Here is a 144,179-nt window from a genome sequence, read left to right as displayed (position 1 = left end):
ATCTGCATTTTTGCTGTTTTGTCTTTTCAGGACTGAAAAAAGTCAATACACTGGTAGGCTCAGGGCTGAATTTAGAGTTAGTTCAAATAAAAAATTGGTAAAGTCTTTATTAAAATGACTTTGCTTAGAAAAAATAGATTACAAAGTTAGAATGACTACCTTGCTTTTAATTGTACAAAAAGCAGAAAGTACATCAGAAATTCCAAATCATTGACCTGGGTCAATTACAAGTACTTGTTAAGGTGTTATTATGGAAACAAGCTAGAGGATTAACATTATGTAAAGAAAACTTTCTTTGGCTCTTTTAAAGGATGGGTAACCAGGTCCTGGTTTTAATTTTAAGTGTAGTTTTAGCTGTGATGGGTCTTCTCTAAATGAAGAATGTGTGGTCCTCTCTAAACTTTTGAAATATTTCCAAAGATTTTGTATCTCTTCCCAGATAACAGAGTTCCTTAGGATCTTAAATTTTAAAGGGATCTTAGAATCTTTTGAGTCCATCTTCCCATTTGATACAGAAATCCCCAGATACTTGACAGATGGCATCAAACCTTGGTTTACTGCTTCTTGCTTTACTACAATGTCTCAATAAAAAATATTCTTTCTTCAGTTCTCCAGGCAAAACATTCCCAAATTCGCTAGCTAGCTGACAATATTTCTATCCCTTTACTCTTTCTTATGCTTTTCTGGACTCTGGTTGTCAAAGTCTCTCTTTAATATTGTTCTCAAAACTGAATGCAGTAGCCCGGAGGTAGTATCAGTAGCTTAGAACACTGGCCACTGAGTAGTCCCTACTTTGATTCAGATACTCTACTCATAAGAACTCAGCCAAAGATTGTGACAGCTTTCTTTTTTAACAGCCACAGCCTATAGTTAAGATTAAAGCCAACTAAAACCTCTGGCTTTTTAAAAGTAGCAATTAATATTACCATTTTGGGGAGCAATTCCTTTTTAAAAATGTAAATGGAAATTCTGATAGTTAAAATGTCATCTTGTTGATTTTAATTATGGTTCCAGATAATAAAATTTTTTGGATATTTCACTCTGCTGTCTTTCATGTTACCTAATCTTAGTTCTCAGCTGCTGCTGCTGCTAAGTTGCTTCCATATCCGACCCTGTGCGAGCCCATAGACGGCAGCCCACCAGGCTCCCCCGTCCCTGGGATTCTCCAGGAAAGAACACTGGAGTGGGGTGCCATTTCCTTCTCCAATTCATGAAAGTGAAAAGTGAAAGGAAAGTCACTCAGTTGTGTCCGACTCTTCGTGACTCGGAGTCATCTGCAAATTCAAAGCATGCTTCTATGGCCTTACTGCAGTTATTATTCTTTGCATCACTGCTCCTAATACAAGTGTGTGATTCGTAAAAGGTTCATAACTAGATTGATAAACTGGTAAATAAGGCAAAGCTTGGGTCAGAATTTTAGAGCTTGTCACTAGACATCTAATTTAACTTCTAACAATTTATGGGTCAACATTCATTTGATTTGGTTTTTCATATAACTGTGAGTTCTAGGAAGATTATATGTCTAATGCTGCTTGTTGTTGTTCAGTCATAAGTCGTGTCTGACTCTTTGTGACCCCATGGACCCTCCAGGCTCCTCTGTCCATGAAATTCTCCAAGAATACTGGAGTGGTTTGCCATTTCCTTCTCCAAATGTTGTTGGGGTAATATTTAAAAGAGGGTCCTCAACAGTCTAATACCAGTGTTTCAATATATAAGCTACCGTACTCTCAGTTACTTTCCCTTTAGTTCATTTCTTTCTATTATTGTAGTATTTTACTAATCTTCCCTAACTCCTCTAAGTTGTGCACTTCTTTGAGGGTAAGGATCTAATCTTAATCATTTTTTAATTTCCTTAACTTTTCAGCAGAATTCAACAAGTGCCGTTTCTTTTGACATTTATTGCATTCATGTGCCTAGGCACTATGGCAGACACTGGGGATGCAAACATGAATAAGGTATGGTCTCCCTTCTTGAGAATTTATGGTTTAGAATGGGAACTCTGAAATCTATAACTGAGGAGCGAATTGTGGGTCTACTTTGGGAAAATTGCTTAAACTTTTTCTGCCTCAATTTCTCATCTGTTCAACAGTGCACCTGCCTCAGAGTATTACTGTGGTCAGGGTAGATACCTAAACAAATACTTAAAGAGGTGAGAATTAAGAGGTTTGCACAGGGAGCTCAGAGGAGAGGTGATTAACTCAGTTTAAAGGTTCATAAGAGAGCCTTCCAAAAGATGAAAGTTGAGTAGAGTTATAAATCCTAAGAGTCAGACAGCTGAAAAATGATGGGACAAGCATTTGAAGACATAACTGTGTGAGCCATGGTCATGAAGGTAGGAAGAGACAAGATGTGCTCAGGTAACTCCCATCAGTTGTGAATATCAAGACTTAGTGATGAAAGTGTTGACAGATAAAACAGGAAGATACATGGGACCAGGTGGTGAGGGGCTCCTTCTTCCCCTTCTAGCCAGACTGCTACTCCTAAACCTTTACACAGAGAAATTATGAAGTTGCAACTGGGCAGGAAGCTGCAGGAGTGATGGATTCCAGCTGTGGCAGTGATGAGATGTGAAGGACCAGAGAGAGATGTTGAAGATTACTACCAGGTTTTTGACAGGAGTGAAGAGATACAATCAATTACTGGGAGTTTACTATGTGTCATCACTCTGTTGGGCACTAAGGTGAGTGAAATAAGGACCCGGCCTTCCAAGAGCATATAATCAATATCATTCAAACATTTAAGTCTTTATTTCTTATCTATCTATCTCTCTCTCTCTCTATATATATATATATATATATATGCACACACACTCTGAGAGCCTGTTAAATAATTTGTAGAAATCAATATAAATTATGTTTGTCTACTGGAGCAAAATGAGTTGTGCTAGGAGTCAGATGGGGGCTTCCCAGGTAGCCTTAGTGGTAAAGAACCTGCCTGTCAATGAAGGAGACATGAGACACGTGTTCGATCCCTGGGTCCGGAACATCCCCTGGAGGAGGAAATGGCAACCCACTCCAGTATTCTTGCCTGGAGAATCCCATGAACAGAGGAGGCTGGTGGGCTACAGTCTGTAGGATCGCAAAGAGTCGGACAAGACTGAAGTGACTTAGCACACACGCACACATGCAGGAGTCGGATATTTTGTGTCGCTGTTTGCAAGTTCTGGACACATAATTCTGGAGCTTGGTGAGGAGATTTAGGGTGAAAATTTAGAGGTTGATAGCACTGATCTTTGCAGTCAAGTGTGTGGATGGTATCATGCAATAAAGATATCAAGACTGAAGGAAAAGATGTTGCAGCTACTTATTGCCTTCTGCTAGTCTAGGAGCTTGTTTCAGCTCTGGGAGATAAACTCACAGATTCATGGGGGCCAGGTTTTGCGTTTTTGCCATTGTGACTCACCTCTTAAGGGAGTAAACATTACAGACATTATATAGTTGTTCTTTTCTCATCTTCAGTCTTGTAAAGAGTGTTATGTTATGAACACTGGCACTATGGTAGACTCATTTACTAGTGGACCTGTTCTTTTTGGTCTTGTAGGTATATTTTGGGAGCTGTGAATATGTAAATTTCAATTTTTTAATACAATCATCCAGTGTTGGTGACTATTAATTTTAACTTAGTCTTAGCAGTTACTTTTAGATTGTTTGTTGAATTTAAGTTTCTTATATTTGTAACTGTAAAAATCATTTTAAGATTTGCATTTATTTTTGGTTTTCCAGGATGAGGAATATATCCATTTGCTCAGTTCACTGACCTAAAGATAATAAAATACAAAAACAAACCAATTAAAACCTGCCCCTACCTACCCCTCAGAAAAGAGTGAAGGAGAAGACAGAATCCTACAGCATTTTTTTTTTTGCACTCACAGGAGTGAGCAAATGGAGAAATGCAAAAAGAAATGCAAGAAGGCAAAGTGGTTGTCTGAGGAGGCTTTAAAAATAGCTGAGGAAAGAAGAAGAGAAAGGCAAAGAAGAAAGGGAAACATACTCAACTGAATGTAGAGTTCCAGAGAATAGCAAGGAGAGATAAGAAGACCTTCTTAAATGAATCACACAAATAAATAGAGGAAAACAATAAAATGGGAAAGACTAGAGATCTCTTCAAGAAAATTTGTGATATCAAGGAACATTTCATACAAGGATGAGCAGGATAAAGGACAGAAATTGTAAGGACCTAACAGAAGGAGAAGAGAGTAAGAATAGATGGCAAAAATACACAGAACTATCCAAGAAAGATCTTAATGACATGGACAACCACACTATGGTGTGGTTGCTCACCTAGAACTGGACATGCTGGAGAGTGTGAAGTCAAGTGGGCCTTAGGAAGCGTTACAACAAACAAAGCTAGTGGAGGTGATGGCATTCTAGCTGAGCTGTTATAAATTCTAAAATATGATGATGTTAAAGTGCTGCACTCAATATGCCAGCAAATTTGGAAATCTCAGCAGTGGCCACAGGACTGGAAAAGGTCACTTTTCATCCCAATCACAAAAAGTGGCAATGCAAAAGAATGTTTCAACTACTATACATTTGCACTCCTTTCACATGCTAACATGATAATGCTCAAAATCTTCCAAGCTATGTTTCAGCAGTATGTGAATCGAGAAATTCTAGATGTATAGGCTGGGTTTCAAAGAGATAGAGGAACCAGAGATCAAATTGTGAACATTCACTGGATCATAGAGAAAGCAAGGAAGTTTCAGAAAAAGATATGCTAAATTGATTACTAAAGCCTTTGACTCTGTGGATCACAGAAAACTGTGGAAAATTCTTAAAAAGATGGGAGTACCAGACCATCTTACCTACCTCCTAAGAAACCTGTATGTGCATCAAGAGGCAACAGTTAGATGGAGAACAGTGTGGAGATTCCTTAAAAAACTGGAAATAGAACTGCCATACGACCCAGCAATCCCACTGCTGGGCATACACACCGAGGAAACCAGCCTTGAAAGAGACACTTGTGCCCCAATGTTCATTGCAGCACTGTTTACAATAGCTAGGACATGGAGTCAACCTAGATGTCTGATGACCGACGAATGGATAAGAAAGTTTTGGTACATATACACAATGGGATATTACTCAGCTGTTAAAAAGAACGCAATTGAGTCAGTTCTAATGAGGTGGATGAAACTGGAGCCTATTATACAGAGTGAAGTAAGTCAGAAAGAAAAACACCAATACAGTATTTTAACACATACACTCCAGTGTTATTGCCGGAGAATCCCAGGGATGGCAGAGCCTGGTGGGCTGCTGTCTATGGGGTCGCACAGAGTCGGAAATGACTGGAGCGACTTAGCAGCAGCAGCAACAGATATATATGGAATTTAGAAAGATGGTAACGACGACCTGCGTGCAAGATGGCAAAAGAAACACAGATATAAAGAACAGACTTTTGGACTCTGGGAGAAGACAAGGGTGGGAGATTTGAGAGACTAGCATTGAAACATGTATACTACCATCGTGAAATAGATGACCAGTCCAAGTTTGATGCATGAGACAGGGCACTCAAAGCCAGTGCACTGGGATGACCCAGAGGGATGGGATGGGGAGGAAGGTGGGAGGAGGGTTTGGGATGGGGGGACACATGTAGACCCATAGCTGATTCATATAAACATATGGCAAAAATCATCACAATATTGTAAGGTAATTAGCCTCCAATTAAAATAAATTAATAATTTTAAAAAAGAAGCAACAGAACTGGGCATGGAACAACTGATTGGTTTAAAATTGGAAAAGGAATATGACAAGGCTATATATTGTCACCCTGCTTATTTAACTTATATGCAGAGCACATCATGCAAAATGCCAGGCCTGATGAATCACAAGCTGGAATCAAGACTGCCAGGAGAAAGATCAACAACCTCAGGTATGCAGATAATACCACTCTAATGGCAGAAAATGAGGAAGAACTAAGGAGCCTCTTGATGGGGTGGGGGGAGAAGAGGAAAGTGAAAAACTGGCTTGAAACAAAACATCAAAAGTAAAACTAATATAATGGCATCTGGTCCCATCATTTCCTGGCAAATAGAAGGGGAAAAGTGGAAGCAGTGATAGATTTTATTTTCTTGGGCTCCAAAATCCAAAAAGTGACTGCAGCTATGAAATTAAAAGTCACTTGTTCCTTGGAAAGAAAGGTATGACAAACCTAGACAGTATATTAAAAAGCACAAACATCACTTTGCTGACAAAGGTCCTCATAGTCAAAGTTATGGTTTTTCCAGTTACATACAGATGTGAGAGCTGGACCATAAAGAAGGCTGAGCACTGAAGAATTGATACTTTTGAACTGTGGTGGAGAAGACTCTGGAGAGTCCCTTGGATGGCAAGGAGATCAAACCAGTCAATCCTAAGGGAAATCAATCCTGAATATTCATTGGAAGGACTGATGCTGAAGCTGTAATATTTTGGCCACCTGATATGAAGAGTCAACTCATTGGAAAAGATCCTGATGCTGGGAAAGACTGAGTGCAGAAGGAGAAGGGGGCAGTAGAGGATGAAGTGTTTGAATAGCATCGAAGACTCGGTGGACATGAATTTGAGCAAACTGTGGGAGTTGGTGAAGGACAGGGAAGCCTGGCATGCTGCAGTCCACGGGGTCACAAAGAATTGGGCATGACTGAAAGACTAAACAACAACAATGACAAAATACTTCTCCACCAAGAGAGGCCAGAGAAATAAAAGGAGCATGGATCAACAGGGAAAAATATTTTTTAAATCTAGGGAAAATTGAGCTTAAAGGAGGAGAATTTCAAGAAGGAGGGAGTACTTTCAATCCCTGAAAAGACGTCTTGCAAGATCAAGATGAAAAGAAATCTTTAGATTTAGCCATGAAGAGATAATGGATGATCTTTGCAGAGAATTTCAGAGTACTGAGGGTGGAAGCCAAACTAGTGTGAGTGGGAAGAGGTGAGGAAAAGTGAGTATAGACTGTTCTTTCAAGAAATTTGTCTGTGAAGGAACGAAGCTAGAAGAGGATGCAGAGTTAAGAAAAGTTTGGTGTTTTGTTCTGTTTTCACTGGTGGAAGTTGAAGCATTTTGGGGGAAGAGTAAGAGAGAGAAAGATTGAAATAATGTGATTAGACCTCTATAGAAGGCAATGAAATTTGAATGCAAGAATCAGGAGATGAGATGCCTCCTTTACTCTGATGTGGGGGAGGGGAGGAAGCAGGGGCAACTTTGGCTGCAGGTAAGTGGGTAGTTGGCAGTCCAGGAAGTTTCTTCTGTGAGATAGAAAGCAGATTATCTGCAGAGTGAATGTGGAGGCATAGAAAGGTATCAATGAGTTGTAAGTGTTTGAAAATCTGCTCTGAGAATGAGAGAGGAAATTGATTAGGACACATAGAAAATTTCCTGAGCAATAAGAATCTCCAGTTGAGGTGAAAAAAACCATGACTTGGAAGAAACATCAATCCACAGGGTCATGGGACTTTGTTTTCTTTAATTAATTCATTCATTTTTATTTTATTTTTGCTTGTGCTGGGTCTTTGTTGCTGCATGTGGGCTTTCTCTAGTGGTGGTGAGTGGGGGCTACTCTTGGCAGTGTTTCACTGGCTTCTTTTGTTGTGGAGCACAGGCTTGAGGCAAGTGGGTTCCAATAGTTGCGGCACACAAACTTAGTTGCTCTGAGGCATGTGGAATCTTCCTGGACAGGGAATCAAACCCATGTTGTCATGGGACTTTTTGCAAACACGTTTGGTAGTGTGGGTGTCAGATTGATACAGGGCTTGAATTTGCTGGATGGATCTTACAGAATGTCAAGGGAGTTGAGGATTTGGCAAGAAAATTGCTAAAAACAATTATGATGTAGTCAGGATATGTAGGAAAAAAGCAGGAGGACTGATGGGCAAATGGAGGGCTCAAGAGTCTGTAGCATAAATGAGATGAGAGCCAGTACAGGAAAGATCTTGAGGAGTTATGTCTATGCTGATATATTTAAGCTAGATGTTGTTTTAGATGAGCCTAGGATCCAGGGGATATCCTCAAGAATGGGTGATTAGAGTGAGGAGAAATGATCTACCTCTTTCTTCACTGTTTTCCCAGTTACTTCACACAGTGCCTGGAACACAGTAAGTTTTCAGTATATATGTGTTTAAAAAAGCAAATATGAATTCTTTATTTTCTATTCCCAGTATATTATACCAATTCTCTTCCTCACATACTTCATTAGCTAACTATAATTATGATAAATTCTCTGAAAGAAAACTACTGCTTGCTATGAGATTGTATAACATGGGGTCCTGATTTAGTCTGGGAGTGGGGGTCAAGAAGTTTTCCTAAGGAAGCGATATTTAAGGTAGGATCTGAAAAATCAGTATGAGTAAGTCAGGGAATAACAGATGGGGAGAATCCTACCACTGAAAGTGAAAAGATGTCTAAATATCTTGAGGTGGGAAAAAGCTAAAATATTCCAACTGAATAGTAAGAATGGAGATAGAGGAATGGGCCTGAAGGGGTAGGTTAGGATCATATTACGTGAGGTCCTATATATATAGATCTTGAAGTACATTTTGATCCATTAGACTTGAATTGGGAAAAGTTGACATGCTATTGTTGTTAACTTATAAATATTTAAAAGAATTATAATGTTATATGGATGTGTGATTATACACAGTGAAATTTGAAAGCTGAAAGATTATATTTGTTTAAGAAGTCTCCCTCCAGCAGCCACCACTTCCTTCTACACCAACTTATTCCTTTGAATTAAACAAAGCACATGAGATAGCTTTCCAAAAACCACTATCAAAATGCACTTAGGTTACCTGGAGAGAAAGTCTCTAGGGCTTCTTTCTATTTTTGTTTCCCGCTAGCTTTCATGATTGGGTTAATTAGGTTTTTGCATAGGGAAAAGATAAGCATATTGATGGAATACAAACAAGGCAAGGAGGAGCAGAGACCTTTGGCTGACTATGGGGAAGCGAGGCTCAGGTAGGTAAGCATTGTTAATGGAGATTTTGAATTTGGGGCTGTCCTGTTGAAGCTAAAGTTTCAGGGAATACTTGTTGTCACAATTTTATCTAATATAAATCTATGTAACCTCTAATTTTGCTAAAATGGAGAATTACCACAGGCTGGTGGCTGATCCAAGATCCATTTTGGAGGAACTATAGGAAATAACGGGAAAACTCCAGAGAAATTCCGGTTTAGAACAGCTGTGCACATTTGTGTGTATGTGTACAACTGAAGACTTGTGTGGAAATTAGCAATAGAGTCCCAGACCTCTGGTGTAAGTATTCTCGAGTATAACAACCAGGGCAGAACAGAGGCAAGAGTATAGAAAACTGGTAGAGACTGACTCAACATTTACTCACATCTCCCTCTGCTCCCCACTCTCTCTAGCACCTAGGAGTACTTCCTTTTAAGGCTGCTTCTCCTTTTTGGGTGCAGGGTGGGGTGAGTCTAAAAGTAGGGAGCTGGTCTTAAGAGTTACTTGGCAGCATGGTACCCAGCCTAAGCAACTAGTTATGTAGTCTGGTGCTTGGAACTCTCTGACCCTAAGGTTACCCCTACCTCTCTCCTTGATCTTGCTGGATGTTGACTCAGACTGGAATCTACCCTTTGGTCTTTTCTCATGCCAAATGTGAAGACAGAACAGCTGATACCATCAGAGAAATATATGCTCAAAGGCCAAAGCAATGAGATATTTCAAGAGCATAACTATGTCAAAAGAAAGTAACAACCTGGATTACATATGCCACCAGAAGAAAATACATTAAATCCAATGGTTAACAAACACAAGATAAGCATACTAAGTAATTTATAAGGAAATCATAAAAGTCAAGAGGAAATACTGGACATGAAAAATATGTATGTAATAGTAGAAGGAACAAAATAGACATAGCTAAAAAAAAAATTACCTAGAATGTCAGATTAAGAAACTCTTCTGGAAGGAAGGAGGGAAGAATAAAGAAAAACATAAAAACTAAGAGATAAAGAAGACTGAATTGGAATGTGACCAATCCTATTTTCAACTTACAGAAAACAGGATTGTCAGAAGAGAAAAATAAAAGTGGAAAAGAGGAAATATTTTAAGAAATATAAAAAATTTATCAATTAAAGAAAGATGAAAGACATTATGCAGTTCCAATAACGAAACGGAGGTTTAACAGGCAAAAATAAAATTCTAAAAGTTTCTAGAGAGATGGAGCAGATTGACTACAAAGGAACAAGAATCACCAGGATCTCAGGTTTTCCAAGAGCAACAGGAGATAGTGGTAATATTTTTAAAGTATTAAAAATATATCCAGCCAAATTGTTATTTAACTTTGAGGGTATAATAATATTTTCAGGCATATTAAGCATCACAAGTTTGTCACAAAAGACCCCATATTGAAAAGAATGTTGGAAAAAGTGCTCAAATAAGAAAAGAAGCAAATCCAGGAGATGGTACTAGAAGTGTATGAAGTAAAGATAATTAAATACCTGGATAAAGTTTGGTGTTGTATTTTAAAAATTACCAAGACCAAAGAAAAGAAAATGAGAAGGTATGTCTACCATCAGTTCAGTTCAGTCTCTCAGTCATGTCTGACTCTTTGCGACAACATGAATTGCAGCACGCCAGGCCTCCCTGTCCATCACCAACTCCTGGAGTTCACTCAAACTCACGTCCATTGAGTCGGTGATGCCATCCAGCCATCTCATCCTCGGTCGTCCCCTTTTCCTCCTGCCCCCAAACCCTCCCAGCATCAGAGTCTTTTCCAATGAGTCAACTCTTCGTATGAGGTGGCCAAAGTACTGGAGTTTCAGCTTTAGCATCATTCCTTCCAAAGAACACCGAGGGCTGATCTCCTTTAGAATGGACTGGTTGGATCTCCTTGCAGTCCAAGGGACTCTCAGGAGTTTTCTCCAACACCACAGTTTAAAAGCATCAATTCTTCGGTGCTCAGCTTTCTTCACAGTCCAACTCTCACATCCATACATGACCACAGGAAAAACCATAGCCTTGACTAGACGGACCTTTGTTGGCAAAGTAACGTCTCTGCTTTTCAATATGCTATCTAGGTTGGTCATAACTTTTCTTCCAAGGAGTAAGCGTCTTAATTTCATGGCTGCAATCACCATCTGCAGTGATTTTGGAGCCCCCCAAAATAAAGTCTGTCACTGTTTCCACTGTTTCCCCATCTATTTCCCATGAAGTAATGGGACCAGATGCCGAGATCTTAGTTTTCTGAATGTTGAGCTTGTGCTTCTTCCAGCCCAGCGTTTCTCATGATGTACTCTGCATAGAAGTTAAATAAACAAGGTGACAATATACAGCCTTGACGTACTCCTTTTCCTATTTGGAACCAGTCTGTTGTTCCATGTCCAGTTCTAACTGTTGCTTCCTGACCTGCATACAGGTTTCTCAAAAGGTTTCTTAAAACTATTGAGATTCATTAAAGAAATCGTAAGGAAATGAAGAGCAATACTGTGATATATATTTCTTATTTCTTAAATGGAAAAAACTTTAATATTATATTTCATTTCTCCTCATATTGGCTCATAGACTTAATGCAATTCCAACAAAAATTTCAGTAGAATTTTAATGAAACTACATAGTTTATTCTAAAACATACATATAGTGTGATGTGCTAAGTCACTTCAGTTGTGTCTGATTCTGTGCCACCCTGTGGATGCAGCCTGCCAGGCCCCTCTGCCCCTGGTATTCTTCAGGCAAGAATACTGGAGTGGGTTGCTAAGCCCTCCTCCAGGGGATCTTCCCAACCCAGAGACTGAACCAGCATCTCTTGTGTCTCCTGCACTGGCAGGTGGGCTCTTTACCACTAGTGCCACCTGTGATGCTTGTTCAGAAAAGTTAACTTTGGGGCAGGTCAAAACTCAGAAGCTGGCCCATGTGCTATCTATATGGTACTTCCGTATATGATTGACATAGCATGACAGAGTAATGGGGAGTGGAGAAACTGTTCAATAAATGTATTTGTAACAACTAGTTACTTATAATGGAAAAAATATTGATTCCTACCTCATGTCATTTGAAAAAAGTGAAATCCAGATAAAAAGACTTAAATGTCAAATGTTAACTTTTATAAATTTTATTGGAAAGTATAGGTAAATATATTTCTGACTTTGAGGTAGGGTAGCATTTATTAAAGACACATAAAAAGCCTCTAACCATAAAAGAAAAGATCAATAAATCTGGCTGCATTAAAATCAAGACCTGAACACCAAAAGATATCTTACAAAAAGAAAAGAGAGAAGATACCAGCTGGAAGAGGATGTCTGCAACCCAACTAACCAACAAAGGATTAATAGCAAGAGTATATAGAGGTGTCCTCAAATTAATGAGGAAACCCAGACAATCCAATAGAAAATGGGCAAGAAATACAAATAAGAATTTCACAAAGGAGAAAACACAGATTATCAATAAATCATTATGAGAAGGTCAACTTCATTATTTATTGGATAAGGCATATTAAAACCACAATGATACCAACTTATACCCATTCGATGGGCAGAAATTAAGAAATGGGACAATGCCACATATTGGAGAGAATGTGAATTAATTGGGCGTGTAAATGGATATTACCACTTTGCAAAGTTTGTCATTATCTAATGTTGAAGATTTCCATATCCTGTAACCCAGCAATTCTACCGTTAGGAGTATACCCAAGAAAAACTGTGTTCAATAGGAGAATTAAACAAGAAGGTTCCCAGGAGCACTTACTATATTCTTACTACTAGTATGATAAATACCTGCAACCCACATACTTCTCAGTAGAAAATAGAAAATTGTGGTAATTTCACACAATGGCATGTTATATAGCAAATAAATAACTGCAAGCAAGAATATGAATAACCTGAGCAATAAACTTTTTTAAAAAAGGAAATTCCCTAAGATTTTATAGAACTGACACTTTTATAATGTTGAAAATTAAAAAACTAAAAAATATAATTTATTAGGGAATACATATATGTGATAAAGCTATTAATTTCAAAAGCAAGTTATAATAATAACTGTAAGATTCAAGGAAGGGGAAGTGGAAGAGTAGACTGAGGAGAAGTCCAAAGGTGGGAGTAAATGGTTCTTGTGTTTGGGTGGTTGGTTCATATGTGTTTATCTTATTAATAACAGACTCATAAGTGGATACATAGTTTATATAAATAAAAACAAAAGAGGACCATTTTTAGACAGTGATGAGCTATGAATCAGATAATCCACTTCTGGTCAGCTGAGTGCATGAACCACACCAGCTCCCTCACTATGTTTTGCTTTTGTTGTTAGTTATCGATAATCTGCCTGACAATCCTATTTTGGGTTACTACTATGATCTCCTTTTTATGGATGCATCAAGCTAGCACATGGTAGATTCCAGAACTTGAAAACTCATCTGTTTGACTCTAGGGCCCAGCCTTTAACAACAGGGTTAGGCTCCTGGTCATGAAGATTGTTTTAATCACTAGGATACCGACCTCGAGTAATTGTTTTGCTGAGGATAACACTCTAGATATGTGAAGGTAAGAGTTCACCAAAGAGTTCATTTAAGCATTTTGCCAAAGTATGCCATGGCAAGTTGAGGAGTTTGCACATGTATGTCATAATGGAAAAACTATGTTAAAATGAAGTATCCTTGAGTAAGAAGAATCTTATTGCAAGAGAGCTCAAGTGAGAAATGTCATGCACTGTTGGAAGGGAGTGATTCATTCCTCTAGTCTGCACAATGTTCCTTTCTCATATGCCCACGCAGGAATGTAAAGATGCAGAGAGAATGTTCACAAAGCCTTTTAGTAGTTGTCAGTGCCCTCTACACCTAATTCATTCTGCTTTGTGACCTCACCCAGGCACCCTTCTTTCTGGTTTCTTGTGTTTTTGAAGAATATCAAATATGAAGCCCAGGCCCCCTCTACTGGTCAGTCACATTTTGACATATTGAATAAATGTCTTCCTAAATAGGGATCCATCCATCCCCGTGAGGGAAGATAATTTGATGCTTATTTCTAGTGCCCTGATTTTTTTGGAGGGCAGAGCTGACAGTGAGAAAGGGAGAGGAGTATATATATTTTTTGTGAAGAACATAGAATGTCACCAAGAAGCTGGCTTGTGGGCAGATGTCATAGAATGACTTGTAGAAACTTTGGGGGAAGAAGATTGGAGGTGTGGAGATCAGCTTTAGAGGCAGCAGCTGTAGTCTTTGCTTTTCCCTTTAAAAGTGTATTAGTTTTCTTTGACTCATCAAAGTTAAATTTATTAGGTAATCCCACAGACAGACATGTTTTTTGGGTATATCTCTACCCCATTGCCCTTGAGACTGGTGTTCTCCTCTCCTTCCTGTGTTTACATGCCAAATCTATTCATCAGAGTAAAATGAGGACTTCTGAGGGCAGAAATCACATTTAATTTTCTGTCAGGTTCAGCCCCTAACTCCCAAATAGTGCATACCACATGGTAAATAACAATTATGCTACTTAGCTACCCTTCTCAAATTGCCATGTAAGGACAGAAAACATCCCCATCCAGTAGCCCAGGGAAATCCAAATCAGAAGGATGAAAGAAGATGCTGACCACTCCCCAGAAGACTAAATACAGTAATTTTATTTTTGGGCCCATAATCACTATTTGACCGGAAACATTTCAGGATATGTTAGTTCCAAGATGTCGAAGTTCAATAATCAAATTCAGAAAACATCTATTAAAAAGACTTCCCTTTTCCTCCACCCCTGAACCTCCAAATCCTTAAACACTAAAGAGGGAAAAACAAGGTGGTTCTTTTATTCTTTTGGATTCACAAGACCCTGACAGAAATTCAGAAGCAACTCTGAGCATCAAGAAGCAAACAGAAGGCTGCAGGTTCTGTGGGCCAGGAGCCAGGAGTTCTGGGTTCTGGTCTCAGCTTCACCAAATGGTGGCGAGGTTAGCACTGGAGAATCACCTTGGTTTCTTAGTGCCTCCGTCTCTTTATTGGTAAGCTAGGAAATGGCAACCCACTCCGGTATTCTTGCCTGGAGAATCCGAGGGACAGAGGAGCCTAGTGGGCTGCCGTCTATGGGGTCGCACAGAGTCGGACACGATTGAAGTGACTTAGCAGCAGCAGCAGCAGGAATAATCATATCTGCTGTATATACCAACCTCACCTGGTAGGTAGGTAATGCGTGAGCAGGCATTTTGGACATTTGTTGGCAAAGTAATGTCTCTGCTTTTGAATATGCTGTCTAGATTGGTTGTAACTTTCCTTCCAAGGAGCAAGTGTCTTTTAATTTCATGGCTGCAGTCACCATCTGCAGTGATTTTGGAGCCCAGAAAAATAAAGTCGGTCACTGTTTCCACTGTTTCCCCATCTATTTGCCATGAAGTGATGGGACCATCTAGTCAAAGCTATGGTTTTTCCAGTGGTCATGTATGGATGTGAGAGTTGGACTATAAAGAAAGCTGAGCGCTGAAGAATTGATGCTTTTGAACTGTGGTGTTGGAGAAGACTCTTGAGAGTCCGTTGGACTGCGAGGAGATCCAACCAGTCCATCCTAAAGGAGATCAGTCCTGGTGTTCATTGGAAGGACTGATGTTGAACCTGAAACTCCAATAATTTGGCCACGTGGTGGCCAAAATGTTTTCTGAATGTTGAGCTTTAAGCCAACTTTTTCACTCTCCTCTTTCACTTTCATCAAGAGGCTCTTTAGTTCTTCTTCACTTTCTGCCCATAAGGGAGATGTGTCATCTGCATGTCTGAGGTTATTGATATTTCTCCTGGCAATCTTGATTCCAGCTTGTGCTTCTTCCAGTCCACCATTTCTCATGATGTACTCTGCATATAAGTTAAATAAGCAGGGTGACAATACACAGCCTTGATGTACTCCTTTTCCTATTTGGAACCAGTCTGTTGTTCCATGTCTAGTTCTAACTGTTGCTTCCTGATCTGCATACAGATTTCTCAAGAGGCAGGTCAGGTGGTCTGGTATTCCCATCTCTTGAAGAATTTTCCACAGTTTATTGTGATCCACACAGTCAAAGGCTTTGGCATAGTCAGTAAAGCAGAAATAGATGTTTTTCTGGAACTCTCTTGCTTTTTCCATGACCCAGTGGATGTTCTCAATTTGATCTCTGGTTCCTCTGGCTTTTCTAAAACCAGCTTGAACATCTGGAAGTTCACAGTTCATGTATTGCTGAAGCCTGGCTTGGAGAATTTTGAGCATTACTTTACCAGCGTGTGAGATGAGTGCAATTGTGCGGTAGTTTGAGCGTTCTTTGGCATTGCCTTTCTTTGGGATTGGAATGAAAACTGACCTTTTCCAGTCCTGTGGCCACTGCTGAGTTTTCCAAATTTGCTGTCATATTGAGTGCAGCACTTTCAGAGCATCATCCTTCAGGATTTGAAACAGCTCAGTAAGAATTCCATCACCTCCAGTAAATTCCACACAAAGTCACTGTACTTTGCTTGGCCCCCCTTTCCTCATTTATAAATGAGAGTTTTGGTGTCCACATGATCCCTAGGTTTCCTTCTAATTCTAATGTTTTGGGTTATTTTTGAGCACTTTCCTGCAGTGTTTTCACTTCCCCCTGAAGAGTAAATGGAAGGACTACTTACCCGTCTTCAGTAGAAAACACTCATCCGGTTGCTCTTCCAAAGCACCGTGTCCTCCCTCCTGCCCTTTTGCCAATAGCCAGGCAGCCTCACACTAGGTTGGCCAAAGTAGGGCCATCTCAGCAGAATAGAAGAGTTCAACTAGCTAACCCCCTTAGCAAGAGAATTAATGACCTGGTCTCATTTGCGCCACACACAAAAACAAGCCATCAAGCTGGTGACACAGTGTAATTCCTCACTCTTCTTCAAAGAAAGGTTTTAAGAGAATCTTGTCAATCCCTCCCCAGGCATACTAACCTTGTCCAACAATCAGTTATTATCCCTTTCAGTGCTTCTTAAACCTTTCCATTGAAAATGCACATAGCACCACACACCTCACACACACACATGCAAACATACACACACGTGTGCAAATGCACAGCCCTGGGAAAATGGCCCAAAACAATCTTTAGGAAATAAACATTCTCCAAAGTCCTGTGTCTATCTTACTTGTTTAAATCTCATATCTACTCTGTTTTTCATATATAAATAAAACTTTAAAGGGAAATTTTATATTCCTGAAGATATCGTCTATTTAAGAAAGACTTTAAGAAAAATCTTCCCCCTCCTCAATCATGGAACATCTCTCACATTACCATTTGGAAAAACTCCACTTGAGAAAATTATATAGTAGATTTTTGCTCTGAGGCAGAATTCATACTCTTGAAGGTGATTTGTTATTTTTTAATTTGCATTTTTTCTACTCCATCAGTCAATCTTTATGAAGCATCTATTATTTTTCTTGCTCTCATTTTAGTAAAGTCACTAAGCTGTTATAATGAAGATATTCACAAGATTTGTGCTTTTGTGACATTAATGACATAAAAGTAAAATGTAAGTGTGTTCAGACTGTATGTTACTATATTTTCACTATAAATGTAAACTAAAATAACTGTAAGAATAAAAATGTAGAATTATTTTTCATATATTATCAAACAAGTTACATCTCTTCTAAAATATTCAAAAGCATCTATTAAAATGAAAACATAAATTGAAAAGAATAAATGTCAACTTTTTTTGGTGGGGGGGCATTTGCAAGATCTTAGCTGCTGAACCAGGTGGAATCCATGCCCTTGGCAGTAAGGGCACAGAGTCCTGACTACTGGACTGCAAGGGAATATCCAGTGTCAACATTTTAAATCAAGTATTTTAAATTTAATATTTTAAAATGTAATTAAATTTCACTAAATGGTTTATAAAATGATTCTTCATTCAGAATTTATTGCCCTTGTTGAAGCTGAAACTCCAAGACTTTGGCCACCTGATGCGAAGAACTGACTCATTTGAAAAGACCCTGATGCTGGGAAAGATTAAGGGGAGGAGGAGAAGGGGATGACAGAGGATGAGATGCTTGGATGGCATCACTGACTCAATGGACATGGGTTTGGGTGGACTCCGGGACTTGGTAATGGACAGAGAGCCCTGGCATGCTACAGTTCATGGGGTCACAAAGAGTTGGACAGACTGAGCGACTGAACTGAACTGATTGCCCATCTAGTTGCCAATGTAAATTATTGGTATCATCCTTCATAAATGTTTTAATTAGACCTTCATATATACAATTTAAGAGGGATATAAATCACATAATGTTGCAAAATATTTCTCAGCCACCATGTGCAATAGTTGTGAAATCACCCTAAATTTGTGAACACAAAAGACACGTGTACACTTAGCAGTATTAGAGACCAATAATTGAACAGAAGAACTGTACAAAAAAGATCTTCAGGCCCCAGATAATCACGATGGTATGATCACTCACCTAGAGCTAGACATCCTGGAATGTGAAGTCAAGTGGGCCTTAGGAAACATCACTATGAACAAAGCTAGTGGAGGTGATGGAATCCCAGTAGAGCTATTTCAAATCCTGAAAGATGATGCTGTGAAAGTGCTGCACTCAATATGCCAGCAAATTTGGAAAACTCAGCAGTGGCCACAGGACTGGAAAAGGTCAGTTTTCATTCCAATCCCAAAGAAAAACAATGCCAAAGAATGCTCAGACTATCACACAATTGCACTCATCTCACACGCTAGTAAAGTAATGCTCAAAATTCTTCAAGCCAGGCTTCAGCAATACATGAACCGTGAACTTCCAGATGTTCAAGCTGGTTTTAGAAAAGGCAGAGGAACCAGAGATCAAATTGCCAACATCCAATGGATCACTGAAAAAGCAAGAGAGTTCCAGAAAAGCATCTATTTCTGCTTTACTGACTATGCCAAAGCCTTTGACTGTGTGGATCACAATAAACTGTGGAAAATTCTTCAAGAGATGGGAATACCAGACCACCTGACCTGCCTCTTGAGAAATCTGTATGCAGGTCAGGAAGCAACAGTTAGAACTAGACATGGAACAACAGGCTGGTTCCAAATAGGAAAAGGAGTACGTCAAGGCTGTATATTGTCACCCTGCTTATTTAACTTATATGCAGAGTACATCATGAGAAATGGTGGACTGGAAGAAGCACAAGCTGGAATCAAGATTGCCAGGAGAAATATCAATAACCTCAGATATGCAGATGACACCGCCCTTATGGCAGAAAGTGAAGAGGAACTAAAAAGCCTCTTGATGAAAGTGAAAGAGGACAGTGGAAAAGTTGGCTTAAAGCTCAACATTCAGAAAACGAAGATCATGGCATCCTGTCCCATCACTTCATGGGAAATAGGTGGGGAAATAGTGGAAACAGTGTCAGACTTTATTTTTTTGGGGGGGGCTCCAAAATCACTGCAGATGGTGATTGCAGCCATGAAATTAAAAGATGCTTACTCCTTGGAAGAAAAGTGATGACCAACCTAGATAGCATATTCAAAAGCAGAGACATTACTTTGCCAACTAAGGTCCATCTAGTCAAGGCTATGGATTTTCCTGCAGTCATGTATGGATGTGAGAGTTGGACTGTGAAGAAGGCTGAGTGCCGAAGAATTGATGCTTTTGAACTGTGGTGTTGGAGAAGACTCTTGAGAGTCCCTTGGACTGAAAAGAGATCCAACCAGTCCATTCTGAAGGAGATCAGCCCTGGGATTTCTTTCAAAGGAATGATGCTGAAGCTGAAACTCCAGTACTTTGGCCACCTCATGCGAAGAGTTGACTCATTGGAAAAGACTCTGATGCTGGGAGGGATTGGGGGCAGGAGGAAAAGGGGACGACCGAGGATGAGATGGCTGGATGGCATCACCGACTCAATGGACGTGAGTTTGAGTGAACTCCGGGAGTTGGTGATGGACAGGGGGGCCTGGGTGCTGCGATTCATGGGGTCTCAAAGAGTCAGACACAACTGAGTGACTGAAATGAACTGAACTGAAGGCAGAGCTGGGGGGAAACCACTTAACTCCTAACATGCTTGTTTTTTTTCTGACTCTTCTCCCTAGGGTTACCACTCTCATGTTGCAGAACTGAGAAAATAGAGCAGAGAGGAACAGAAAGAAGAATGGAGCTCACTTAGGATGTCATAGTGCCTCAGAGAAACTGAGAATTCAGAGCACAGACCTGCACAAAGGGAGCACTGCTAACTTTTAATCTGTACCTTTTAGCTGTCCTTCAGACATCTCTCACTTCTGGTTTCAATTCCAAGTTTGGAGATTCCCAGGGCTTCCCTTGTGGCTCAGCTGGTAAAAAATCCGCCTGCAATGTGGGAGACCTGGATTCGATCCTTGGGTTGGGAAGATCCCCTAGAGAAGAGAAAGGCTACCCACTCCACTATTCTGGCCTGGAGAATTCCATGGATTGTATAGTCCATGGGGTTGCAAAGAGTCGGACACAACCAAGTGACTTTCATTTCAAAAGGACCCTTATTGTTCAGTCCCTAGGTCATGTCCGATTCTTTGCGACCCCATGGACTGGAGCAATGCTTGGCTTCCCTGTCCTTCACTATCCCCCAGAGTTTGAACAAACTTATGTCCATTGGGTTGGTGATGCCATCCAAACACCTCATCCTCTGATGCCCCCTTCTTCTGCCCTCCATCTCTGCCAGCATCCGGATCTTTTCTAATGAGTTGGCTCCTCATATCAGGTGGCCAGAGTATTAGAGCTTCAGCTTCAGCATCAGTCCTTCCAATGAATAATCAGGGTTGATTTCTTTTAGGACTGACTGACCTGATCTCCTTGCAGTCCAAGGGACTCTCAAGAGTCTTCTCCAGCACCGCAATTCAAAAACATCAATTCTTTGGTGCTTAGCCTACTTTATGGTCCAACTCTCACATCCATACATGACTATTGGAAAAACCATAGCCTTGACTAGATGGACCTTTGTTGGCAAAATGATGTTTCTGATTTTTAATATACTGTCTAGGTCTGTCATATTTCCTTCCAAGGAGCAAGCATCTTTTAACTTCATAGCTGCAGTCACCATCTTCAGCGATTTTGAAGCCCAAGAAAATAAAACCTGTCACGGTTTCCAAGTTTCCCTCATCTACTTGATGGGGCCTGATGCCATGATTTTAGTTTTTTTGATGCTGAGTTTCAATCCAACTTTTTCACCCTCCTCTTTCACTCATCAAGAGGCTCTTTAGTTCCTCTTCTCTTTCTCCATTAGAGTAGTATTATCTGCATATCTGAGGTTGTTGATATTTCTCCCAGCAATCTTGATTCCAGCTTATGATTCATCCAGCCCAGCATTTTGCATGATATACTCTGCACAGAAGTTAAATAAGCAGGGTGACAATATATAGCCTTGTCATACCCCTTTCCCAATTTTGAACCAGTCAGTTGTTCCATGCCGGTTCTAACTGTTGCTTTTTGACACACATACAGGTTTCTCAGGAGGCAGGTAAGGTAGTCTGGTATTACCATCTCTTTAAGAATTTACCTCAGTTTGCTGTTATCCACACAGTCAAAGGCTTTAGTATAGTCAATGAAGCAGAAGTAGATACTTTTTGGAACTGCCTTGCTTTCTCCACGATCCAACGAATGTTGGCACTTTGATCCTTGGTTCTTCTACCTCTTTAAAGCCCAGCTTGTACATGGGAATTCTTGGTTCAAATACTGCTGAACCCTAGCTTGAAGGATTTTGAGCATAACCTTGCTAGCATGTGAAATGAATGCAATTGTATGGTCGTTTGAACATTCTTTGGCATTGCTTTTCTTTTGGATTAGAATGAAAAATGACCTTTTCCAGTTCTGTGGGCATAGCTGAGTTTTCCAAACTTGCTGACATATTACATGCCGCACTTTCACAGCATCATCTTTTAGGGTTTTAAATAGCTTAGCTGGAATTCCATCACCTCCACTAGCTTTGTTCGTAGTGATGCTTCCTAAGGCCGACTTGACTTCACACTCCAATATGTCTAGCTCTAGGTGAGAGACCACATCATCGTGGTTATTCAGGTCATTAAGACCTTTCTTGTACAGTTCCTCTGGGTATCATTGCCACCTCTTCTGTTAGGTCCTTACCATTTCTGTCCTTTATCCTGCCTATCCTTGCATGAAATGGTCCTTTGACAGCTCCAATTTTCTTGAAAGGATCTCTAGTCTTTCCCCTTCTGTTGTTTCCCTCTATTTCTTTGCATTGTTCATTTAAGAAAGGCTTCTTATCTCTCTTTGCTGTTCTCTGCATTCAGTTGGATGTATGTTTCCATTTCTTTCTTGCCCTTTTCTTCTCTTCTTTCCTCAGCTATTTTTTAAAGCCTCCTCAGACAACCACTATGCCTTTCTTGCCATTTCTTTTTCTTTGGGGTGGTTTTGGTCACTGCCTCTTATGTAATGTTATGAACCTCCATCCATAATTCTTCAGGCACTATGTCTACCAGATCTAATCCCTTGACTCTATTTGTCACTTCCACTCTATTGTTATAAGGGATTTGATTTAGATCATTCCTGAATGGCCTAGTGGTTTTCCCTACTTCCTTCAATTTAAGCCTGAATTTTGCAAGAAGGAGCTCATGATCTGAGCCACAGTCAGCTCCATGTCTTGTTTTTGCTGGCTGTACGTGTACATTATAATGTTATGTTAGAGGAAAATGAATGTTTCAGCAATCCTGTGTCTTCAGGATGGATAGAGCATACTCATGCTCATGTGCAAAGACCAGCATGATAACTGTCAACAAAACTTATTCACAGCTTTTCATCTATTTTAAAACACACTTCAAGGGATAAATTAAAGAGCCCTGGAGATCTGTCAATGCCCCAATTGTCCATGCTATTACTACTTTCAGGGTGATTGTTGATTAAATCCCTATAAAATATATAAATATCTCACTTGCCTTCTTGTAGATACTGTTAGTTATTATAGTACTTTAATCCAAGCCATTCAGTCTTGTCATGAAGAGATGTTTTCCTCTTTCCTTAACAGTTGTCTATACCCCTGTTTTTACACTATAGACCAGTGATGGAATCTTCTGGGAGAAACGTTGAAAGAATCACAACCTCAGGAAAGGCCTGCAGGTGTACTCTTCACTACTGATACTAAATGGAATAGATTCACAGGTATAGGCTTTCTACCCTGATGTCACCAAGTGTGTGATTAAATGATGACTGAGGATTTCTAGGACTTTTTTTTTTTAGGTCGAAAGAAGATGATTTTGTGACAGTAGTTGGCCAATTATACATTAAGATTATAAAATAAAAAATTAATTATCTAGTTGCTGTTCACTGCTCAGTTGTGTTTGACTCTTTGTGACCCCATGGGCTGCATGCAGCATGCCAGGCTTCCCTGTCTTTCACTATCTTCTGGAGTTTGCTCAAACTCATGTCCATTGAGTCGGTGATGCCATCCAACCATCTCATCCTCTGTCACCAACTTCTCCTCCTGCCTTCAATCTTTCCCAGCATCAGGGTCTTTTCCAATGAGTTGGCTCTTTGAATCAGGTAACCAAAGTACTGGAACTTCAGCTTTGGTCCTTCCAATAAATATTCAGGACTGATTTCCTTTAGAGTTTACTGGTTTGATCTCCTTTCTGTCCAAAGGACTCTCTAGAGTCTTTCCCATCTAGGATGGAAGAAAATTAAGATGAAAATCTTGCTTGTGGATAGTGTTCTATTTTCTATTGGGCAAATAAGAACGTCCCTTTCTTCTCAATTTATCACTAATTTTTGATTTAACAAGTTAACTTTGTTCAAAGTAGAACAAAACATTTTTAAGGGGTGTCTTATTGCCATTGGTCTCCCAGAGTTCAGAAAAAAATCTATAAAATATCTTAGAAAATGGGTAATATAATAATAAATCAAGAGGAAAATCTAAGAAAAATATTTTTAAAATTATAGCATTTTATTTTATTTATGTAAAAGATTGAAATATAATTGACATATAACATTCTATTAGTTTTGGAGTACAACATAATGATTTCATATTTGCATAAGTTGCAAAATAATAACTAAAAAAAGTGATTTTGTGGAAAATAGTAACACATACTGATTGGCTTTGTCTGTAAAACTACACAGAATAATGATTATTACACAAAATGCCATTTACTTTTACTTTACTTTTTCATGACCATGTCATTATTTACACAGGTTCAGAACAAATCTATCCTTTTCCTATGGGGATTTGATAAAAATTTGTAACAGAAATGTCACATTCAAAACCAAATCTCATTTAATTAGGTATGGTAGGCTCACTATTAAGCAACAAGGACTGCTCTGGAATATTTGGAAAAGATGCCTACAGAATCTTTCCAGAAAACTTTCCTTGTTTATGACCAGTGGAATCTCAACCTTACAGTTAATAAAGAGTGTTACCTCCTGGACTTCCTTGGTGGTCCAGTCGTTAAGAGTCTGTCTGCCAATGCAGGGGACATGAGTTTGATCCCTGATCTGGGAGGATTCCACAAGCCTCGGGGCAATTAAGCCTATGCTCCACAGCTACTGAAGTCCTTGTTCTAGAGCCTGTGCTCTGCAACAAGAGAAAAGAGAAAGGGAAAGTCGCTCAGCTGTGTCCGACTCTTTGTGATCCCGTGGACTGTATGGTCCATGGAATTCTCCAGGCCAGAATACTGGAGTGGGTAGCCTTTCCCTTCTCCAGGGGCTCTTCCCAACCCAGGGACTGCACCCAGGTCTCCCGCATTGCAGGCAGATTCTTTACCAGCTGAGCCACCAGGGAAGGCTACAACAAGAGAAGCCACCTCAATGAGAAGCCCACAAACTTCAACAAAGAGTAGCCCCAGCTCAGTGCATCTAGAGAAAGCCCGTGCGTGCCTGCGTGCTGAGTGTCTTCAGTCGTGTCCGACTCTGTGTGACCCTATGGACTGTAGCCCGCCAGCCTCCTCTGTCCATGGGCTTCTCTAGGCAAGAATACTGGAGTGGGTTGCTGTGCCCTCCTCCAGGGGATCTTCCTGACCCAGGGATCGAACCTGGATCTCTTATGTCTCCTGCATTGGCAGGCGGGTTCTTTAGCACTAGCACCACCTGGGAAGCCCAGAGACAGCCCAAGCACAACCAAAAATAAATAATTAAAAAGAAGGCTACGTCCTGACAGGCCACGAACACTAGCTTACTTGGAGATCTCAGAGAAGGACTCGCACCCCAGTTATACAGCTACTGCAGGTAAAGATTGCCAGAGGCAAACGGGGTGCCTTTTGTTTTTACACATAGAAAGGGCAAGAGGATAGCAGCGGTTCAAATACTGTAACACTGATAGGATCAAAATACGACTAGGGGCTTTATGACGCCTCTAAAGTGCAGTCGCTCAGTCCTAGCTGACTCCTTGTGACCCCGTGGACTGTAGCCTACCAAGCTCCTCCGTCCATGGAATTCTCCAGGCAAGAGTACTGGAGTGGGTTTCCATTTCCTTCTCTAGGAGTTCTTCCCGACCCAGGGATCGAAGCCGGGTCTCCTGCATTGTAGGCAGACGCTTTTACCATTTGAGCCACCGGGGAAGTATGACGCCTTTACATAGACGTTAATTCACCACGAGGCTTTAGTTCTTTTGAACCATACAATAAGGAAACCTTTTCATATTAATCAACATCTCTTGTGTGCGGGGTGCGCTTAGCTATGTCCAACTCTTTGCAACCCTATGAACTGTAGCCTACCAGTCTCCTCTGTCCATGGGATTCTCCAGGCAAGAATACTGGAGTGGGTTGCTATTTCCTCTTCTGCGGGATCTTCCTGACCCATATCTCCTATGTCTCCTCTCACCAGCAGGTGGATTCTTTACCACTGAGCCACTTAGGAAGCCTCATGCCTCTTACGAGTCCTATATAAATTAAACTGGCCAAATAGGAAAAATCCACCAAGTTAATGACGTGAATCAGAAAATCACTGAACAAACCTGTATGCTCCAGTTTATGCTTCAGAGGCAGGAACTCGCCAAGCAAGCAGGAATTACTCGTCCTGCTGGTCTCTTGACTTAGCACATCATGTACCATATGTGCTCACCCCCAAATAAATCAAAAAAGAAATCCCGAATATTTGGCATTCTTAAACTAAAAAAAAAGGCAGAATATCCTAACAGTAGCCTCTGAAAGAAGATCTAAGTAAGCCCTTCTTGTAAGCTGCTAAGAACCTAATGCAAACAACTTTATTCCTGATTTTTACAATATTGATATCCACAGATCAGCGACAACACTTGCAATATGATACAAACTGATAGTAATCTTGGCAACTTCTCATTTTTAATCTAGATACCTGCTATGTTGTTTGTTTGGAGAACACGTTTGTTATGAAGTATCGTCTCCCTTACTAAATAGTGAAAGCGAAAAGTCTTTCTTTAAGGGTTCTATGTCTTGAGTTCTCCTTTCACAATTGGTAACTGTTGAAGCTGGGCAAATGAATTCTCCCTGATTTGGTATATGCTCTTGAAGTGTTAGTCACTAAATCGTGTCTGATTCTGTGCGACCCCTTGGACTGTAGCCCGCCAGGCTCTTCTGTCCATGGGATTTCCCAGGCAAGAATACTGGAGTAGGTTGCCATTCCCTTTTCCAGAGGATCTTCCCAACCCAGGGATCAAACCTGGGTCTCCTGCATTGCAGGCAAATTCTTTATCACCTGAGCCACCAGGGAAGCCCTGTATATGCTCTTAGATTTTCAAAATAAAAGTTAAAATTGTGCAGAAGGGCTATACACCATATTAAAGAGATATTGTCGGTGCTTTCATGCAGAGACACAGGGCTTAGTCGAATGTTAGCTAGTTCCCAAACTTGAAGGCTACTGGGAAGCTGTGTCCAGTTGTAAAGCACATGCTGCTGGTAGAAATGACAGATCACCACAACGATGGCACCGGAGCTGGCATCCTGGATCCAAGGAAAGCTATCTTTGTGGTTGTGAAACTGGTGTTTTCTAGCCTCACTAGTGAGGTTAGGTTCTTTAATGTCAAACAAAAATGAAAGGAGCCAGAGTTTCCATATTATTTTCTTGTGTTCAGTGTGCTTGTCAAAAATATATCCCGAAGCTATGGCAACTGAAAAATATTTGTTTTAATCAGTGTTTGGGAAACAAATGCTGGTAGTTGGCTTTAGGACTGGCTTCTTCAGCATTGATATTGGCAGATTCAATTCACAATAAAGTCCTACAGCACTTGTGTTGTTTTTTAAAATCCCATATGGACTTATTCTGTAAAACCTCTTGGCACACTTGCTCATTTTTGTTTCCTGGAGGTTTCTTTGGATTTGTTTGACTTGGTATCATGATTATTTATTATATTTTCCCTTGAAATACAAAAAGAAAGAACGAACTTGTTACATTTTGTGATCTGTATGTTTAACAAGTTTTTATTGATCTCCTACTGTGTACAAGGCTTTATTCTTGGCACTCTGGAAAGATATAAAAATCAATCAGATAAATATTGTGATCCCAAGGTACTTTCAGGCCAGTCAGGAAGACAAGTTATGAGCCAGGCATTCAACTAGGTGCTGGGAATGCCGAGGTGAACATATAAAGTTCCTGACTCTGTGCCGCTCCACATAATTAAGACAGAGAGCATAGAAATCAGAAAAGGCCTGGTGGAAAACGTATCCTTGATGATAGAGTCTTAAAAGACTTACAGTGAACTGGACAAAATTGCGTGGGGTGGAAGGTGTGTTTTAGGGAGAGGAAACAGCTAATATGTATAGAGGTCATGGGATGGAGAAGACTCAGTGTCATATCTTTGCAGATCTAGAATCCGGACCCTCCCTGGGTTTCACTTGTCTCAAGATAACTCTTCTGCTTGGTTGGCTCATTTCAGTAACCAAACAAGATCCTCACAGTTCCTTTTAGCAAAAATTCCAATCCAACCCATTACCTTACAGGAAATATTCACTATGCTCTCTTTATCATACACACACACACAAAGGCAGCTCCAAGTTCCCCTAACAGTGGACAGCCTCCCAGCCCATCCAACGGAGCCAAGTCCCTTCTCTGAGCCTGAGGAAGGGATGATTTGGGGTGAACTCTGTGTCAAGTGTGGCAACCTGCTGTGCTGCCTATCCCAGCTCACTTTATTCAAGACTTTTAAAATTTAAATGAAATTAAATTATTTTGGGGTGTGTTGGGTCTTTGCTGCTGTTCAGGCTTTTCTCTAGTTGTGGCAAGTGGGGGCTACTCTCTGCTTCTAGTGCACAGGCTTCTCATTGCGATGGCTCCTTCTGCTGCAAAACACAGACTCTGGGGCCTGCAGGCTTCAGTGATTACGGCTCCCGGGCCCTACAGGACAGGCTCAATAGCTGTGGCACACAGACTGAGTGCTCTGGGGCAAGTGGGATCTTGCCAGATCAGGGATCAAGCCTGTGTCTCCTGCATTGACAGGCAGATTCTTTACCACTGAGCCACCAGGGAAACCCTATTCAAGACTCTTTGATTCATTGTCTCTGGGGTAAGGATTGGGGTGAAATACTGAGGAAATATGTGGACAGGGAGCTCAGGGGCAATTCTTCAGCTTTCATACCACCTAACTGATCTCAATCTTTAATACAATTGGTTTTTAGAGATTCTAGATCTTGACAAAAACAAGCAAAACAAAACTACCACCAAGCTTCTTGGCCCCTTTCCCTTTCCCAGCTTTTAGAGAATAAAAGGAAATGACCAAAATTTATGGCCTGAGATGAAGAGGGATGCTACAATTATTAGATTCAACTCTCTAACCAGCAAAGGGAGGACCTCTCTGGTATGAAGAACTAACACCTTTATACCGCATGCCTGAGCGTCTCAAAACCATAGAGCTCCAAATCCTGACCCTCCCAAGGGGTCATGTGCCCTCTGCGTGAGCTTCCTCAGAGAATGAAGACCTTACATATCTCATTGTTAGCAGCTATCCTCCTGTGTTTCACTGAAATTCCCCTCCCTGCTGTCTCTTGCTCCATAGAATGTCTTGATTTGGGTGGTGTGTGTGTGTGTGTATAGGATATATTCAATAAATCCATGACAGCTGGAAAATGCACTTTGTAGCAGAAACAGCCTTGTTGCCTCCTACAATTGTATTAGAAGTGTTCAGCGCTCCTAACAGCTGATATGCATTAGACCTTTTTCACATGCTGCTGTAAGAAAGTGCCACCGGCCGGGAGGCTTAAACAGCAGGAAAGTATTGTCTCCCAGTTCTGGAGCCTGGAAGTCTGAGATCAAGGTGTTGGCGGGCTTGGTTTCTTCTGAGGGCTGTGAGGCAGAATGTGCTCCCTGCCTCTGCCCTAGCTCCTGGTGGTTGCTGGCCATCTCTGGTGGTCCTTGGCTTATAGAAGCATCACCCCAAGTCTGCCTTCCTCTTCACATGATGGCCTCCCTCTGTGAATGTCTGGGTCCAAGTGCCCTCTTTGTATGAGGACACTGAGCATACTAGATTAGAGTCCACCTGAGTAACTTTGTTCGTGTGAACTAATTATGTCTTCAGTGACCCCATCTTCAAATAGGGTCACAGTGTGAGGCCCTGGGGACTAGGACTTCAACGTACAAATTTTGGTGGACACAATTCAACCCATTAACATATGTCCATGCTTTGCATATATTCGTGATTTTATTCTCACAACACTTTTAGGTAGGTAATGTTACCTTCACCCTTTCCCTTACTGTTTCAGAAAGTTACTTGTTAGAAACCAATACATGTTAGCTGCTGCTGATGCTGCTAAGTCGCTTCAGTCATGTCTGACTCTGTGCGACCCCAGAGATGGCAGCCCACCAGGCTCCCCTGTCTCTGGGATTCTCCAGGCAAGAACACTGGAGTGGGTTGCCATTTCCTTCTCCAATGCATGAAAGTGAAAAGTCAAAGTGAAGTCACTCAGTCGTGTCAGACTCTTCGCGACCCCATGGACTGCAGCCCACCAGGCTCCTTGGTCCATGGGGTTTTCCAGGCAAGAGTACTGGAGTGGGGTGCCATTGCCGTCTCCGATACATGTTAGCAGCAAGTAGAATTTCTATGATATCCTAACACTGCCATCTGGTGGTGGAAACAATTAAAGCACTTCTAACTTCCTAGCAAAAGTTGTTCAGTTGCTAAGTCGAATCTGACTCTGCGACTTGCCTTATAGGAAATGTTCACTGACTTTTTTCTGTAATTGCAACAGTCCAGCCAAATAAGCATGAGTTTTGCTTGATGTTGCTTTGCATCAAACACAATCCATATGAGAAAAATTGAGAACGGAATAGCACAAATTTTGAGTCCTTGATGGGCTCTAAATTTTGCTAATTAAAATACATAGCTCATTATAGAAAACTCTTGAGTGACTAGCCTGTGATAATACATATTCAACATCTTTGTATTTTTGGAAAAACCTATTTTGAAAAACTGGTTTCTCCTGATGCCCTTCCTCTGGTGAGTCAGTCTAGACACTATTTCATTCTGCTGTTCGAACTCAGAATTCAAAAATAACTTTAGTTAACAATTATTGAACTTCCCTGGTGACCTAGTGGTTAAGACTTTGCACTCCCAATGCAGAGAGCACAGGTTCGATCCCTGGTTGGGGAACTAAGATTTCTGCATGTCTCATGGTGCGGCAAAAAGAAAAATTTAGTAATTTCTAACCATTTACTGCTATTTAAAGGAAAAAAAGAGGCTGTAAAGAAGAATTGACTTTGTTGCTTTTCCATCTCTTGGTGTGTTATTTCCTAGGCCTTCATTTGGTACCTCTCTCTGCAGTTTGCTCTCCATATATTAGGTTATTCATTTATTATTTTATATCAGTGTGGTCTTCTGTTATCCAATGGGTTATAATCTATCACTATAATTATTTATTTATTTATGTAATGCTTAAATTATCTCACATTTGGCCAATGCTGGCTGTGGGAAACTGGCTACTGTGACCTCTGACATAGACCCCTCACTCCTGGCTGCTGCTTTGCTTTCCTGAAAAAAATCTTTTTTCCCAAGCTAATCAAGTATTTTTCCTACTCTGGCCATGGAATCAGGCATTTTTTTCAAGGACCCCTTTTGTAAATCAGCTATAGTTCAATTTTAAAAAGGAACCCTGGTGTATTTTAGTGGAGAATGTTATATAGAAGCCAGGTAGAGAATATATGTATGTGTATATATACGGTATATTGGAAATCATGACGTCACACTGGTATTTCAATCTAATACAAAAGCCCACTCCAATTTTTCTCTTTTTTTGCATCTGCAACTGTCTCCTCTTGTGGAGAGAAACCGGGCCCTTCTTATCACTTGTCTGCTTATTGACTTCATCACCGCCCTGTGCAACCCACTGCTCACTGTCCCTGCTGCTCCACGGCACGTGTGGATGGCCTCCTCACCACTCGGGCCACACCTGAGCCGGGTTTCTGCTTTGGATTGACCTCTTCCTTATCCTGCTTTGGCCTGACACTCCAATCTAAGCCACCAAGTCTCCCCATGTCCCCAGACATGGATGCTATCTTCTTCTGATTTACCTAATGGCTTTAGGACCAAAGTGCTCAAGAACAGGAGAGAAAGGAAGAGGAGGGAGACCAGAGAGTGCTGCACACAAGTAAAAAAAAAACAAATTATAGCAAATTCTCTTTCACTCACTTGTGTTCTGATGTAGCTTCGTCCCCTGCTGCTGCTGCTGCTAAGTCACTTCAGTTGTGTCCGACTCTGTGTGACCCCAGAGACGGCAGCCCACCAGGCTCCCCTATCCCTGGGATTCTCCAGGCAAGAACACTGGAGTGGGTTGCCATTTCCTTCTCCAATGCATGAAAGTGAAAAGTGAATGTCAATTAGCTCAGTTGTGTCCGACTCCTGGCAACCCCATGGACTGCAGCCCACCAGGCTCCTCCGTCCATGGGATTTTCCAGGCAAGCGTACTGGAGTGGGGTGCCATTGCCTTCTCTGAACTTTGTCCCCTACTAGAATGTAAACTCCATGAGAGGAATGTGTATCTGTCTTACTTACCATTTTATGCCTAGCACTTAGCATATATCCCGACACAAAATAAGTATGTGAAAGCATTCAGAATAAAGGAATGAATGAATACCATGAAAAAATAAAGAACTTTATAGCTACCATGCTGGGAAATGTAAATAATTACCAACCAACTTGTCTAAGCCTTAGTCTGACATCTGGCTGTGTGTCATGTCTGGCACAGTGTGTGGCAGCACATAATAGGTATTCTAGAAATTATTTTAAAAATAAAAACAAAATTTTTTGGTTGCACTGTGTCTTCATTGCTGTGCTGGGGCTTTCTCTATCTGCACCAAGCGAGGGTTACTCTTCATTGCGGTGCACGGGCTTCTCATTGTGGTGGCTTCTCTTGGAATTATCTGATATGTTCATTTTGTCCATTGTGTGTCACAGTGAAGAAATAGCTGGGAACTACAGATTTTAAATGATGAAACAGATCAATTAAATTTTCAAACAATACCAGGATGAGTAAGCTCAACGTTCAATTTTTTTCAAAAGACTTTTTAAGTGACTTCTCAGATGGCAGAGTGGTAAAGAATCCTCCTGCCAATGCAGAAGATGCCAGACTTGGGTATGATCCCTGGGTTGGGAAGATCCCCTGCAGAAGGAAATGGCAACCTGCTCCCAGTATTCTTGTTTGGAAAATTCCGTGGGCAGAGGACCCTGGTAGGCTATAAGTCTATGGGGTCACAAAGAGTCAACCATGACTGAGCATGCAATTACACAAGATTTAAAAAATATATTTATTTGACTGTACTGAGTATTTTAAATCCTAAAATGTGATGCTGTTAAAATGCTGCACTCAATATGCCAACAAATTTGGAAAACTCAGCAGTGGCCACAGGACTGGAAAAGGTCAGTTTATATTTCAATCAGAAAGAAAAGCAATGCCAAAGAATGTTCAAACTACCGCACAATTGTACTCATCTCACATGCTAACAAAGTAATGCTCAAAGTTCTCCAAGCTAGGTTTCAACAGTACGTGAACTGAGAACATCCAGATGTTCAAACTGGATTAGAAAAGAAAGAGGAACCAGAGATCAAATTGCCAACATCCACTGGATCACAGGAAAAGCAAGAGAATTCCAGAAAAACATCTACTTCTGCTAATTGACTATGCTAAAGCCTTTGACTGTGTGGATCACAACAAACTGTGGAAAATTCTTCAAGAGATGGGAATACCGGACCACCTTACCTGCCTCCTGAGAAACCTGTATGCAGGCCAAGAAGCAACAGTTAGAACTGGACATGGAACAATGGACTGGTTCCAAATTGGGAAAAGAGTATGTCAAGGCTGCATATAGTCACCCTGCTTATTTAACTTCTATACAGAGTACATCATGCAAAATGTTGGGTTGGATGAAGCACAAGCTGAAATCAAGGTTTCTGGGAGAAATATCAATAACCTCAGCTATGTAGATGACACCACTCTTATGGTGGAAAATGAAGAGGAACTAAAGAGCCTCTTGATGAAAGTAAAGAGGAAAGTGAAAAAGATGACCTAAAACTCAACATTCAAAAAATGAAGATCATGGCATCCGGTCCCATCACTTCATGGTAAATAGATGGGGAAACGATGGAAACAGTGACAGACTTTATTTTCTTGGGCTCCAAAATCACTACAAATAGTGACTGCAGCCATGAAATGAAAAGACACTTGCTCCTTGGAAGAAAAGCTATGACAAATCAGGATGGCATATTAAAAAGCAGAGACATAACTTTACCGACAAAGGTCCTTCTAGTCAAAGCTGTGGTTTTTCCAGTAGTCATGTATGAATGTGAGAGTTGGACTATAAAGAAAGCTGAGCACCAAAGAATTGATGCTTTTCAATTGTGCTGTTGGAGAAAACTCTTGAGAGTCCCTTGGACAGCAAGGAGATCAAACCAGTCAATCGTAAAGGAAATCAGTCCTGAATATTCCTTGGAGAAGCTGAAACTCCAGCACTTTGGCCACCTGATGTGAAGAACTGCCTCATTGGAAAAGACCCTGATGCTGGGAAAGATTGAAGGCGGGAGGAGAAGGGGACGACAGATGATGGTTGGATGGGATCACCACCTCAATAGACATGAAACTGAGCAAGCTCCAGGAGTTGGTGATAGACAGGGAAGCCTGGCGTGCTGCAGTCCATCTGGTCTCAAAGAGTTGGACACGACTGAACGACTGAACTGAACTGAAGCAGGAATTAGCTGTGGGACACATGGGACTTTTAGCTCTGGCATGTGGGATCATTTTTTTTAGTTGCAGCATGCAAACTCTTAGTTGCAGCCTGTGGGATCTAGATCCCTGACCAAGGCTCAAACCCAGGCCCCTGCATTGGGAGCATGGAGTCTTCACCACTGGATCACCAGGTAAGTTTCTCAATGTTTAATTTGAACATAACACTTAATATTGAGCAAGCCCTTGTTAAATTTGCGTGTGTGCTCACTCATTCAGTAGTGTTTGGCTCTTTGCAACCCCTGCTAGGCTCCCCTGTCTATGGAATTTTCCAGGCAAGAATACAGAGGTGGGTTGCCATTTCCTTCTCCAGGGTATCTTCCTGACCCAGGGATCAAACCTGTGTCTCTTGCGTCTCCTGCACTGGCAGGATTCTTTACCACTGTGCCTCCTGGGAAGCCTGCTTTATCAAGGAGGCAAAAACACAAAAACAGGTACAAACTTTATTATTAGGGACATAGCATAATCTGTAGTGGAGCACATGCTGTGTGCTTAGTCCCTAAGTCATATCTGACTCTTTGTGACCCCATGGACTGTGGCACGCCAGGTTTCCCTGTCCTTCACTATTTCCAGGAGTTTGCTCTAACTCATGTCCATTGAGTTGGTGATGCTATCTAATCATCTCATTCTCTGCCACCCTATTCTCCTTTTGCCTTCAACCTTTCCCAGCATCAGGGTCTTTTCCAATGAGTCGGCTCTTTGCATCCGATGGCTAAAGTAGTGGAGCTTCAGCTTCAGTAACAGTCTTTCCAATGAATATTCAGGGTTGATTTCTTTTAGGATTGACTGGTTTGAGCTCCTTGCAGTCCAAGGGACTCTCAAGAGTCTTCTCCAACACCACAATTCAAAAGCATCCATCTTTAGCACTCAGCTGTCCTTCTGTTCTAGCTCTCACATCCGTACATGACTCCTGGGAAAACCATGGCTTTGACAGTGTGGACCCTTGTTGGCAAAGTGATGTCTCTGCTTTTCCTTTCAAGGAGCAAGTGTCTTTGAATTTCATGGCTGTAGTTACTGTCTGCAGTGATTTTGGAGCCCAAGAAAATAAAATCTGTCACTGCTTCTGCTTTTTCCCCTTCTATTTGCCATGAAGTGATAGGATCAGAAGCCATGATCTTTGTTTTTTGAATGCTGAGTTTCAATCTCACTTTTTCATTCTCTTCTTTCACCCTCATCAAGAGGCTCTTTAGTTCCTCTTCCTTTCCTGCCATTAAAGCAGTATCATCTGCATATCTGAGGTTGTTGATATTTCTTCTGGCAATTTTGATACCAACTTGTGTTTCATCCAGCCTGGAATTTTGCATGATGTACTCTGCATATACGTTAAATAAGCAGGGTGACAATATGCAGCCTTATCATACTTGTTTCCCAGTTTTGGACCAGTCTAACTGTTGCTTCTTGACCTGCATACAGGTTTCTCAGGGGGCAGGTACATTGGTCTGGTACTCCCACACTGGCTGTGTATAAACACAGAATAAGAGATCTGGGGGTCCCAGTAGAGATAAGACACTAACGAGAAAGGGAAGATGCAGAGGGTTATCTCTGATTATAACCTTAAGACTGAATCCTCATTTTAAGTTTTAGTGACATACGTGTGTATGTGCACACGTGCTCAGTTGTGTCAGACTCTGCAACCCCATGGACTGTAGCCCGCCAGGCTCCTCTGTTGATGGGATTCTCCAGGCAAGAATGCTGCAGTAGGTGGCCATTTCCTTCTCCAGGGGATCTTCCTGACCCAGGGATCAAACCAGTGTCTCTGGCATCTCCTGCATTGGCAGGCAGATTCTTTACCACTAGTGCCACCAAATAAGTTGTTAATTCACCAGCTTCCGTTTACTTGTCCCTATGCTTCCGTCTTCCCAGGTAGTGGGAGTGCTTTCCAAACTAAAATAACTCAATGATCTTCCCCCAACACCAAGGTGGAGTGTAAAAACCATGTCCTCCAAACTTTCAAGCTGAAATATTTTGATGGATTGTACTTTACTCTGAAAGATGAACTGTTCATCCATCCAAGAAGTATTGATGGTTTACTCTGCTCACAGCACTGCCTCGGGTGCAGGAAGTACACATCTTGCTGGGTGGATTGGACTCCACTTCATGGAGCTTGCAGTCTAGTAGGGACCAGAAGACAGGGGAAAGGGGGGGATAAAGAGACACATCACAGAGCCAGGAAGTTTGATGCAAAATAGGAAATTCAATGCTTTGGGCAATGGATTGGTCTTTCAGACCATATGGTTACTCTTTTTTTTTTTTTTTTTTAACCTTTTACTTTATATTGTATAGCTGGTTAAAAATGTTAAGATATGGTTACTCTTTTTGCTTGAAATAGTGTTAACTGCACTGAACACAATTCCCTGAAGCAGGCATGAATGATGTTTTGTTATCCACCCTGCTCTCTGCCTTGGTAAGTCAGGCAATTGGCCATGATTAAAATCTACTACATTCGATACCACTCTGACCCAGACGAGTTTACTCTGTCTAGTTTGGGGCTCCATGTGTTAAGCAAAGTTACAAACCATTCAGAAACAAGATATAGGAGATATGGTAAAAATAGTAAAATCATTAAGCTGATGGTAGGATGTTGCTGGTGTTTTAAATAATGGCCTTCAGAATTTCATATGGTAAGTGGTATTAGGCCACATTTCTCTGCATTTGAGTCTTAAAGTGTTTGAGATAGTCTGCTCCCCTAAACAAAAAAAAAAAAGGTAAAATCATTAGCATTATTTCTAATATTAATGTTGCGGCTGCAGTGAGACAAACACACAAACAGGACAGTGTGCAATATCAGGACTGGGAACACAGTTAAGCCGAGGAGCCTAGATTCAAACTTCATTTTTAGTTTCTAAATTGTTTCCAAGTTACATATTTCCAAGTTTGGATGTCAGGAGAAAGAAAAAAGGTCCCCCGAGGCCACCCGCAGAGGAAGGATTGCAGACACAAACTGACATTCTGCTTCCTGCTTTTGGTTTGATTTGATTCTTTGGGAAAAACAAAACAACAAAAGACAGATATAAGAATTGCTATGTGTAGGCCAGCCCGATGCTAGCATACGCCGGCTTTGAAAAGCTTCTGGGATTTCTGGCTCCTTGTAATGATGTTTGCCGCTGTTCTGAAAAGGAACAGAACCCAGACGTGGTTTCCCAAGCTCCACAACACGCCCGCCAAGGAAAGCACGCTCTCTTGAAAGTCAGTTATAACAATCAGGTATTTATTTTCTACCACGTGCCAGCCCTTGGGCAAGGTGCTTCTTAGAGGTTCCAGCTAGGTGAGGGGCTGGGTTAAGTGACACAGCCCAAACCAGGTCTCCAGCGGGGGCTCAAACCGTCTCATGCCCACCCCCAGGACCTGATCTGAGCCCTTTCAGACACCACCTGCGTGTTTCCCGTAGAGGGAAATTGCTTCTCTCTCCCTTCCCATTCTTGCCAGTTCAAGGTTCCTTCGAGCCTCCTAATAACCATAGATTTCATTTTCTACCCATCCGGACTCCTTGCTCCTCCCCGCTCGGCCCGGGGAGAACTCGTAAACGTCGTTGGTGACGAAGCCACTCTCCATGCTCGCCAGCGTCACGAACCCGCTCTCAGACGGGTTCACGGCCACGTTTTCATAGTCACAAGACACGGCGTCGGGCGTGGCCTCTCCCGAGCGCGCTCGGAACGAGATGTTCTTCAGGTCCGGGCGGGTCTCGGCCAGATCAGCTTCGCTCTGCTTTCGTATGACGTTGTAAACCTCCAGGTCCGGGCTGTTCCCGGGTTGAGGAGCCGGCCAGGTGGGGCGCTGCTCCTTAGTGCTGGGGTCCGGCTGCCCCCGTTTCCTAAGAAGAAGGAGAACCAGGGCTGAGCAGACAGGGGCCTGAGAATGTCCCCAGGCCCCTGTCCAGGCGGGAGAGGGTCATCCCTGCGCGGTCACTACGCTGCACTTCTCATCTGTGTCAGCCTACAGGGCAGGGACTCGGGTGGGGCAGGAATGGACCAGAAAAGTGTTCTGTCATTCACCATGGCCTGAGCACAGAAGCAGATCTGGTGATCCGAGGGACCTTGAGCCCCCAGAGGGTCTATGGAGAGAACTGCATGCGGGAAAAAAATGCCACATTAAAACAAATCCATCTCTAAGGGAAACTGTCCTTCAATTCTGAATGTGGGCAGTCAAGCTGAGTAGAATTAGTTAATATCTTTGACTTGCTCACCAATGGAAATCATAGATATTTTCATATCACAGTTATTGTTTAAGATGCCTTAAAATATTTTATGCTCATCTCTGCTTCAATATTATGATAATTATACCTAAAGAAGCATTAATAAAGAAGCTCATGTATTACTGTTTCACATACATTTTTGGAAATATTTTGCTAGTATTTTTGTGTCTGTGGCACAAAACGATTAAAACTGTGAGTAGACTCCAGCTTCAAAGTTACAATTCCAAGTTTGGGGTGAGCTGCTCAATGGGTAGATAAGGAAGGGAAATCAAGAACCAAGCACAGAGTAAGCAGTTAGAAAACATATTAGCAATTTTTTAAACTGATTTCTGTTTTTTTGGCCATACCAACATTTTTAAAATTTAGATATATTTATTTTTAATTGGAAGATAATTGCATTACAATATTGTGTTGGTTTCTGCCATATATCAACATGAATCAGTCACAGGTATACCTATGTCCCCTCCTTCTTGAATCTCCCTATCACCTCCTATGAATGAATTCTGTTAATATTTTGGATTAAAAGGAATTAACTCATAAAAATGATTATAGGAAGAGATATTTTTGAGTGCTTATAATATACTCACTCTGCTTGTATTAACTGCTTTAATTCTAATAATTCTATAAGGAAATTATTATTTTTTTTAATCTTTTGGCCACCCTGCATGGCATGTGGGATCTTAGTTTCCTGACCAGGGATTGAACCCCTACCCTCTGTACCGACAGCACAGAGTCTTAACTGCTGGAACACCAGGGAAGTCCCTAAAGAATTATTATTAAATGAAGTAGGTTCTACATTGAAATTTTATTAGTTTATCTTAAATTGGTCATCAAAGGGAGTCAAGTCTTAAAATGTACCTTTGCTTTCCTGTTGTGAAGTGGCAATGCCACCTTCTTCTATATAGACCGTGATGATGGGGAATAAAAAGGTAGCTGAGAAGAGCTCTGGGTGCCTCCAAAATGGTGGCTCCATGATCCATTAACAGAGGTGCTCTAAGCTACTTAAGGTAGCTATTTTGTAGCCATCTATACTTGTGTATTCAAGTAAAAGTCAATTAAAAATTTGGCTATTTTATTTTGAATGAAGTACTTTAGTTTCAGAGGTTTGCCAGGAGGCTTTGGAACAGTCATTTTCATATGGCTCACTATTTACTCCTTTACTCACCCAAAAAACATCTCTGGAGTGAGAATGTACATGCATGAGAAAACTCTCCTGAGTGATGTGTGGATACACAGGTGAATAACGCAGACTCACCCCTCAAGTCATTTAAAATCTTCCACACTAAAAAATTAAAGAATGTAAGATCACTTTGTTAATTATAACTGAGTACAAATGCTTAGTACTTCTGAGTACCCCGAACCCATCAGAAGATTTATTCTCAAATCTGCAGAAGAGATTCTCTTGGAGCTGCCTTGCCTTTGAAGTCCAAGTTCAGAAAACACAAAAGTTTACAGGATCAACGTTTTACTTGCCTCCTTCTACAGATCCAAACCCAACATACACCTGTGGTGACCACAAGGAGGAGGAGGAGAATGCTGGGGATTAGGATGTAGGCAAGATTCAAGGCAGCTTCTGAAAAGAAAAGCGCAGATAAAATGTAGTTATGGGTATGGTGTTTTTCTGAGTTCTATAAATTGTTCTAGTGAATTACTGAATGTGACTCCCCGGAATTGCAGTCAGTTGATTAGAAGTGCAGGTGGCCTGGGGACCCCCGATCTTGTGGCTGATATCTGCAGCAAGGGCAGTCTGGGTGGGCACTGAGCCCTTAACCTGTAGGGTCTGTGTTAATTTGGGGTGGCTAGTGTCATGGCTGAACTGCAGTACTTCAAAATCCTACTTCATTATATGGACACAGTAGATACTCTTAGGTAGGTGAGAAAAATACTGTTACTTCTATTATGTAAATAGCTAAACTGAAAAATTAAGTGTTTGTTTTCTTAAAGTTATCCAGTGACAAAAACTCAGATCTTTCTCTTTTTTTGTTTTAATTGAAATATAGTTGACATACAATATCATGTTAGTTTCAGATGTATCCTATATTGATTTGACATTTACACACATTATTAAGTCTAACTACCAGCCCAGATCTTCCTCTTGAAACTCAAGGTGAGAGTTGAGGTTGAAAGTCCATTAGCACTCCAGTTTATCACCCCATTTTCTTTTATCTTTTATGTCCATTTTGTCTATTTGTCTTGTAAAGAAATATTAATCATGGCCTGGGTCTTTCTCCTCTTATTTCTCAACATTCATTCTCAATTCCCACCCCCTCCCTCCACCCCAACCCAAACAACTTCTGGGAGGTTCTCAAGTCTCTGACTGTCTTCCTGAAGACTTTCTACCTCTTGTCTCATCTAATCGCCCCAACTGTCTTAGGAAAACTCCTTTGTATATTTCACTGACAAAATCTAACATTTAATACAGTTTTTACAAAGCCCGAGTGCCCTGTCTGCATTTTTAAGCAGCCGTGGGAAGAACAAAAGCAGGGTATGTAACCATGGGGAATTTGTAATCAGGAGAGTCCCACTATCTATTTTTCCCTGGGAGAGTTTTGTAATATACCTTTGCTTTCTTTCAGTATTTCTGTGGCATCTTCTTTCTCTGTGTCTTCTGGAAGGATGGGTGTTGCTGGCTCTGTCTCTTCATCTGGAGAGAGACACATGTACTTAGACCTGGAGAAAAGCATTAACATCCAGGTATTCTCTGAGGTCCTATCAGCTTCAGGGGGGATGTCAGAAAGCACTAGCAAAGTGACCAGTGCAGTTTATAATCACAGAAAGTGAAGAACTGAATTTGCTGCCCGAGAGGTCTACTTTTTGTAGACTGGTATGACTCTTTCTGGTATGACTCTTGCTGCCAAGAATCAAGTAGGAACACAACCAGCAGGCAGCTGACATCAAGGCCTGTGAAGTACTGCAGAACGCAGGCAAAGGGCCAATGACTCACTTTTAGGACCACGATGATCAGTTTGACTCACTTGTCTCGTTAGATTGAATTATTCCTTTCATATTGTCAATAAGGATAAGTAACATCCCAAATTGATTTGTAATTGTTCCTTCTCACATAGTTGAAAGGCAACCTTAGAGAGTGAGATTAATGGATCACGTGTGGTGTCTCGGTGTGACATATACCCATCCAAAGAGTCGGTGTCTTTCCATCGAATAATCTGGTCTAAAGAGCATGTGACTCTAAACCTATGGAGAGGTTCTAAACCTGTGTAAAACAGCCCCAATGAACTCAAATCTCCAATGACAGTCTTACCTCCAGTCCTTGTAGAAGGAACTGTTGGCTTCTCTGCAGCAGAAAGGGATAAGAATGAGAGTAATAGGTAAATTGCCATATCATCTGAGTGAAACTGGCCAGGGCACAGCTTCCATTTAGTTGCTCATTCAGTCTTCCAACAAACTTCATTTCATGCTACCAGACTCCAAAACCTGGTTAGTAAGTCCAAAGAATCCCTTCTGCACAAAGACTAGCCTTTCCCCAGCTTTGCTTGGACACTTTTTAAAAAAAGCATGAAAACTTTTAAATATAAGAACTTCCAAATATACACAAAAGTGGAAAGATTGGTATAATGAACTCTTATGCAGTATTAACGCTTATCAACATATGGATAATCTGGTTTCAACAATAATCCCTATTCCTCCCTGGCTACACCCAGGCCTGAATATTCTCTTCTATTCTATTAGGCTGTACTGGGTCTTAGTTGTGGCATGTGGGATCTATTTTCCCTGACCAGAGATGAAACCCAGGCCCTCTGCATTGGGAGCATGAAGTCTTAGCCACTGGACAACCAGGGAGGTCCCCTGAAGTGTTTTAAAGCAATCCAAGACATTTTATCAGTTCCTACTGGGGATGTTTTAGAGCAATGAACACCAACCTCCAAGCAGTGGAGGTGGCTGGGGACTAAGTAGACTATGGCCCACCCCAAAGCAGGGCTGTGATCTAGAACCTGAGCTATTTAAAATAATTCTAAGAGCCTCAGGATAATCAGGCTCCACAGACAACCTACAGTAATGTTTTTACTTCTGGCTGAAATTGTATCAGTCTTTTGTACTGGCAGGGACTCTTACGCTGATCAGATACTCTGGGATCATAGAGTCAGAGTCTTTAAGGTCAAAATTTTATAATTCATAGTCCTAAGGCTGGGATGGGCTTCCCTGGTGGCTAAGATGGTAAAGAATCTGCCTGCAGTGCAGGTGACCTGGGTTCGATCCCTCATCCCCTGGAGAAGGAAACGGCAACCTATTCCAGTATTCTTGCCTGGAGAATCTTAGGGACAGAGGAGCCTGGCGGGCTACAGTCTTTGGGGTCGCAAAGAGTCGGACTGAGTGAATGACTCTTCGAATGACTGAGCGAATAACACGCACACACAAGGCCAGGATGTCAAAGTTATTCTGAAGTTTTATTCAGAAGGGAAACTTTTAATCATATATATGTGTGTGTGTGTGTAGAGGTGACGCAAATCCATTTATTTATTAAAAATGTCTGCTGATGATAGAAACACCATCATGTTCTAAATGTTTTTATAAAAACAAACAATTTATCCTTGTAACAGTCTTGTGAGTAAGTGCTATTCTGAATATGTTCACAAGGAGACTCAGGTACAGGGAAATTAAGCAACTTACTCTAATCTCACGGCTAATAAGTAGCTGAACTGGGATTTGAATTTAAAAAATTCAAATGAAAATTTAAGATCACAAGGAGACAAAATCCATGCTAGATATTAGAGATACACTAGCAAATAAAAAGCCGTCCCAGCTCTCTAAGGAACTTACACTCTACAGGATGGCAATAAATTATAGAATTATAGGAGAATATTCATACATATTAATTTTGTGATATTATATTACAATACATCATATATTCAATGACATTACAGAAAATGATGCAGTCATTTTGTTGTCCCTCCACAGTTCAATCCACTGGGCAAAACTGCAGAGGACATGGCAAATTAATGCAGCATTTCCATCACAGCCGCAATGGTCTGTGACATTGCCTCAGATGATTTGTCTCTGATTTCCACTGACTGTGTCTATGCTTCTAGCCCACCCTGGAAGGAATCAAGTGTTCAGATCTGGCTGGCATGCTACCTACTCTATGTGGTCATGTTGTCAAATTTAGTTTTAGATGCTGTCTTTCAACTGGTCGCTTGCCCTCTGGTATAAAATGATATTGTGCCATAATGTTGGAGCCACAATGGGTGACCTTCCCCTAGTCCATCAAGTGCAGGGTCAAACATGTATTTCCAGACCTCATGCCAACCATACGGTGAAGTGGACAGACTTGTCAACAGGCAGTATATGTACTGTGTGTGTGAGGTGTTATGAGCCTCACAGGAGGAACTCTTAACCTGGTTTTGAGGTTAAGCCCTGGAATGCTTCCCAGAGGAAGTGATTTTTTTTTTTAACTTATTTAGAAATAATTTAAAATTTATGAAAAATTGCAAGACTACTGTGAAGAATTCCCATGTATCCTTCACCCAAATGTTATCATTGTATCACATTTCATTTATGTAACTATTCTGTCTCTCTTTATATATATCTCCATATATTTATATCTATGTATCTATATCTAAATCTCTATATATACACAGACACATATCTATATTCACATACAGACACATGCATAACTTTTTTTCAGAGAATAAGCTGTAGCCATAGTTACCCTTTACTCCCGAAATACCTCAGTGTGTATTTAACACAGGACTGGGAGGGGCATACTCTATCATAACCATAGTACAATTATTGAAACCAAAATATCAACATTGATATATATAGTATCATCCAATCTACAGATCTTATTCAAGTTATGCCAATTGTCCTAAAAATGCCCTTTATGGGAAATTACCGTTGTCATCATCAAAGATACAATCCAGGACCATCTATTGTTGTTATGAGAGAAGGTGATCCTTAACCTGAACCTAAAGGCTGAGAATGAGTTGATTGGGAAAGAGGGAAGGATGGTCCAAGCACTGGAAACAGCAGTTAAGAGATCATGGGGAACTTCACAAAACGCAGAAGGGAACTGGATTGGGGAGGGAAAAAAAAGTGGTGAGAACTGGGGCTGCAGAGAGGCAAGGGTCTGATCAAGCCAATGCTTTCGTGGTGTGCTGAGGGACGTGAACTGATCCTGAGAAGGAGGGGGTGGTCTACAGGAAGGCAACGTGTTAGTCTTTCCCATGTGCCCACATCCCTCTGCTCAATCTATTCTTGGTCCTTCTCTGTGTCCTGGGAGGCTGACCTCTGGGGATGTGTCCCGGGGCTCCCTTGTCCTTTGGTTCTTGATTGGACTTAACTAATAGGAGGCAGAAGCAGGAGATTAAAGGGTAGAAGAGACAGGTCCTAGTATTATTCCCCAGACCTCTCTCCCACATCATGGTGGTATGACAGTACCGTGTTGTCTGGTTACAGCGCCTGTTGGGTGGCTCCTCTTGCGTGACTCCAAGATTTCTCTGGGTTCTGCTAAAACCATACCCTCCCTTTGCTCCTTGAAGCCTAGGGGTAGTAAGTTTCCTGTTGCAGCTGGTCCCTGGGCACGTCACCATCTCATGCACTGCGTCCACACTTTGGTAAATATCATTTTATTATACTCCTCTCATTAAACCCTTTGAGTGTGCCATCTTTTCCCTGCTCAGGACTCAGGCAACAGCACAATTAATAAACAAAAAAATTTTTTTTTAAAAAACTAACTGGTTCTAACCTCCAAATAAAAGGCTATGAAAACAAGTGCCCAAATCTCACATTTCAAAAAATATTTAAGGTACAAAATTTTAAATCATGGTGATAATAGGATATAATGAACAAAAGTGACGGGCAGCCAGTTTGTCATAAGTGCATTCCTTTAATTGCTCTAAAAAAGTGCCCTGCAAGTCAGCCTTGATCCTTGCAACCTCCCTGTCTGAGACAGCTCTATGGTGGGGAAGACCAGGTCTCTGGAGAGAAGAATTCGTCTGAAGGGGTGAAGAGGGAGGAAAAACAACTTTAGCAGCAAAGGCACAGTCAATCTCCAACAATTTTTAAATGACAGGATTGTTTAGTCCCCAACTAGATGTAACTAACAAGTCATTCTACTCCTGTCAGGAAAGGATGCGGAATTGTGATCAAGCAGTTGGCTTCAGGGTGGCGAAAAACTTCAGTAACAGATCAAAAATCACTTCATGTTTAGATTGAAGTCCATCAAATAGAGGAATTTGGGAAAGCCCAGCACAGTGAGATTACAGGCTTGTAGCCAATTCAAAACCCTTAATAGATCTAGAAGAAAACGCTAGTTAAATTTGCAAGGCATTTATATAGAGGGTGGCCTAAGGAGTTTAAGCCTGCTCATCAAAGTGACTGCTATCTGCCCAGCATCAGTAAAATTGGCATGTTTTATCATTTACCTCCTGTGGTCATTATCCTGTTTCCTTAAAGCCCCAGAAAATGGCTGGCAGGAGATATGCAAGAAAAATGGCCAGCTTCCTTTCATATTTCTTCCCTATTCCAAGCTCCTACAGTGTACAACCTCACATATGGAGGGAAGAACTGTAACTGTCCACCTGGAAGGCTTTTTATTTCTTGAAGTTCTCGTAATTCTTGCCTTATCATCCATAAATTAGACCCTTTCATTTCTTCATCTCTTAGCATCTAATACCCTCTCTTTTGCTAGAATTACTCCTCAGCGAGGAGGTATCAGGTCATCTCCCTTTACAAGAATTCCCAAAGTTTAACACTGCTGGCATTTGCAACAAGCTTTCTCAGAGACTACGTAACAAATTCTTGGAACCAGCAGCTGATTATGAAAGGAGAGAGGAGGCTGAGAATGCAGCCACATAACTTGGGAGAGGACTCATTACCATCAGAATATTTGCAGATGAAATTGTTCTTCATGGTACATCGGTCGTCATTCCACTGGAACATGTAAGGGCCCCCGATGCCGGCGGGGGCCGACGGCTGATGGTACATGACCACACAGACCTCGCTGCCACAGGAAGGCTCATCCACATACCAGTTCCTGTAGGAAAAGGGTCAACAGTGGAGGCAACTGGAGAAGGATCTCGCAAGACTTCAAAGCCTTTGCTTTCCTATCAAGTTCCACCGAGCCAGGAACTTAAGAGAGAGGGAGGAATTGAAGTGCTGCCAATAAGGAGAATATGGACATCACAATCAATCATCTGACGTTTTCCACAGCCTCTTTGCAGGGAGGAATATATTACCATATGATGTCTGCAAAGTTATTATGAGAAAAGGCAGCCAGCAGGGCCAGTCTGGACAATCTTATTATTATTTTTTTTTTTTTTGCTTTTGGCTAACTGGGTTTTGTTTCTCTTTTTTAGGAAATCAAATGCACTGGGAGAGGCATGGCTTATTGCATCCAGAGCTCACCCTGCTTCCATCTCCCCGTGCTTTTCAGTAGCCACAGCTGCCTTCTGAACTCTGAGGAGTGGATAGAATATTCAAGCATCTGAGGCTTCAAAGCAGGAGCCAGAGTTTGGGAAAAAGCAGGAGGCCCAGCTAGTCTTTTTCAGTGTTTAAGTTGTTTCTACTTCATCGGGCTGATGAGACCTTTTATTAGCCTCCGCTGCCTGATTTCTTGTCTTTGTTTCCCAGTTTCCTGGATAGGGTGCACTGCAGCCCCAGTGGTACTTGGAATTAAATGGTGCTGCTGCCCAGTTAGATCTGTGGGTGCCAGGTTAAAGCCTTGGATTCCGTAGGTAGTTTAGATGCTGTGAGCACCCAGGCTGTGTGCTGCCTCAGGGCTGGGCTTTGTACTCTGCCGGGTTACTCACCCAAGCAGGTTGCTTCCAGGCCCCAGCTCTGCCCTGATGCGCAGACTGCTTGGATGAGCCCTGCTGCTCTGCCTAGCTCTTGTCACAGCCCCTCGTTATGGACACCTAAGAGACAGCTCTCCGTGTACTACCCCAGGAGAGCTCTGCTTGAGTCTGGAAAATCCTCTGCTGAACTCATTGGGTTGAATTTGCCTGGATGATAGCTGAGCTTGCAATGCTGCTTGGACACTGTCTGGACAGCTGGGGTTCCTGACCGGGGCTGGGCTCTGCACCTCACCAATCACCTCCACGCAATTTTCCAACCTTGTTGATGGGCCTCCCACTTGTCTGTTCTCCTCCCCACTGGCCTTATGGCTTCATGTTAATTTATTTCACAGATAATGGAATGGATGCCTGGCATCCAATATGATGCCTGGAATCTAGTTTCTGGACTTGAGCCAGCCTTTAGGCTTGGAACTCACTGCTAGAAAGAGGAAGGACCCTGCGACACCCCAGTAGATGCACGTGGTGCATGCATGTGAACTAAGTTGCCTCAGTCATATCCGACTCGTGACCCTATGGACGGCAGCCCACCAGGCTCCTCTGTCCATGGGATTCTCCAGGCAAGAACGCTGGAGTGGGTTGCAGTGGGTTGCCGTGACCTCCTCCAGGGGATCTTCCTAACCCAGGGATTGAACCTGAGTCTCTTACATTTCCTACACTGGCAGATGGGTTCTTTACCACTAGCACCACCTGGGAAGCTCCAGGTGCACATGGTCTTGTCCTCTCTTCTCCCCAGGGGACCTAGGACCATATATTCAAGGAACACACACCGGGGGAAGAGGGATACCCTGATATTACGAAGGCTGTTGGACAGAGTGTGCGAGTTAACACTGCTGCCCAAAGACTTGAAGTGCCATTAAAGTTACCCTTTTGAGTGGGAGCATATTGAGGCCAAGTATTAAATCAAGTTCTGTTTCAGGAGTGAGGTAGGAGATAGATGGGCCCCAAGGCTGAAGAGCTGGTGTTTGTCAAGCAAGGTTGTGCTTGCTTGAGGCTGTGTTCTCACCCAGACACTCCAAGCACAAAGCTAGTGGCAGAAACTGCGCTCTGCTGGAATAAAGAGATAAGATGACCACTCTTGAGGTCAAGGAAAAGTTCCCTGTCTGCCCATGGAAGGCTCACTGGGTGGGGGAGTCAAAAAGGAAGGGGGCCCATAATAAGTAGGTGCGTGGGGGACCACATGCACCTACAGGCATCTGTGGTAAGATCCATCTTAATAAAAAGTTGTGCGTGTATTTTGGGGAGGGTCCTAGGACCTGTCAGGTGTGAAAAAAGAAACAAGATAACTGGCCAAAGGTAAATGAAGACCCAGAAGGATTATCCTATATGAGTGATTTAAATCACCTCTTTACTTCACCCCTCCTCTTTAGAGAGGACTCCCATATCTTTTTTCTCCAGGTATGTAGTTCTTCTGCCTAGCTGCTGACTTAAATAAACAAATTGCTTCTCTGTGTGTTTACTTACGCTTCTGTGGTGGCGCAGTGGTAAAGAATCTGCCTGCAAGGCAGGTGATGCAGGAGACGTGGGTTGGATCCCTGGGTTGGGAAGACCCCCTGGAGGAGGGCATGGCAACCCACTCCAGTCTTCTTGCCTGGAGACTTCCAAAGACAGAGGAGCCTGGCGATCTACAGTCCATGGGGTCACGAAGAGTAGGACATGACTGAGTGACTGAGCATGCACCCCTGTGCTCTCCCACGTGCTATGCTGTGTTTCTAATAATACACTTTGTACCTGTGTTTATCTCTGTGAGAAATGTATTTTTCAGTGGGTCAGGGGGACTTTGCTTTTAGCCTCTAATCCCTGGTGGACTAGTGGCTAGGATTCCTGGTTTTCATCCAGGCTATGCAGGTCCTATTCCTGGGTAGAGAACTAAGATCTCTCTCTTCAGGACTGCTCAGCGCTGTCTCTCTGAGATAAGGACCAGCTCACAGTGGGACCCATCCAGTGGTCATTCTCCAGTTTCAAAATATATGAATTGAAAACTTATGGGGTAAGAGTTATAATAGTGGAGAAGGTCAAGTGGAAGCCTTGAAAACTGCATTCTTCTCTGTCCTCTTCAAGATAGTAAACAGAAAACAATACCTTATCCAGGCTAATGTGACAGAAAGTAGTGCCACCTCCAAAGACCTAGAAAATGCCAGGATGGTATTCCCCGTTACATCTCTATATAATTCACTAGTCTGGCCCCTGCAAAAATCAGGCAGATTCTGAAGGATGACACTGGAGAAGCACAGACTCAACCAAGCAGAAGCCTCCACTGCAGCTGCTATGCCATATGTGGCTTCTTTGCTAGAGCTGGTTAACATGTCCTTGGGTACCTGGTATGAAGATCTGGTGAGTACATTCTTTTTCATCTGTATCAGAAAGAGAATCAGAAACAGTCTGCCTTCATTTGGGATGGACGTCAGTATATATTTATGGTCTTGCCCCAGGACTATACTGCTTTTCCCACCTTCTGTCATAATATGACATGAAGAGAGACTTCCTGGATATCTTGCAGAAAATCACCTTGGTTCACCATATTGTTGAAAGTGAAGGTGAAAAGTCTCTCAGTCAAGTCCTACTCTTTGTGACCCCATGACTATACAGTTCATGGAATTCTCCAGGCCAGAATACTGGAATGGGTAGCCTTTTCTTTCTCCAGGGAATCTTCCCAACCCAGGGACTGAACTCAGGTCTCCCATATTGCATGCAGATTCTTCATCAGCAGAGACACAAGGGAAGCCCAAGAATACTGGAGTGGGTAGTCTATCCCTCCTCCAGGGGATCATCCTGACTCAGGAATTGAACCGGGGTCTCCTGCATTGCAGACAGATTCTTTACTAACTGAGCTATCAGGGAAGCCCCAAGGTTGGAGATAAATGCTATGAAGATTCAGGGGCCGGCTACTTCATGAAAATGTGTAGGTGTTTTGTAGTCTAGGGAATGCCACAACATCTCTTTCAAGTTAAGGTTAAGTTATTTCATCTCACAATAATTTGAAGCATCCTGCAATCATTTGAAGAAGGAAGCCTAGCATGTAGTAGGTCCCTTTGGGCTCTAGAGGTGGCATATTTCATATCTGGTCTATATACCTGTTGACATCAATGGCAGCTGTCCCAGACTTCACATCTGGGCCATATGATCCATCAGACCCTGTTGTTAGAGGGATCGGTGGTGAGAAAAACACCATGTAGCATCCACACAAGCTCCAATGAGAGAATCACAATGCAAACCATTAAGATTCTGTAGCAAGGCCATATCACCTGAAGCTGAGGAAAAAACCACCTTTTGCAAGGAACTCTGGCTTGCTACTAGGCAAGGAGTACCAAGAGACCATACAATCCAACTTACTCAGTGAGAGTGAGATACTGTCAGACGCACATAGTCAAGAGATTAGGCAGGAAGCAACTCATTATAAGATGGAAGAGGTATATTTAGGACCAAAGGGCATGTACAAACAGAGCAGACCGCCATGACATCTTCCTCTATTGTACCAGAGCCTATCCCTCAGCTTATACCTACAGCTGCAGAAGGGAATCCCTTATGGCCAGCTGATAAAGGTAGCCTTAGGTCGCCAAGCATGGGGGGACAACTCCCAATGGGCAGCACCTGTACTACAGCCCCACTCAGAGATGGTTTTGCAAGGTCTAGTGCTGAAGAGGCAACCTCCCAATGGCCAGAGCTTTGTTGATGTGCCTACTTAACCACTTGGTATGGAAAGAGAAGTTATTGGACATTAGACTAAGGCAAAGAGCTTGGTCAGCTGATCAAGAGTCTAAAAGGAGACAGAGTGGGAGGCTGAGGACAAGGAGCTCTCGGATGGAGTGATGTGAACAGACATATGGGAGTAGGTATAAAGTATGAAAATCTACCATATGTTAAAGCCCAGCAAAAAGCCTCTAGCACAGAAGAGGCACTGACTAACCAGGGAGACGTAACAGCTCAACCCGTGAGCAGCTGCCCCTGTGCTGATGTAACAGGCGTATACTAGAGTGGCCGTGGTGGCAGGAGGGAGGCCACATGTGGGCTCAGCAGTAGCTGTTCCCACTAACCAAGGCTGATCCAGCTACTGCCAAACCCAACCTGCCAGGAACAGAGACTGGCCTAGCACTCGGTGGCAACTAGATGCCACTGGACTCTTTTCACCCTGAAAGGGGCAATGATTCATGTTGATAGGAAGAGTTAATCTGGGCATTGGTTTGCCTCTCCTACCCCAGGGCCTTCGCATCACTATCCAAATACTTACACAGTCTTTGATCTACCAGCTCAGGATTCTAAATAAGATCTAATCAGACCAAAAAACTGAGTTTCTAGCAAAGGAGATGTAGGAGTAGGCAGGGGATTTACTAGTCAGACCACACACTTCGCTGTCCTAAAGCTGCCAGTCTGACAGAAGGATAAATGAGCTTGTTGAAAACACACCTGAAGCACTAACTGAGTGGCAATACTTGTGAGGAGGGGGCAACATCCTCCCAGATGCAGTGAAGACTTTGAATCATCGACCTTTGTGTCATCCTGCATCATGCAAGAGTATTCTGGGGTCTGGAAGCCAAGGGGTGTAGAAGAAAAACTGGAAGCTAACAGAGGCTGATTCATGAAGTTAAGGAAAGAAACTGTCTCCGTAACATAAAAGTGCATGGTGAAGCTGTAGATGCTGCTTAGAAGCTGAAGCAAGTTATCCAGATCTAGCTAAAGATAACCCACAAAGGTGGCCTCGCTAAACAACAGATTTTCAGTGTAGAATAAACAGCCTTTTAATGGAAGATACCATCTAGGACTTTCATAGTTGAGAGAGGAGAAGTCAGTGTTTGGCTTCAAAGCTTCAAAGAGCAGGATGACTGGAGGGGATATATGCGTGCATATCTGCTCAGGCTCCTCTGTCCGTGGAATTTTCTAACCAAGAATACAGGGGTGGGTTCCCATTTTCTACAACCCATGGATCAAACCTGACTTTTGCATCTCCTGCCTTAGCAGGCAGATTCTTTACTACTGATGGCACCTGCTGCTGCTGCTGCTGCTGCTAAGTCGCTCCAGTCGTGTCCGACTCTGTGCGACCCCAGAGATGGCAGCCCACCAGGCTCCCCTGTCCCTGGGATTCTGTAGGCAAGAACACTGGAGTGGGGTGCCATCTCCTTCTCCAATGCATGAGAGTGAAGAGTGAATGTGAAGTCGTTCAGTTGCGTCTGACTCTTAGCGACCCCATGGACTGCAGCCCACCAGGCTCTTCCGTCCATGGGATTTTCCAGGCAAGAGTACCAGAGTGGGGTGCCATCGCTTTCTCCGACTGATGGTGCCTAGGAAGGCCGATATATGTACACTTACAGCTGATTCACTTTGTTTTGTAGTAGAAACTAACACAACATTGTAAAGCAATTTTAGTCCAATTAAAAAGATTTTTTTAAAAAGTTGGCACGGGGAATTTGCTGTATGGCTCAGGAAACTCAAACAGGGACTCTGTATCAACCTAGAGTGATGGGATGGGAAGAGAGATGGGAGGGAGCTTAAAAAGGGAGGGGATATATGTACACCTATGGCTGATTCATGGTGAAGTTTGACAGAAAACAGCAAAATTCTGTAAAGCAATTATCCTTTAATAAAAAAAAAATAAATAGTAATTAAAAAAAAAGCTGACACAGCCGATGACTTTAAGTTGAAGCTAGTTTTCACCAATCATTTTGAAAATTCTAGGACCCTTAAGAAATAAGCTAAATCTACTTGGCCTTTGCTGTATAAATGGGACAACAAAGCCTGGATGACAGCACAACTGTTCACAGCATGATTTACTGAATATTTTAAGCCCCCTGTTGAGACCTACTATCAGAAAAATGATTCCTTTCCAAGTATTACTGTTCCTTGATGATGCACCTAGTCACCCAAGCGCTCTGATGGAGATGTACAATGAGATGATTGTCATTTTCCTGCCTGGTAACACAACATCCATTCTGCAGTCCATGGATAAAGAAGTAATTTTGATGTGCAAGGTTTATTCTTTAAGAAATACATTTCTCAAGGCTATAGCTTGCAAAAGGAAGACAGCTCTTGCTTACCATCCCTGGCAGTACCCACTTGGGGAATTTGAGCTTCTTGTCTCTGCAATGTTAAGGCCTGTGGTTTTAGAGGGCCTGGTACCCAGAGGAGGAATCCTTCCACCAGAAGATACACCACGAATGTTGTTGAACCAATGGCTGCCACTTGGACACCAAGGGATCCTTGTGTTCAGGAACCAGCAGGCAAGAGGAGGAATCATTGTCTTTGCAGGAGGTACTGACCCTAATCATAAGGTGAAGGTATCTCTGCTGTTATAGGCAGGGGGATATGTTTGGCACTCAGGTGTCTACTTGGGTACCTGTTGGTACTCATGTGCTCCATTTTGATGGTAAATTGAAAAATGTAATCACCCCAGACTCAGAAATTCAAGTTGACTAGGGCTTCACACTCCTCAGGGATAAGGGTCTGGGTTTTGCCACAAGGTAAGCAAGCCACTGAGGCTCCCCGAGAAGAGGGGAGGAGAACCTCAACAGGATGGAGGAGGTGAGAGGGGCTCAGTAAGTATAAGTCATGGCTCTGGGGACCAGCTGCACTGGTGGAGAGGGTAGTTCCTCCTGCTAATCTCCTTTTTAAAAATTTCTCCCAGGAGTATTTCCCTGGCAGCCCAGTGGCGAAGAATCATGCCTTCCAATGCAGGGGACACAGGTTCGATCCCTGGTGGGGGAACTAAGGTCCCACATGCCACAGGCAGCTAAGCTTGCCCCTGGCAACTAGAGAGTCTGTGTGCCACAACTAGAGAAACCTGAGCAACGCAGTGAAGACCCAGACCAGACAAAAAAAAAGTTTCTCTTGGGAAGAGAGGCCCATGAGAATCTTGGAGGAGATACTCCTGGAACTTAAATGAAGGTGTGGATCAGAATAGCCAAATGGGTGGGCTTCGATAAATCCGACACGCTGTCTTAAATGGAGTACGTAAAAAGAGATATATTCTTATCTTCATTCTCTTGATTGAAACTGAGTTTAAACTTTTTCCCCATACGATTGTTTACCAGTTAGAGTGTCTATTTTGTGAACTGTTTGCTCAGGTCTTTTGCTCATGGGTTTTATTGACATTTAAACATTTAGTATTTTACTGATTTATATATACTATTTATTATAAAAAGATAGTAACTGTTAAATTTGTTAAAGCACATTTCCCGTCTTAAGTCTGCCTTTCAATTTTGATATTTGTTGACATTTTTCCATGTCATTGCTTTCCTCAGGGAGGATTATGGCAGTGCCATGGTGCCAGGGTGAGTATGTGAAGTGAGTCCAGTACTGGAGGTTTAGAAGGGTTCTGCAAACCACAGGCTTCTTTGTGTCCCCTCTTGGCCAATCCAGAGAATTAGATCTGGCTCTAATTTCTTGCCTGTCATCATAATTCTGGAGAAGGCAATGGCAACCCACTCTAATACTCTTGCCTGGAAAATCCCATGGACGGAGGAGCCTGGTAAGCTGCAGTCCATGGGGCTGCGAAGAGTCGGACATGACTGAGCAACTTCACTTTCACTTTTCACTTTCATGCGTTGAAGAAGGAGATGGCAACCCACTCCAGTGTTCTTGCCTGGAGAATCCCAGGGACGGGGGAGCCTGGTGGGCTGCCATCCATGGGGTCGCACAGAGTCGGACACGACTGACGTGACTTAGCAGCAGCAGGAGCAGCATAATTCCCTGTTGTCTAAAGCCCCCTAGGCCTTTAGTCTCTCACTGGGCCTGCAACCACACTCCTGGGCATATACTCAGAGAAAACCATAATTCAAAGGTATACATGCACCCCAGTGTTCACTGCAGCAGTGTTTACAATAGCCAAGATGTGGAAGCAGCCTAAATGTCCATCAACAGAGGAATGGTTAAAAGATGTGGTACATATATGCAATGGAATATTACTCAGCCACAAAAAGAACAAAATAATGTCATTTGCAGCAACATGGATGAATGTAGAGACTGTCATACTGAGTGAACTCAGTCAGACAGGGAAAAGCAAATATCATATGATATCGTTCATATGTGGAATCTAAAAAAAATGGTACAAATGGACTCATTTACAAAATATAAATAGAGTCACAGATGTAGAAAACAAACTTATGGTTACCAAGGCGTAAGAGGGTGGAGGGAGGGATAAATTGGGAGATTGGGATCGACATATACACACTACTATCTATAAAATAGATAGCTAACAAGGACCTACTGTATAGCACAGGGAATCTACTCGGTACTCTGTAATGGCTTGTAAGGGAAAGGTCTTAAAAAAGGGTGGATATATGTATATGTATACATTCACTTTGCTGTACTAACACAATGGAAATCAACTACACTCTAATAAAATGAAAAAAATCTCTCTTTAGGGTTCTAGTCCAAAAGGCCAGGTAGCCAGAACCGCTGACATCATACACTGTGTGCTATTGAAGCAATGCTTCTGGGCCACCCTCCTGGACAGAGCTCTCTGGATATGAGCTGGGCCCAAGTTAAGGCTGATTTATCACCCTTGCCACACTGCGTCGGTCCCTGGCTGTGCCAGGGCTGCTATCCCCTTGGGGCTCTGCCCAGCTGGGCTTCTCTTCCTCCCTGACTGGCACCGGGGATCTAGCCTGCCTCTTTCTCGAGCTATGTCAAGTGAGTTAGCTGCTGTGAGTTCCGCTCACTTACCTAAATGCTGCTGTGCTTCCATCGATCCAGGCATAAAGGTCCTGGCAGGCTGTGCCATTGCTTTGTTGGTCCTCACGCCTCCTGAGCCCAATCCAGAAATCGCCATCAGAAGCCAGGAGGTTTTCAATGAACTTTACTATCAGTCTCTGTTCATCTTCAGACTCAATGCTGACTAGCTGGCTCCCATTCCTCCTGCAGGCTGCTCTGGCTTCCTCAAAGTTCAGTCTCTGAGAAGCATCACGGAAATAAATGACTTCATAACAAGGCTTCTGGGTTCCTAACCGGCAGACTGGCTGACCTGGAGAAGAAAAGAAGCCTACCTATTTTAGTGCCCTCCAACACACGCTCAGATGGTATAGAATCTGCCTGCAATGCAGGAGACCTGGGTTCGATTCCTGGACAGGGAAGATGACCTAGAGAAGGAAATGGCTACCCACTCCAGTATTCTTGCCGGGAGAATTCCATGGACAAAGGAGCCTGGCGGGCTCCAGTCCATGGTGTCGCAAAGAGTCAGACCCGACTGAGCAACTAACACTTAAAATATACCAGAGCAGAGACACTTGGAGACATCTGAATGGAGCTGGGCAGGAATTCTGATTACTCATCAGTGGACTGTTTTAGTGTCATTTAGGCTCTCAGAGCAAATTAATACCCCTTCCAGTGTGGAGATGCAGTGATTTAGACTCTGATGGCTAAATTGTGTAGGATCTCCATGCTTTGTTTATTCCATTACAGATGATTGAAAAGCAGACATTTAAAATTAATCTTTAAAAGAGCGGTGGATGAAGATTTATTGTTTCACTTAAAGTCATGCAAACAACACTTTCATGCCATTTGGGAGTCTCAGGAGATAGTGTGGCTTAAAGTGAGTTACCTCTGTTTGGGGTTTCCTTCAGGTAAAAGAGGCATTCTGAAGTCAGGTGTGGGCTTCTCAACCCTGGAACCCTCTGCCTAGGTAGCAGGACCGAGAATTTACCCAGTCTATAGTATAAGCAGAAGCTATGAGCATCAGATCCAAGGGGATTTCTGCTACTGGTCTTGCTTAAAGACAACAGCTAAGGTTTAGTGAACTTTTACTATGTGTCATGCATTACGCGAAGGGCTTTTACATTTACATACATACCTTATCTCACTGAACACTCATAGTAATCCTCTGCTGTAGACGTTGTTTATGCCTCATTTTACAGATGAGAAAATTGAGGCTCAGAGAAAAGTCATTGCTTGGCTAAGGTCACATATGGCTTCCCAGGTGGTGCTAGTCATAAAGAACCCACCCGCCAGTGCAGGAGACATAAGAGACATGTGTTTGATCCCCCATGCCAAAGAAAGCTCAGGTTGCACCGGGGGCCTATGTAATGCGTCTCATCTGACTGACACCTGAAAGGCTGAAGACAAAGACAAATGGATGGGACTCAACTGAGGACAGATTAAAAATCCTTCACCAGTACACACCATCCTAGCTTGTGTCTGGGCTCCTGAAGCCATTTCTGATCTGTCCTGTTCAGTCACTAACTCAGGTTCGACTCTTTGTAACCCCATGGACTGCAGCACGCCAGGCTTCCCTGTTCATCACCATCTCCTGAAGCATGAGTTGCTCACACTCATGTCCATCGAGTTGATGATGCCATCCAACCATCTCATCCTCTGTCATCTCCTTCTCTTGCCTTCAGTCTTTCCCAGCATCAGAGTCTTTCCCAATGAGTTAGCTCGTCGCCTCAGTACTGGAGATTCAGCTTCAGCATCAGTCCTTCCAATGAATATTCAGGATTGATTTCCTTTAGGGTGGACTGGTTTGATCTCCTTGCAGTCCAAGGGACTCTCTAGAGTCTTCTCCAACACCATAATTCAAAAGCATCAATCCTTCAGTGGTCAGCCTTCCTTATGGTCCAACTCTCACACCTGTATATGACTACTGGAAAAACCATAGCTTTGACTATATGGACCTTTGTCAGCAAAGTAATGTCTGCTTTTTAATACACTGTCTAAGTTTGTCATAACTTTTCTTCCAAGGAGCAAGAGTCTTTTAATTTCACGATTGCAATTCTGCACCCAAAACATTAGCCTCATTGCTCCTTTGTCCAGTCAGTATGTACTGAGTGTACACTTGGTGCCTGGTGCTGTGCCTGGTGCTGGGAATACAGAAACATATATGCTTCCGAGCCCACAGGAAGACACAGCATATGTTTCTGGATCCAGCTGTACAGTGAAAACCAGACTTCAGCAAGGAGAATCCCTTGCAATGGAGAGCCAGTTCTTGGGCTCTAGATGTCAATTGCTGCCACAGAGTGAGGAATTGAGGATTTGTGTTTGGAAAACTCTTTCCAGCTCTCATAGAATGTTCTCATTTTCCTAACTTATTTTGCAACTGTGCAGGGAGCCTGATAGCATTTGTTATTCGCCAAAATGCCCAGAGTACAGGGCAAAAGGCCGCAGACAGTGGACTGCATTTTCAGTGCTTAAATGGGAACAGAGCCCATACAGATAATCCGGGAAGCTCTTGTGCATTCTTATTTTCAATTTCCTCTTTCATTGCTTTTGTAACTAAATTCTTAAATAAAAAACGTTGGTTTTTCATTTTCCATCTTCTCCCTTTCTCTGCCATTTTTTCTCCTGTTGCTGAATAGAGAAACTCTAGCAGGACTGCTCCATCAGAAAATTAGGAGGCCTCCTAAGAGGAACGTTCTCACTGAGGAGGTATTCTGGAGACCTGAGAGAAGGCTGGGTCAGCTCAGCTTCTATGGGTCCTTAAAGGTGGCTCCAGATGAGGAAGCAGAGGAAAAACAAATGAGTCCCAGGAACCCCAAATCCGGAGGTGAATTTACTGGCAGCCTCCATTTTTCCATCGTTGGATCATCAAGGCGATCATCGTAACACCCTAACGAGTTAGTTTCCTGTATGGCCCAGCCTGGCCACACATCCCCAGTCAGCCAGTGAGTGCCAGAGTGACCCAGAGCTGGAAGAAGGCCCAGGGCTCATCTGGTCCCCTTGCCTTCAGGAAGTGTCTCTCGTCTCTCACTTGCAGGAAAGGGAAGGGCGGGAGGGACTTCTGTTCCTCTCCATGGAGGACAGAACCCGGGGAAGCAGTCACCCAAACAGCTGAATTCGATTACCCTCCCATTTTGTCGCTCGGCACCCCACCCCATCCTGAAACCAACTTTAGAGTCTCTCAATCAACTTCCGAAGCATAGATAACTGAGCGGAGGTTTTCTTTCTTCTCCATCCCTCGTGGCCCATCTGTTGCCTGCAAAGGTCACGAAGGAAACCCGAGAAGGGACATCGCCCTCCCGCCGGCCCCCGCCACGACAGGCGGAACAAATGCAAGAGGCAAGAAGCCAGAGCACTGTACCTTCTCTGAAGTCCAAGTCCGCGGCTGCAGTCACGCGACAGGAGGAAAGAAGCCGAGAAGAAGCCCCACCCCCGCCCCTCCCCCCAGTAAGGCGGGGCTTGTCGCGCGCTAACTAGGCTGCTTTTTCTAAGCGCTCTTATTCCAGGCGCGGGATCCTGACGCCCTCCCTGCTGCTGCTGCTGCTGCTGCTGCTGCTGCTGCTAAGTTGCGTCAGTCGTGTCCGACTCTGTGCGACTCCATGAACTGTAGCCCACCAGGCTCCTCCATCCATGGGAGTCTCCAGGCAAGAATACTGGAGTGGGTTGCCATTGCCTTCTCCAATGCATGAGAATGAAAAGTGAAAGTGAAGTCCCTCAGTCGTGTCCAACTCTTAGCGACCCCATGGACTGTAGCCTACCAGGCCCCTCCATCCATGCATGGGATTCTCCAGGCAAGATTACTGGAGTGGGGTGCCATTGCCTTCTCCCTCCCTACCCCCCATCAGAAGAGACCAGGAGTGACAGGCTGGGTTCCCATGGCACAGCTGAGCTGGAATCGCTACTGTAGGCCCCCCCCTCCCCCCACTTCCAGAGCCCCACCCCGTTCCCGGGGACAGGAGACCTCTTCGGTGGGCAGGACAAGCCCTGTGTGGGGGTCCTGGGGACTACTGAGACTCGCTCAATGGAGCGGACCGAGGGGCGCCTCCTGGAGCAGTTTGCTCACTGTCCCATCTAGCCTCGGTCTCCCGGTATCCCTGGGCGGGGAGTGGACGTCGAGCTGTCCAGGACACGCAGGGAACCGGCGCTGGGCTCAGCCGGCCCGGCGATCGCTCCTCTAGAAGCATAGGTAGCCTCTGGGGATGAAGACGGGAAGCCACTAGTGGGGCGGGGGCGCCACCCCTCAGCCCTCTCCTCGGAGGGCCAGAGAAGAGGCGCCGTGGCCCTGAAGACGGTCAGCCGCAGGCGGGATGCCGTGGGCGCCGCAGCCGAGCGCGCCTGGGAGCCAGCCCCCGCCCCAGCGCGCGCACTCACCGCTGAGCAGGCGACCCGTCGCGCCTCGGAGCCCCGCCAGCAGCGCGGCCAGCAGCACGGCCCGCGGCCCCGCTCCCCGCGGCATGGCCCGGCTCGGGTGCGCCTTCGGACCCCGGGGCGCTACGGCGGCGGTGGAGCGGGCGGACCGGTAGCGGCGCGCTCCGCAACGCCAACGGCGGGCGGCTGCAGCATCTCCCCAACACCGACGGACCCGGCACCCGGAGGAGGCGGGGAGGGCGAGGAGCCAGCCTGTCGCCCCTCCGCCCCCGGGGACGTCACTGCGGGGAGGGCAGCCCCGCCGGCGGGCCCGCCCCCGGAGCCTCCTCCAGCGCGCTCGGCGCCAGACACTCGGCCCGCCCCACTCGGAGCTTCCCAGGGACATCCTGCGTTTGCCCGGGGCGCAGAGCCGAGGAAAATCCCAGTCTGGCTTCTCCGAAATCCAATGAAGACGGCTCTGGCTAAAAACCGACCGTGTCTCGCCCCAAATCCTCCTCCCAGCGTCCTCGGCCTCCGCCTTTGGGTCAGCGGGAGAAGCAAACTCCGAGACCTGCCGGGACTCAGGAGGCTGCTGTCCAGGCCTTCGGGGCTACGTCTAAGAAAGGAGCGGTGGACGCACAGAACAGACGCCCACCTAGGCGGGGTGCCCACTGGCTAGGCAAGTTATGCTGCAGCGTGGATACCGTCCAGCGGAGGCTAAGTTGGAGTTCTGGCTGAGGAGAAGAGTGGCTCTCCCAGAGCGTCCTTGAGACCAGCGAGGAAATAATACCGCTTTCTGCAGAGCACATGGGTGTGGGTGATGGTTCGGCCTCGTGGTAGAAAGGAGGCGACCCTCTCCCCGTCCCCCCAGGAAAGAGTGACCCTCGTTTCCTGTGGCAAAGCTTTCCTTAGGAACCCAGCCTCAATGTATACTCCTTCTTCCAAACTCTCACGATAGTCCTGTATTAATTTGCACCTGGTTGTAAACAAAATGTCTTCAAATATATTCAAATAATAAAAGTAAGACTCCTGCCCAAAAGCTAGAGTGCTGAGTGCTGGAAGGTGGGTCTGATTTGCATACTCCCCCAGCCCCTATCTGGTCCACTGACTTCTGAGTTTGGGTTTCAGGTGGAGCCGTTGCAGTTTGAGACAAACAGGCCAGACTGATCACAGGGTCGGGTATCTGTTTTCAGTATCCGTTGACCTTTTGGGAAGCTCTGCTACTGCAGAAAGACAGCATTGGCAGGAGGAGGGCTGACCTTTAAGGCAAGTTCATTTACAGCCTGTCCTTATGCCTGAATTAGAATATTTCACGTCCAGCACACATTCTTTCTAGAAATTCCTGATTATCAAAACATCCAAAGAGTGGGCTGATATGGGGAGTAGAAGCGCTTCATTCAGCAAGTCAACAAGTCAGTTTCAAACATCTGAAATTGTTTCTGGTTCTGCTTTTTTTTCACTTAATGTCTCTGTGGACTTCAGCAAGTTTTTTTTTGCCTACATTTAAGTTAACTCTTGGTAACAATAAAAATCACTTTAACTTGTGAAGTTTTGATAAGGCCTCTGGGTATGTAAGTGTGCAGAGAGCTGGACATTAATGGCAATTACAAAGGATTTATTTCCAATATAACAGCATGTATTACAGCTTAGAGAAGCTGTTTAACCTTGGCCCAAATAATTGAATTGTGTCCTGAGTTCTCCCTTGGGTACCCTGGCCCTTGGTCCAGATGGGACATTGTTGAGGTATGCAGTCAATCTAATGTAGATTACAATAGTGACCCCAATTCTTCACCCCGCCCTATATCCACACCCTTTAACTAGGTGAATTTGCAGTTCTTACTAAAGGAGCAGAGTACATTGCCCTCTCCCTTGTCCTTGTGCTCGACCAACAGAATGAGCTTAGACTGGAAAAGGCCTCACATGGTTTTGTTTGTTCTCTTGCTTCTCTGCCACCCTCTGAGAGCTCAGATATCCCACTTGTCTAGGTAGATCCCAAAGAAGACACCTAGGGCGGAGCGGCCTCTGTCAATCAACAGACATATAGTGAGAAGCAGAGCTGCCCTGCAGCCAGAAGCTGAGCTATCTGGCCAGACTTAGACAGTCAAATCCTCAGCTGACCTTCAGATATATAAACAATAATAAATGTTTTAGATCACTTTGTTATGCAATGCTGTTGCAGCAATACCTGACCATTACATCTGGTAATACAGAGCGATGCTGCTGGTTGCTGAAAAAGCTCATAAAATGGAATTTTTATTGGTAAAATTGTCTTGGTCCAGGCTCCAATCCTTAGTTTGACAAGCTCAAGCCCAATCTAAGAGACTAATATATTCACCCATTGAGAAACATAGTCATCAGGTAAACCAAAGTTTGCCTTGGTCTTTTGAGTACATACTCGCCGTCTGGAGGGAAAAAGATTTCTCAGTGAGCATGGCATCAAGACAAAGGAAATCAGTTATAAGATTTGAAATTTAGGCTTTGATATCCAGCTATGTCCATCTTTGCAATAAGAGAGCTGTCCGGCAGACAAACACATCATCCTGACAGGGTAATTTTTAATCTTGATAATGCTGAGATGAGATTGCCAACCTGTAACTTTCTAAATTTCCCTTCTCTAGGTCTGATTACCTTTCTTTTGTTCAAAACGTTTTTCTCCAAATAGTGTCACAGCAGAAATGCTAATATCTATTTTCCACTTCTTTTAGTGATAGAGTCCTTGAATTCCAACTAGGCGGATATCCCCTCATCCATTCCCATTAAAGACTGTTTCCTAGCCTCCCTTGCAGTTTGGTGTGCCCTTAATGATTAAGTTCTGACCAGTGGGTCACCCGCTCTGCTGCTGGCACTGTGGATGGAAGCTGCACTTTGCGAAGTTTATGTTCAGGAGTTGCAGGTGGAGGCTTAGGAGCAAAGTGCACGATGCTTCTAAATAGAGCTGCAAGCTCTGGAATCTCATGTACAATCCTGAGCAGGCCTGCCAGTTGGGCAATACACAAGGGACAAAGTCTTAACTTTCTCTTTTCCAGTGTATCCCACCTTTGTAAGTGAGGTAGGTTAGCACTGGGATTATAGACATGTGTATAAGACATGGGGATGTTGAGCCAGCTATTCACAAAACTGGAAGCAATTCACTGCTGACTTCAGACATGTCCCAGAAGCTGAATAAACCAAATTTTGGATAATGGATTTTTTTTTATATATATAGCAAGAAGACTTTAAAGTTTTCAGGTCTGATCTTTCATCTCTATTTCCTTATTGTTTTTACTTTTGTTGAATATGTAGTGCTTTTGTGCTGTTGCTCAGTCATGTCTGACTCTTTGCAACCTCATGGATGTAGCCCACCAGGCTCCTCTGCCCATGGGATTTCCCAGGCAAGAATACTGGAGCAGGTTGCCATTTCCTCCTCCAGGAGATATTCCTAACCCAGAGATAGAACCCACGTCTGCTGCATTGGCAGGTGGATTCTTTACCACTAGCACCAGCTGGGAAGCCCTTGTTTTTATGGTGGTCTACAAGTTGAGGCACATAAAGTCCCTGTTTTTTGTTTATCTGATATTCATAATATACATCAAATATAGCAGTTCTGGAAATACCCTTCAAATGAAAGCAAGATAAGTTGGAGCCTGAGAATATATAAAATGAGAGAGATGATAACTGTGTGGTATCAAATGCAGTGGTTTTCAATAAGTAAAACAGACACAAGTACTCAATAGCTGGTACTCCTAGAAGCACTGCATATTTAACTTTTATTTTTTGGCCTAATTTAATTGATTCCAGTGATCCTGATGTAAGAGCCAGTTGTTTCAAGAGTGAAGGTCTAAGTGAGCCATCCTCTCCCAGGTGTCAATCAAATTAGTCCAAGGCTTTGACTTCTTCCTGGTCTTCTTTATCTGACTGTGAAACCACTTTCCTGTTGGCAGTAACATGGATCAGTTCAGAACTCTGTACAGAACTCTGTAGTTGTGAACACAATGTGGCATGAAACCAACTTTTGAAAGTTTCTCCAATGAAAATTTACTGTGTTGGATTCTAACTATGGGTTAGATTTTGCAACCAATTTCTGTGTGGGAGGAATAGTCATTCCACTGCAAAGTGACTTGAAAGGTTTGGGAGTGGACCTCCTAAAGGTAAATATAATGTGCTCACCTAAGAGTCAAACTTCTGAGATTTCATCACTGGTGATTTCTTTGGATTACCCAGTATTCCTTCTAGTCAGCCCTCTTTTAAAATGCAAATATTTCTGAGTGGATAAAAAACATAATGCCGCTAAAACCTTACTGTGTTCACACTTTTTTAGTTCTTTCTTTCTGACAGAATGGGACCTGGAGTATTCTAAGATCTGGTGAAGGAGTGATGGTAAAGGCAGATTTGTTTATGTAGGGAAGCTTTGGGTAGACAAGAAAGGATGGAGGGAGAGGAAAGGGGGTAAAATTAAAATAAAATTAAACTTTAAAATAAATTACAAAATAAATTTAAAAAATAATAATAATAAATAAATAAATAAAATAAATTACAATAAAATCTTAAGATATTTCACAATTTAAAATTGTTCACAAACTAATGTACAGTATAGAAATACTACTTTCTAAATTAGCTAATGCTGGACAACATGACATTTTTTTAGCTAAAACTTTTTGTTACATGGAATTCCCTGGTGGTCCAGTGGTTAGGACTTGGCATTTTTCACTGCCTGGGTCCGGGTTCAGTCCCCGGTTGGGGAATTAAGATCCCAAAAGCCAAGTGGTGTGGCCAAAAATTTTTTTAGTTTTTTACAAATATTTTCTGAATTCCTACAGGGAGGCAGTGTGTTAGGCATTTTGTGCTAGACCCAATTTCTTTTGGAGCATACAATACAGTCAAAGACAAGTAAAAAATAAGTGAAAAGTTAAATAACAACATAGTAAAGAAGAGTTGAATAATTATAAAATATGGGCACAAAGTAGTGCATGACTAATTGCCAAAAGAACAGTGCAGACACAGATTCTTCTGTGTAAGAAGCTTAGAGGAAGATGTCGCAGTGAAACAGAGTGAAATTCAAGGCTTTAGAACAGAGGAGAAAGGCCATGCCAGAAGGAATTAGGTTAGCACTTATATCATTATATTATTATATTATATATATATAATATATATATAATATATATAATATATTATATATATATATCATTATATAGCACTTATATCATTATATCATTATATCATTAATCTGTCCCAGTTGTGGAATAATGTTTTACTCTTAAGTGACTCCACATGTATAGTAACAGGACTGTTCTGATCATCCCAATAAAAATATGCACAGAAATCTAAGGTACCCAGGGCTTGCCTGGTGGCTCGGACGGTAAAGAATCTGCCTGTAACGCAGGACCTGAGTTCCATGCCTGGGTTGGAAAGGTCCCCTGGAGAAGGGAATGGTTACCTACTCCAGTATTCTTGCCTGGAGAATCCCATGGACAGAGGAGCTTGGCGGGCTATAGTCCATGGGGTGACAAAGAGTCAGACACAACTGAGTAACTAACACTTCTACTTCCTCTGCAGAACCCAGACAGATCTGCTGATACAATTCAAGTAGCAATCTTTATTATTTGAATCAAGTAAATGAAATTTTCACTGAACTAATTTTGCTCTACCCTTATAAATTAAATCAAATCGTCTGACACTGAAAAGCAAGAAATTAAGTTGCTAAACATTGTGTAGAAAATATTAGGTCATTAAGTGACTTTTCCAATTTTTTTTTCCAGAACTTTAAAAAAGTCAGGGTAGACATATTCATGTTTTCATTAATAACATCTGATAACATTAACGGAAGTTGGCCTCAGTACCAATAAGATAAGAATAAAAATTCTATTACTTCTTGTTAATCCATGAATGTAGTATGTAAATAAACATCTGTCAAGCTAATGTTGAGTTAGACACCTTGGGTTTCAGTCATAATACAAAGATGGAGACGTTTTTAATTAGGGATTCTTTAGTCATTAACAGGTGATAGCCAGTTTCCTTTAAACTCTTCTGGACCCTGTGCCTGGTGCTGCTGTAGCAGTATTCTGGGAATAAGGCGATCCATCCGGAACTGTGAGGCTAGCCCTTGCTATATGGATTAAGATAGAGCAATTTTAGGTATGCCTTTGGTTGTATCAGAGTTGAAAATCTAGAGGACATGCTGTTTTGCCAAAAATGAGAGGGCTCAGTGTTGCTGGGAGAGAGGGGAGCTGAGAGGGTGTGAGGGCAGGTGGATACAATTCCCTGGGGTGAGAAGGGAGGGAGGGGAATGGAATGTGTACAGAGGCTCAAGGTTGATCTATTCCCCTGTGTGCATCAACCGGTGTTTTGTATTGCACAGACAGATAAGCGGACACACACTTCTATGTAGATGAGAAGAAGAAAGGTTTCTCAAAGCAAGAAATCCCTAAAGCAGTGGGTGGGATTTTATAAAGAATATTTGAAGTTAGGGAAAAAATTGAGTAAGGAAAAAAGAAGCACTTCTTCACAGGGAAACCAGAAAGGTGATGGAATTCCTGTTGCGCTGTTTCAAATCTTAAAAGATGATGCTGTTAAAATGCTGCACTCATTATGCCAGCAAATTTGGAAAACTCAGCAGTGGCCACAGGACTGGCAAAAGGTCAGTTTTCATTCCAATCCCAAGGAAGAGCAATGCCAAAGAATGTTTAAATTATTATTCAGTTGCACTCATTTCACATGCCAGCAAGATTTTGCTCAAAATCCTTCAAGCTAGGCTTTAGCAGTTCATGAACCAGGAACTTCCAGATGTACAAGCTGGATTTAGACAAGGCAGAGGAACCAGAGATCACATTACTAACAAATGCTGGATCACAGAAAAAGCAAGGGAATTTAAAAAAAAAATCTGCTTCTGCTTCATTGACAATGCTAAAGGCTTTGACTGTGAGGATGACAACAAACTGGAATATTCTTAAGGAGATGGGAATACCGGACCACCTTACCTGCCTCCCGAGAAACCTGTATGCAGGACAAGAAGCAACAGTTAGAACCAGACATGGAACAATGGACTGGTGCAAGACTGGGACAGGAGTACATCAAGGCTGTATACTGTAACCCTGCTTATTTAATTTCTAAGCAGAATACACCATGCAAAATGCCGGGTTAGATGAATTACAAGCTGAAATCAATATTGTTGGGAGAAATATCAACAACCTCAGATATGCAGATGATACCACTTCATGGCAGAAAATGAGGAGGAACTATAGAGCCTTTTGACAAAGGTGAAAGAGGAGAGTGAAAAAGCTGGCTTAAAACTCAACATTCAAAAAACTAAGGTCATGGTATCCAGTCCTATCACTTCATGGCAAATAGATGGAGAAAATGTGGAAACAGTGTCAGATTTCATTTTCTTGGGCTCCAAAATCAATGTGGACAGTGACTGCAGCCACAAAATTAAAAGACGCTTGCTCCTTGGAAGGAAAGCTATGTCAAACTTAGACAGTGTTAAAAAAAAAAGCAGAGACATTACTTTGCCAACAAAGATCCATATAGTCAAAGCTATGGTTATCCAGCAGTCATGTATTGATGTGAGAGTTGGACCATAAAGAAGACTGAGCGCTGAAGAACTGATGGTTTCCAGCTGTAGTGTTGGAGAAGGCTCTTGACAGTCTCTTGAACAGCAAGGAGATCAAACCAGTCAATCCTAAAAGAAACCAACCCTGAATATTTATTAGAAAGACTGATGCTGAAACTGAAGTTCCAATACTTTGGCACCTGATGCAAAGAACTAACTCATTGGAAAAGTCCCTGATGCTGGGAAAAATTGAGGGAGAGGGGAGAAGGGGGTGACAGAGGATGTGATGGTTGGATGGTATCACTGACTCAATGGACATAAGTTTGAGCAAACTCAGGGAAGCAGTGATGGACAGAGAAGCCTGGTGTGCTGCAATTCATAGGATCACAAAGAGTCGGACACAACTTAGCAACTGAACAACAATAGAAAGGTCAGACTATTTTTGACAGAGGTAAACTTACTTTGCTTTGTGTACTTTGCCTTTTGGTTTATGCGGAAGGGAAATCAGTTCTTTCTAAAACAAAACAAACATCAAAAAGGAAAATTTTTACTTCTTGCAATGACTGAAATTTACTTACTTAAGAAAAATCTGAAGTAAAATTATCACAGAGTTTATAATCACTATCTTCTTAAACCTGGAGACTATGGTGTTAGAAATGGTTCAGATTAAGGCATTTGGGGTTCATTCAGGAGAGTGTGTTTGTACATCCATAAGACTATGGGATGCTATTGCTTTTATTGTTTGTTTATATTGTTTATTTAGCATTTGTTTTTGTATGATCTAAGCAAAATCAGTCATTATAAAACAAATACAGTAAGTCCCCTACAGGTGAACCTTCAAGTTGCAGACTTTCAAAGATACAAATGTATGTTTGTATGTTCACTCAAAAGGTGTGAATGAAATGGCAGCTCGCCCTCCATCTCCTGTTGCTGACGGTCCTTCAGCTCTACCGTCTCCCACCTCCGCTCCCTCCTCCAGTCAGTAACTCCAGCCCTGGTAGGCCAGCTGTTGTACTATACTACTGTGTTTTTCAAGGTAACTGTACTCTAGGATTAAAAATGCTTAATTTTTGTTTTTTTAAATGTATTATTTGTGTGAAAAGTCTTATAAACCCATTACAGTACTGTACTATATAGCTGATTGTGTTAATTAGGTACCTAGGCTAACTTTGTTGGACTTAAAAACGTGCTCTCAGAATGGAACTTGTTTGTACCTACTAGCAATGAAGTAGCCCATGTTAATATCTGACAGCTTTATAACAGGTGACAATAAGCCCTGTGATAATAGCACCATTTCTGTGCCAGCAGAGTTGCACGCTCTGGAGATATCTTTGGTTTATCAAGGATTCTCAAATTATCTGATAGCTATGCCTTGCCCCACCTCCAGCATATAGAAGGCTCTGGACCATGGGCATCAAGATTTAAAGGATAAAGATAAAAAACCTCTTAGAATTTGCCACCCCCCAAAGATTTATCTAAATGCCTCACTATCAGTCTCACCAAGATCCTTTCTTCTCTTTGTTTTCTTAAGAGTTGGATAATTTCATCTCTCTTTTTAGCCTGTTTAAAGAGAGAAAAAGAAGTAGGTGAGTCTTTTGACTTAAAAATAAAGCTTTGTGTCCATGGGAGGAGGGATGGATTTTTTTCCATTTTCCTTCTTGTATTTTGGGGCAGAAATAAACAGTTGTTTTCCATGATAGATTTATACTTTTCATCTATACAATTCAGTTTTGTTCCAGAGGTGCTGCTTTACAAAATAAATTTGATTTCGATCGTAAATGGAGGGAATTTTTCTTGCCCATATAACAATAGCTGTCACTGATTTTATTACATGAACCATGCTAAAAGCTTGATATATGTATTATATCATTATTTTCTTTTAATAAGTTGGAAGTTTGACACCGCTGTCATCCATTTTACATATGAGGAATGTGAAGAGTACTGAGGTTAAATAATTTACCTAAGCTTTAAAGCAGAGAAGGCAATGGCACCCCACTCCAGTGTTCTTGCCTGGAGAATCCCAGGGATGGGGGAGCCTGGTGGGCTGCCATCTATGGGGTCGCACAGAGTCGGACACGACTGAAGCGACTTAGCAGCAGTAGCAGCAGCAAGCTTTAAAGTGGCAGGATTGGATTTGATACCCACTCTGCTGCTTAAAAGTAAAAAAAAAAAAAAAAAAGTGCGGGCACAAAGATTTACCAAGATATAGACTGTATACAGTGCTTCCCTGGTGGCTCAGGCAGTAAAGAATCCACCTGCCATGCAGGAGACCCAGGTTTGATCCCTGGGTTCAGAAGATGCCTTGGAGAAGGAAATGGCAACCCATTCTAGTATTCTTGCCTAGGAAATCCCATGGACAGAAGAGTCTGATGGGCTATAGTCCCTAGGGTCACAAAGACACGACTGAACAACTAGCACTTTCACTTCACTTTTGGTATTTAAAGAAGCAAATATAGGTACACATTTTTCCCCCCATAGAATCCACATATGTCCAGTGTTGGAGATGGCCAGACAGAAAATCACATCTGGAATACTTGAGAACAAGAGAAGAGACCTGGGAATCTGACAAATGAAACTCATAGCTTCAAATGGCCAAGTACAGTGAGAGGAGCTTAGATCAAAGCTAGAAGGAAAATAAAACTGAGAATGGACAGATTTGTCACAGCCAGGTAAAAGTTCTAGGTCATCCATTCAAAGGTGTTACACTACTTTCTTAGGACTCAGTAACAAAGTATCAAAAATCAGGTGGCTTAAAACAGCAGATATTTATTGTCACACAGTTGTGAAGGCTAGAAGTCCAAAATAAAACTGCAGCAGGGCCATGCTCCCTCTGAAACCTGTAGGGGAATCCTCCTTTGCCTCTTCCTAGCTTCTGATCATTTGCTGAAAATCTGTGGCATTCCTTGGCTTGCAGCTGCGTAACTCCAATCTCTGCTTTCATTGTCACATTGCTTTTTCTCCTTGATTCTACTTCCAAATAAAGTCACATTTTGATGGTACTGGGGATTAGGACTTCCACACATCTCTTGTTTCAATGGGTCACACTTCAATCCGTTGTTAACAATTGGTCACAAAGAATTGGACACATTTAGCAACTGAACAACACTTCAGTCTATAATAAGCACCTATGATATGATATTACTGTGCTAGCTATCTATGGGGTTGCACAGAGTCGGACACGACTGAAGCGACTTAGAGGAGTAGTAGTAGGGCCTGGGCAAAATAAAATACCATTCCTGCCTGCCAGGTGGTGGCAGACTTGTAGAGAAAAGGACTACAATGAGGTTAGAACAGGATGCAAATAGAGAAGAGGGGTCCTTAATTCAGACAAGGGTGTGTATCTATGGCTGAGACTCAGAGGAGGTGATGTCCAAGATTAGACATGAAAGCAAAGTCACCAGATAATATCACAGACAGGATGGGGAAGAAAGCTTCTAGGCAGAGGAGACAGGTGTGCAAAGCCCTAGAAGCTGTGTATTGCTAAGTAATTCCTCAAGATGCTTCTTCGGTCCAGATGCAAGAGAAGCTGCAAAGTTTAGGCACACCCCACCCAGACCTGGGAGGGAGGAGTGGTGCTGGGGCCTGAGTAATCAGTGGGGCACACTGCTGTTTTGGCTCTGCTTCATTCCATTCAAGTCGTATTAATCTTGCTTTCTAAGAACCTACAGAATTTTAGTTTTATTTATTTTGGGACAAGATTTCTATTTTTCACTTGAATTTAAGGCACCATACATCGCAGATATTGAAAGAAGAAAAGGCATCATATATGACAGATAATAAAAGAAAAAAAGTCAGAGTCCTTCAAAAACTAAGCTAATTTTTTCAGCTATACATATACATGTATCTTTTCTTTTTCATGTTCTTTTCCCATTTAGGTTACTTCACTGTGCTAGTATCTATTATCCTTGTGTTATTATCTATTCCCTTGCTCGAATGCTTAGCATGCTTAGTCGCTCAGTTGTGTCCCACTCTTTGCAACCCTATGGACTTCAGCCCACCAGGCTCCTCTGTCCACGGGATTTCCCAGGCAAGAGTACTGGAGTGGGTTGCCATTTCCTCCGGGGGATCATCCCTATTCAGGGATTGAACCCGCATCTCCCGTGTTCTTTGCCGCTGCGCCACCTGGGAAGCCCTTGCTAGTTATCTGTTTTAAGTGTGCATATATCATTCCCAGACTCCCAACTTATCCCTCTCTACCTTTCCCCTTTGGTAGCCATAAGTTTTATTTTCTAAGTCTGTGAGTCTGTTTCTGACAAAAAAGATAATTTAAAAGTATCTGTCAATTTGCTAAGGATTGAATAAAATAGCATTTATAGAAAAAGACCTGGGATACTTTCAGTGTAGGTATTCGGTGGCACTAGTCTATGGGGTCGCACAGAGTCGGACACGACTGAAGCGACTTAGCAGCAGCAGCAGCAGCGGTGGTAAAGAATCCACTGGCCAGTGCAGGGGAGGGGAGAAATGTGGGTTCGATCCCTGGGTCAGGAAGATCCCCTGGAGTAGGAAATGACACCCCACTCCAGGATTCTTGCCTGAAAAATTCCATGGACAGAGGAGCCTGGCAGGCTACATTCCAGGGGGCCGAAAAGAGTCGGACATGACTGAATGACTAAGCACATTCAATATTAACTTTCTTTTCTAACTCTCCCATTACACATGTAATCAGTGGGAGCTAAATGCTCCCATGCTGTGATTACATAGCACTTTATACTTTCATTACAGTATTGATCTTACTTTGCTTGCTTTATCTCGTAGCTGCTACCATGTCTCTTTCAAAGTCTTACTCATCCTTTTATCCTTCCTTCAAGCTTAGTAGTGCCTTGTCAATGATACTCAATGAATTTCTGCTGAATTGATTGAGTCATGAAATATGAATGAATGAAACTATTACATTGTCTAATACACAATTACTAGTCTAAGCAAAAAAAAAGTCTTAGAGATTGAAATTAAACAGTAGGAAGTTTAGTTCTTAAAATCCCCTATAAACAAAACTAATATGATTATTTTCTGTGTAATAGAAAATACTGTTTAGCCACAGACAAGATATTAATATATTGTCATAATGCTTCTAGTATAAACAGTCAAATATTTAGTTATAAGATTCTAAATAGTAGTAAGGTAAAATTCATTCATTTAAATTTTGATTTCATGTCCTTTTTTATTATAATAGATTTTACTATCTAATCAGTTTTATGATATAATATGCTCCAGAAATAAAGTTTTCAAATATTATTTGATTTTTGCTTCCGGGATATGTTTCCTGGGAATAAATAACAAAACTATTGTAGGCAACTCTGTGATCAGAAGAGAAACATTTCCAACTACTCTAAGAACTCTCAGCCAGGATAACTGAATAATTTCAGTGGTAAAAGAAAATTCTTACAGTTTACCTTATTAATTGGAATACATAATTTACTTGTTAATTTCATAACAAAAGAATTCTCATTTCTAACCATAGTGCTTTTGTTGTGTTCATAAATGGAATTTTATAAGGCATTTAAATCATTTAATTTATTAATTCTTAAAATGATAGCATAAGGGGGTCAGAATTTATATTTGCAATATTTTTTCTTTTTTTCAGGTTTGTTGCAATATAACTGACATACAACACTGTATAAGTTCAAGGTGTACAGCAGAATTACTTGACATATATATTGCGATATGATTACCACATGAGTTTAGTTACCATCCGTCACTTTATGTGAACCGTGAACTCCCTGATGTTCAAGCTGGTTTTAGAAAAGGCAGAGGAACCAGAGATCAAATTGCCAACATCTGCTGGATCATGGAAAAAGCAAGAGAGTTCCAGAATAACATCTATTTCTGCTTTATTGACTATGCCAAAGCCTTTGATTGTGGGGATCACAATAAACTGTGGACAATTCTGAAAGAGATGGGAATACCAGACCACCTAACCTGTCTCTTGAGAAATCTGTATGCAGGTCAGGAAGCAACAGTTAGAACTGGACATGGAACAACAGACTGGTTCCAAATAGGAAAAGGAGTACATCAAGGCTGTATATTGTCACCGTGCTTATTTAACTTCTATGCAGAGTACATCATGAGAAACGCTGGACTGGAAGAAGCACAAGCTGGAATCAAGATTGCCGGGAGAAATATCAATAACCTCAGATATGCAGATGACATATCACCCTTATGGCAGAAAGTGAAGAGGAACTAAAAAGCCTCTTGATGAAAGTGAAAGTGGAGAGTGAAAAAGTTGGCTTAAAGCTCAACATTCAGGAAACAAAGATCATGTCATCTGGTCCCATCACTTCATGGGAAATAGATGGGGAAACAGCAGAAACAGTGTCAGACTTTATTTTGGGGGCGGGGCTCCAAAATCACTGCAGATGGTGACTGCAGCCATGAAATTAAAAGATGCTTACTCCCTTGGAAGAAAAGTTATGACCAACCTAGATAGTATATTCAAAAGCAGAGACATTACTTTGCCGACTAAGGTCCGTCTAGTCAAGACTATGGTTTTTCCTGTGGTCATGTATGGATGTGAGAGTTGGACTGTGAAGAAGGCTGAGCGCCAAAGAATTGATGCTTTTGAACTGTGGTGTTGGATAAGACTCTTGAGAGTCCCTTGGACTGCAAGGAGATCCAACCAGTCCATTCTGAAGGAGATCAACCCTGGGATTTCTTTGGAAGGAATGATGCTAAAGCTGAAGCTCCAGTACTTTGGCCACCTCATGCAAAGAGTTGACTCAATGGAAAAGACCCTGATGCTGGGAGGGATTGGGGGCAGGAGGAGAAGGGGATGACAGAGGATGAGATGGCTGGATGGCATCACGGACTCGATGGACGTGAGTCTGAGTGAACTCCGGGAGTTGGTGATGGACAGGGGGGCCTGGTGTGCTGCAATTCATGGGGTCGCAAAGAGTCGGACACGACTGAGTGACTGAACTAAACTGAACTGAACCTTATATAATTACAAATTTTTTTCCTTTTGATGAAAACTTTTAGATTGACTCACTTAGCAACTTTCAAATGTATCAATACAGTATTTTATTTTTTAACTACAGGCATAATGTTGTATATTACATCCCCAGGACTTTATATCTTATATTCATAATATTTTAATACTGGATGTTTTCTTATAATTTAAAGTTTAGTTATATTACTTATATTTATATACTACTCCTGAGAAAATAAATTACAGAATAAAAAGTAAATTTTAGGAAATTAGGATTTGACAATATATAAATTTAATATCTCATAGAAGGTTAATGAATTTTAGTGTCACTTTAAGAATCAAGTTGCTGAGTTCCTATTTTTGGCTTTTCAGAGGCAAATAGTTTGGGTGGCAGCATATATTAGTTGCCAAACACATTTGGGTGTGAATCCCAATTCTGTGTGATTAATGGTAAATAATATCTTAACTAATCATCCTTCTAACTATAATCACTATCCCATTTGGTTAGAGGTTTGTGACCTTCGGTAAATCAAAGAACCATTTCTCCGGGTATTGATTTCTTATCTGTAAGGAAAGGTGTGAAAACTGGAGATAATACAAACATTGCTTAACAATGCATGGCATATAGTGGATATTTATTAAATGACAGCTATTATTAGTATAGAAAAACATTTTTCAATGCTTTTAAAATGTGAAAAGTGGGAAAAAGAGGGGAAGGAGGTGTACCGCCTTCTGTGTACAGGCATGAAAGATTCCTGATGATTCAGCCTCAGGTGAGTTAGTGAATAGTATTGGAAGGAAGAAGGGAGAAACAAGAAGGGACATCTAAGGTATTATTTGTCTTTTATGCAGTAGAAATCCTTCTGTTACAAAGTCTCCAGTATATTATAAACTTTCTTCTTAGTTAAATTTCAGTTATAAAGATCTTAATAAGCACTAAACTCTAAAAGAAAAATCTTTTCTTCTCAAGAACTTGTTCTCATATGAAGAATGCATTTCTTCCTTGTACTATGCTTACACATTTTGACTGAAACATTCATCAAAGATAGCATATGGTAGTGCTTATTTCACTGATTACTTTTCTACATTACCAAAAGAAATTTTCTCTTGGTATTGTATAAGAGCCTAATTACTGAATTTAATCTTAAGAATATCTTAGAAGAGCACTGAACTGTTTCCAATTCAATATGCTCTTTGCTTAGTTACCTGGCAACCATCCCAGTGCTTAGAGAATCCAGAAACTCTTGAAATCAGTGTGGGGTAGTACCTAAGCACTTTGGCTCCATTGTCAGATGGGTCCAGGTTCAAACTGTCTTTACTATATTTTAACTGTGTGACCTTGAAAAAGTCACTTACAGGTTTCTGCTTCAGCTTCCTCATCTGCAATACGGGTAATTATAATGCTTCTCAAACAGAGCTTTGCTGATAATTAAATAAGAATGTGAGTAAAGAACTTAGTGTGTATGTGTTATGTAGTTCTCAAAAATATTACTATTCTCTGGTGAAAGGAGCAGATAGTTGGAAAAGGAAAAAACATGAAGAAAATAGGCTTAGGAAGCACTGGGGGAAATATATTCACTCAAATACAGATTTAAAAAAACACTTATCCTTTCCATTGGCTATCAACGCAATATGACACAAACATCAAAGTATGTGAAAAAAAAGCACATAGAGGAGAATTATATTTACATAAATCCATTGCTGAATCTAAAATCTTAACGTAAGTTTAAAATTTTAAAACATGTAAAAATTTTAGAAGAACCTTAAGGGAGCATCTGCCTGCAATGCGGGAGTCCTGGGTTTGATCCCTGGGTGGGGAAGATCCCCTGGAGAAGAAAATGGCAACCCCACTCCACTACTCTTGCCTGGAGAATCCCATGGATGGAGGAGCCTGGCGGGCTACAGTCCACGGGGTGGCAAAGAGTCGGACATGACTGAGCTACTTCACTTTCACTTTCACTTTCAAGGGAGCTCCAGAATAAACAATCTAAGAATTTAAAAAATAATACATCAAAGGGAGAAAAGCAACTAGGGAAGCAGCTTAATGGTCATGATACAAAAAACAGTCTCACTGATGAAAAGAGGATATCAGTTCATCCAATTAAAAATAAATGGAGACATGGAGGCTGGAATGAGCATAAAGTTGCTTAATAACCCTGGCCTGACAGGATCAAGATGTGTGTTTTGGGGAACAGAGGTACATAGGGTAGGATATTTGAATGGCATCATGCTGAGGACCTTGACATAAAGATAGCTCTATTTAAATTTACTTAGTAGAAGACAGGAACTATGTTTCTGACCTCAATATTACTAAGTTAGAAATAAAAAACAGATAAGACTTCATAGATTTGGAAATTAAAAGGCACACTTCTAAATAATTCATGAGACAAATTATAAATCAAAATAAAAATTTAAAAATACTCAAAATGGAGTAATAATGAAAACCCTATATAGCTGGTGGCTTGCAGCTAAAATAGTACTTTGAGGAATATTTACAACTGTAAGTACTTGTATTAGAAAAGAGATAAGGTGGAAAATTAAGAAACAAAATGAGAAGGGAAGGAAGTTAGAATGAAAATAAAAACTAACTCAAAACTGAAGGGAGAAATAATAAAAATCAAGAACTGATAACATAGGAAACAAAAATACTTTACAGAGGATAATAAAACCAAATGTTGTTTTTAGAAAAGACTATTAAAACAGATAATCCTTTGGTATAATTACTGACAAAAAAGGATATGAATGATTAGAAATGAAAAGGAGTAATAACTAGAGCTACAGTAGAGATTACAAAGATGATTAAAACCACTGTGAATCCTTATATCAATAAATTTGAAAATGTAGATGAAATGCACGTTTTCCAAAAAAAAAAAAATATTTACCAAATTATTTCAAGGGAAAAAGATCTTATTTACTCAAAAACAAAACAACCCAATTAAGCCTATAGTGCTGCTGCAGCTACTAAGTCGCATCAGTCGTGTCCAACTCTGCGACCCCATAGAAGGCAGCCCACCAAGCTCCTTTGTCCCTGGGATTCTCCAGGCAAGAATGCTGGAGTGGGTTGCCATTTCCTTCTCCAGTACATGAAAGTGAAAAGTGAAAGTGAAGTCGTTCAGTCGTGTCCAACTCTTAGCGACCCCCATGGACTGCAGCCTATCAGGCTCCTCTGTCCATGGGATTTTCCAGGCAAGAGTACTGGAGTGGGGTGCCATTGCCTTCTCCGAAACCTATAGTACATATGCATATTAAGGTCATATTTATCATTTCAAGTAATTATTTTATTTAATATTTAGCTGATAGTTTGGGTTTGCCTCGGATTGAGTTGGGTCTGCTTGCTGTACTGCCCACCATTTCTAATAGCCTTGGCTTTTTCTTCTACACTAGAGTCTCTTTCTAGGTTTCCAAGAACTGTTGCAAAGGGTGTATATAGTTGGCATAGTAATATTTTTTTCTTGCTTGACTTTTGACAGGGTTCTAATTGAGAACCACTGATCCAGACCTTCAGAATTATCATGACATTTACCTCTTAATCTGTATTTGTAGAGAGGGGCATTAAGATAAATTTAATTATATTTTATTTATCTGCGATGTTTAAATCAACTTTGCCCACACAGTTTGCTCCATAGTTGAAATTTCAAAATATATCTTTGGTGGTAATTTGTCCTTTTGCAGATTATAAATAAAGACAGGATTAAGAGAAATACATGGGGCTTTCTTGAACAGAATGAGCAAGTCAATCTTGACTGTGTCTTTTAAGTAGGACGTGGATACCTGGGTGACCATGCCTTTCACAATCTACTCTTCATCTTCTGAGATTTGCCACTTTGGTGAAATCATTTCACTTAATACTAAAACTTATTTTGTATCTCCTAAAATTTTATCTTTCAATTATGGGTTTAAAAAAAAGGGGAAGCAGAAAAGATAAAAACAAACTTTCACTGGGCACCTACTGGATATCAGGCTTTATGTAATTCATCCAATTCCTGAAGTAGATGGTATTACTATCTTTTAACAGATAGAAGGAACTCAATCAACATAAAAAGTAACAACTTTTCTCAGGGTCACTTAACTAATTAATTAGGTAATTAATTAATTAGGTAACTAGTAACTGTCAGAGCAAAGGATTCAAACTCATTCTCAGTTGTTTGCCTCCAGGCTTCTTTTGCTGAACTATTAATACTTAAACACACACTAGAGACTGTGGTACATTTAAACACACACACACACATGCAGTAACAGAAGAGTTTCTTTAATCAACCTTGATTACGAAAATGAAGAATTGATTAGGATTAACCATGGTGAAGGAAACAAATACAGTGCTCTCACAGAACAATTTACATTCCTGTGGAAAGTGTGTGCTATGAGAATACACATCAGGGGAGCTAATCCAGAGTGAGGTCTGCTTGATCAAAGTCTTACTCCATACCATTTGCTACATACAATCCCACCAATGGTGGGATTTTTCAAAAAACTAAACATTGAACTACCATATGACCCAGCAATCCCACTACTGGGCATATACTCTGAGAAAACCATAACTCAAAAGGACACATGTACCCCAGTGTTCATTGCAGCACTGTTTAGAAACAATCTAAATGTCCAATGACAGGTGAATGAATAAAGATGTGGTACAGATATACAATGGAATATTACTCAGCCACTAAAAGTTCATCTCATTTGAAGAGATGTGGATGGATCTAGAGTCTGTCATACAGAGTGAAGTAAGTCAGAAAGAGAAAAATATTGTATATTAATGCATATATGTGGAGTTTAGAAAAATGGTACTGATGAACCTACTTTCAAGGCAGAAATAGAGATGCAGATACAGAGAATGGACACGTGGACACAGGAGGGGAAGGAGAGAGTGACTCGAATTGGGAGATTGGGATTGACATATACATACTGTCATGTGGAAAATAGGTAGCTAGTGGGAAGCTGCTATACAGCACAGGGAGCTCAGCTCAGCGCTCTCTGATGATCTAGAGAGGTAGGATGGGAGGGGTGGAAGGGAGGCTCAAGAGGAGAGGATTTATGTATGAATATGGCTGATTCACTTCATTATACAGCAGAAGTTAACACAACATTGTAAAACAATTATATTCCAATAAAAAGCTAATTTACTTATTTTATGGAGAAGGCAATGGCACCCCGCTCCAGTACTCTTGCCTCGAAAATCCCATGGATGGAGGAGCCTGGTGGGCTGCAGTCCATGGGGTCGCTAAGAGTCGGACACGACTGAGCGACTTCCCTTTCACTTTTCACTTGCATGCATTGGAGAAGGAAATGGCAACCCACTCCAGTGTTCTTGCCTGGAGAATCCCAGGGACGGGGGAGCCTGGTGGGCTGCCGTCTATGGAGTCGCACAGAGTTGGACACGACTGAAGTGACTTAGCAGCAGCAGCAGCATAGGATCATGTAGCACTTTGCAAAAAGTGGTCCAAGGGAAAGAATAGTTGAACTGTATGGGTACTTATAAACTGATGAATTTTCTAACATTTTATTTAATGTACATTAAATAGTTATGATAGGGCTTGCCAGCTGGCTCAGTGGTAAAGAATCCACCAGTCAAGCAGGAGACTCAGGTTTGATCCCAGGATCAGTAAGATCCCCTGGAGGAGAAAATGGCAACCCACTCCAGTATTCTTGCTAGGATAATCCCATGGACATGAGCCTGGTGGGCTATATCCATGGGGTCACAAAGAGTGAGATCTGACTGAGTGACTTCGCACACATGCAAATATTTACGATAGGACTTTTGATATAAGTTAAGTATACAAAGAGAATTACATTCCGATTTTAGAATACTATCTAAGCAGAACCAAGGTTCTGTGGTTTTACAGAGATTAGAGAACATTATCAAATTTTTTTCTTGCAGCTCTAGAATTTAATTTTTATTTCTATGCCAAGAATTTCAAGTTAAATGTCCAAAGGGATCACTAGGGAACCTTAGTTCTTAGTCTGAAAGTGAAATTGAAGTCACTCAGTCGTGTCTGACTCTGCTACCTCGTGGACTGTAGCCTACCAGGCTCCTCCGTCCATGGGATTCTCCAGGCAAGAATACTGGAATGGGTTGCCATTTCCTTCTCCAGGGGATCTTCCCGACCCAGGGACTGAACCCAGGTTTCCCACATTGCAGGAAGATGCTTTAACCTCTGAGCCACCAGGGAAGCCATCAGTTCTTAGTCTACATAGTCTTAATCTTAAGTAGGTTCCATTTCTATTCTGTTACAAAATGCAATTAAGGAAGGTTAAAATTACTATTGGTTTAAGGTAAAACTATGTGTCACACTTGGGCTTGATTCCAAAAGGCAGTATGTGCCTCTTGGCCTGTTGATTTTGATAACAAAATGCTTCAAACTATTAATTTACTACCATCCCTTGCGTCTATTAAGTGAAATCTGCTATGTAGATTCCACAAATTTCATACAGTAAATTTACATCTACTATAATAAGATACAGAAATGTTGGACCTCAAATGGTTTACCATGCACTTTAAAAGATAGCCTGAATAATCAGTGTAAAGGCTTTCTCCAGCTTTAATCTGATATTTAGAAAGTAGACCTAAAGGCAGTCATCTGTGGGAGTGGATGGAAGGTGCTAGACGATTATTAATTGGAGGGAGGAAGAATGCTGACTTGTAGGAAAAAAATGCATATCTAAGCACCTTTTCATACCTCCTGGAAATTGCCTGACCCTGGCTCAATTCCCGGCTCTGGCATATATAATTTTCATTTGAAAAATAATGGCTTACTAAAATGAGGAAAACATATCAGTCATTACATAAAAGGAAGTCAATACAATTTTTCTTAAATGTAGATTTTGGTAAAATATGAATTTATCTGTTTTAAAGAAGGAAAATCTGTATTTTCTTGGTTCTGTTACATATTTTTTCTTAATTTTGTTACATTTTAGTGGAAAACCACTAGTAGTTATCTGAAGAGCATAGCTCTTGTTTTAAGTGTCACACGAAACAAATGCAGGAAAAAAATAGCATAAATGATTTTAAAAACTGTTTTATTTATTTAAAAAATTTTCTCCAGTTTGTTTTATTTTTTATTTCTATTTTAAAAGATTTTTATTGGAGTATAGTTGATTTACAATGTTGTTAGTTTCATGTGCACAGCAAAGTGAAAAACTGCTTTAATATTGCTTTAAAACACACATTTTTTTTTAAAGCAATAAGTGAGACTTGAATCTTAATGTTGAGGAAAATATGATCATACACTTTTAAATTCAGTAAGTGAAAGTGGGTCAGTCATGTCTGACTCCTTGTGACCCCATGGACTATACAGTCCATGGAATTCTCTAGGCCAGAATACTGGAGTGGGTAGGCTTTCCCTTCTCTAGGCTATCTTCCCAACCTAGGGATTGAACTTCGCATTGCAGGAGGATTCTTCACCAGCTGAGCCACAAGGGAAGCCCAAGAATACTGGAGTGGGTAGCCTATCCCTCCTCCAGCAAATCCCTGACCCAGGAATTGAACTGGGGTCTCCTGCATTGCAGGCAGATTCTTTACCAATTGAGCTATCAGGGAAGCCCTTAAAATTCAATAAAGTATGTATAAAAGACAACCTGACGTTCCTTGGTGGTCTAGTGGTAGGATTCAGCGCTCTCACCACTGCAGCCGAGGTTCGATTCCTGGTCAGGGAAACCTCTCTTCTATGGGCTTCCCTGGTTACTCATCAGTAAAGAATCTGCCTGCCAATGCAGGAGGCTCTGGTTCAATCCCTGGGTTGGGAAGATCCCCTGGAGGAGGAAATGGCAGCCCATTCCAATACTCTTGCCTGGGAAATCCCATGAACAGAGGAACCTGATGGGCTACAGTCATTGGGGTTGCAAAGAGTAGAGCACGAATTAACAACTAAACAACAACAATTTTAAAGGTATTTCTATATGTGATTGAATTATATATTATTGCTGACTTGGTCCACAATAATCACCAAGACTTGTCCTTAGCAAACAAATAACTACTGAGTCTTCAAGGCTTTTTATCATGTTGCTGGTTACACAGATGTGACAAATGGATGAATGGGATCGACCTCGTCGTTCAGGTATGACTGTCCTGTCCTCTATGTTGTAACAAGGAGCAGGTGGGGGATTTCCCATCTAGATGACTCTATCTCATCTCTGGCCCATACTTCTGTAGCTCACATATTTACAGGCCTATTTGACACTCAGATAGACTTATCATTGCTTATCTCAAAGGCACCTCAAACTCCATGAGTCTAAACTGAATGGACTTTTGTAACTCAGTGAAGCTATGAGCCACCCAAGACTGACAGCTCATGGTGGAGAGTTCTGACAAAATGTGGTCCACTGGAAGTGGGAATGGCAAACTACTCCAGTACTTTTGCTCCAGAACCCCATGAACTGTATGAAAAGGCAAAAAGATATGACACCAGAAGATGAGCCCTCAGGTCAGAAGGTGTTCCATGTGCCACTAGAGAAGAACAGAGGGCAATTAGTAACAGCTCCAGAAAGAATGAAGAAGATAGTCCAAACAGGAAATGACACTCAGTGGTGGATGTGTCTGGTGGTGAAAGTAAAGCCCATGGCTGTAAAGAACAATCTTGCATAGGAACCTGGAATGTTAGGTCTGTAAAGCAAGGTAAACTGGATGTGGTCAAGGAGGAGATGGCAAGTGTGAACATCAACATTTTAGGAGCCAGTGAACTAAAATGCGAATGAGAATGGGTGAATTTAATTCAGATGACCATTATATCTACTACTGTGGGTAAGAATCCCTTAGAAGAAATAGAGTAGCTCTCATAGTCAACAGAAGAGTCTAAATGCAGTACTTGGATGTAAGAAGAGTAAAATGCAGTACTTGGATGTAATCTCAAAAATGACAAAATGATTTTGGTTCTTTTCCAAGGCAAACCATTCAACATCACTGCAATCCAAGACTGTACCCCAATCACTGATGCTGAAGAAGCTGAATGATTTTATGAAGACCTATAAGACCTTCTAGAACTAACACCAAAAAGAGATGTCCTTTTCATCATTGGGGATTGGAATGCAAAAGTAGGAAGTCAAGAGATACCTGGAGGAACAGGCAAGCTTGTCTTTGGAGTGCAAAATAAAGCAGAGCTAAGGCTTCCAGAGTTTTGACAAGAAAACACACTTATAACAAACACCCTCTTCCAACAACACAAGAGACAACTTACACACGGACATCACCAGATGGTCAATACTGAATCAGATTGATTATATTCTTTGCAGCTGAAGATGGAGAAGCTCTGTACAGTCAGCAAAAACAAGACCAGGAGCTGTCTGTGGCTCAGATTATGAGCCCCTTCTTGCAAAATTCAGGCTTAAATAGAAGAAAATAGGGAAAACCACTAGGCCACTCAGGTATGACCTAAATAAAATCCCTTTTGGTTATACAGTGGAGGTGATGAATAGATTCAAGAGATTATTAGATCTGGTAGACAGAGTGTCTGAAGAACTATGGGCAGAAGTTCATAACACTGTACATGATGTGATGACCAAAACCATCCCAAAGAAAGAGAAATGCAGGAAGGCAAAGTAGTTTCCTAAGGAGGCTTTACAATGAGAAAAAAAGAGAAGTGAAAGGCAAAGGAGAAAAGGAAAGATATACCCAACTGAATACAGGGTTCCAGAGAATGGCAAGGAGAGATAAGAAGGCCTTCTTAAATAAACAATGCAAAGAAATAGAAGAAAACAATGGAGTGGGAAAGACTAACGATGTCTTCAAGAATACTGGAGATATCAAGGGGACATTTCATGTAAGGATGGGCACGATAAGGGACAGAAATGGTAATAACCTAACAGAAACAGAAGAGATATGAAGAGGTGGCAAGAACACAGAGAACTATACAAAAATGGCCTTAATGACCTGGATAATGATGATGGTATGGTCACGGACCTAGAGCCAGACGTTCTGGAGTATGAGGTCAAGTGGGCCTTAGGAAGCATTACTACAAACAAACCTAGTGGAAGTGACAAAATTCCAGTTGAACTGTTTCAAATCCTAAAAGATGATGCTGTTAGAGAGCTGCACTCAATATGCCAGCAAATTTGGAAAATTCAGCAGTGGCCACAGGACTGGAAAAGGTCAGTTTTCATCCCAGTCCCAAAGAAGGGCAATGCCAAAAAATGTTCCAACTACTATACTATCAAGGTTATGCTCAAAATCCTTCAAACTAAATTTCGGTAGTAAGTGAACCAAGAACTTTCAGATGTATAAGCTAGTTTAGAAATGGCAGAGTAACTAGAGATCAAATCACCAACATTAGTTGATGCATAGAAAAAGCAAGAGAATTCCAGAAAAACATCTACTTCTGCTTCATTGTCTATGCTAAAGTCTTTGTGTGGATCACAAGCTGTGGAAAATTCTTAAAGTGATGGGAATACCAAGCCACCTTATCTGTCTCTTGAGAAATGTGTATGCAGGTCAAGAAGCAACAGTCAGAACCAGGCATGGAACAATGGACTGGTTAAAAATTAGGAAAGGAGTACATCAAGGCTGCATATTGTTACCCTGCTTATTTAACTTCTATGCAGAGTACATCATGAGAAATGCTGGGTTGGATGAATCACAAGCTGGAATCAAGATTGCCAGGGAAAATATTAACAACCTCAGATATGCAGATAATACCACTCTAATGGCAGAAAGTGAAAAGGAACTAAAGAACCTCTTGATGAGAGTGAAAGAGGAAAGTGAAAACACTGGCTTAAAACTCAACATTCAAAAACTAAGATCATGGCATCCAGTCCTATCACTTCATGGTAAATAGAAGAGGGAAAAGTGGAAACAGTGATAGAATTTATTATCTTGGGCTCCAAAATCCCTGTGGACAATGACTACAGACTTGCTGCTTGGAAGGAAAGCTATGACAAATATAGACAACATATTAAAAGGCAGAGACATATTAAAAGGCTGACTAAGGTCTGTATAGTCAAAGATATGGTTTCTCCGTTAGTCATGTATAGATGCGTGATTTGGACCGTAAAGAAGCTGAGTGCCAAAGAACTGATGCTTTCAAACTGTGGTGCTGGAGAAGACTCTTGAGAGTCCCTTGGTCTGCAAGGTGATCAAACCAGTCAATCCTACAGGAAATCAATCCTGAATATTCATTGGAAGGACTGATGCTAAAGCTGAAGCTCCAATACTTTGGCCACCTGATGTGAACTGCCAACTCATTGGAAAAGACCCTGCTGCTAAGAAAGATTGAAAGCCAAAGAAGAGGGTGGCAGAGGATGAGATGGTTACATAGCATCACTGACTCAATGAACAAGAATTTGAGCAAACTCCTGGAGATAGCGAAGGACAGGGAAGCCTGGTGTGCTGCAGTCTATGGGGTTGCAAAGAGTCAGACATGACTTAACGACTAAACCACAACCCTTTCCCCTTCCCTGCAAAACCCCAACAACCCGATCTTTATTTAATGTTCTTTGTTTCATTGAATGGTACCATCTATCATGTTCTGCAAGCCAGGATACCATGATACTATCTTTTATACCTTGCTGTGCCTCACTGTCCATATTCAATACACAATTCAAGTCCTAATTATTTTTCTTCCTAAGTATATCTCTTAAGTCAATCTACTTTTTCCTAATATAAGCTACCATCAGCTCGCAACTGAATGATTGCACTGGCCTTCACTCTGGTTTCCTTACTTCTGGCCACTTTCAACCTATTCTCCTAAATTTTTTCAAATAAATCTATTATCCTCCCCCAAATTAAAACCCTACAATGGCTTCTTATTTAATACTGTGGACTAAGTTTTCCATCACCACACTGGCCATTCAGTTTCAGACAGGCCCTAAGTTGTTTCTGCTGTCCAGAATGTTCTCTTAATGTTCCCTCCACCCCATCTCTGGCCTAATTAAAGCCCATTCTTCCTTCAAATCTCAGCTGAATCTTTGCAGAAATTCTCCCTGACTCCATTGATTGGATCAATACTGCCTGATTAGATGTTCTCCTAACATCACATGTTATTCTTTCATAAGTATTTCTCTCGTTGATTAGATTATAAGTTTCAGATGAGGGCGGAGTCTGTAACTTTAATGCTTGTTTTTTTGTTGTTGTTCATCATTGTACTCCTGTGTCTAGCACAATGCCAGACTAACAGAGATTCTCAACAAATATTTGTCAAGTGAATCTTGCACAATTTTTTCCAGATTGCATTCTCCTACCTTTTCCAAATTGGATTCTCCTACCTTTTGACTCTGGAACTCATCCTCCTGTTGATGGCTTTGTCTGACCTTTCATGCCTGAGCTGTACACTGCCTCTTAAGTTTTCACCGTTACCTTGCCTACATCTTTTTATAAGGGTACAAAGTTTTCAGCTGCTTTTGGCAAACATTCTGTAACTTTCAGCTTGGCCCCATGACCCCACATTTCACTGTATGTCCCTCACCTGTATTAATGTATAAATTGAGATGCATATAATGTCCAATTCAACTTCACACATAAAGACTAACGTCAATAGCTACACCAACAACTACATCATATCTGTTTGGAACATTCATAGCCAACAGTTTTTTTTTTTTTTTTCTTTTGGCCGTACCATGTGGCTTGCAGCATCTCAGTTCTTCAACTGGGCCACAGCAATGAAAATGTAAAGTTCTAACTACCGGGACTGGCAGGGAATTCCCTACTGTTTCCTATTACCTTTTAAACGTATTTTATATGTTATCTTTTTTCTTTCTGTTTTTACTTATTCATTGTTCTAAAAGTTTATCCTTTATAATAAAAGTTTCAAAGTTTAGGTAAATTGTAAGTTTTTTCAAATAAATTACTGAATTAGGGCTACGATGAAATATGCCATTTTCTTTCTTATAAAGGTATTTAACCGATTTTTATCTCAACAATAAAATCAGTTGTTGGTAAACTGACTTTTGAACAATATTTTTTGGTTTTGTAAGAAAGAGTTACTATAGTTAGGTGAATTTGTCTCATACAGCGATAGCTCTAAAGTAGCTGTCTGGGTATGGCAGTAGGGAATGACACAAATGTTTAGGAATGTGATTGAAGTTTGGGTGAAAGATACATGCTTCTAGGAATTTGCTTTCTATTTTTATAGCCAAGTCTCTCTCTGTATCAGAGTTCTAGTATATATTGTCATGTCCCATGTGTTCAAGTTTTTGTCTTGTATCTTTGCCCAGTGTCTGAGACAGTTGGGGACAGTGGCCTTGACTTATTTTCTAGTCCTGATGCTGCATTCTAACTCCCATATCAAGGTTTCTCTTACATCCTGTGGGCACCATGACCTTAAATTTTTATCTACTGCCTTTTCCTGGTGTCAGTTCCTTCAGAGAACAGATAATGCTCATTGACTGTGACTTTATTCTGTGGCTTACAGACTGTATTTCCCACTCTTGTCTGTTGCTTGGACATCCCTTTTTGCAACTGCCTACGTGTTTATTCAGTATTTCTGAGCCTGTGAGGCTCTGAGTCTTGGTCAATTCTATTTTGGGCCATCCTCTGATGAAATGAATACGTCATAAGCTATCTAGCTCAAGGAACTAGGCTATCATGCAGGTATCTGGTTCAGACAAGTTAAATAATCTATTTGTTCACTCATAAGCATTTATTTGGTAGGTTAGGAGATGATCTGATATTTGTCAGTTCCTGTGATTATAAAGTCAAGGAAGTCATGATCTTTTTCCTTAAGGAATTTAGAGCCTGAAGGAGAAACAGCTCAACTATACCATACTACTATGTGTCAGGAGCTATGACCAGGGAATGTACAGGGTATGAGGGAAGCACAAAGGAAAGGGCATTTGTATCAACCTGGGGAATAGTGAGTGTAAGGAAAGACTTGCATGTGATTATTTTTGAAGTGTTTTTAAATACAAGTAGGCATTGGCTAACGGAGAAGGCAATGGCACCCCACTCCAGTACTCTTGCCTGGAAAATCCCATGGATGGAGGAGCCTGGTAGGCTGCAGTCCATGGGGTCGCTAAGAGTCGGACACGACTGAGCGACTTCCCTTTCACTTTTCACTTTCATGCATTGGAGAAGGAAATGGCAACCCACTCCACTGTTCTCGCCTGGAGAATCCCAGGGACGGGGGAGCCTGGTGGGCTGCCATCTATGGAGTCAGACACGACTGAGGTGACTTAGCAGCAGCAGCAGGCATTGGCTAAAGGGAGAAATCGGAGAAAGGAATTTCCAAGCAGAAGAAACTGTCGACTCAGCACAGAGGTGACCATGTCTCCTAGGTTCCTGTCTGCCTTTGATCTCAACATTTCAACGATGTGAAATGTTTCACCACATTTCATCAATATACAGCTTTGTTTTATGTGTTTTCTCTTTACAGACGCCTTATTTAAAATAGCTTGTTGATTCACCAACATTGAACTCATAGCCAATTGCACTTGTAACTCATATCTGAATCAAGCTTATCTAAAGCATGTATTTTTTCCGTAAAGCACGTCACAACCTTCTTGCACTTAGGAACCCTACACAGTCCTTCAGCATTTGGAGGCTATTTAGATCAGTGAGATCATTTAAAAAAGTGAAAAACATGGCACTTAATAAACTGCAAAATGGACAGTTGTTTACAGTATGAGTTGAAACAAGAAGGCATAACATTGTCTTGTTTAGTCTCAGCTAGGAACGTGTGTGTTGCTGCTGCTGCTGCTGAGTCGCTTCAGTCATGTCTGACTCTGTGTGACCCCATAGACAGCAGCCCACCAGGTTCCCCCATCCCTGGGATTCTCCAGGCAAGAACACTGGAGTGGGTTGCCATTTCCTTCTCCAATGCATGAAAGTGAAAAGTGAAAGGGAAGTTGCTCAGTCGTGTGTTGGGCAACTCAAAATTTTCACTGGTCTGTGAATTACCTCCAATGACCACGAAGATGCTACTAGTATTGATTTTGGGGTTACAAATAAACTGTTGCATAGTAAGTGAATTTGCAACTGTGGAATTGTGAATAAGAAGGATTGACTGTATCACCAACACAGTGGCTTGGGGAACTGCAAAATCTCAGAAGACAAATAGACGAACGACTGTATCAGGCTCTGAGGGTATGCGTGACCACCGGACTAAAACATCTTAGCACAGGAAATGATAAAATGAGGAAGTAAATACAGATACAGAAAATTTTAAACTTTCTTATCTGGCTCCAACATATTTTACCCACAGTTCTTTTTATCTTGCCTTTGGCAGAGGCAAAGGGAAAAGCTAGACTATGGTTTTGATTTCAGGTATGTTGTGATTATTTTCTGAGTGACCTGATCCACAGAATTACCCAGTTCTTCAAAAAATTCTATTTGATTAACCCTACTGGTGGCTCAGATGGTAAAGCGTCTGCCTACAATGCGGGAGACCTGGGTTCAATCCCTGGGTCGGGAAGAGCCTCTGGAGAGGGAAATGGCAGCCCACTCCAGTACTCTTGCCTGGAGAATGCAATAGACAGAGGAGCATGGTAGGCTACAGTCCACAGGGTTGCAAAGAGTCGGACACGACTGAGCGACTTCACTTTCACTGCTTATAAGGTGTTTACTAATTTGAACAATAGGGCTTCATGTAGCTGGAATCAAATAGTTCTGACTTTATTAAAAAAAAATACACAATCTTCTTTGCTTTGTTCTGTGTTCAGTAGTTTCATTTTGTCATGTTTTACCAGGCAATAGTATGGGTCCTTGCCTAATTGTACCATAGGGCTTAAAATGCTTTTATTTTGATCTTAAAGTGAATGCATACAGAAGAGAAGATATACAGATCTTTGGGAAAAAAGATGAGATGCATTTGGGGCGTGACCCTATCTAACTCTGGGGATGGGTCTGTCTGGGGCAATGAATTCAACTATTTGGTCTCAAATATCATTTCTCACCCCAGGTATCTTTTGGTGGACTGTGTGTGTGTGTGTGTGTGTGTGTGTGTGTGTGTGTGTGTGTTAAGTCCCTTTAGTTGCGTCTGACTCTTTGTGACCCTGTGGACTGTAGCCCACCAGGCTCCCCTGTCCATGGGATTCTCCAGGCAAGAATACTGGAGTGGACTGCCATGCCCTCCTCCAGGGGATCTTCTCAACCCAGGGATCAAACTCATGTCTGTCTCCTGCCCTGGCAGGCAGGCAGGTTCTTTACCACTAGCGCCACCTGGGAAGCCTTTGGTGGACTGTAGATGTTACTAAAGAAGATTAAGAGGGAAACCTTATCTGTCAACCTTAAATGTTTCCCAAGATTGAATAATGTTTGAAGACAAAGCAGTACAACAGAGGATATAAAAGAGTAACTCATATTTATGCAATCTTTTAATTATCATTTGCTACCAAAATATTTGCTTGCTGTGGTGAATACAGTCTGTTTTTATTATTCTTCCACTTGAATTCTTTGACAAATTTGCAACAAGAATTTAAATAAGTATCTTGTTGGTGAAGGAGAAACCTACCACTTCCTAATGGTATTCATTTTATGGAGGAAAATTATTTTATTACTACATAAGGACACAAAGGTCCATCTAGTCAAGACTATGGTTTTTCCAGTGGTCATGTATGGATGTGAGAGTTGGACTGTGAAGAAAGCTGAGTGCTGAAGAATTGATGCTTTTGAACTGTGGTGCTGGAGAAGACTCTTACGAGTCCTTTCGACTGCAAGGAGATCCAACCAGTCCATCCTAAGGGTGACCAGTCTTGGGTGTTCATTGGAAGGACTGATGCTGAGGCTGAAACTAATACTTTGGCCACCTCATGTGAAGAGTTGACTCATTGGAAACGACCCTGATGCTGGGAGGGATTAGGGGCAGGAGGAGAAGGAGACAACAGAGGATGAGATGGCTGGATGGCATCACCAACTCAATGCATATAGGTTTGGGTGAACTCCAGGAGTTGGTGACGGACAGGGAGGCCTGGTGTGCTGCGATTCATGGGGTCGAAGAGTTGGACACGACTGAGTGACTGAACTGAACTGAATTGAAGGGCAGGAAAGCAAAATTAAAACAAAGCCAGGTAACACTGAGACTGAGAAAATTTTGATTTGTCTGGGTAGCCATTCCTGGGCAATTTGATACCAAAAAGGATTTTCTTTTAACTGAATATCCTGGACAGTGACACTGAGGAAATTCCTTACATCTTTGGTTTGGCTCTACAAAACTGATTAACAATGATTCTGAGTGTCCCTTCAAAGTATAAGATAATGGAGGATGATGTTAAAGGTTTCCACTTTTGTGGGTTGGTATCTAAAAACGCATCTTTGTGAAATTTCTTAGATTCTTCTTCTAAGCATGATCTCAGCATAGAATGATTTGCTTCTGGTTCACTGAAGTGTCAGTCATATAGAAAACTGACTTTTTTTGTTTAAGAAATAGGAATTTCTTTTTTCTTAAAAAATGTTAAAATTTATTTATTTATTTTTGGCTGTGCTGGGTCTTTGTTGCTGTGCGGGCTTTCCACTGCAGTGGCTTTTCTTGCGGCTGTACAGGCTCTAGGGTATGCAGGCTTCAGTAGTTGGGGCCCCCAGGCTCTAGTGCACAGACTCAATAGTTGTGGTGCAGAGGCTTAGCTGCTCCATGACGTGTGGGATTTTCCTGGATCAGGGATTGAATCTGTGTCTCCTGCCTTGGCAGGCAGATTCTTTACCACTGAGCCGCTAGAGAAGCCTGCAAATTGACTTTTGAGGAAGACTTACCCCATAGTTAGCATTGGTTGTACAGGTTGTGAGACTGAACAGATTTAAATCCCACTCCTGAGAAAATGTTAGTTGCTCAGTCATGTCCGACTCTGTGACCCTATGGACTGTAGCCCACCAGGCTCCTTTGTCCATGGAATTCTCCAGATGAGAATGCTGGAGTGGGTTGCCATTTCTTTCTTCAGGGGATCTTCCTGACCCAGGGATTGAACCCAGGTCTCCTGCATTGGAGGCAGACTCTTTACTGTCTGAGCCACCAGGGAAGCCTGATAAAGAGTATATCTTTATTGCTGATTCACAGATGAGATCTTTTCCTCCTAAAAACATTTAGTTTATATTCAGTCACATTAAACTCTGATTCCAGATGGATGTTTATGAATATGTTGTCTATATACATGCCTTAAAGTACTGCTCTGATCTTTCCTTCCCCTCCCAGAAAATGAATAATTTATAATCATTTTCATAAAGAGATAATCAGGTAAAGAGCTTTCTTAAAGGTGGCAAAACTAAAAAGCAAATTAGTTTTATGATTTCAAAGAATTAGCTGACTATTCATTTTTTATAGTGTTTTCAGACTACTTTAGAACTCTCAAAGGAAGAATAATGGGCCAGTACAGAGCTATAAGGTTTCCTTTATGGACAGAGTAAGCCATTTAATCTTGATGGACTCAAATTGTTCTTGATTTTCTGCCATGGCTATCCATCACAGAAATAGTACTTGTGATTAATAGCATTTTTTCTACTAACCAAAGTATTTATAATATATACCTGGAAGATATTCCAAGATGGAGGATAACATTAAAATTTTAAAAAGTTCAACAACTGAAAAAGTCAATCAATATCAATTGGGGAGAAAAGCTACAAAGGTATTTTTAGGAGTGAGAGAGATAAATTTTCAGATTTTCATTAATTTTAAGGAGACTGTGAAAAGAAAAAAAAAACTTCAAGTGACTTGATGGGGAATATTTTTTACCATTTTAGAATGAAAATTATACCAGGAATTTACTTACAAATGTATATGTTCAAAATATGTAGAAGGTCTGCAAATTAAATAGATCATTATAAACGTTCTATTTAACTAGAACTTCCTACCCCATTTATTTTCTGCCATCAAGCTGAAAATTCTAGAATGGTGGTAGCAGCAATGTAGAGAGAGTACTACAATCTTAAAAAAACAGTGTCATCCAAAAATAGAGTCTCAGTTTTAGTAATTACAAGGAGTCACATGTCCTCTCATCATATATAGACCCATGAGGTAGAAGGCAATGGCACCCCACTCTAGTACTCTTGCCTGGAAAATCCCACGGATGGTGAAGCCTGGTGGGCTGCGGTCCATGGGGTCGCTAAGAGTCGGATATGACTGAGCGACTTCACTTTCCCTTTTCACTTCCCTGCATTGGAGAAGGAAATGGCAACCCACTCCAGTGTTCTTGCCTGGAGAATCCCAGGGACGCGGGAGCCTGATGGGCTGCCGTCTATGGGGTCGCACAGAGTCGGACACGACTGAAGCGACTTAGCAGCAGCAGCAGCAGAGGTAAAAGCAAAACTGAGAAGCAAGGGCATGTGCTAAATTGATCCTAAAGTAGACTTGCAAATAGACTAGCTTTGGAGAATATTCTTACAAAAACTGTCAGCCTAGAAAAGTTTGTCAGGTGTATACACATGCAGAAGGCTAACCAAAATGACATTATCACTGTATAGAGCATATGTTCATTCATTCGTTAACTCAGTTATGCAATTATTTATTCTATCAACAAATATTTATTGAGTTTCAATAGGTAGACGAGCATCTGCTGCTGCTGCTGCTAAATCGTTTCAGTCGTGTCCGACTCTGTGTGACCCCATAGACCGCAGCCCACCAGGCTCCCCCGTCCCTGGGATTCTCCAGGCAAGAACACTGGAGTGGGTTGCCATTTCCTTCTCCAATGCGTGAAAGTGAAAAGTGAAAGTGAAGTCCCTCAGTTGTGTCTGTGTCCGACTCCTAGCGACCCCATGGACTGCAGCCTACCAGGCTTCTCCGTCCATGGGATTTGTCAGGCAAGAGTACTGGAGTGGCGTGCCACTGCCTTCTCCAAGATGAACAGCAGGGTTAAGCAAATAGGAAATGACCTCTGCCCTCACGGAGGAAAAGAGAACTGGAATTTGTTGAGAGCAAACGATGGCCAAGTGTTTTACATATCTTATACCAGCTGGATGAGGGGGATATTTTTATCACTGCTTCTTCTCTGTCTGAGGAAGCTGAGCCTTACAGGAGTTAAGTAAACTTCTCAAGGTCATTGAGATAGTAAGTGGCAGAGTCAGACTTCCAAACCAAGCTTGTCTCCGAGGTCCACTACACTATGGTGCCTGGAATCTAGCAGGAGAGACAGAAACGTCCACATGCAGCTATAACACAGATCATAACTTGCTCTGGGAGCACAGAGAAGGGACCTATTCATTCTGTAGTGTCCAAGTCACCTCTGGGAAGGCTTCAGAGAGAAGTTGTATTTGAGGTTGTATTTGAGTTGAAACTTGAAGGTAAATGCGGAACAGCATTTTAGGAAGACACACAAAAGTGCACCACAGGTTGAAGAAACAGTGTACAGTTCCACAGGGCTGGAAACACTGTTTCTCATACTTGTATTCATACCACAGTTTTGAATTTTAGAGTCTTCAGCAGCACACTTGAACAATATACCATGGCCATCAATCAGTACAATAAAATGAGACTCAAGGGCTTTGGAATTAGGATACAGGCTTTGAATTTAAACTCAGCCACTTTTCAGTTGTGGGAACTTTGGAAGATCATTTAAGCCTCGTTTGATTAAATGGGAACAATCATGAGGTTACTTTAAGGAGAGTATGAATTGATGCATTTACAGTGCTTAGCTTAGTATACATACCACATGGTATGCACTCACTAAATTGGGTGTTATGAGTACTAGATCACAGTGGTATCTGAGGACATCTATTCTTGTTGTTCAGTTGCCAAGTCGTGTCCAGCTCCTCACGACCCCATGGACTGCAGCATGCCAGGCGTTCCTGTCCCTCACCATCTCTTGGAGTTTGTCCAAGTTCACAACCATTGGCCTCCCCAGTGGCTCAGATGGTAAAGAGGATATCTATAAGAGCATTCAATTATTACATGATTCTCTTAATTGTATTGCACCATGCTGACTCAGGTCTCCTATATCCTCACAAGGCAGTTTCAGTAATATTCTCTTTCTGTCCTGCTGGTTTGCTGCTTGGTGTTAGGCCTCTTATTCTCAACAGATAGAGTCTTGTTTATACTGCCTTGTAGAACCTATTTGACTTAATGTACAATTTGGCAGATATCACAGGATAGATAATGTGCGTGTTTAGGTTTAGCAAAAATATATTAATATTTACCCATTTACCACCGCAGTACATATGGCAAAGGGTACACAGTGTGCCCTAGCCTAGCGGCTGAGCACCAGCTGGACAGACGATGCTGCTTTTGGGGTAGAGGGTGGTGAGTAGGGGAAGGAAGGAGAGTGGTAGAAGACAGTTAGGTCATGGTCAGACTGGGAAAGAACTTGAATACCACGCTGGAGAGTTTGGTCTCCATCCTGCAGAAAAGCTAGGGAGAAAAATGAAACCAGATATATATATTGAAATATATCATTCCCATCCCCACCCCTGCAATTTCTATGTTGAAGCCCTAACCCTCAGTGTAACTCTATTTGTAAACAGATCTTTTAGAAAGGTGGTTCACGTTAAATGAGGTCATAACAGTGGGGTCTTAATATAATAGGACTGATGTCTTTATAAGATGATGAAGAGCTGCCAGAGCTCCTGCTACCATTTGAGGATGCACTGAGAAAATGACCATCTATTGCAGAAGCCTGGGAATGAGGCCTCATCAGAAACCAGCTCTGGAGGCACCCTGATCTCAGGCTTCCAGCCTCCACAACTGTGAGAAAATAAAATTCTGTTATTTAAGCCACCTGTTCTGTGGTATTTTGTTATGGCAACCCTAGCAGACGAATACAGTAAGAAAGCAGGATAACAGGACTTGGGTTTTAGGAAGATAACTAGTTTAGCATGGAGGATATTACTTGATTGGTCAAGTCTATACATTCTTTGAAACACAGTTCTTTTGGGAAGAGTTCTTGAATCCTTAAGCTTGACTTTGATGTCCTTCAATGTGTTTCCTTAGTTCTACGTGTGTATCTCTACCATAATAATGTATTATGTGCATATATCTATTGGCATTCTCCCCCACCAGATTATAAACTCGAAGTCAGGGAATACATCTTTATATTGCCGGCATCTATGATAGTACTTGGCACGTGACAGGTTCTCAGTAGATATCTGGGTATTAATTAATTAATAATAGAAGAACCTGAGGCAAGAAATCAGTTCTAAGACTACTGATATAATAGTCCATTAACATGAAATTCACCTGTAACTCCTCAACTTGTCTTAAATTGTTTGACAAAAAAACGATAAAAATTGGAAATAGTTTGTCTTTAATCTTTTATTTCTAATCTCTTCCAAAAATGAAATTAAAATGTGCTGAAGAAGTAGAATTTTAATGATTTTTGCCTCACTGAAAATTAAGTTCTCTTCCCCCTCATCAAGTCCTGGTATAAATATACAGTATATAGTATCCCCAGGAGAAAAGAAAATGCTGACTATTTCTAATCACTTAATTTGTTTGGAGAAATCACCAAGAGTCCACAAAGGGAACTAATGTGATCAGCAAACTCAAATGATTGTTCTGTAATTTATGTAGAATTCCCAATAAGTCTTTTGGAGTTTGCCAATAGATCCGGTGATTAAAGACATTAGGTCAGACAAAACCTCTATCTTTGCTTTTAGAGTACAGGAACAGTTACAGGAATGGAATCTCCCCATTAACCGAACAAAATGTTTCTATAAATCACTGTACTAATTATTGAGTTAAAGTCTGTGCCTGCAACAAGAAAAGCAGAAAAGGGAGGTTGCCAAGAAGAGACATGTTCAGTTGATTTGACAACACCAATGTGTTGAATTGTGGCCTTTAATCAAAATGGTTCTAGATGACAGACTCATTCCTCTGATCATTTAATTTTGACCTATTAAGACAGTCGGTTCATCAAAGAGTCAGACACGACTGAGCGACACAGCACAGCACAGCAAGACAGTCAATTCTCTTCATTTTTTCCTGTTCTTACACTATTTCTCTTCTTACAACTTTGTATATGATTTAGGGCCTTATTGGATGGAAAGTGTGTGAATTCATTTTCCCCCACTTCCCTCTGTTTTCATTGTTCTTATACATCCTTGGGCTTTTGCAGAGACTGAAACTGCCAAAGTTTAACAGAATTTCTTAATCTTCAATTAAAGTTCTAATAAAGGCTCTTCAACACTCAAGCCGATATACTAGAAGCAGAAAATTTCTATATATGTATATTAACAAAAAGAATATTGGGATGACTTGGAAAATAACGGAGAAGGGCTTGGCAACACACTCCAGTATTCTTGCCTGGAGAACTCCATGAACAGAGGAGCCTGGCGGGCTCGAAAAGAGTCAGACACGACTGAGCGACTAAAACACACACAGAAAATAATAATGAAATTTTAATGAAAACCAAATAACTTTCTGAAATATTGGCCTACCTTTTGGAGATACTTTTTTTTCTCTTCGGATTCCTGAATCTTCAGGGTTTCAGCAGTGACATCTCTACTCTCTAAAGAAAATAGTCAAACTCAATCTGAAATAATTTTATCATGATTTTACAATAATGTTGATAAAAATTAAAGGTTAAAAGGTTAAATACATAGAGTAGGAAGGTAACATAAATATGTACTGTCTTGAAATTTTATGAACCAAATTCGTAAATAACTGGAGACTGAATTAATTAGCTCTGACTGCAAGGAACCTTTAATCACTTTAGAAGAGGAGTAGCCTGAATCTGCTCCTGCTGCTGCTGCTAAGTCGCTTCAGTTGTGTCCGACTCTGTGTGACCCCATAGACGGCAGCCCACCAGGCTCCCCCATCCCTGGGATTCTCTAGGCAAGAATACTGGATTGGGTTGCCATTTCCTTCTCCAATGCATAAAAGTGAAAAGTCAAAGTGAAGTTGCTCAGTCATGTCTGACTCTTAGCGACCCCATGGACTGCAGCCTACCAGGCTCCTCTGTCCATGGGATTTGCCAGGCAAGAGTACTGGAGTGGGGTGCCATTGCTTCCTCCAAGCCTGAGTCTAGAGATAAGAAAAGGTCTCTAAACAGAACAAACTTGTAGTATCAGATATTATAATTCCTATTCAAAGGGTTACAGGAATTTAGGCATTTTCCTCTGGATAAATGAATTGGTCCCTGAGGCAGGGTCTTGGTATGCTTTCAGAAAGTTATGCCAAAGTATGAAGTTGTATCCTTATACTTATTATCTATATTTTTTTAATTTTTAAAAAAATTCTTAGATTTTTTTTTAAAGAATCTAGGAATCAGGATTTTGAAAGGCATAAAACTTTGTACTTACTGCTTTCCTCAAGGGAAAAAGGCTGGAAATAAGTTTTCTCTAAAAAATACAAAAGGGAAGTAAAGAGATAACTGGAAAAACCATAGCATTAAAGGTATTTAAGTTTTCTGTACCTATAAAAATTGCAGTTTTCCCATTTTAGGCCTTACAGGTCAGGGAACTTGTTTCCTAATATTGACTCTGCCTTCAACCTTCTCTAGGGTTTTCATGTTTGAACTCAATTATGTAAACGACTGTCTTTCATATCCTTTCAGCCAACAATTGCCCGGACTATTCTACACTGTTTAGACAAATAGATGTTGTAACCCAGGGGATATTTTCAGATGTGCTTTTAGATATAACAAAGACACCACTGATCATTTTGGGGTGGAAAAATTGCAGAGACGGTTTTAAAATTGTTTGTATAGAGGTTTAGATATTTGAATGAAAGGCTCTTTAGAACTAGGTTCAGCAGTTTCTCCTGGGCGGGGCTCTAGTATCTTCCCCGTGGGTTACAGAGGAGCTACTTACCCGGTGCACTGCTCTTGGAAGGCCGCGCCACCGGCAGACGCTGGCTGCTACCTCTGGAGAGCACCAGCTGAGATTCGTTGTGGGGGTACATTGACGCCCCGATCCAGAACTGCTTGGCTAAGTTGGCATCGCGATCCGAAGAGCCGGTGAACACTAGCAATCCTTGGGGAAAAGCTTCACAGGACTCCTCTGGGCTGCTAAGATTGCTGCTGGGCCTCGTTTCCATGGCAACTGAGGACGCTTCTCCAAGCTCCTTTGCCGGTCTCTCAGCCCCGCCCCTCCCTCACCCCGGAAACCCGCCAAGTTGGCAACCGCCACGGCCGGAAGCCCTTGGTTTGCTCGGTAGATGTTGGGGTCTGACGCGTGCTTGTGGGTCACCTGAATCCCATTTCTGCAGTGATCACAGGCTTCGGGACCTGTCCAAGCCTTGGGGTCCGAATAGAAGAGTCAAAGCATCCACTTTGGGGCGTCTTGTCCTGTTGGAGTCAGTGGGGGAGCACTTCAGCTTTTCCATCCTCAGCCTCCTTCCCCCCACCCTCCTTCCTCGTATCCCCGCCAGACCAGCTTCCTTTCCCCCAAACTATCTAGATAAAGCTTTCAGTTCCTTAGTTACACCGCCCCAAACCCTTTTCCACACCAGATTCCTGTAGCGCAGCACCCTCTATGGGGAGGTTCTGGGCCTGCATCGATGAATTCAACAGGGCAGCTAACGTCATAGCCTATGGTAGCTAGAGGTCGAAACTGGGCTGATAGGTACCCATGTGTATAGTTTTTTACGCATTTCCCCCCTGAATCTGGGCTTCCCTGGTGGCTCAGAGGTTAAAGCGTCTGCCGCCAATGCGGGAGACCCGGCTTCGATCCCTGGGTCCGGAAGATCCCCTGGAGAAGGAAATGGTAACCCACTCCAGTATTCTTGCCTGGAGAATCCCATGGACGGAGAAGCCTGGTAGGCTACAGTCCACGGGGTCGCAAGAGTCGGACACGACTGAGCGACTTCACCTTCACCCTTGAATCTGTAAGGCCAGTCTTACGGAAAGAAGCTTGATTTAGATCGTCAGTCCCACTAAAAGCTGCTTTTACGGCAAGAGCTGTAAATGATTACTTAAATATATAGGATAAGTGGGATGAAAAATACATTATAAACATTTTTGTTAATATGTTTCTACAAAAATGTTAACAAATGTTATATGTGTAGCTTTCCCTGGAGATCTGGTTAATCTAGGAACAATTTAACTCTTTCAGCGATAGGAAAGTTGTAATTACTGTGGGAGGAATTGAGATGGAAATCATAAAACCAGTTTAGGAAAGGACATGAACATATTGGTAATAACCACAATTTTGTTTCCTTATGACACTTTATTTTTTCAAGATATTAATACAGTCTCTCATAAAAATATAGTTCAAAAGTTGATAATTACAAATCTATACAATAACAGCTAAGAAAAAAAATTCTATTCTCCAATATATCTGAACATTTTTTGGTTCAGAGACTGAAGGGATATTGAAAAATCATATATGTATCTATCTATCTATATAAAACATACATCGTATATTTAGCACCTAAAATGTTGACTTCTCTCTTGGTTAAGCTATTGATAAATAAGCAATGGGCAATAGCAGCAAATTCCAATCCCTTCGTCAAGCCCCCTACATTGATACATACATGCACCTCATTTGGATGAATTCCCAAATCTTTTTACCTGGCCGTGTGGTTAGTGATTGGTATTATTAGCAATCAGCTAACTACACTGCCTAGTAACTAGACTCACAGGAAAAAGGTTTACGTTGATCACAAACTGCGTCTGAGGTTGGTGCTCCATACGTTGTAATAGGCAAGGTTCAGTAGTAGCTCCCTTGGTGTCTTGGTGAATACCCCACTAAATAATGAGGATGAGCTGGCTGGATGGCATCACCGACTCGATGGACATGAGTTTGAGAAAGCTCCGGGAGTTGGTGATGGACAGGGAAGCCTGGCGTGCAGCAGTCCATGGGGTCACAAAGAGTCCGACACGACCGAGCGACTGAACTGAACTACTCAATAATGAAAAACAGGCACAACGAATCACAGCAAACAGCATTAAACGCTACGTGGGGGCTCCACCCAGCAGTTAAAAAGTCTTAGGGCCATTCAACACCACGGATTTCGCTTTGTTTACAGGGGATTGCACCGTTTTGCTTTTACTCTTAGAGATGGCTAACAGTTTAACAGTATCTAGAAGCAGCAGCTTGCAGGAGTTTGCAAGGGGGTTACTAGCAAGCTGACAACGTGCTCCGCCAGCAGAGCTAAAAGCTGACGCATCGGATCTCGAAGCCCTGGGCACTCTTCGCGAACGCTTGAGGTCGGCGGTTAGCCGCCGAGGGTGGCGTCCTCCTCCCGGCAGGGCGGCGGGTGATGCTGTGCCTTGTTTTGATGGCAGTGGAACTAGTGATTGTAAGCATGAGAGTACAATCAGCTAATTACACTGCCTACAAACCGAGCACCGGGCGCCCGCGGGCTCGAAGCTCTCAGACGGTTCGCAGCGCCGACGCGGTGTCCCTGAGCAGGCGAGCGGGAGGGATCAGGCCCGCCGCGACCCCACATTTCCCCGGGGTGACACCCGACATGCCGGGGCACGAGGCCCAGGACGCGGGTCCCCAGAGGACGCCTCCGAGCCGCCCCCCAGCGACTCTCGCTCGGCCCGTGGGGCTGCGCCGGGCCCCCGCCGGACGTGCCGCGCACGCTTGGCGAGGCCGGCGGGCGGCGCTCCAGCGGCAACCTGCCGCCCGCTGGTTCGGCCCCCACCCCAGGCCCGGGTGACTCCCGGGCGCGCCCGGCCGGCTGGCCCCACCTGGGCCACCGAGCCCCCGACCCCGCGTCCCGGGCCAGCGGTCTCCCCGCCTCCCGGGGCTCTGCCTCTCAGGTTCCCTTCCTGCCCTTCCCTTTCCCCTCCGCTCTCCTCGGGCCGGCTCCCGCCTCCCTCAGCCGGGCCCGGCCAGCCCCAGGAAACTTCTCTTCAGTTCTGGGCCCCAACCCTTCGAGCCGGCTCTTTCGACCCGGTGCGCCCCGCCGCTCCGAGTGGCCAAGTGACCGTGGCCGTGGCCGACCAACCGCCCTCAGAACCCCGCGGGTGGAGGGGGCGGGGCGGGCGAGGGGGCCGGGCGGGGGAGGGGCGGGTGGGGGAGGGGCGGGTGGGGGCGGGGAGGACGCCGCCTGGAGGGGCGGGGGGCGGGCGCCTGTCTAGACCAGGCCCGGGACGAGGAGGCGAGGATCTTGGGAAGTTGTTTTTCTTCATCTGCTGGGAGGGACGAAGAGCTCCTTCTCTCCGACCCCCCCTCCAAGAAACCCCAGGCCCTCCCCCCAGTTTTCAGAACCCATCCCCGTCAGGGAAAACAGCTTGCTGGAGTATCAGCTGGTTGGCTCCAGTTTGCTGAGGAGCGGTTGGCCTGGGTGGCCTGTAACATGCCGGAGGAGTGCCCACGAGGTCCCGTCTGCCCTCTTGTGTTCCCGTTGGGTGCTCTCACATTGTCGGAGGGCCATTCAGTGGGGGTGGGAGCCAGATCTTCTTTTAGTCAAGAGAGGGAGCCGGCCAGCTCGTTAGTTACACGGGAGTCTGGGCCGCTTAAGGTCGGAGGCCGAAGTTTCGTACCCTCTAGGTCAGCTTTGGTGGTTTAGTCGCTAAATAGCGTCCAACTCTTGCGACCTCAGGGACAGAGGAGCCTGACAGGCTACAGTCCGTGCGATTCTCCAGGCAAGAATACTGGAGTGGGTTGCCATTTCCTTCTCCAGGGGATCTTCCCAACCCAGGAATCGAGCCCCGGTCAACTTTAGGCAAAACTATTCCTACTTCTGGTACATTGTTTATTTCAATGCTATATGTTTTGGAGAAGGTAATGGCACCCCACTCCAGTACTCTTGCCTGGAAAATCCCATGGATGGAGGAGCCTGGTAGGCTGTAGTCCATGGGGTCGCCAAGAGTCGGACACGACTGAGCAACTTCCCTTTCACTTTTCACTTTCATGCACTGGAGAAGGAAACGGCAACCCACTCCAGTGTTCTTGCCTGGAGAATCCAGGGAAGGGGGAGCCTGGTGGGCTGCGGTCTATGGGGTCGCACAGAGTCGGACATGACTGAAGTGACTTAGCAGCAGCAGCAGCAACTATATGTTTAGCCCCTAGGGTCGTTCCACCATCCTATGTACAACCTAGATGGTAACACAAAATGAACACGCATTATTTACTATACAAGACAGTGCCTAGTAAATGTCCAAGGCGGGTAGAAATAGAAGTGAGCGGGGTGGGGCATGAAGGAGAATTATCATTGGTTAGGGAAGTGTCATGGAGGAGGTGGTACTAGAGTAGGTCCTTGAAGCAAGCGTCGTTTTGGACGTTCAGAGTGAGTGCTGTGGAAGAAAGACTGTTTTGCGACCAGTTGTATTTTCTTATTCTCTCAGTTCCACATTTGAGGATGTAGATGTGTTTATGTGTGCATTTGGAGTAGATTGAGCAAAGAGGAGAGTGAGGATTTCTGGGAGACCTCTACTAATAATTCTTTCCCTTAGTTACTCCTTCCCTTTATTTTCTTCAGTGCGTGAATCAGGAGAGAATAAAGAATATTGTTTGATTACACACTTTCTGGGGCTCAACTGGAAGTAGCCCTCCCTTTGATCTTTATTGGCCCAAATAGCTTAATTCTAAATGATTGTCCACAAAGGAAAACTCCCCAGCTATAGGCTGATTCCCTAAACCCAGCAAGTGGTCTCACAGATGCCTCTCAACATGGATAGGCCCAGATGATCTAGTCATTCAACACACATTCCAAACTCACATTCTTAAAACACCAGAAGAATCTTCTCAAGGATGAATTTGAGTAAGTTATAGCATTATCTTTGAATATGAAAAACAGTACATTTTTTTTTTTGTTAAATGCATCATTTGCTCTGTGTACACCAAAGTGAAGAGTAAGAGACCAAGGTATAAAATGTACAATACAGAAAATGTTAATTGTAAAAATTAACTTGTTAAATTGCAAAAAGGCAGGTTATTTACAACCAACAATGATTTGTATTCATCATATCTTTGGGAGAGCAGGACGTTGTTGAATACATTACATAAATCCTTCGTAAACCTTTAATATGTACAGTATACCAAGCCATTATCAGGCAACATGCTGAAATCAGAGTTAGCTAACCTCTAAACTCTCTAGAGATAACTGTAGAGTTCAATTTGTACTTTCTAGGTAAATATACATATATAAATAAAATAGCTTCCATTCCATTAACCATATGCAATCTTATAAGTCTTGGTTAGGATGTGGTTACAAAGGCAATTCTTTCAAATTGTTAGTCATTTTTACCCAATACAGTATTTAATACCTCCTCCTGATTGATATTTTATGATTATTAGCTGCATCTTGCATGTCTTACCTGAGCTGAATTGCTGCCATCCAAGGCAGTGGTTGCAGGTAGATGCCTTGAAATTTAGATTTTAAAAACTTTTCTTCAAAGATGATTTAGAAAAAAAAGAAAATTCATATATAAAAGTCATCAATATGCATTGCCTACTGAAATCAAACATTTAAAATGCAGTTTATTTTGTAGGTAGTGCAACTAAAAAATTAAAATAACGAGATGAAATGTGTGTGGGATAGTTTTGCTTAAAAAAATAAAGAATGCTTGTTCTTAGGGTTGCTGTTGGTTTGGCCTGCAGTTACTAGAGAAACTCCAAGGATCTCATTCCCTTTATGGTTCATGTCTAGACATGCCTGGAGACCAGGGAGATCCATGATTTAATCTAAGTAAGAATGCTTGTGGTGTTTTAAAATGCCCAAACAGAAGATTGCATTTGTTTTATACAGCACCAGGAAGGTACCATTCAGTGGCTTGTTTACCGTTGTATTTGATTTCTGGGCGTTTGGTGATTAGGGAGATGGGGATGTTGTACTAAGGAAAGGAGGTGAGATTGGTTGTTAGGAGGAAAGCAAGAAGAGTGTAGAAAACAAATACATCCTGCTTTAGCAAATTTATTATATTGGCTAAACTTACGACTCCTAAATAAAAACTAGAGTGATGACAGTTGGGAATTACAAAAGATGGTGAAAGCTTATTCACTGCTTTCAACATACACAAATTGCCGTCTGGACATTTTCTAACTTCCATAGCTTTTTTTTTTTTTTTCCATTTAATTTTTTAAAAATGTTTGGCTGCGCTGGGTTGTCATTGCGGGACTTAGGTTTCCTTTAGCTGTGGTGAGCAGGGGGCTGCTTTCAGGTTGTAGTGCAATGGCTTCTCCTGTTGCAGAGCACGGGCTTTATGGCCTATGGGCTTCAGTATCTGTGGCTCAGCGGCCAGTAGCCCCGTGGTATGTGGAATCTCCCTGGACCAGGGATTGAACCAGGGTCCCCTGCATTGGCAGGTGGTTTCTTAACTACTGGACCACCAAGGAAGTCCTCCATGGCTTTTGTCAGGGAGGAAGACGTGAACAATGAGACTGAGGAGAAATGATTGGAGTTTCAGTTCAGGTCAGTCACTCAGTCGTGTCCGACTCTTTGCGACCCCATGAATCGCAGCACGCCAGGCCTTCCTGTCCATTACCATCTCCCGGAGTTCACTCAGACTCACGTCCATCGAGTCGGTGATGCCATCCAGCCATCTCATCCTCTGTCGTCCCCTTTTCCTCCTGCCCCCAATCCCTCCCAGCATCAGTCTTTTCCAATGAGTCAACTCTTTGCATGAGGTGGCCAGAGTACTGGAGTTTCAGCTGTAGCATCATTCCTTCCAAAGAACACCCAGGGGGAGTTTAGCAGTTTCTTTTTAAACCTGTTTTTTTTAAAGGGTACATTTTCTTTTAGAAATATAAAACCATGTTTTGATTTTTATATAGATCAATAACTATTAGAATATTTTATTAATATTCATGATACTGTAAATAACTAGTTTATTTGTTGAAGCAAGACTAGATTGAGTCAGCATGGTGCCTTTGAAGAACTAAAAATCAATGAATCTGTTTAATTATGAGAGGAGATTTTCTTTCGAGCTAAAATGAACTGCTAATTTTATACTTCTGATTCCATTTCATTGTACTCTCATTAGTAAGAGTGCACCAGATTCTTGATTATCTTCAGTTTCTATTTATTGATTAATCAATACTGTTGCCTTCTATATGAAAATGTTAAATTGATTTATCTTTTAGTAAATCAGAAACAATCTAAAATATAACCTTTATAATTAGAGTTGCTTGGACTCTTGGTTATGACTTAGCAGCAGGAGCAAGCTTGTTGCATATTTATCATCTTTAGAGAACACAATCTAGGGATCTATCGTCTATTAATAGAAAGATAGACACTTTCTACAATATATACTTAAGGTAGTGATAGTATATCAATTTTATTAATATATACAATATAATAAGTTGTGCATTATTTATATACTTATATAATGTATAATTATCTTAAGTACTAAGATAGTTAGATTAATAAGTATTTCAAGACTCCTGAATACTAATGTGAGCTTTGTTGTTGTCAAGCATTTAGGAAAAAGGAAAGAAGGAAAACACCAGTGATTGGCACACAGAGAAGGCTATGTGGAAAATATGGGTCTAAGAAGGAAAAGTAGGATATAGATAAAGGGAGAAGATGGAGAGGATGCTCTGGGTAGTAGGAGCAACTTATGAAGAAAAAACACAAGGAAATTAATGGAGACTGTAATACACCTGGTAGATGGGAGAGCAGGGAATGTATCCCCATTGGGGAAATGGTAATAAGATCAGAGAGGCAGTGAAGTAGGAGATAGATCTTGGAGGACTCTAGGTATCAGGCCAGGGGATTTTAATCTTATTCTTCTGTCTGAGGGACCTATGACTTACATGACATGTTGTTTTATGGAGATTAATAAAGTGACATAGATTAGAAGAGGGAGAGACAGAGGAGACTGAAGGTCCATTTCGGAGATTATTTTAATAGCCCAGGCATAGAGTCACATAGAATATACGATCTGAATGAGAGAGGCTTTGTGAAGGGAGCTTCACAGGGCTTTGGTTACTAGTTAGAGCGAAGAAGGAGAGGACAGAATTAACCTCCAGGTTTCAATGACAAGTAGAGATGTTGGCAGGCAGATCTACTTAGAGGAGAATTATGAGGTATTTTAGGTTTAGGTGTGTATAGTTGTAAGTAATGGAAGGACATTGTGATGGAGTTGGGTATTTGGAGGTGGAACTCTGGAAAAAGACCAGAACTGAAAGGAGAAATTTAGTAGTTTTTCTGAAGCTGTAGTAGGTGAAGTCATGAGGATAAATTAGATTGCCAAGAGAGGTATGTTGTCTTATTTTTCACTGAACCTCCAGCACATGCTGTGGTTCACTCAGGAGCAGGTGACTTCAACAATGTGCTTTTTTTTTTCTTTTAATTTGCTAAAATTGTTTTCTTCTTTTTTTAACTTGGCTGTGCTGGGTATTGGGAGTGCAGAGTCTTAGCCACTGGACCCCTGGGAAGTTCCAGTAATGTGTTTTTCTTGAATAGAGAATAGAATGAGAAAAGTGAAAGGCTCAGGACCAACTTTGAGAGCATCCGTTTCGTATTAAGGGGCTGGCAGGCGGAAATAAACCTTGAGGGGGGTTGGTCCACAAGAGAAGCAGAAAAGTGGACTCTCACAAAAGTCAAACTGTTTCAAATAGGGTCATAGACACAAACGAATTCAAAGGAAACTGCTGCCTTGACACCACCACATCATAAAGTTTGTCAGTGGAATTAGCCAGAGGGCAGAGGGTGACCGCACTGGCTCCACCAGAAGGTTGCTTCAGGGCTTGATTCAGTGGGACTTTCAAGGGGCAATGAACTTCTCTAGGCTATTACTAAACAGATTAACTTTCCTTGGAAGGAATGACGCTAAAGCTGAAGCTCCAGTACTTTGGCCACCTCATGCGAAGAGTTGACTCATTGGAAAAGACTCTGATGCTGTAGGGATTGGGGGCAGGAGGAGAAGGGGCTGACAGAGGATGAGATGGCTGGATGGCATCACTGACTCGACTTTAATTTTTTTGGCTCCAAAATCACTGCAGATGGTGATTGCAGCCATGAAATTAAAAGATGCTTACTCCTTGGTAGAAAAGTTATGACCAACCTAGATAGCATATTCAAAAGCAGAGACATTACTTTGCCAACTAAGGTCCGTCTAGTCAAGGCTATGGTTTTTCCTGTGGTCATGTATGGATGTGAGAGTTGGACTGTGAAGAAGGCTGAGCGCCGAAGAATTGATGTTTTTGAACTGTGGTGTTGGAGAAGACTCTTGAGAGTCCCTTGGACTGCAAGGAGATCCAATGAATCCATTCTGAAGGAGATCAGCCCTGGGATTTCTTTGGAAGGAATGATGCTAAAGCTGAAACTCCAGTACTTTGGCCACCTCATGTGAAGAGTTGACTCATTGGAAAAGACTCTGATGCTGGGAGGGATTGGGGGCAGGAGGAGAAGGGGACGACTGAGGATGAGATGGCTGGATGGCATCACGGACTCAATGGACGTGAGTCTGAGTGAACTCTGGGAGTTGGTGATGGACAGGGAGGCCTGGCATGCTGCGATTCATGGGGTTGCAAAGAGTCAGACACAACTGAGTGACTGAACTGATTGCTTTTCACCACTGATTGATCTCTGTCACCTCTCAAAAAACAAAACAAACAAACAAAAAACCTCAGGTAGATTTTCAAGATTTTTAGAAATAACTTGACAATTCTAGGGATTCAGTATAGCCAACAAGTAAACAGAGTGCACAGCTGAAGAAAGTCAATTCTCTTTAAGAGCTCTATGAAACCAAGAGGAGGAAATTGGCTTTCTTGTTAATTGGTTTACAAGAAGGAAAATACTTTAAAGTATGATTCTCTTAAGCATCACTCTATGTCTACTTATTTTTGTTTTTGTTTCTACTCCCCACATTTGGTGCTTAAGTCTTTTTTCTAGGCAGAATTTATATCCTTTCGTTTTTAAGAATTACATAACATTTATTATCTTTATTTCCTCTGCAAACATGGAATATATCATAAGGATTTCATCTTGCTTACATTTAGTAAAGTTCGTATTGTCCTTCTCTTAGCTCACCTACTGCTGGTTTAAATCTCAAGCTCAGCTTTTACTTCCTGGGTAAAATCTTTCCTGGTGCTTTTAGCTAATTTTTGTATTTCTCTTTTCTATCTCTCTGCACTTAATGTATTCACTCTATGATTTATATCTTCCATTAGTAAGATAGTAGTATTATTCAACACTCAAATTCAGTTTTGAAATCAGTCTGTAATTATAATGTTGCAATTAATATTGCAATGAAATGCAGCAGTTTATTGTAATATCTTATGGAAAAACCCAAATGAACCTTTTGGCTGACGCAATATTAGAGAATGTTGTTCTGTATAACACACATTTATTATATTAGCACAGAAACTTGTCTATACAATTTTTTACACCCTGAATTATTTTTAGTGGGCTGACCTGGTTTCCACCTTGATGCATGATACAAGAGACTCCCATGGACAGAGAAGCCTGGTGGGCTACAGATATTTTTGTGCCCTCCAGGACAATGCCACTCAACTATTATGTGTGTTTGATCACGCACATGGAAAATACAAATAAAGTAGGAAAAAGGCTTGTGGTAAATAAAACACTTGTAGGTAACTTTATCAAAAAGAATCATATAGTTTAAGATTCATTTAGTTGATCAGTAAATGAGTTTCACTTATTAGTGGATTAGGCAGCTCTAAACTTAATTTCTTTTTGGTTCAAATGAACATTACATGACTGCAGATTTTTATTAGATAACTTTTTAGCATATGCAATTTCATTTCCACAATTAATGTGTCTTCCCTTGTATGTAACTCAGATATAACAGGAGTAACTTGCTGTGTGGGTTGTAGGCTAGTTCACTGCTTTAAAAAATGGTGTTATTTAGTTGCCTTTATCAAAAATATACTTTCTGCTTGAGTGGGAGTTTTGGTAAAGCATCTGTATTTTTTCCCTTGTTAGCAATGATGTGCCTTTGGAAACAGTTGGATGAGTCTATGGATGTAATTTTCAATTTAAGGAAGGGAAGCTAATGAAATTAGAGGTCTAATTAAAAAGGCTACTATCTATGACATCAAAAGTCCAATCAATTCTATGTCCAATTTAGATGATATTTTAAAATTATTTTGCCTATTTGAAAACTTATATGCACAAATAGTTTTATTTTATAGCTGAAGTTCAGCTAAAATTAGGAAGACAGATTTCAAGATAAATCTTTGTTGGTGAACCTTGGGGCTTGAAGATACTGTAGCAAGCGAGTTGAATTCCCTCATGTTAAAATGAAGAAATGTGATTCTGGGAACTGTTATTCTAGAAGATCTTTTGGGTTATTTTCATGTTTTAAACTCTTTGAATCTGTGTTTCGGGTTTAATAAGGTAAAATCTGTCTCTGATGCTCTCTTTTCTTCTGTTCTTCCTCCTTATCCTGCACGACCAGAAACCTCATGTAGCTGCCATTTCCTCCAGGCTTTCTCTGCTCTCCCAAACTTTGCCAGGTGGAACACAATTCTTCTGTTCTGCTATGAATGTGTGTATGTTTGTAGCTCAGTTGTGTCCGGCTCTTTGTGAACCCATGGACTAGTCCGCCAGGCTCCTCTGTCCATGGGATTCTCCAGGCAAGAATACTGGAGTGGGTTGCCATGCCCTTCTCCAGGGGATCTTCCTGACCCAGGGATCAAACCCAGGTCTCTGGCATTGCAGGCAAATTCTTTACCATTTCAGCTTCCTGGGAACCCCCCTCTACTATGGGTAACCCATCTGGAAATCCTGGAAAGACAGTATCTAAATCAAAGGAATGAACGTCTGATAGTGGGAATTTTATACAGCACACAAAAATAATGAGAGAGCTGAGTTTTTTTGTCTTCAAAACTCAATAGCTATTTTCTATTCCACTTAAATATGAAGTTGACTTATGCTTGCCCAGGCTGAACCTACTGCTAAATTATAGTACCCTTTCAAAGGATATTACTATTTGTGTATTTAATTGCTGTAAAGAAACTCAGGAGACCTCATTCTGAACCAACCATTGTTCTTTTTCTCTGGGCTATTCTGCTGAACTCAGTTATTTCAATGGTAACATTATGGTCTTGGTCACTAATGCTTGCAACTTGAAGTAATTTTTGAGTATTCTGTTTCTCAAGCTCTGTATCCAAATGGTCTTGGGTGATTTCTTTCTCTAGAAAACAAACCTGTTGAGAGTTGAAATTTTTTTAAGCCCACAGCAGTGTAGCAGTGCTAATATGTAGTGGATGGTCAGTAGACAGTCACTGAAAACACAGAGTGAATGTTAGTTATAACAGAAAGTGTAATTGTCATTAATGTGTAGGAGGTGATTTAAATATGGTGTTTAAGATCATGATAAATAAGTAACTGAAGGAAGTCTTGCACGATGTTTAGTTTCTATTTGATTGTTCTTTCCTGAAATCTAAGTACATTGTTGTTCTACTGTTCTATTCATAACTTCCAAGGCCTGCCTGGACCTGTTGCAGAAAATAATGCAAGGAAAGGGTTCAAAACTTCATCAGTTAATGTGTTTCACCAACTCAGCGTGCACTAGAATGGCATGCCATCCAGGAAGGTGAAATAGTGGAAGAATTATTCAACATCATTTTAATATTGTAAATGCAAACCAAACCATTTGAAAAGGAAAAATTTGAGTATGTGCTAATACATAGGTTACCTTTGGTTCTGAAGCAAATTTTATTTCAGCAATATATGTATGAGTTACCATCCTGATAGTCAATTCTGTCACCTCTAAGTTAAAAAAAAAATAAAAACTTTGCAAAAGTTATCTCAGCAAAGGCTAGAAAAGATGAGAATAAATGATGCAAATTTGGCATAATAATCTTTGTTAAGGCATGACTAAGCATTCAAAAGTGTAAAATAAAGCTAAAATCTCCTTGATAGCTAGGAGAGATCTATCTTAATGACATTCCAACTTAGCTGCCCCTTAGAATCACTTGGAGATTTTTAAGGAATCCGGATGCCCCAGGCTGCACTCCATATCAATTAAATCAGAATATCTAGGGGTAGGAGCTAGGCATCTGTATTTTTAAAAAGATACTCAGGTGATTCCCAGTATAGCAGGTGGAGAACCCCTGCCATTGAGTAAGGGGAATGAGTAACACATCATGGCAGCTGAAATAAGTAATGTACTGTAGAAATGGAAGGACTAGTCTCACCTTTATATGTTTTGAGTTTATAGTGAAATGAAGTGTTAGTCACTCAGTTGTGTTCGACACTTTGCGACCCCATAGACTGTAGCCCACCAGGCTCCTCTATCCATGGGGTTCTCCAGGCAAGAATACTGGAGTGGGTTGCCATTCTCTTCTCCAGGGGAACTTCCCTACCCAGGGATCGAACCCACGTCTCTTATGTCTCCTGCATTGGCAGGTGGGTTCTTTACCACTAACACCACTTAAATACTCACTGAATTGAACTGAACTAGTCTTATTAAATCATGTTGTTACTAGACATCAAGGTGTTTAACCATCTATTTCCACAGTCCTTGTATTATCATTTCGTATACCTCATTAGCATCAAAGATATTACAATAGCCAACGCACCTCCTATTATCTGTATTCCATCTCAGTTCATCACTGGCGAGGTTTGTAACAATCATACCACTCCAGCATGCCTGGAGCCAAATATATCCATATTCTGCTACCACTAAGGATAAGGTTTTTATTCCAGCCAGAAGGTTTGTAACCTACTCCCCAAATCCCATTTTAGAATCTGCTTCCTTAAACATTCCTGATACAAACTGTCTTAGACTGAGCTTCTTAGAAATAGAGTCTGTGATAGGGAGTTTCATGCAGAAGGTTTATTGTGGAGTTTTGTTGAGAGATACACCCATAAGGGAGTAAGAGGATTGGGCAAAGGGAGAGGAGGGCCAGTGATCTGGTTGTTGCTGAGGCCTCTGCCTATCTTACGGGAGCTCTGGAAATGAGATGGCTCTTCAGAGTTGTTGCTCATTGAGGCAGGAGGGCCAGGTTTTTTTTCCCTCACACCAGCCAGTCAATGATTGCAGGCTACCCTTTGGGCAAGGAATAAATTTTTAAAAATAAAGTTGATTAACATGATTTAATAAATAAATCAACATATTTAATGATAAGAAAGGCACTTTGAGTACTTACTATATCCAGTAAATTCAGCTAGGATCCACATCTGGCAGTCTGATTCCAAGGCCTTAGGTACATGTCTTACCCACCTTTTAATAGATAAAGACTTTTACAATTAGAGAAGTTGAGAAACTGCTCCAGGTTTCTAGTCAGCTAGAGGGCTGGGAGTCAATCTCATGACGCTTAATTCATAGCTTATTTCTTAACTACTCTGCTGCACTGTCTTCCTCTAACAACTGCTATGTAGGCCCTAGACAAGATGCTTTAATACAAAAGATTATTAATTGTAATCTCACTAACAACCCTATGAGGTCGCTATTGTTCCTTTCAGGAAACTGAAAGTTTGATAAGTTACATGCATAGTGAGTTGTAAAGTTGCAGTTTATACCCAGGTCTGCTTGACTCCAAAGCCCATTATTATTATTTTTTAATTTATTTTTAAAAAATTAAAAAATATTTTAATACATTTTAAAAAGATTACTTTCCATTTACAGTTATTACAAAATATTGGCTAGATTCCCTGTGTTGTACAATACATCCTTGAGCCTGTCTTACACCCAATGGTTTGTGCCCCCCAACTCCCCACCCTTATATTGCCTCTTCCCCCCACCTCACTAGTCTGCTGCTTTTTTTATGTATTCACTAGTTTGTTGTATTTTTTAGGTTCCACATATAAGTCATATCATACAGTGCTTGTCTTTATCTACCCTCCAAGTCTACCCATGTTGCTGTAAGTAGTAAAGTTCTGCTTTTTTTTAACAACTGAGTAATATTCCAGTGTGTGTGTGTAACATCTTCTTTATCCATTCGTCAGTTGATGGACACTTAATTGGCTTCCATATCTTGGCAATTGTAAATAATGCTGCTTTGAACATTGGAGTGTATGTTATCTCTTCAAATTAATGTTTTTGATTTTTTTTTTGAATATAGCCAGGAGCAGAATTTCTGGGTCATATGGTAGTTGTCGGAGAAGGCAATGGCACCCCACTCCGGTACTCTTGCCTGGCAAATCCCATGGGCGGAGGAGCCTGGTAGGCTGCAGTCCATGGGGTCGCTAAGAGTCGAACACGACTGAGCGACTTCACTTTCACTTTTCACTTTCATGCATTGGAGAAGGAAATGGCAACCCACTCCAGTGTTCTTGCCTGGAGAATCCCAGGGACGGGGGAGCCTGGTGGGCTGCCATCTATGGGGTCGCACAGAGTCGGACACGACTGAAGCGACTTAGTAGTAGTAGTATGGTAGTTGTATTTTTAGCTTTTTGAGAAGCCTCCATATTGTTTTCCACAGTGGCTGTATCAATTTACGTTCCCACCGACAGTGTACAAGTGTTCCCTTTTTCCCACATCCTCATCAACATTTATTTGTGTTCTTTTTGATGATAGCCATTCTGATAGATGTGAAATGATAACTCACTGTAGTTTTGATTTGCATTTCCCTGATGATTAGCTATGTTGAACATCTTTTCGTATACCTGTTGGCCATCTGTATTCTCTCTCTGAAAAAATTTCTACTCGAGGAAATTTCTACTCAGTTCTTCTCAAAGCTCATATTCTTAAACATTATGTTGCGTAGGAGGGAAAGATGTGACAAAACAATAGCATTAGTGAAAAAAACTGCTTAGCTGTTAATAGTTCAGCGTGAAGCAGAGATGTGATGGCGCTACCACTAAGGCAAATGCCACTGAGCCTGTGTTCTAGATACACAGTTTTCAGAGCCAAGTAACAGTCCATTCTATTCCATCATGGCAGAGCACACTTGGAGCATTGTGTGGGATTCTGGGCTCCAGCCTTTAAAAGAGGATTACTGACGCACCTGAAACTCATCCAGATGTGAGTGATGAAATGTCTGAGTAACATGTCTGTGGGGAGAACTACTGAAAAGCTAAGAATGGTTAGCTCTGTTCCTAAAGAGGAGGCTTAGGAGAGGCTCAATAGCTAGTATTTGAAGTGTCTTCCTGTGGTGGAGAATTAGATAAAATCTGTACAGTTCCAGAGGGAAAAACTAGGCTTTTCAGATAGAGAATAAAGAGTTGGCTGTAGCTTCTCAAGGAGAGGGACTGCCTGGCATTTGGGGCTTTTTAGAAAAGAAATGGGCTTCCTTATAAGAGAAAACTTCTTTTTCACTGACAAAGAACCTGAATGACCACTTACCATGGGTGTTAAAGACATATTCTGGGTATAATGGTTCTTAAATTTAGTGGGTAAAAGAATCACCAGGGGGAACTTGTTAAATATTGATTCCCAGACATGCCTTTAGAGGTATTGATTCAGTGAATCTGGGATAAAGTCCTGGAATCTGCATTTTTAACAAGCAGCTCAGTGGGTCCAAATCAGGTGATCAGTGAACTAGTAAGACTAGATATACTTTGAGGTCTTTTCCATTTATTTTACAGTGATAAATGTGTGGAGTCAACACAATGACTGTTCAAAGAAAGTTGTGTTTAATTTTAAAGAAGATTCAAGACAAAATACTTTAATATGTTGACAGTTTTGAGAGATAAAATGAGAGACGAAAATACTGGAATTTAGGCTCTTAGGATTTGGAAGGAGAAGGATTGATTCTCATTTACGTCATAAAAGATAGGACTTAAATAGCAAAACAGAAGATAGAAATTCAGTTTGAAAATCTTTAAACAAACACTTTCCGTAACGAATATCCTCTACATATGCCAAGGAGCAATTTGATGGGGACCTGGAAAGAGCTGTCAATTATCATAAAGGACAGCACCTGTGTAAGGCGAAAAACCTATCCGGCCTTGGGACCCAGGTTTATATAAACTGCAGCCTGGAACTGACAAACCAGGTGTGGTGAGAGTGGCTTCTGACTGTGGCCCCCTTTCTGTTGGGCTAAAGATCTTTTGCTGGCAAGTATAATAATACATATTTGATTAATCTTAACTTTTGAACGTGCAACCTGAGAGCCACAATTTTAGGAATGACTATATCCTGAAATGTTTTTGCTCTTTGTAAATATGTTTTTAAACAGTAGTGGTTGGTGTAACTTACTCTCCTGGATCTGGACTGTAAAAGCATTTAATTTGCATAATCATTTGTTTAAGTATATCACAGTATTTAAATTTTTTTTTTCTTTGAGAATCATTAAAGGTTATTTGAGGAATTGGTTTGCTTGGTTGTTTTGTTGATAATATTGATGTGCTTTTTTTAAGTTCATTAAGGACTAGCAAGTGACTTCTGTTTTAAATTTAAGGTATGTATATAAAATTTCCAAATGGTAATTACATGTTGATAATAAGTTAGACCCTTGTTTCTGTTTAATTTCTTCTTGCTTCCTTTCAATGGTTTCAGACCTCCTTGTAGGCTCTTCTTGAATCATGAGAGATGAAATAGCAACAACGGTCTTCTTTGTGACAAGATTAGTGAAAAAACATGATAAACTGAATAAAGAGCAAATAGAAGACTTTGCAGAAAAGCTGATGACAATCTTGTTTGAAACGTACAGGAGTCACTGGCACTCTGATCACCCTTCTAAAGGGCAAGCCTTCAGGTGAGAGCTAGGATGTGGTAGGCATAGCAAAGGGCAGTAACAAGCCAGCAGCTACTGCCTGCATTATTTGTTTGAACTTGGGCTTGAAAAAAGGAGAGTAGTAGATGATAGCACAATTTGAAAACTATAGAGCAAACCTTGTGCGAAGTGGATTAAAGAATTTCTAACTTGTGTTTACTGTGAAGGATATACAGAGAACCTTTAGTCTTCCCAGGTGGCTCTAGTGGTAAAGAATCCACCTGCCAGTGCAAGAGACACAAGAGACGAGGGTTTGATCCCTGGGTCAGGAAGATCCCCTGGAGTAGGAAATGTCAACCCACTCCAATATTCTTCCCTGGGAAATCCCACTGACAGAGGAGCATGGTGGCTGCAATCCATGGAGCTGCAAAGAGCTGAACATGACTGAGCACATTTAGTGAACTAATTGTGTGATTCAGTAATGGAATCCATATTGTGTAAAAATTTGATATTTCACTCTTACCGTAAAACTTCTGAGGGGTGGTGAAGGAGCTGAGGGAAGATGGGAGTGAGGTGGGAGCTGCGTGTATTGGAGACCCTTGCCAGCAGCGTGATTCTCCAACTGTCACCACGCCATTTCCCTTTTCTGGTTTTTAAAGGTGTATCAGGATAAACAATCATCAGAATAAAGATCCTATTCTAGAAAGGGCTTGTGCTGAAAGTAACGTGGATTTTTCTCACCTGGGACTTCCAAAGGAGATGACCATATGGGTAGATCCCTTTGAAGTGTGCTGCCGGTGAGTAATCTTACTGGAGCCAGTTTGTGTGGTCTGTGACCCTTGGGAACCTTAGGTTATTTAGTCTGTGCATCTTTGTGAAAGGTGATGCTGCAAATCCCTGGATTACCGATGAGGGCACAAGCCCATTAAGACTAGATGCAAGCTATATCAGACAACACAGACTTCATTTTAGGGTGGATGGAGTGGGAAGCACAAAGATTTTTCCAAAGTATTTGAAATTTGACTTTAAACATGGCATCCTATTGCCAGTTGCATAAAGTCCAAGCATTTTAGGCAGTATCAAGGGGAAAGAGGAATTATCTATCATCAGCAAGTCAGTCCATTAGTTGAATCAAAAAAAGTTAGTCTGTCTTTACCTTAGCTAATTCTTAGAAAGCTTTTACAGAATCGACCTCCACCAATTTTGACAGTATAGTAGCAGGTCTCTCAATTTGCTTTGCTGACAAGCCATTTCAATTTTTTTGCTTAAACTATAGTTGATTTACAAAATTATATTAGTTTCAGGTATACATCATAGTAATTCAAAAGTTTTTTTTTTATAAATTATACCCCCATTTAAAGTTATTGTAAAACATTGGCTATATTCCCTGTATTGTACAGTATATTCTTACATTTTATACATAGCAGTCTGTACCTACCCCTACCTTGCCCCTTCTCGCTTCCCTCTTTTCTACTGGTAACCAATAGTTTTCTGTATCCGTTTAGTCAGTTTTTTTGCTATACACATATATTTTATTTTTTTAGATTCTACCTATAAATAATATCATGCAGTATTTTACTTTTCTCTGATTTATTTCACTAACCACAATATTCTCTGGGTCTATCCATGTTGCTGCAGATGGCAGAATTTCATTCTTTTCTACGGCTGAGTAGTACTCTAGTGTGTACGTACATACACCATATCTTTATCCATTCATCTATTGATGGGCATTTGTGTTACTTCCATGTCTTGGCTATTGTAAATAGTGCCGCTCAGAATACTGGGGTACATGTATCTTTTCAAATTAATGATTTTATTTTTTCTGGATATATACCCAGGAGTTGAATTGCTGGATCATATGGTAATCCTACTTTTAGTTTGAGGAATCTCCATATTCCATAGTGGCTGCACCAATTTATATTCCCATCAATAGTGTACAAGGGGTCCTTTTTCTCCATGTTCTCACCAACATTTGATATTTGTAGACATTTTAATGATAGCCATGCTGACAAGTGTGAGGTAATATCTCATTGTTTTGATTTGCATTTCTTTAAATAATACAAAATATTGAGCATCTCTTTATGTGCCCATTAGCTATTTGTATGTCTTGTTTGCAAAAATGTCTATTCAGGTCCATTTTTAGGTTGGAAATTAAATTTTTTTGATATTAAATTTTGAAATAAATTTTGAATTAAAATTTGAAATGAAATTTTTTTGATATTAAGTTGTATGAGCTGTCTATATATTGTGGATAGTTATACCTGCAAATATTTTCTTCCATTCAGTAGGTAATCTTTTTGTTGATGGTTTCCATTGCTGTGCAAAAGCTTGTAAGTTTAATTTGTTTTTGTTTTCTTTGCCTTAGGAGACATCCAGAAAATATTGCTACAATTTATATCAGAGTTCTGCCTATGTTACCTTCTAAGAGTTTTTATGTTTTACAGTCTTACATACAGGTTTATGATCCATTTTGAGTTTATTTTTGTAATGGCATGAGAAACTCCTTCTAAGTTCATTCTTTACAAGTAGCTGCTGTATTTCCCCAGCACCACTTATTGAAGAGACTGTCTTTTCCCTGTTGGATATTCATGCCTCCTTGTCATAGATTAATTAACCATAGATGTATGGGTTTATTTCTGGGCTTTCTATTCTCTTCCATTGATTTGCATCTCTGTTCATCAATGATCAGTTCATTTCAGTTCAGTAACTCAGTCGTGTCTGACTCTTTGTGACCCCATGAATCGCAGCACGCCAGGCCTCCCTGTCCATCACCAACTCCTGGAGTTCACTCAAACCTCACATCCATCGAGTCGGTGATACCATCCAGCCATCTCATCCTCTGTTGTCCCCTTCTCCTCCTGCCCCCAATCCCTCCCAGCATCAGGGTCTTTTCCAATGAGTCAACTGTTCGCTTGAGGTGGCCAAAGTACTGGAGTTTCAGCCTTAGCATCATTCCTTCCAATGAACACCCAGGACTGGTCTCCTTTAGGATGGACTGGTTGGATCTCCTTGCAGTCCAAGGGACTCTCAAGAGTCTTCTCCAACACCACGGTTCAAAAGCATCAATTCTTCAGCACTCAGCTTTCTTCATAGTCCAACTCTCACATCCATACATGACCACTGGAAAAACCATAGCCTTGACTAAATGGATCTTTGTTGGCAAAGTAATATCTCTGCTTTATAATATGCTATCTAGGTTGGTCATAACTTTCCTTCAATGATCCTGACCCTGTAATTTTTTTCCTGTGATAATCTTTGTCTGGTTTTGGTATCAGGGTGATGTGGCTTCATAAAAATGAGTTTGGAAGTGTTCCTTCCTCTGAAAATTTTTGGAAATAATTTGAGAAGAATAGATGTTCACTCTTCTCTAAATGTTTGTTAGAACTCACCTGTGAAGCTGTCTGGTTCTGGAATTTTGTTTCTTGGGAGTATTTTTTCCATTACTGATTCAATTTCATTACTTGTAATTGATCTGTTCATATTTTCTATTTCCTTCTGGTTTAATATTGGGAGACTGTACATTTCTATGAATTTGTTTCTTCTAGGTTGTCCATTTTATTTGCATATAGATTACTATAGTCATGGTAATCTCTCTTTACAATCTTTGTAATTCGGCATTGTTGCTAACTTTTTATTATTTTATAGATTTGGGCTGTCTCCTTTTCTCTTGATGAATTTGGCTAAAGGTTTATCAATTTTATTTATCTTTTCAAGGAACCAGCTCTTAGTTTCACTTTTTAAAAACTTTTTGTCTCTGTTTCATTTCTGCTCTGAGATTTATAATTTCTTTCCTTCTGCTAACTTTGGGCTTTGTTTTTCTTAAAGTCCCTTTGGGTGGAAGGTTATGTTGCTTGAGATTTTTCTTATTCCTGAAGTAGGCTGGCATCACTATAAATTTCTCGCTAAGGACTACTTTTGGTGCATCACAAAGACTTGGATCATTGTGTTTTTGTTTTCATTTGTCGAGAAGTATTTTTTGAATTTTCTCTTTGATTTCTTCAGTGATCCATTGGTTGTTTAGAAGTATATTGTTTAGCCTTCACGTTATTTGTGTTTTTTTGTGGTTTTCTTATCGCAATTTCTAGTTTCATAGCATTGTGATCAGAAAAGATGCTCAATATGATTTTAATCTTCTTAAATGTACTGGGAACTGATTTGTGGCCTAGCATGTGGTCTGATCCAGAGAATGTTCCACATGCACTTGAACATGTATCCTGTGGCTTTTGGATGGAAGGCCTGTGGATATCTATTAAGTCCATTTGGTCTATTAGGTCAATTAAGGCTAGTGTTTCTTTCTTGATTTTTCTGTCTGTATGATCTGTTCATTGATATAAGTGGGGTGTTAAAGTCTCCTACTATTATTGTGTTACTGTCAATTTCTCCCTTTATCTCTGTTAATATTAGCTTACATATTTAGATGCTCCTGTGTTGGGTGCCTATATATTTATAATTGTTACAGTTTCTTGGATCGATCCTTGATCATTACATAATGTCCTTCTTTGTCTGTTGTTACAGTCTTTGTTTTAAAGTCTACTTTGTCTTAGAGTCTACTTTTTCTGGTGTAAATATTGCCGCTGTGACTTTCTTTTCATTTCTATTTAGTGGTATACTTCTTGAAGTATACCACCATCTCCTCTCACTTTCAGTCTGTATGTCTTTAGATCTAAAAGTGAGTTTCTTATAGATAGCGCGCTGCTGCTGCTGCTGCTAAGTCACTTCAGTCATGTCCGACTCTGTGCGACCCCATAAATGGCAGCCCACCAGGCTCCCCCATCCCTGGGATTCTCCAGGCAAGAACACTAGAGTGGGTCACCATTTCCCTCTCCAATGCATGAAAGTGAAAAGTAAAAGTGAAGTCGCTCAGTCGTGTCCGACTGTTAGCGACCCCATGGACTGCAGCCCACCAGGCTCCTCTGTCCATGGGATTTTCCAGGCAAGAGTACTGGAGTGGGGTGCCATTTCTTTCTCCATAGAAAGCATATAGATAGCATATATATGGATATTATTTTTGTATCTTCACTCTGTCTTTAGAACACTTATTCCTGTTACATTCAAAGGAATTATTGATTGGTATGTACTTACAGTCATTTTATCAATTGTTTTGGTGTTTTTGTAATTCATTTTGTTCTTTTGTTGCTCTCTTCCCTTATCTTCAAATTATGTTTGGATGATGTTTAGCTTTCGTTCTTTTGTGTGTGTGTGTGTGTGTGTGTGTATCTATGATAGATTTTGATTTCTGGTTACCATGAGGTTTATATATAGCAATACGTATTTTATGTGTATTTTTGTTGTTTAGTCTCTAAGTCATGTCTGTTTCTTTGTGACCCTATGGACTGCTGCATACTAGGCCTCCTTGTTTCCCTCACCATCTCCTGGAATTTGCCCAAGTTCATGTCCAAGTTCAAGTTTGTGAATTGGTGCTGCTATCCAACCATCTGATCCTCTGCCACCCTCTTCTCCTTTTGTTTTCAATTTTTCCCAGCATCAGAGTCTTTTCCAATGAGTCAGCTGTTTGCATCACGTGGCCAAAGTATTGGAGCTTCAGCTTCATCATCAGTCGTTCCAATGAATAGTCAGGATTGATTTCCTTTAGGATTGACTGGTTTGATCTCCTTGGTGTCCAAGGGATTCTCAAGAGTCTTCTCCAGTACCAGAATTCCAAAGCATCAATTCTTTGGTGCTCAGCCTTCCTGTGGTCCAACTCTCACATCCTTACATGACTACTGGAAAAACCATAGATTTGATTATACAGAACTTTGTTGGCAAAGTGATGTCTTTGCTTTTTAATATGCTGTTTAGATTTGTCTTAGCCTTCCTTCCAAGAAGCAAGCATCTTCTGTTTTCATGGCTACAGTCACCATCTACAGTGATTCTGGAACCCAATAAGAGAAAGTCCATCACTGCTCCCACTTTTTCCCCTTCTATATGCCATGAAGTGATGGGACCAGATGCCATAATCTTTGTTTTTTAATGTTCGAGTTTTAAGCTGGCTTTTTCACTCTCCTCCTCACCCTCATCAAGAGCTTCTCTAGATCCTCTTCACTTTCTGCTATTAGGGTGGTATCATCTGCATATCTGAGGTTGTTTATTTCTCCCAGCAATCTTGAGTCCAGCTTGTAACTCATCCAGCCCAGCATTTCGCATGATGTACCTGCATATAAGTTAAATAAGCAGGATGACAATATACAGCCTTGTTGTACTCCTTTCCCAATTTTGAACCAGTCAGTTGTTCCGTGTAAGGTTCGAACTGTTGCTTCTTGACCTGCAACAGGTTTCTCAGGATACAGGTAAGTTGATCTGGTATTCCCATCTCTTTAAGATCACAGTTTGTTGTGATCCACACAAAGGCTTTAGCATAGTCAATGAAACAGAAGTAGATGTTTTTCTGGAATTCCATTGCTTTAAAACACTTTAAAACAAAGTGCGTGTATGTATAAATGTGATTATTTAAGTTGCTGATCTCTTTAATTTTAAATGCATTTTAACAGTCCTTCACTTTTACTCCTCCTCTCTCATGCTTACTGTTTTTGACATCATATTTTACATCTAATTGTTTCATGTATCCTTTAATTACTTACTGCAGGTCTAGGCAATTTTACTACTTTTGTCTTTTAATCTTCCTATTAGGTTTGTATGTGGTTCATCTTGCTGCTTTTAGTGTATATTTTCCTTTAACCAATAAGCTTTTTCCTTTTGTAATTTTCATGTTTCTAGTTGTGGTTTTCCTTTTTCACTTAGAGAAGTCCCTTTTAACATTTCTTGCAAAACTGGTTTGGTGGTGCTGAACCCTTTCAGCTTTTGCTTGTCTGTAAAACTTTTGATCTCTTTTTCAAATCTGAGAGTAAACTTTGCCATGTAGTGTATTCTTGGCCATAATGTCTCCATTTCATCCCTTTAAATATATTACATGATACTCTTCTGGCCTGCAGTTTCTGCTGAAAAGTCTGCTGATAGCCTTATGGGGATTCCCTCACATGCAACTTGTTGAGTTTCCCTTGCTTTTAATATTTTCTGTCTTTTCCATCTTAATAACAATATATCTTGGTGTGGTCCTCCTTGGGTTGATTCTATTTGAAAGTCTCTATGCTTCTTGGACCTGGATGTCTGTTTCGTCTTCCAGGTAGGGAAGTTTTCAGCTATTATGTCTTCAAACATGTTCTCTGACCCTTTTCTTTTCTTCTCTAATGCAAATGTTAGTGTGTTTGGTGGTGGTCCAGAGATCTCTAAGTATCCTAATTTCTTTTTATTCCTTTTTTCTGTTCAGGTTCAGTGATTTATATTAATCTGCCTTTCAGCTTACTGATCTGTTCCTCTGTATCACCCAACCTACTGTTGAGTCCCTCTAGTGTATTTTCATTTCAGTTACTGTATTCTCCTGCTCTGTTTGATTCTTCTCTATATCTTCTAACTCTTAACTCTTCACTATTTTCCTCTATTCTTCTCCCAAGTTCTTTATCTTTATGATCTTGACCTTAAACTTTTTATTGGGTAGATTGCCTTCTTCCACTTACCTTCTGGGGTTTTATCCTGTTCCTTCATTTGGAACATGTTCCTTTGTTCCCTCATTTGTGGCCTATTGTTTTTATTTCTATGTACCTGGTTGGTTGGTAGTATTTCTTGACTTTGGAGAAGTAGCCTTTTGTAGGAGACAGCCAGGGCATCCCAGTAGTGCTCTCCCCTCTGGTCACCAGCGCTGTATGCTCTAGGGGTGCCCCCTATGTGGGCCCTTATGCTGTGGTGGGATGACTGCTGTGGGTGGTCTGGTAGGTGTGGCTGGCCCCTGGTCTGGTTGATTGCCAGGCCCTGCCTTGTATGGAGGCTGCCAGCTGGTGGTTTGCAGGGTTGGGTCAAGGCAGTTGTCTGTGGAACCCTGAGGAAGGGGCTCCCGGGACTAGTGCTGGCTCACTGATGGGCAGAGCTGGGTTCTGGGGCTGGGGGGTGGAGGTGGTGGAGGTGCAGGGCTGAGGTTTCTAATTTTAATGTCAGCCTGCTGGTGGGTGGGGTTGCTTTCTGATACAACTGGTTGTGGGTTCTGGAGTGTCCCACAGCTGGTGCTGGCTCATTGGTAAGTAAGGCTGGATCCCACAGTGGCTGGCTGAGGGGGTTCAAGATGTCCTAGAGCTGGTATTGGCCTGCTGGTGGGTGGGGGATGGTTGAGAGGGTGGTGGAGCTTAGTGTTGGCTCACTGGTGGGCAGAATTGTGTCTTGGGGTCTCTGGCTGCAGGGCCTGGGGGCCACAAACTAGTGTTAGCCCACTGGGGGTGGGATTGTGTCTTGGGGCTGCTGTATGAGGGTCCCAAGGTATGCCAGAAGTGGTGTCCACCTGCTGGTGGGCAGGATTAAGGCCCAAGGGATCCTGGGGCTGGTGCCCACCCGCTGAAGAGTGTAGCCAGATCCTAGGGCTGGTGCTGACCTACTGTCAGGCAGAACCAGGTCCTGAGTTCTCTTGCTACAAGGGACTCAGAACTGGTGGCAGGATGTCGATGGGGATTTAGGAGGTGGGGACGGGGGCCCAGGGTCCCAGGGTGGCCTGGGGCTAGTGCTAGCTCATTTGGTGGGTGGAGCTATATCTTGAGATTTCTGAGTGCAGGACCCTGGGGGTCCTGGATTTAGCTGCTGTAGGTCTGCTGGTGGGTGGGGCAGCACCCTGAGATAGCCAGCTATAGGGTCCAGGGTGTTCCAAAGCTTGCTTTGGCCCATTGGTGGGTGGGGTAGATATCTGACTGGCTGACTGAGGGATCCAAGGTGTCTCAGAGCCAGGGTTGACCTGCTGGTAGATGGGGCCTGGGCCCAGGAGATCCTGGAGCTGGTGTTAGCCTGCTGGTGGGTGCACTGGGTCCTGTCATGGTAAGCTGTGGGCCTGTGGTGGTCCTAGGGCTGGTGTCTGCCCGTTGGTGGGTGAGGCAAGGGCCCAGAGGTCTTGATGTCCACTGGTGTGTGAAGTTGGCCGCAGATTAGTGCTGGTTCATTGTCAGGTAGGCCCAGGGGTCAGGAGGTCTTGAGGTTGGTTCCAGAACGCTGCTACGCAGAGCTGGGTCCTAGGTCTCTGCTTGCAGGGCCCTGGGGGTCCCGGGGCTAGTGCTGGTGCCCTGGCGTGTGGAGGCCAGGTGCTGCGCCCTCTGGTGGACAGTGTAGTATTCTGGGGCCGCTGTGGGCTCGGGGTCTTAGGGCAGTGTGCCTGACAGTAGATGGGACTGTTTCCCCACCTGGCCAGGTGTTTGGCCCGAGGCAACTCAGCACTGGTGCTGATGGGCTAGTGGCGGGTCTGGGTCCTAGTTCTAGTCAGCTAGGGGGAGGATTTCAAAGCAGCCCTCGCCAGCACCAGTGTTCGCATGGTGGAACGAGCTCCTCGGAATGGCTGCTGCCAGTTTCTGTGGCCCCAGGGTGAGCTCCACAGCCTCCTGCCTCTGCGGGAGGCTCTCCAAGATCAGCAGGTGGGTCTGATGCAGGTTCCTTTCAAACTGCTGCCTCTGCCCTGGGTCCCAGAACATGTGAAATTTTGTATGGGCCTTTGGAGAGTGGTGTCTGTATTTCCCACAGCCATCTGGCTCTCCAGAAAGTAAGTCCCCTGGCCTTCAAAGCCAGACATTCTGGGGGCTCGTCTTCCTGGGGTCAGCTCTCTGGTCTGGGGAGTGTGATGTGGGGCTCACCCACTGAATGCTCCTTGGGAGACCCTCTGTCATTATCCCCCTGTGTGTGTGCTGCCCACCTGCAGGTATGTGTCTGGACTACACTCCACTCCTCTTACCTGCCTCATTGTGGTTCTTTCTTTATTACTTTAATTGTAGAAGATCTTTTCTGCTAGATTTCAGTCTCTCATCAATAACTGCTGTCTAAATAGTTGTAATCTTGGCGTGCTCATGAGAGAAGGTAAGCTCAGGGTCTTGCTACTCTACCATCTTGGCCTAATTCTCACAATTTGTTGTTGTTGTTGTTTTCAAGTAACTCTTCTTGTAAGTTACTGAGCTGTTTCCAGAAAAGATGAGAAATAAAAACCTGTGAGAATTTGAGTCCCTGATGAATGCTTTATTTTCCTTTCTTTCTTAGGTATGGTGAGAAGAATCATCCATTTACAATTGCTTCTTTCAAAGGCAGATGGGAGGAATGGGAATTATCCCAACAAATCAGTGATGCTGTTAACAGAGCCGCGTTAGACTACTCCTCTGGCACTTCCTCTGATGAAGAAAGTTGTAAGAAAGAACCTCAGATAATTCCTAAAGTCAGCAATCCAAAGAGTATTTATCAGGTAAAGTGTTTCCACTTCTCCTCTGTAGTTTTCCCTTCTTGTTAAAATATAATTTTATTTATTCATTTGTGCCGGGTCTTTGTTGCCGTGCAGATTTTTCCTCTAGTGCTGGGAGTGGTGCGCGGGCTTCTTGTTGCGGTGACTCCTCTTGTTCTGGAGCACAGTCTCAAGGGTTCGGGCTTCAGTGGTTGCAGCACATGGGCCAGTAGTTGCGGCTCCCAGGCTCTAAAGCACAGGCTCAGTGGTTGTGGTGCAGGGGCTTAGCTGCCCCCAGGCACGTGGCATCTTCTCAGACCAGGAATTAAACGGGTGTCTCCTGCACTGCAGGCAAATTCTTCACCCCTGAGCCACCAGGGAAGCCCACTTTTTTTTTTCTATTTTAATTCTAAAAAGAGTAGGCTCACTGTAAAAGCAAAGAAACAAATAATTGGGAAACATGGAAAAACAAATTATGAAGATTTAAATTACAATAATGATATTCTGGCAAAACTTTTCTATTTTTTTCTTCCTTCTCTCTTTTTATTCCCTCAACTTGGCTGAGTGCTCAGGATATACACCATTTTTTCTAGTTGAATCTCTCCATATAGTATTTGAACATATGTAAATTTTCTTTCGGGCTTCACTCGTGGCTCAGACGGTAAAGGATCTGCCTGCAATGCAGGAGACCTGGCTTCAGTCCCTGGGTTGGGAGGATCCCCTGGAGGAGGGCATGGCAACCCACTCCAGTATTCTTGCCTGGAGACTCCCCATGGACAGAGGAGCCTGGCAGGTTATAGTCATAGGTTGCAAAGTGTCAGACATGACTGAGCAACTAAGCACAACACAAATTTCCTTTCACCTAAATTCTTTCAGAATTAGATATTGAAATTAGTAGTTTTTGACAATGGAAAATAACATACCACCTGTACAACATTTAGAATATTAAGTGATGATCAAAGATCTGTGACTCTACCACCAGAGCAGTTTTCAAAACAAAAAAGAAAAACCAACAAAAATTATTTATTTTTTAAGTCACAACCATGATCATAGGAAGATATGCATATCTATATATTGGAAGTGGGTTTCATGACGAACTAGGCACAATGCCTCAAATCTTTGATAAATTTAATTAATATCAACCACTTAAATTGATTTTATGACCCCCTAATGGTGACAACTTACAGTTGAAAAAACACTGATTTAGGGAGAATCTCTGGCAGTTTGTATGTAATTTGTTTTCTTAACCACTTATGTATGGACATGTTAAAGCAATTTAACTATTTAACACTTTAAACTACTTGCTTCCTTTACAGTTTATTTAGCTAACAAATTATTGGCAGACATCTAGGTTGCTTTCACATTGTTGTGGTATTAAAAAAGCTAATTTTTACAGAGATGTCTGAATCTTAAGTTGTTTCTTGATTTGGAATTATTAGGTCATTGAGTATGGGCATTTTACAAGTTAACACATGGCAAAGTACTTTCTAAAAAGATGTCTTTATTTGTAGTCTCACCAGCTCTACGTGAAAGTGTTCATTTTATCATTTTCCCTAAGATTGGATATTCTCCTTGAAAAATAGCATTTTATTAATTATGTTGTTCTGTCGCTCAGTCGTGTCTGAGTCTTTGCAACCCCATGGGCTGCAGCATGCCAAGCTTCCCTGTCCTTCACTATCTCCCTGAGTTTGGTCAAACTCATGTCTATTGAGTCGGTGATGCCATCCAACCATCTCATCTTCTGTTGTCCCCTTCTCCTCCTGTCTTCAGTCTTTCCCAGCATCAGAGTCTTTTCCAATGAGTCAGCTCTTTGCATCAGGTGGCCAGAGTATTAGAGCTTTAGCTTCAGCATCTGTCCTTCCAGTGAATATTCAGGGTTGATTTCCTTTCAGATGGTTCAGTCCAAGGGACTCTCAAGAGTCTTCTCCAGCACCACGGTTTGAAGGCATCAATTCTTTGGCACTCAGTTGTTTTTATTGTCCAGCTCTCACATTCATACATGAAAAAACTTAGCTTTGACTATTATAATATTGATTATATTACTAATTAAATTAAACATTAAAACAAAAACTCCATGTACCTAAATGTTGTGGGTACTACCTATCTAATGAATTTTTTCTTCACTCATTTATTTTGAGGTCCTAATGTGTTGTTATAGGCTTTTCAAGGGTTAGGAATATTTTTGGGGCTTCCTAGGTGGCGCTAGTGGTAAAGAACCCAACTGCTAATTAAGGAGACAAGAAATTGCTAATGAAGGGGATGTAAGAGACACAGGTTCAATCCCTCTAACTCCTTGTCATATTATTGGCAAATTCCCCCCCCCCCCCAGCATGTTTAGTTTTCTAAATTATATATACTGTTTGAATTTAGTTCTATATGTGAAAGTGAAAGTCTTTCAGTAGTGTCTGACTCTTTGCAACTCCATAGTCCATGGAATTCTCCAGGCCAGAATACTGGAGTGGGTAGCCTTTTCCTTCTCTAGAGGATCTTCCCAACCCAGGGATTGAACCCTGGGTCTCCCACATTGCAGACGGATTCTTTACCAGCTAAGCTACAAGGGAAGTCCAGGAATACAGGAGTGGGTAGCCTATCCCTTCTCTAAGGGATCTTCCTAAGCCAGGAATTGAACCAGGGTCTCCTGCATTTCAGGTGGATTCTTTACCAATTGAACTAGGAGGGAAGCCTCTATATGTATAAAAGTTTTAAATTATGTAGTGAAATATTTGCCCTTAATTCTATGTTGATCCTTAGAAAGATCGTCTTCATCTAAGGATCAGATCTGTAGTCAGCTATGTTCTTTCAGAGCAATGTCCTTCCAAAGTGTGGTCTGCAAAACATTTGTATTGGCCATCTGGGATGTTTAAGATGGGTGTTTCTACACCTCAGCCCCAGAGATTGTAAATAAACGGTTTTGGATTGAGTGAGGTGGGGGTTGGATAGGGAATACAGAATATATACTAATTTGAGTAAATGTGTTTATTTCATAACCTCCATCAAGTCAATTTTCCAAAGATAATTATCTTGATTTCTATTCGTTTATATTTGCTATGCTTTTAAAAGTTTTAATACCTGTGAGTTATGTGTTTATAGTTAATCCTTAAAGCTGACTTATTAGATGATTAGAAAATCATCATGTTCCTTTTTATTTTTTCCCCAGGTTGAAAACTTGAAACAGCCCTTTCAATCTTGGTTCCAAATTCCCCGAAAAAAGAATATGAGGGATGGCCGGATGGGCCTCCTAGGAAATGCTTGTCATGCGTTGCATAAGACCCCTAAAGGTCACAGACCTGCTGCTGGGCACCGGGTGGACAGGTACCACTGGGTCAACACACACTGATAGTGCAGCGGCTGGGCCCTCATGGGCGAGAGCTCAGTGGAGCCACTTTTATATTCTCTGAAATGAAAATGAGTCTAAGCTGGACAGGCCCAGGAAACAGAAAAAATAACTGCATTAGGGACTAGGGTACATGATGGTGAATCCTCTCATGCAGATCGACTATGTTCTTAACTGTACTTTTAATTGTTTAATTTTACATGAAGTTTTATGTAACACTAATGAATGTACCCGATAAGGTAATAGAATGAAGATACTGACCTGTCAGAAGAGTCAATGAATTATCAAAAGTAACAGTTTAAATAAATGTGCTGTGTTTTTAATACCTTCCTAGTTGAGTCTGTTGCAAGAAAGTTTTAAAAGTTCTTGTTTTTCATTCAGTTCATTTCAGTTCAGTCACTCAGTCGTGTCCAACTCTTTGCGACCCCATGAATCGCAGCACGCCAGGCCTCCCTGTCCATCACCATCTCCCGGAGTTCACTCACACTCACGTCCATCGAGTCCATGATGTCATCCAGCCATCTCATCCTCGGTCGTCCCCTTTTCCTCCTGCCCCCAATCCCTCCCAGCATTAGAGTCTTTTCCAATGAGTCAACTCTTTGCATGAGGTGGCCAAAGTACTGGAGCTTCAGCTTTAGCATCATTCCTTCCAAAGAAATCCCAGGGTTGATCTCCTTCAGAATGGACTGGTTGGATCTCCTTGCAGTCCAAGGGACTCTCAAGAGTCTCCAACACCAAAGTTCAAAAGCATCAGTTCTTCAGCACTCAGCCTTCTTCACAGTCCAACTCTCACATCCATACATGACCACAGGAAAAACCATAGCCTTGACTAGGCGGACCTTAATCAGCAGAGTAATGTCTCTGCTTTTGAATATTCTATCTAGGTTGGTCATCACTTTCCTTCCAAGGAGTAAGCGTCTTTTAATTTCATGGCTGCAGTCACCATCTGCAGTGATTTTGGAGCCCAAAAAAATAAAGTCTGACACTGTTTCCACTGTTTCTCCATCTATTTCCCATGAAGTGATGGGACCGGATGCCATGATCTTTGTTTTCTGAATGTTGAGCTTTAAGCCAACTTTTTCACTCTCCTCTTTCACTTAAAAAGTAGACCTTCATTTAGAGACGAGTGATCCTCACAATATATGAATAGTGTTCTGGTTTACTCTTTATCTGCCATAACTCTTCTGTTTCATAAGGTCAGCAAGAGCATCTTTGAAAATTACATTTTAAAATACAAAATTCCCTTTAAAATATTTGGTTTATTACTAAGCCTCTTAGTAGCCTTAGTTATGACATTTCATGAGTGCTCTCATTATGAAGAATTCAAGTGAAGCAGGAAATACAAATACCAAGGAAATAAAAATCCCTCCCACCATCCAGAAATTACCATTGTTAACATTAAATGATGACCATCTTTCCAGTCATTCTTAATATACATATAAATGTAAGAATTGATATACAGACAATTTAACAAGAAAACTATATTATATGAGCTATTTGTTAGATATTTGGATTTAATTTTAGTTGATCTTAGAAAAATGAAGAAACCTAAAGTGAAACTGAAGCTGTTGAAATATTTGTATGATTGTCTACCACAAAGTATTTTATTTTTTGAAAGATTTCTATTATGGTTTTAAAGAAAGAAATGCCAAAAGGCCAGAAGAGTCTTTAAAACTTCAAAAAAAAAATTGTATTGCTTATTTGTTGCTGTGAAAGCTGCAGAAATGAGCATTCTTCATTTTTTCCTTGCCCCTTATTTTCCATGTCACTTTAAAAATTGAGGTGTAATTGACATATAATATTATTAGTTTCAGTTGTACAATATGATTTCCTACTTATATACATTGTGAAATAACTACCACAGTAAGTCTAGTTAACTGTCAGCCTAAGTACTTTTTTTTTCTTGTGATGGGAACTTTTTTTACTCTCTTGGCAACTTTCAAATATGAAACATTTTAATGTCAAGGTTTAACATTTATGTTCTCTCCTGGAATAATTATTCTCCACAGATGTTTTTGCCTAGTTGTATATTTCCACTGATTCAATAAATGCTCATCAGTCTTTTCTATATGTGAAATCTCTTTTGATTCATCTTTGATTAGCTGCATTTTATTCTTAAGCAACTTTTTCACAGATGACTCATAGGTGTTCTATTTGGGGGGTTATTTATGCCTGAGGTTCTTCTTTTATACTTGAAGGGCAACTTGCCTGAGTATTAAAATCTTAGGTTATGGACTTCCTTGATGGTACAGTGGATAGGAGTCCACCTGCCAATGCATGGGGCATGGGATTTGATCCCTGGTCCCGGAAGATCCCACATGCTGCAGACCAACTAAGCCTGTGTGCCGCCATCACTGAGCCTGTGCTCTGGAGCCCGTGCTCTGGAGCCCGTGTGCTACAGCTACTGAAGCCTGTGTGTCTAGAGCCTGTGCTCTGCAGCAAAAGTCACCACAATGAGAGGCCCATGAAGTGCAAGGAAGAATAGCTCCCACTTGCCACAACTAAAGAAAGCCCACGTGCAGCAATGAAGGCCCAGTGCAACCAAAATATAAATACATAATTAAAAAAGAATCCTAGGTTATGTTTTCGTTCCCTTGTAGCTTCATAGCCATCACTCTAATCTAATGATTGTGGCATTATACACTGCCATGGAGAAACCTGAGAGCTGCCTGATTTCTGCAACTCCCCACCACTCACGGAAACATGTGCATTTATTTTTGTAGGTGACCCCCTTTGCCTGATAGTCTGAAAAATTCTTTCTCTGTACTGGGAGTCTATGTCTCAGTCATTCATTCTGTATGATTCTTTTCCTGAAGCATTGTGCCTCTTTCTGATCTGTAGATTTTAATTTTTCTAAAGCAATCTTTTGCAATACTATATTTGAATGCTTTCTTTGTCCATTTTGGGGATACCAACTCTTAATGCTGGATAACTTACTTTGTCATAACTATTATTTGATTTCATATCTTTCTTTTTTAAACCATGCTTTTTAAAGCTTTCTTACTACTAATCTGATTCTCAGTCCTATCTAGACTTTTTTGTTTCTACCTTATAGATTTCATAATGATGTTATTTTGGATTTCACATAACGATTTTTTTCTGTAGGTTTTATTCACATGTAAAATTTGTTGGACTGATAAGTGAAAGAAAACTGTGTAAAAGTTACTCTATCTAAAACATGATATAATACGTGGCTGTGACAGAGAATGGGTTTCTAAGAAACTTTACACAGAGAATTTTACTAGCAAAGTGTCTCTTGAAATTTGTGAGGTTGTTTTGAAAGAACTTCTTGTAGTGAACGGAGATGGCAAATCTCTGTATTTACCATCACATGTATTGCTGCTCCTGTACCTCTTGCCCATGATAGATGTGCTAACCAACCACAGTGTTCTAGTTTGGTTGAAGAGATTGTCTCACAGTTCTGTGTAACACAGTACCAGAGACAGCCACTGTTCCAAGTTAGTCTTCAAGAAAAAATCAATCCCATCACTACTTTAGGACTTGACCCACAATGAGCCATCTGTGAGCTTGCCAGCCATATAAAATTCTCTAGAGTTTCTCATGTGGCCCTGAAGCAAATGTATAGGGGAAAATAAAAGGAAGATATATTTTTCTGTGATTAAAAGTAGGCAGTATAGTTCAAGTCCCCTAATAAGTGAATATATCTATTGGTATATCAGTATATAATAACCAGATTGGGTCTTTCTAATCTGCATTTTGAATTTCTCTGAATATGTACTTGGACAGCATATTAAAAAGCAGAGACATTACTTTGCCAACAATGGTCCTTCTAGTCAAGGCTATGGTTTTTCCAGTAGTCACGTATGGATGTGAGAGTCGGACTATAAAAAAAGCTGAGCGCTGAAGAATTGATGCTTTTGAATTGTGGCGTTGGAGAAGACTCTTGAGAATCCCTTGGACCTCAAGGAGATCCAACCAGTTCATCGTAAAGGAAATCAGTCCTGAATGTTCATTGGAAGGACTCATGTTGAAGCTGAAACTCCAATACTTTGGCTACCTGATGTGAAGAACTGACTCATTGGAAAAGACCCTGATGCTGGGAAAGATTGAAGGTGGGAGGAGAAGGGGATGACAGAGACGGTTGGATGGCATCATCGACTCAGTGGACATGAGTTTGAGTAAACTCCAGGAGTTGGTGACAGACAGGGAGGCCTGGTGTGGTGCAGTCCATGGGGTCGCAAAGAGTTGGACATGCCTGAGCGACTGAACTGAACTGAGTATGTACTACATTTTTTCTCTTAAAAAATTAAAATTCTTGAGGACTGCAGATTCACTTGCTGTTAAGAAATAGAGCCTGTGTGTCCTTTACCCATTTCCATCAATGATACCATTTTGTGAAACGGTACTATAACATCACAAGCAGATATTGACATTGATGTGGTTAAGATGCAGAACATTCCCATCAGCACAACCATCACACCCACCTTCCTCCCACCTTCATCCCTTCCTTATCCCCTGGCCGTCACTAGTTTGTTCTTCCTTTCTATAATTTTGTCATCTCAAATATATTATAAATGGAATCGTACTGTAACATTTTGGAACTGGCTTTTTTTCACTGTGCCTAGTTCTCTGGAAATTCATCCAGGTTGCTGTGTGTAGCAGTACTTCATTCCTTGTTATTGCTGAGTCATCTCCATGGTATGGTTGTACTATAATTTGTATAACCATTTACCTCTGAAGGATGACAACTGGGTTGTTTCTAGTTTGGAGGATTATGAATCAAGTTGCTGTTAACATTTGTGTACATAATGTGTAATGTAAGTTTTTATTTCTCTTTTATAAATGTTTCAGAGTGCAATTATCATTTATAGAATGGCTGTACCACTTTATATTCATGCCAGCAATGCATGAGTGACCAGTTTTTCCACACATCTGTGCCAGTCTGTGGTACTGTCACTACACATATCAGAATGGCTTTAAAAAGGTATCTCATTGTAATTTTAAGGTCCGTCTAGTTAAGGCTATGGTTTTTCCTGTGGTCATGTAGGGATGTGAGAGTTGGACTGTGAAGAAAGCTGAGCACCGAAGAATTGATGCTTTTGAATCGTGGTGTTGGAGAAGATTCTTGAGAGTCCCTTGGACTGCAAGGAGATCCAACCAGTCCATTCTGAAGGAGATCAGCCCTGGAATTTCTTTGGAGGGAATGATGCTGAAGATGAAACTCCAGTACTTTGGCCATCTCATGCAAAGAGTTGACTCCCTGGAAAAGACTCTGATGCTGGGAGGGATTGGGGGCAGGAGGAGAAGGGGATGACAGAGGATGAGATGGCTGGATGGCATCACCGACTCAATGGACATGAGTTTGGGTGAACTCCGGGAGTTGGTGATGGACAAGGAGGCCTGGCGTGCTGTGATTCATGGGGTTGCAAAGAGTCGGACACGACTGAGCAACTGAACTGAACTGAGCTGATGGCTAGCGATGCTGAACAATTTTTTTCATGTGTTTATTTGCATCTGCATCTTTGGTGAAATGTCTGTGCGTATTTCCTATTTTTAATTGTATTGTTGCTTTTTTATTTTTAATTATTGAGTTTGAGTATTATTTGTATTTCCTAGATGCTGTGTATTCTAGATATTAACAGTACCTTTAGAATTTTTATATCTATACTATAAAGGATATTGCAGTTTTTCTTTTTTGTGCTGTCTTTGGTTTTGGTATCAGGGTAATAATTATATATATATATATGTAACAGAAATATATAATTACATATATAAACACTATGTTGTTCAGTTGCCAAGTCATGTTCAACTCTTTGCAATCCCATGAACTTCAGCACACTAGGCTTCTCTGTCCTTCCTCTTTCCTGGAGTTGGCTCAAATTCATGTCCATCAGGTAGGTGATACCATCCAACCATCTCCTCCTGTCCTGCCGTCTTCTCCTTTTGCCTTCAATCACTCCCAGCATCAGGGTCTTTTCCAATGAGTCAGCTGTTTGCATCAAGTGGCCAAAGTATTGGAGCTTCAGCTTCATCATCAATGCTTCCAGTGAATATTCAGGATTGATTTCCTTTAGGATTGACTGGTTTGATCTCCTTGCAGTCCAAGGGACTCTCAAGAGTCTTCTCCAACACCGCCATTCAAAAGCATCGATTCTTTGGCATTCAGCCTTCTTTATGGTCCAACTCTCATATCCATATATGACTACTGGAAAAACCATGGCTTTGACTATATGGACCTTTGATGGCAAAGTGATGTCTTGGCCTTTTAATATGCTATCTAGGTTTTTCAGAATGATTTCTGTTTGTTTAGAAGGCAAACCATTCAATATCACAGTAATCCAAGTCTATGCCCCAACCACTAATGCAGAAGAAACTAAAGTTGAATGGTGCTATGAAGACCTCCAAGACCTAGAACTAACACCAAAAAAGATTTCCTTTTCATCATAGGGGACTGGGATGCAAAAGTAGGAAGTCAAGAGATACCTGGAGTAACAGACACGTTTGGCCTTGGAGTACAAAATGAAGCAGGGCAAAGGCTAACAGAGTTTTGCCAAGAGAATGCACTGGTCACAGCAAACACCCTCTTCCAACAACACAAGAGAAGACTCTACACATGGATATCACCAGATGGTCAATACCAAAATCAAATTGATTATATTCTTTGCAGACAAAGATGGAGAAGCTCTATACAGTCAGCAAAAACAAGAGTGGGAGCTGACTGTGGCTCAGATCATGAACTCCTTATTGCAAAATTTAGACTTAAATTGAAGAAAGTAGGGGAAACCACTAGACTATTCAGATATGACCTAAATCATATCCCTTATGATTATATAGTGGAAGTGACAAATAGATTCAAGGGATTAGATCTGACAGATTGCCTGAAGAACTATGGATGGAGGTTCATAACAGTGTACAGGAGGGGCATGAACAAAACTATCCTCAAGAAGAAGACATGCAAAAAGGCAAAATGGGTGTCTGAAGAGGCCTTACAAATAGTGAGAAGAGAGAAGTGAAAGGCAAAAGAGAAAAGGAAAGATATATCCATTTGAATGCAGAGTTCCAGAGAAAAGGAAGGAGAGATAAGAAAGCCTTTCTAAGTGATCAAAGAAAGAGGAAAACAATAGAATGGGCAGGACTAGAGATCTCTTCAAGAAAATTAGAGATACCAAGGGAAAATTTCATGCAAAGATGGGCACAATAAAGGACAGAGACAGTATGGACCTAACAGAAGCAGACGATATTAAGAAGAGGGGGCAAGAATACACAGAAGAACTATACAAAAAAGATCTTCATGACCCAGATAACCACAATGGAGTGATCACTTACCTAGAGCCAGATACTGTGAAGTGCGAAGTCAAGCAGGCCTTAGCAAGCATCACTACGAACAAAGCTAGTGGAGGTGATGGAACTCCAGCTGAGCTATTTTGAATCCTAAAAGATGATGCTGTGAAAGTGCTGCACTCAATATGCCAGCAAATTTGGAAAACTCAGCAGTGGCCACAGGACTGGAAAAGGTCTGTTTTCATTCAAATCCCAAAGAAGGGCAATGACAAAGAATGTTCGAACTATCACACAACTGCACTCATCTCACACACTAGCAAAGTAATGCTCAAAATTCTCCAAGCTAGGCTTCAAGAGAACGTGAACCAAGAACTCCCAGATGTTCAAGCTGGATTTAGAAAAGGCAGAGGAACCACAGATCAAATTGCCAACATCTGTTGGATCATAGAAAAACCAAGAAAATTCCAGAAAAATATGTACTTCAGCTTCACTGACTACAATAAAGCCTTTAACAACAAACTGTGGAAAATTCTTAAATGGGAATACCAGACCACTATACCTGCCTTCTGAGAAATCTGTATGCAGGTCAAGAAGCAACAGTTAGAACAGGACATGGAACAAAGGGTTGGTTTCTAAATTGGGAAAGGAGGAGGTAAAGGCTGTATATTGTCACTTTGCTTATGTAACTTATATGCAGAGTACATCATGTGAAATGCCAGACTGGATGAAGCACAAGCTGGAATCAAGATTGCTGGGAGACATATCAATAACCTCAGATATGCAGATGACACCACCCTTATGGCAGAAAGTGAAGAGGAACTAAAAAGCCTCGTGATGAAAGTGAAAGAGGAGAGTGAAAAAGTTGGCTTAAAACTCAACATTCAAAAAATGAAGATCATGGCATCCAGTCTCATCACTTCAGGGCAAATAGATGGGGAAACAGTGGAAACAGTGACGGACTTTATTTTCTTGGGCTTCAAAGTCACTGCAGATGGTGAATGCAGTCATGAAATTAAAAGATGCTTGCTCCTTGGGAGAAAAGCTATGACCAACCTAGACAGCATATTAAAAAGCAGAGACTTTACTTTAGTGACAAAGGTCCATCTAGTCAAAGCTCTGGTTTTTCCAGTAGTCAGGTATGGGTGTGAGAGTTGGACCATAAAGAAAGCTGAGTGCTAAAGAATTGATGCTTTTGAACTGTGGTGCTGGAGAAGACTGGAGATCAAACCCGTCAATCCTAAAGGAAAACGGTCCTGAATATTCATTGGAAAGACTGATGATGAAGCTGAAGCTTCAAAATTTTGGTCAACTAATGCGAAGAACTGACTTACTGGAAAAGACCCTGATGCTGGGAAAGATTGACGGCAGGAGGAAAAGGGGATGACAGAGGTTAAGATGATTGAAAGGTACCACTGACTCGATGGATGTGAGTGTGAGCAAGTCTTGGGAGTTGGTGATGGATAGGGAAGCCTGGTGTGGTTCAGTCCATGGGGTCACAAAGAGTCAGACATGACTGAGTGAACTGAACTGACTCTACATATAAGTTAAATAAGCAGGGTGACAATATACAGCCTTGATCTACTCCTTTCCCAATTTGGAACTAGTCCAACAGGACATTTTTCCATGTCCTGTTCCAACTGTTGCTTCTTGACCTGCATATAGGTTTCACAGGAGGTAGGTAAGCTGGTCTGGTATTCCCATCTCTTTAAGAATTTTTCAGTTTGTTGTGATCCACACGGTCAAAGGCTTTAGCGTAGTTAATGAAGCAGATGTGTTTCTGGAATTCTCTTGCTTTTTCTACAATCTAGCAGATGTCGGCAATTTGATCTGTGGTTCCTCTGCCTTTTCTAAATCCAGCTTGAACATCTGGGAGTTCTCGGTTCATGTACTCTTGAAGCCTAGCTTGGAGAATTCTGAGCGTTATTTTGCTCATGTGTGAGATGAGTGCAGTTGTGTGATAGTTTGAACATTCTTTGTCATTGCCCTTCTTTGGGATTTGAATGAAAACAGACCTTTTCCAGTCCTGTGGCCACTGCTGAGTTTTCCAAATTTGCTGGCATATAGAGTGCACCACTTTACTAGTTTCATCTTTTAGGATTTGAAATAGCTCAGCTGGAATTCCACCACCTCTGCTAGCTTTGTTCATATTGATGTTTCCTAAGTCTCACTTGACTTCATACTCCAAGATGTCTGGCTCTAGGAAGTGATCACTCCATTGTGGTTATCTGGGTCATTAAGATCGTTTTTTTGTATGGTTCTTCTGTGTATTCTTGCCATGTCTTAATATCTTGGGCTTCCTTGGTAGCTCAGCTAGTAAAGAATCCTCCTGCAATGCAGGAGACCCTGGTTCGATTCCTGGGTGGGGAGGATCCCCTGGAGAAGGGCTAGGCTACCCACCCCAGTATTCTGGGGCATCCCTGGTGACTCAGGCAGCAAAGAATCTGCCTGCAGTGTGGGTTGATTTCCTTTATGATTGACTGGTTGGATCTTGCTGTCTAAGGGACTCTCAAGAGTCTTCTCCAATTCCACAGTTTGAAAAACATAAATTCTTTGGCGCTCAAGCCTTCTTTATGGTCCAATTCTCACATTGTAAAAGTGTTAGTGTTAGTCACTCAGTCGTGTCTGACTCTTTGCTATCCCATGGACTGTAGCCCACCAGGCTCCTTTGTCCATGGAATTCTCCAGGCAAGAATACTGGAGTGGGTTGCCATTTCCTTCTCCAGGGGATCTTCCCAACCCAGGGATTAAACCCAGGTTTCCTGCATTGCAGGCAGATTCTTTACCTTCTAACTACTGGAAAAACCATAGCTTTGACTATATGGACCTTTGTTATTATTATTATTAGGTAGGAGGTAGAGCAAAGTTTGGAGAAGGCAATGGCACCCCACTCTAGTGCTCTTGCCTGGAAAATCCCATGGATGGAGGAGCCTGGAAGGCTGCAGTCCATGGGATCGCTGAGGGTCGGCACTTTTTACTTTCATGCATTGGAGAAGGAAACGGCAACCCACTCCAGTGTTCTTGCCTGGAGAATCCCAGGGACGGCGGAGCGTGGTGGGCTGCCGTCTATGGGATCACACAGAGTCAGACACGACTGAAGTGACTTAGCAGCAGCAGCAGCAATGTAGGAAACCTGGGTTCAATCCCTGGGTTGGGAATATCCCCTGGAGGAGGGCATGGCAACACACTCCAGTAGTATGCGGCTTTTCTGGTGGCTCAGAAGGTAGAGAATCCACCTGCAATGCTGGAGACCTGGGTTTGATCCCTGTGTTGGGAAGATCCCGTGGAGGAGGACATGGCAACCCACTCTAGTACTCTTGCCTGGAGAATCCCCATGGACAGAGGAGCCTGGAGGGCTACAGTCCCTGGGGTCACAAAGAGTGAGACATGACTGAGTGACTGTTTACATTATTGTAATTATAAATAGTTCTTAAGTCTGCTGTTTAATTTTTGTTTTCTGTTTTTTCTGTTTTCCTTTGTCTTCTTGCTTTCTTTTTTCATTTGTTGCTTTAGGTATTGCATTTATAAGTATATATCTTGTCATAGTCTATCATTGTTATTTTATCAACTCAAATGAAGCATAGGAATCTGAACCCCCTTCATTTCTCATGATCCTGTTGTCAAATGTAATTTTAGAAAATTCAAAGGAAAATGAAAGAAAGATTGCTTTTACCCTTATTTTTGCTTACTATGTTCTTTCTTCCTGCTGTTCCAAGGTCTTTTCTTTTGTTTCCTTTATTTTTAGAGAATTTCCTTTAGCTTTTCTTTTAAGGTGGTTTGGGTTAGTTTTTCTTTATCTGTGAATGTATTGATTTTTTTCCTCTTCTTTCCTAAAGAATATGTTCAGTACATATAGAACTCTGGGTTAATAGTTCTTTTATTTCAGTGCTAGAAAAATGTGCCACTTCTTCCTGGCTTTTATGGTTTTAATGAGAAGTCTAGTGTCATATAAATTTTTTCCCCTCTATAGGTAAGGTATTATTTTTCTCTGGCTGCTTTCAAAAGTCTTTCTCTGCTTTTCGTTTTCAGAAGTCTAATTATGGTGCATCTTGGTATGGATGTCTTTGGATTTATCTTGTTTGGAATTCACTCAGCTGTTTGCATCTGTAGATTTCTATCTCTTTCCAGATTTGAGGAGTTTTAGCGATTGTTTCTTTGAATACTTTTATAGTCTGTCTTCTTTCTTTTCTCCTTGTGAGACTTTGATGACTTGAATGCTAAATTATTTGTTAAGGTAACATAGATCCCTGAGGCACTGACAAAGTCATTTGTTCAATTTTTTTCTCTCTGTTGTTCACATTTGGTCATTTCTATTATTCTGTCTAAAAATTCACATTTTTTCCCTCTATCCCTTTCACTTTACTGTTGAGCCTATTCATTGAGGTTTTCATTAGCTTTTATTTTTCAGTTCTAAAATTTTCATTTGATTCCTTTCCATCTTCTAGTTCTTTTACTAACTTCATAGTTCCTTGCTGAGACTTCCATTTTTTTTTTCATTTGTTTCAAGAATGTTCATAATTGCTTGTTAAAGAATTTTTATGATGGCTCCTTTAAACTCTTTGAAATATAATTCTAATATTTTGCCCTTTTGGTCTTGGCATCTGTTGTGTTTTTTTTTCACTCAGTTTTATATCTTTCTGGTTCTCTGACTGAAATCTGTACATTTTTGACATTATAAGGTTTGAGAGCTTCTTTAAACTTGGTTTTACCCGATTTCCTTTGACACCATTCCACCCACTGTGGGGGATGGGTAGAGGATGATGCCTTGTACCTGCCCAATTAGAGACAGAGGTCCAGGTTCTCCACTGATATGCAGGGAAGGGGTTTCTCATGAATTCCAGCTCCTCGTGTGGTATCCATTAATACTTTAATGAGGGTGATCCCATTACTAATGTGCAATGGTAAAAGTCCTCCAGTTGGCCTCCACCAGCAGGGACGTGGTGCCATATGTTGGTAGATGTAGATTCCACATGTGGTCACCACTGATAACATAGGGTATACAGGGGCTTGTTACTGCCTTGAGGGGATGAAAAAACCTCCTAGTTATCTAGTTGTCTTCTCTGGCACTATCTCAGAAGCAGACTGGGGTACTTCATTACAGCCTAGCAAGAGTGGGAGTCTGGACTCCCCACTCAACTTTTGCTGGCATGGGTGGAGTCAGTTTTTTTCTGATATTTAATTGCAGTAAAGCAGTGACTGTCTCAAAGTTTTCCGTCTTGCTAAGCTGCCCCTTCCATAGTCCTTTGGCTGGAGAGAGCAGGCTTTTGGGGGGGCTTTTTGGTCTGTGCTTATTGGTATTTATGGGTAGCTGACTTCTTTATTTAAAAGTCTGGAATATTAAGGGAAAAGGGAATCTGTGGAGTTCACCACCGTATCCTACCTTAAGTTATGAAGTCCCTAGCTGGTCTATTTTCTTCTCTACACATTTCAGAATCCTGTTGTTTGTTTTCATAAATAATGTCCAGAAGCTTTAGTTGTTCTTGGTGGGAGGAGTAGGGAAAAGATTATCTGTTTCATCCTTTTGGAAACAGAAGTCTGTGTACTACTTTTGAAATAAAAATTGTTTAAAAAAATTATTTTAAGCATTGTATTTTTTGGGAAACTATTCTTTTTGTTGGTAGTTGGTAAAATATGGCTTCTATATCTACTGAGGTTTTCTTATTCTCTTTCTGATCAGTGGGCTGTGCACATGTGTGTATGCACATAAAGATAATTAGAGTCTCAAAACTTCAAAAATGTGCTATTGATTTGATTCAGCAATAAACACGCATAATGCAGCAGGAAGTAGAACATGTTCCCTGCCTTATAATCTGTGGCATTTCCATTAAAAAGCATGTGCTTAGTAAAAGCCCACAGCTGTTAGTATACTAATAGAATCAAATGGAGGACCCAAGATGTCAGCCAGGAAGCTAATAGAATCATGTTTTAGTAGGAGCTTTGTTCAGCAAAGAATGAGGAATATAGAGAAAAGATCTTTAATTTCTTCATGACTTTTTCTTTGCCACCTCTCTGAAGACTTGGACTTTTAGTCTAACTATTCTAAATAATCTTATATGTCTGACTTAATGTTTACTATGTTTTCTGGGAAATACACTTCATAATTTATATGAGTACATGAAGTTCTTGACACATACTGAATATTTATCATACCAAAATAAGATTTACCTTCTCAAAGTATTGGGGAAGTCTTTAATCTTATAAAGTTACTATGCAGTGATCTGGGGAGTATGCTTTACATAAGAATTCCCAGTTCATGAAAGAGACAGGAAAGTTGCCACATAGTCCATTATTAAGGGTGACTATCACTTTATTGGTATCTGATCTATGAAGGCAGCATGGAATTTTAATTGAGATCGTAACTAATGAAACAGTTTTAAAGGCTGACAAATTTTGTACTTGCTTTGCCTGATGGTTAATCTAATGATTTAAACGGAATCATTTAGGAAGACTAAGTGACCAGTCTCTAGCAACAAATAATGAGAACTCAATGATAGTATAAGGTGGAAGAAATGGAGAAGCTACATACAGTGAGCTGATTCTGAGCAGATGTTCCTCATGGCTTGATTTAGAACTTAATTGTAAATTTTCTTGTCATGTTGTCTGTGATTTGATTTTTCTCTAAAGTAATTTACTATTAGTATTTTCATTGGTTAGATTTAGAGCTAAATCTTGACCATATCTGAACATGTTGTAATTAGGACAAAGACCAGCAGGACTAAAAATATTGACTATAAGATAGTCACTGAATTAAATGATCCACCCATATAATGCTTGTTTAAATTAGACTTTTAATTCTGTATTTG

At 41.5% G+C, this 144,179-nt stretch overlaps 3 protein-coding genes across 7 annotated transcripts; 1 reads left to right on the top strand and 2 right to left on the bottom strand.

The window, feature by feature from the left end:
- Positions 1 to 37,157: 37,157 nt before the first annotated feature.
- Positions 37,158 to 60,214, bottom strand: LAYN (layilin). Of its 4 annotated transcripts, XM_040257955.1 has the most exons (9): positions 59,981 to 60,214; positions 55,625 to 55,922; positions 45,995 to 46,152; positions 44,556 to 44,657; positions 44,404 to 44,457; positions 41,422 to 41,454; positions 40,723 to 40,806; positions 39,636 to 39,735; positions 37,158 to 37,781 (listed from the first exon to the last, which is right to left on the bottom strand). In XM_040257955.1, the coding sequence occupies exons 1-9, from the start codon at positions 60,063 to 60,065 to the stop codon at positions 37,418 to 37,420; spliced, it is 1,278 nt and encodes a 425-aa protein (XP_040113889.1). In that variant the 5' UTR covers positions 60,066 to 60,214; the 3' UTR covers positions 37,158 to 37,417. The 4 variants fall into 4 exon arrangements, with proteins under 4 accessions (XP_040113889.1, XP_040113890.1, XP_040113891.1 ...); XM_040257956.1 differs by lacking the exon at positions 44,404 to 44,457; XM_040257957.1 differs by lacking the exons at positions 44,404 to 44,457; positions 44,556 to 44,657.
- Positions 60,215 to 63,670: 3,456 nt separating this feature from the next.
- On the bottom strand, positions 63,671 to 104,772 carry HOATZ (HOATZ cilia and flagella associated protein). 2 transcript variants are annotated; one of them, XM_040257976.1, is made up of 7 exons: positions 104,386 to 104,772; positions 98,984 to 99,459; positions 98,474 to 98,512; positions 97,610 to 97,680; positions 68,982 to 69,041; positions 67,943 to 67,995; positions 63,671 to 63,866 (listed from the first exon to the last, which is right to left on the bottom strand). In XM_040257976.1, the coding sequence occupies exons 2-7, from the start codon at positions 99,207 to 99,209 to the stop codon at positions 63,809 to 63,811; spliced, it is 507 nt and encodes a 168-aa protein (XP_040113910.1). In that variant the 5' UTR covers positions 99,210 to 99,459; positions 104,386 to 104,772; the 3' UTR covers positions 63,671 to 63,808. The 2 variants fall into 2 exon arrangements, with proteins under 2 accessions (XP_040113910.1, XP_040113911.1); XM_040257977.1 differs by lacking the exon at positions 67,943 to 67,995.
- An 11,638-nt stretch (positions 104,773 to 116,410) lies between these two features.
- Positions 116,411 to 130,460, top strand: BTG4 (BTG anti-proliferation factor 4). The gene is made up of 4 exons (XM_040257987.1): positions 116,411 to 116,623; positions 117,241 to 117,378; positions 126,629 to 126,827; positions 129,961 to 130,460. The coding sequence occupies exons 1-4, from the start codon at positions 116,451 to 116,453 to the stop codon at positions 130,138 to 130,140; spliced, it is 690 nt and encodes a 229-aa protein (XP_040113921.1). The 5' UTR covers positions 116,411 to 116,450; the 3' UTR covers positions 130,141 to 130,460.
- Positions 130,461 to 144,179: the final 13,719 nt, after the last annotated feature.

Source organism: Oryx dammah, unplaced genomic scaffold (genome assembly GCF_014754425.2).
Source record: "Oryx dammah isolate SB20612 unplaced genomic scaffold, SCBI_Odam_1.1 HiC_scaffold_17, whole genome shotgun sequence".
Taxonomy (NCBI): Eukaryota; Metazoa; Chordata; class Mammalia; order Artiodactyla; family Bovidae; genus Oryx; species Oryx dammah.
The sequence above is the reverse complement of the archived record's forward strand: the minus strand, read 5'-3'. Positions and strand labels throughout refer to the sequence as shown.

What these genes read in the sequence shown, in the direction of transcription:
- LAYN (XM_040257955.1), bottom strand. Translation starts at nt 60,065, where the DNA reads ATGCCGCGGGGAGCGGGGCCGCGGGCCGTGCTGCTGGCCGCGCTGCTG. An exon ending in GGAAGCACAGCAGCATTTAG is followed by an intron (nt 46,153 to 55,624) that starts GTAAGTGAGCGG and finishes CTTTTCCTACAG; the next exon opens with GAACTGGTATGTGGATGAGC. An exon ending in CCCGGGACACATCCCCAGAG is followed by an intron (nt 41,455 to 44,403) that starts GTCAGCCTCCCA and finishes TTTCTGCTGCAG; the next exon opens with AGAAGCCAACAGTTCCTTCT.
- HOATZ (XM_040257976.1), bottom strand. Translation starts at nt 99,209, where the DNA reads ATGGAAACGAGGCCCAGCAGCAATCTTAGCAGCCCAGAGGAGTCCTGT. An exon ending in AAAAAAAGTATCTCCAAAAG is followed by an intron (nt 69,042 to 97,609) that starts GTAGGCCAATAT and finishes CTCTTTAAACAG; the next exon opens with GCTAAAAAGAGAGATGAAAT. An exon ending in GGCAAAGTACACAAAGCAAA is followed by an intron (nt 63,867 to 67,942) that starts GTAAGTTTACCT and finishes TACTGCCAACAG; the next exon opens with GAAAGTGGTTTCACAGTCAG.
- BTG4 (XM_040257987.1), top strand. Translation starts at nt 116,451, where the DNA reads ATGAGAGATGAAATAGCAACAACGGTCTTCTTTGTGACAAGATTAGTG. An exon ending in TCTAAAGGGCAAGCCTTCAG is followed by an intron (nt 116,624 to 117,240) that starts GTGAGAGCTAGG and finishes TGGTTTTTAAAG; the next exon opens with GTGTATCAGGATAAACAATC. An exon ending in CCCTTTGAAGTGTGCTGCCG is followed by an intron (nt 117,379 to 126,628) that starts GTGAGTAATCTT and finishes TTTCTTTCTTAG; the next exon opens with GTATGGTGAGAAGAATCATC.